The sequence below is a fragment of the Numenius arquata genome, chromosome 3, assembly GCF_964106895.1.
Source record: "Numenius arquata chromosome 3, bNumArq3.hap1.1, whole genome shotgun sequence".
In the NCBI taxonomy this organism is placed as follows: Eukaryota; Metazoa; Chordata; class Aves; order Charadriiformes; family Scolopacidae; genus Numenius; species Numenius arquata.
This window is the reverse complement of record NC_133578.1, coordinates 46,622,076-46,766,254: the sequence shown is the minus strand read 5'-3', so window position 1 is coordinate 46,766,254 and position 144,179 is coordinate 46,622,076. Positions and strand designations below refer to the sequence as shown.

Genomic DNA, 144,179 nt, shown 5'->3' with positions numbered 1-144,179 from the left:
AGCACTGGTAGGTAAATACTGACCTAGAAAGACATAAGAACTGCATTTGCACAAATATTTCATGTGGGACCGGGATGCAATGCATTTATTTCTCCCTTCAATTCTATCTTATTTTAGACTTAGATGAGTGCAGGTAACACAATATTTAACTGAAATGAGCAAATAACTCAGGAACAGAGGAAGACTTTCCCATTATACCAACAGGCCACTGCTCTAGCAATTGCTTCAGACATAGTATCCCAAGTCTGTGTTCAAAAGAAGCAGAGACAGTTTTTTGCAGACCAGGTTTTCACATGAACCCACATCTGCGTTACTGAGCAGTCAATAGTTACTATAGCCAGAAACAAAAGAACATGATTCCCCCATCATTTCTGGAACTGCATCAGTATAAATCTGAAATAACGGAACAAAATACATCAAGTTTCTACTGAGTCATATGTCTTCAGAACTTAAATACTCTTAGCTATCGAGGTAACAGACACCCATAACCTCAAATAGGAGGGCATTCACACAAAGACCTTTCCTTGCAACTCTGCTAAAAGTCGAAAAGGAAGGAGGAAACACATCTATATCTAACTCTGACAGGTAGGCCAAGAATTTAACAAACAACAGGTTACTTGGGCCAATTGGTACCTATACAGCTGAAACAAGTCTAAACCTGGGTGGTTTGAAGGTGCTCCTGCCTAAAGCCATTCCAAGCCTTCCTCCACCCTGAATATCACAGCAACATCTGGTAACCACCTGCTCTGTTTTCACAGGTTCTGGAATCTCCTGTCAAGATGGAAGCCATGTCCCATCCCCCTCCAAACCTCTAGCTTCCAGCCTTCCCTCTTTCCTTTCACCTCCTCTAAAAAACCCACTGGTAGTATACTCCGCAGCAATAGCATTCTACTTGCAACCTCCTCTTTCCGTAGGGAATATAAAAAGCAGAAGCTTACATCAAAATCTGGCACACTGGGCTCTCTGAAGTCATTCCATAATCTTCTGGGAATAACTCCCACAGGAATGTCATGTGTCACAATCCTACTGCTGCTTGATAAGGATGGCTTGAAGGAGAGAGAGGATGCTCTTGTAGTTAAAAACAGGACTTGCATTCTGAATTCAAGTTTTTCAGACCCACTCTGGGAAATACTAAAACTGCGTGCCCCAGTCACTCAGTTCCAGTTTTTCACAGGTGCCTATCGGTCCGCTAGTAAGCGGATGTCCCTTTTGAATATGGAAGAGGTGGTGAAATATCACCCATTAGTATCTATAAGCTATCCTTAGAGCTGCTTCAGCTTCAGGTGAATCAGTGAAGAGGTGTTAACGACAAAAAAAATTCGGAAGACAGCAGTTTGAAGTGGAATGGCAGCAAAACAAAGAGCCAAACACTACACTGAAAACTCCTTCACTTAATGGTTTCAATGAGAAGGCAATAATCCACAGAAGATTTAGAGAATGAAGGAATGGAGAAAAGTAGACATTAGAAAGAGGTGTTTCAATCACATAGCTCTCATTCTTCCTCCACCTCTTCCTTGCCTTTTGGAAAATACAAAGCTGGTTCTGTGTGCTACCAACCATGACAAAAGGAAAGGCTAGTGAAATGGAAAGGCCAGGAAAACGGCGTGATTTTTCTTTATTTAGTTTTCTAGAATTACACCAAGGACTACTAAAGCATCTATTTGATCTTAGGAAAAGCACTTAATTTTAAGAGCTTTTTCTTAATAATGAAGATAAAAACATGGTTGCACTTACTAGCTCCACAGCAACTCTGAGACAGGGACAGTGTTTGTTAGTCAACTTGATCTTCACTGCCTTAGCACTCTGGGCAGTTTTTAATGCTCTTGACAGGTTCTCAGGCACTAACTCTAAATAGATTTCATTGTGCTCTGCAGCCACTCCTTCCATCTGAAATTCATCGAAGAAATTCCCCTGCAATTTTTGAAAGTTGGGAAATAAAATGGAGCAAATGAAAGAAAAAACAACAAACCAAACCAAAGAGCGGGGTAAGTTTTAGCTATCAGGCCTTAAGTTTAGAACTGCATATGTGCAATGGGAAGCTTTTTTCTGCCTGGCATCACCTGCAGAAACCAAGACAGCCTGCGTAAAGGTGAGGTCCCAATGCTTCAGGCTAAATTCTGTTAATTTCAGATCCTCCCCTAACACCTATCAGTCCTCAAAACATAGGTATGTCAGGTGAGTTACACTTTCCTGTCTCCAGTTTTGGACAGGCCCTTGTGGGCTAGCACACACTGAAGTGAAAACCAAGGTAAAGGGGATGTCTAGCCACTGTTGTGGGTTCGGCCAAATTTACTAAAACCAGACTGACAGATGGCCCTTTCCCCCCCCCCTCCAAAAGAGAGGAAAGGAAGAGATAAGGAGATGTAGAAGTTTAGACTGAACTAAACTACTTTAATGAAGAATTAATGTTAAAATAAAAAAAAAAAAAAGAAGAAAATAATGAAATAGATACAATATATACAAAACCGTATCAAGCTCCCAGGATGACAGTCACGTCACCGGCAGGCACTGGGGAAGTCCCAGACTGCACTCAGTGACGGATGAGAACTGGGTTCCAGCTCTGGAGTCAGGAACACACGGATCGGGATCAAAGGCAGATGAACAGAGTCCTCTTCAGATGTCGGCCATCGAAGAAAGATAGCTGACCCTTTGATCCCTCAGCTTTTATGCTGAGCATGGGGCAGATGGGATGGAATACCCTGTTGGTCAGGTTTGGGTCACCTCTCCTGTCCCCTCCTCCCCACAGCTGGGACCCCTCTACGCTTTTCTGTTTCTGACCCTCCAATGGGGCAAATAATGAAAGTGGCTGCCCTTGGTTGTTACAGCAATAAGGACAAGCAAGAGCCTCTCTGCATGTTCCTTGGCATGAAGCACAAACATTGGTCTTATCGCTCTGAGAACGAGCAGTTTTCTGCAGAATATGCTGTTAATTTCAGAGAGTTAGAAGAGGCCTGGCTAAGATGTAAAATCACAGAACAGAAAATTAGTTTTGTTTTACTTCAAAGCGGGACAGCCAGAAACACCAGGCCTGTGCAACTAAAGGGTAGTCCTGCAAAAGGAGAGCCTTCGGTGCCCAGACAACCCTTGTGCGACCCGGCACACCTCAGGAGAGGGCTATGTGGGCAAGAAACACCTCGGGCGGCAGAGCCCACTGCGTGCTCTGGTTTCCAGCGTGGTTACTGAACTTCCCCGGGCTTACCTGGCACAGCTCACACCACATACTGACGCCTCCGTTCGCTACTTTATCGGAGAGGATGAAGTACAGCTTGCTGTCGGTAAGGCGCAGGGTGCAGGTCTTGGCTAACTTGGCGATCGTGTTAATTACACCTGGCGGAGGGAGGGGGCCGTTACGGCGGCAAGCGTTTCACACATCTCGTCCCAGGGGACAGGGGAGAATCGTTCAGTCCCCAAAAACGCCGCTGGAGCTGCCGCGGAAACCCCCAACCGCCTCGGGGCGAAGGAAAGCGCCTCACGCTGCCTCCGCCCGGGAAAGGCCGCTGGGCCCGCGGCTCCTCCGCGCCCGCCGGCGCCCGGGCCCTCCCTCTTCCCTTTCCCCGGGAACAGCGGCCCCGTCCGCTCGCCCAGGCACAGCCGCCCTCCGGCCCGCTCCGCTCCGCCCCGGCAAACTCACGGCTGAAGTGGTTGAGGCAAGCGAGATCCACGATCTTAGCCCCAAATCGCATGGCGGCGCACGGGCTGCCGCCGGCCCCGCCCGCCGCTAGCGGAACGGCTGGGGGCGGGCCCGGGCGGGAGCCAGTCAGAGGAAGAGCGGCCGCGGGGCGAAGGGCCCGGCTCTGGGAGGGGCCATTGCGGGGCTCCCTGCTGCGCGGGGGCCGGCGGCCGGGCCGCAGAGCTCACCTCGGAGCAGAACTTCTCGGCACCCCCAGGACGTATGTATATATCCAGATATCTGTTACGGGGTCCCCGCCGCGACGTTTCGAGGAAATTTCCTCTTCAAACCCAAGGGCCCCCTCGCAGCAGAAGCCGTCAGCCCCGGGCAGGGGCCGGGCCCGGACTCTGCCCACAGGCGAGGCGCTGTGCACAGCAGGAGGCGATGGGGAGGGAGGAAAGCGGCGGTCATGCAAGAAAGCAGAGCTCTCTAACCACGGAATCAGGGAATTGTCAGGGTTGGAAGGGACCTCTAGAGATCATCCAGTCCAACTCCCCTGCCAAAGCAGGGTTGCCCAGAGCACATCACTCAGGACTGCATCCAGGCGGGGCTTGAAGATCTCCAGAGAAGGGGACTCCCTGGGCAGCCTGTTCCAGGGCTCTGGCACCCTCACTGGAAAGACGTTCTTCCTCCTATTTGAATGGAACTTCCCATGTTCCAGCTTGTGCCCGTTGCCCCTCGTCCTGTCGCTGGGAACCACTGAAAAGAGTCCGGCTCCATCCTCCTTCAACCCACCCTTTAGGTACTTGTAAACATAGATAAGGTCTCCCCTCAGCCTTCTCTTCTCCAGGCTAAAGAGCCCCAGCTCTCTCAGCCTTTCCTCATCAGGGAGATGCTCTGATCCCTCAATCATCTTAGTTGCCCTTCGCTGGACTCTCTCCAGTAGTTCCCTGTCTCTCTTGAACTGGGGAGCCCAGAACTGGACGCAGTATTCCAGTTGTGGCCTCACCAGTGCAGAGGAGAGGGGGAGAATGACCTCCCTCGACCTACTGGCCACACTCTTCCCTATGCAGCCCAGGATTCCATTGGCCCTCTTGGCCACAAGGGCACATTGCTGGCTCATGGAAAGTTTGCTATCCACCAGGACTCCCAGATCCTTCTCCTCAGAACTGCTTTCCAGCAGGTCCACCCCTAACCTCTATTGGTGCCTGGGGTTCTTCCTCCCCAGGTGCAGGACCCCACACTTGCCCTTGTTGAACCTCATGAGGTTCTTCTCTGCCCAGCTCTCCAGCCTGTCCAGGTCACCCTGGATGGTGGCACAGCCCTCTGGAGTGTCAGCCAGCCCTCCCAGTTTGGTATCATCAGCGAACTTGCTGAGGATACACTCTGTCCCCTCGTCCAGTTCGTTGATGAATATGTTGAACAAGACTGGACCAAGTATTGACCCCTGGGGGACACTGCTGGGCTTTCCTTTCCCCCATCGCTAGCCAGGCCATCTGGAAAGGGCTGGGCAACCAAAAGTGTTTTGAGAAAGCAGCTCTCCGTTAGACCAGGCGCCTGATGCAGACAGGGCTATTTCAGCTTAGTGCATAGTGTGCAGGGACTTATGAAGAGACTGGAATAGTTCAAGGAAGCAGAAAGGGAGGGAAGCCCTTGCTTTACCTAGCCCCATCTGCGTGCGGCATGCCTGCGTCCTGCAGGAGACTCGGTCCTCTGCCTCTGTGATTCCTTGTAGTCCTTGAAAACTGCAGCATTTGCAGAGATGGTTCTCTAGTGCTGTCCTCCTAGGTTCCTCAAGGTTGTCTGCTGTGCTGTTGTCACGCTGCAAGTTCCCCGGGTCAGCTAAATGGCCTTTCTCTCATTTGATTTTGAAATACTCTCGGGACGGTGCTCACAGTGCCTTCGTGCTGTCTTTTGATACAGTCATTATGAAAAAAAATTAAAGACTAGAAGAAACAATCATGGGTCTGCATACTTACAGAAGGAGCAATGGTTTCAGGAGAGGTTATTCCCTGGCCATGTTGCTCCCAAGGCCCTGTGCCTTTCACAGAAATCAGCTGAAGATTTTCCTAGAGAAATCAGTGCAGCGCAGCAGCGTTTAGCAGAGTCAATCCCAATTCAAACCTTCAACGAAGAAACTCAGCATTGTGGTTTGATACTCACTGTATTTTTCAGAGTAGCATTTCCCTGATAGAAGTCATCCCAACAAGATGATAGTTCACTGTGAAATCTCTTACACAGTGCATGTGAATATATTACACCCTCATCTTCTGTGAGTTTCCATTTCTGTTGGCTGCTGTTGTTGAATTGGTGTGAGAGGCTGTCGTGGTTTAACCCCAGCTAGCAACGAGGACCACACAGCCATTCACTCACCTCTCCCCCACTGGTAGGGTGTGGAGAAGAGGGAGAAAAAGGACAAAAAGACCCTCCCGGGCTGAGATAAAGACAGTTTAATAGTAACCGAAGAGAAAAATAATAATAAAAATAATGCTAAAAAAATATATGAAATAAAGTGATGCAAGACAAATTGCTCTCACCATCCAGTGATCGATTGGCCAGTCTGTCCCGAGCAGTGATCATGGATCCCTGCCCCCCATTTATATACTGAGGATGATGTCTATGGTATAGAATATTCCTTTGGCCAGCTTGTTCTGTCTATGCTCCCTCTCAGCTTCTATGAGAAGCTGAAAAAAAGTCCTCGACTTAGTACAAACATGACTTAGCAAGAACTAAACCAGTATGTGTTATCAACATTATTCTCATACTAAACCCAAAGCACCGCAGCAACGAGGAAGAAAATTAATTCTATTCCAGCTGAAACCAGGACAGAGCCGTCATGGGGCCCATTGGTCCCCAGAATGACAGAAGTAGTTCTTTATCACTCCAGGCTCTACTTTAATCAGTGGACCCCTGGGTCAGAGTATGGCTACACTGGAGAATGGTGGGTCAGTGATAGGCATAGCAGGAAAAGGGGAGGTAAAGAGGGAAAGTAGGAGCTGCAAAGATGAAAAAAAGTTATTCCTAGAGGGGTGACTTGGAAATTCTTGATAAGTCAGGGGTGAATAAGGAGGGACTAGATGGTCAGCCCACTGGAGTTTTACTTGCCCAGATTGCAAGAATACCTAGGAAGAATTATAACAGCAACAATTTTATAGTCTTCATCTTGAGAGATAAATGATAGGTCACCTACTAGGTTAACCCCTTCCTTCATTACCTTTCATTCACATTTAATATCTTGATTTCGTTCAGGGTCTCAAGTTCCAGTTTAAGCCAAGTTGAGGTCTTCAAAGCTAACTGTTCCTTTCTCTCCTCTCCTTGCCTGACGATTATTTCTACTCAATGCTCCACTATCATGTCTGCTAGTGGTGTATCCCAGCATTTCACACAGCAGTCTCCACCATCTGACAGCCAGTGAAAGCAACTCCACGACCTTTGCTGATGTTTCTTTGTTATGTCAGCTCTGTCAAGAGCACACATAACTTTAGGAACTAAATAGTTTCCAAGTTCTCTACAGATACTACTTCTCCCTTCTTTTTATAAACGCTCTACAAAACCTTCTACTTGTTATTTTCAGAATCCAACCATGGCACTCCAGTGCTCAAAGCTGTTGCTTGAGATCAAGGTGACTTCTCAGCGGGGCACGCAGATGGAATTAAATGGCCTAGGCTTTTCTATATTACAAGTACATGTGCTTTCCCCCACCTTTTTAGATGGATTCATTTTTAACAGAAATGTGTCACAAATACCTGTAAACCAGTTATGGTTTAGGCTTGCCTGCTTGTCAATCCTGTCTGCCTCCCCTGCGTTCTACCAGATGGATGTCAACAGTGCACTTTTTTTTGGGATGGTGAGCGTTTCCTTTCTGGAGTATTTAGAGTGGGAAGAAGATGTAGGCTGTTTGCCTAACTCCACCATCTTAGTCCTTAACCATCAAGATAGGAAGGATTTCTAAAGCAGCCAGGCCTAAAGTACTGATGGCTTCACAAAAAGAATAGTGAAATCTGTTTCCAACTCTGTTCCCAGTCAGAGGGCTAGAAGTTGACACTGCAAAACTTTGTTTTGGATTTGCCTCGTTAGTTATGCTGTAGATCTTCATTGTATTTGATAATGGAAATTTTTAGAATTTTTTAGAGCTTCTAAGAAGTTAATCTACTGAATCATACTGCCTATATTTGTCGCCCATTTAGAAACAGCTGTTAAGCACGATGGTAGAGATACCTAATTAAAAAGGACTAGGTAATCAGGGAAGAGATACAGTACAAGAATTTTTATAAATGTACTTTTAAAAATTTCCTTAGGCAATGTATTGGAAATAGGCAAAGGAACATAAACATTCAGGTAATATCTACACTCTGTTCATGCTCCATATTCCAGTCAGTCATTTATATGCAGACAATTACAAAATAAGAAATAAGTCAAGCTACATATTATGAACTTCCTATAACATTAAAACAAGATAAGAAAGTAAATGGAAAGTACCTCAGTGATGTGGCATTTCTAGTGAATTTTCAAATGTTTCATTTTGATTTGAATATTCAAGGTTAGCCCCTCTTCTCAGACCTCTCATTACTGAGGGTTTTATGTATTTTCTGTTACTTACATGGTTCCTTCTAGACTGATATAATGAACTCTGATCAGTCATTTCCTCTCTGAATTTTTTATATTTTGTTTTTCCACTGGGAACGTGCAATTCCCGATTAGGTCAAATAACCACAGCCTTTGTTTCTGTATTTCAAAGCAATGATTTTATATGTTTTCCCGTAACCGTAACACAACACCAACCGTAACCCCGGTTCCTCAGCCAAACCCTTACCATTCTAATTCTAACCCCTACCCCAAACTCATAGAATCATAGAATTGTTATTGTTGCAAGAGACCTTAATGATCATCAAGTCCAACAGTTAATCCAGCACTGTCAAGTTACAACTAAACCATGTCCCTCAGCACCACATCTACATGTCTTTTAAATACCTCCAGGGATGGTGACTCAAACACTTCCCTGGGCAGCCTGTTCCAATGCTTGACAACCCTTTCTCTCAAGATATTTTTCCTAATATCCATCCTCAACCTCCCCTGGTGCAACTGGAGGCCATTTCCTCTTGTCCCATCGCCTGTGACTTGGGAGAAGAGACCGACCCCCCCTGGCTACACCCTCCTTTCAGGGAGTTGTAGAGAGCGAGAAGGTCTCCCCTCAGCCTCCTTTTCTCCAGGCTGAACATCCCCAGCTCCCTCAGCCTCTCCTCATAAGACTTGTTGTCCAGACCCCTCACCAGCTCCGTTGCCCTTCTCTGGACCCGCTCCAGCCCCTCAATGTCTTTTTCGTGGTGAGGAGCCCAAAACTGGACACAGCCCTCGAGGTGGGGCCTCACCAGTGCCCAGTACAGGGGGACGACCACCTCCCGAGTCCTGCTGGCCACACTTTTCCTGATACAGGCCAGGGTCTTTTGGCTTTCATGCTATTGACCTGGGAAGACTGCTGGCTCATGTTCAGCCGGCTGTCCACCAACACCCCCAGGTCCTTTTCTGCCAGGCAGCTCCAGCCACTCTGCCCCCAGCCTGTAGCGCTGCAGGGGGTTGGTGTGACCCAAGGGCAGGACCTGGCACTTGGCCTTGTTGAACCTCATCCCATTGGCCTCGACCCATCCATCCAGCCTGTCCAGGTCCCTCTGCAAAGCCTTCCTACCCTCCAGCAGATCAACACTCCCACCCAACTTGGTGTCATCTACAAACTTACTGAGGGTGCACTCATTGATAAAGATATTAAAGAGAACCGGCCCCTATACCAAGCCCTGGGGGACACCATTCGTGACCGGCCGCCGACTGGATTTAACTCCATTCACCACCAGTCTTTGGACCTGACCATCCAGCCAGTGTTTTACACAGCAAAGAGTACTCCCGTCCAAGCCATGGGCAGCCAGTTTCTCCAGTAGAATGCTGTGGGAAACAGTGTCAAAGGCTTTGCTAAAGTCTGGGTAGACAACATCCACAGCCTTTCCCTCATCCACCAAGAGGGTCACCTTAGAAGATCAGGTTTGTCAAGCAGGACCTGCCCTTCATGAACCTGTGCTGACTGGGCCTGATCACCTGGGTGTCCTTCATGTGCCACATAATGGCAATCAGGATCACTGGTTCCATGACAGGTTCCATGACCTTCCCAGGCACCGAGGTCAGACCGACAGGCCTGGAGTTCCCCGGATCATCCTTCCAGCCCTTCCTGTGGATGGGCGTCACATTTGCCAGACACCAGTCAGCTGGGACCTCCCCAGTTTGCCAGGACTGCTGGTAAATGATGGGAAGTGGCTCAGTGAGCACTTCCACCGGCTCCCTTGGTGCCCTCGGGTGGATCCCATCCTACCTCACAGATCTGTATGCGTCTAGGTGGTGTAGCAGCTCGCTAACCATTTCCACTTGGATTATTAACTCAAACAGTAAATGAGAATCATAAAACCATAGAATCAAGAATGGTTTGCATTTGAAGGGACCTTTAAAGTCCAACCTCCCCCTCCCCTGCCATGGGCAGGGACACCTACCACCAGACCAGGTTGCTCAAAGCCCCATCCAGCCTGGTCTTGAACCCCTCCAGGGATGGGGCATCTACAGCTTCTATGGGCAACCTGTTCCAGTGCCTCACCACCCTCAAAGCAAATAATTTCTTCCTAGTATCTAATCTAAATCTACCCTCTTTTGGTTTAAAACCATTGGCCCTTGACCTGTTACTACAGGTCCTACCAAAAAGTCCCTCTTCGTCTTTGTTTAAGCCCCCTTCATATATTGAAATGCTGCAATAAGGTCTCCCCAGAGCCTTTGCTTCTCCAGGCTGAGCAACCCCCCAACTCTCTCTCCAGCCCTCTGATCATCTTCGTGGCCCTCCTCTGGACCCACTCGAACAGGTCTGTGTCCTTCTTGTACTGAGGACCCCAGAGCTGGACACAGTGCTCCAGGTGGGGTCTCACGAGAGCAAAGTAGAGGGACAGAATCACCTCCCTCGACCTGCTGGCCACGCTTCTCTTGATGCAGCCCTGGATGTGATTGGCTTTCTGGGCTGCAAGTGCACATTCCCAGCTCGTACCCAATTTGTCACCCACCAGTGTCCTTGAGGTCTTCTCCACAGGGCTGTTCTTGATCCATTCATCCACCAGTCTGTATTGATACTGGGGATTGCCCACACTTGGCTTAAGACATAAGTCCTAGAGCATATACACATTTGCAGCAGATATAAACAGCTTTGTGAAGGCACCTGATATGGCAGAGCGGTGACTTGGGAGAAGACAGGGAGAAGACTTTCTGCACAGCAGGAGGCTGTGTCACAGCAGACGTACCCCTCTGCTCCTGGTAACTCAGAACCTGTAGCATCCCCCGTGCATCTTCTCAGCCCGTCCCCCTCTTGCTTGTGTGGCCCAGCGAGTCCTGCTGCGACACAGTTACCTATTGTGATGTAAAATAATTTCTCCCACATTGGTTAATGTATTTTTCCCAATTTTTATATTATTTATTTACATAATAAATTAATCGTACATGCACATGAAGTCACAAGTTCTGTGTTTTTCTGCCCGTCTAAATAATTTAAAGTATACTCGTTCAGGGAAGAAGGCATTCGCACTGCCTAACTGCGGGAATCTGACTTTGGTTGCTTGATGGAGTGACAAAGAAAGAAAGAGAGAAAGAGAGAAAGAGAGAAAGAGAGAAAGAGAGAAAGAGAGAGAGAGAGAGAGAAAGAGAGAAAGAGAGAAAGAGAGAAAGAGAGAAAGAGAGAAAGAGAGAAAGAAAGAGAAAGAGAGAAAGAGAGAGAGAAAGAGAGAGAGAAAGAGAGAGAGAAAGAGAGAGAGAAAGAAAGAGAGAAAGAGAGAAAGAGAGAAAGAGAGAGAGAAAGAGAGAAAGAGAGAAAGAGAGAAAGAGAGAAAGAGAGAAAGAGAGAAAGAGAGAGAGAAAGAGAGAAAGAGAGAAAGAGAGAGAGAAAGAAAGAGAGAAAGAAAGAAAGAAAGAAAGAAAGAAAGAATGTCAATCCTGAGAACCAGAGGGACACTGGAAGGACAAACACAACACAACAGAAAAGGGATAGATACTGGGAAAGGCTCTTTGTGTAACAATTTTCCTTTCCACACTAATTTGAACTATGAGTGGGTATTATTGTAACTGGTCTAATACCCTAACTAGACTATACTAACAGCACAGTCTTAGTTCCATATCCATCCCTTGTTCCAACAAGAGTTTGAGTGTAACAGGAAGGGGAACAGAGAGCTTTACTTTGCCAGGCATTCCCCCTGCAGCTTCCATAAACAGGCAACCGTTTGTCTTGAAAAGTCTGCGAGATCTGATCCCAGTCTGCTGAAACTCAGCTCTGAACACGTCTGTGGCGCTGCCCCGAGGAGGTGGTGAGATAGCCTTAAGCTTTTATTTGGCTGTTGTGGAAAACTTCAGTATTTTTTACATAAATGAGTTGAGACTGACCGCTGTTTTTGTCTAGGTGTTAAGGTTAATCAGTGCTTCCAATTTGAAATCGGCTACTGAATGAAACACACCTTTTGTTTTAAAGTTATTAGTGAAACCCCCTGTCTGAAGGGGTGCTTTGAGCAAAAAATTAATAAGTACAACATAAGCCTATGCAGGCCACAACTAATGCTCAGATTCCAAATACAGTCTTTAACACATTTTTATGATATGGTTAGTGGATCCATTGTGACGCATCACAAATTAAAAAAAGGATAGTAATTTAAACATGGAATGAAGAATAAATCACAACCTGCAGTTCCCTATTGATGAAGTAAGAGAACTTCAAGCTTTAGTTTCTATCATCTTCTACACAAAACTGAAATTGAAGTAGTTTTGAATATATGGACAAACACAGGAAACTAGTTTTGAGTTAAACGAAATAATTTTACCTAAAACAAGTTGGATTTTATTAAAATAACATTATCTTCAGAATCTTTGGGGAGGGAGTGCTTACTTTTCTTTGTATCTTCATGGCTGTCATTCCCATTCATTTTCAATTCACGGACCTTGTCTCTATGTTGTCTACATGCTGGTTTATTGTCCTAATAAATAAGGGATTGCACGTGCTCACTGTCTCCTACATTTGGGCAAGGAGAAGAAGTGCTAGAGGTGAGTATTTTAAGCTGAGATCAATTTTGATTTCTAGCATTTTGTCTCAAAGGGCCCTACACTGCTGACATTAATTTTTTAGCAGGTGAGGCGGCTTTTCATGTCTTGGGAATACGAGAAGGAATGGAGGGAGTCAAAACTTGAACATTCTCTGATACACGGTTTGAGACAGACCCCATGGTCAACGGTCATTATATATTAATTATATATTAATATTATATACTGAAACACACATATTATTCTAAACTTGTTCTAAGAACAAGTGGATTTTTTTGTTTGCTGTCAAGATTTCTTTTTTGCACTGACACATCTGCAATCCTTTTCTCACATTGTCCTTTCTTTATTTGATCCATTTCCCATTCATTTTCTTTACCAGGTTTATTATCAATACTTTTATTGTCAGCCTTTGCTTACTTTTGCCTTTCTACCACTCCAGATATTCTGTGCTCATTTCAATGCAAGAAATGTAAGTAAAGGCTATACATAAAATACCTATAGCCCTAACCATCGCCAAAACGCCCCCTGCCCCAGACATCATACAGCTACAACCTGAGGCAAATTATTTCTACAGATCCTTCTTGCCAAGCCTTCATGATAGACACGGCCGGCGGTGCCTGCTGTGCGTGGGTATTACCAATGCTACCACCCATTTTTCATTGCCCCAGCTGGCTGCGTTAAACTCCCTGCGGTCGATCTGACGCCCAGAACGCTAGCAGCTGTACCTGCACCTCAAATCAATGGACATTTTGCTCTGCACGGCTTCGCTTCAGAGGAAAGAATCTCTCAGAGGGCTAGGAGACTGCATCGGTAGCCAGGCTCCGAAGAAGCACAAAAATCACAATGCGTATCAACACCAGCTCTTTGCACCAGAGCTGACCGTGCCGGCAGCACCGGCAGCCGAAAGGGAGAGAGAGTTGAATGCCTCAGGCTACCGTACTGGCACAAAGCTGGAAAACGGCTAAAGGCCAAGGCAGCGCCAAAGAAAAATCAACACTAATGCAACCAAAGCCATCACCGGTGCTGGCAGAAATCAGTCTCGTAACGTTTTGCCTCAGGTGTGGCTGGAAGGAAGCGCAGGAAGGGAACGACACGTTTCCTCACTGAGCAACTCGGCACGCTGCAGAACAGAACCTCCGGGAACCACAGGGTCTGTCACCGGGAGCCGAGAGCCCGCAGCTCATGCGGCGACTCAAAACCCGTTGAGAGGACCGAGAAACACAACTCGATCCTCAGGTGCCAGAAAGGTTTACAAGAACCGGAAGAAATGTAAAGCGCTCGCTGCAACCGAAAGATACTGAACTAGCTGAAGACAAACCTAAAAGCATAGAGATGTGCCTGCAAGGACACAAGGCGTAGGAGAAAGAATAAGGCATAAACTGTACGTCGTCTGATTCGCTGTGAGAATTTCACTATCCAAGTTCACAGCTGGCTTCAGCAGACTTCAAAAGAAAAAGCAAAAAAGAATGACACCACATCAAAGCTCTGACAGAGTCCAGGTCCCACAACAGCGAGGATCTGCGTTAGCAAAGCTCACCCCTTCACGTGGTTATAATCAGGGGGTGAAAACGCAAGTTTTTCAATAGATTTTTCAAACTACTTCCCCAGACCCAAGGCATATCAGAAAATTCTAGAGACACACAATGTACCCTCTTTCCAATGGCCAGAACTGCAGCGTTACGGACCGTTCACTTGGTGAGATGACCTCACGGGTAACTTCCTCCTGCTCACCACGGCAGTGTTTATACAAGCTATAAACAACAGTTCATTCCATGTTATTTAAAAACACCAACAAGAACACAATCGTGTTTGCTTCTTTTATTACGAAAGATACAAAACCACAGAGTGTAGTGAAGCTATCATTAGAAACATGAACTTTTTTTGAACGAACTTCTATTTACATACACAAAATTCCCCAAGTGGAACAATATCAAATGTGAGACACATTATCAGAATATACCATATATACAAGTTCGGAGATTTTATATCTCTGCTACTCTATACATGATTGTTACACAAAAAGTCAATTTCTACCTGTCTTACACAAGTATTTTAAATTAAGCTTATGAGACTACCCAAGCAAAATAAAGCAGAATCCGGGCAAAGCTCTGCTATCTGAATGGTTACTTTATAAATATGGTACAAAATAATAGAGCCAGGCTTTCGGTCAGGCTCTATCTTCTGTTGTGTCAAACAGCCCATGCTCCAAATTGCTGGAAGCAAAATAACGGAAACTATTACTGATTTTTATTGACATCAAACCAGAAATATCTCAGGAGTCAAAGACACGCTGGTTTTCAGATCACTGATCAGTTTTTAGGAAAAGCAAGTCTTTATTTTTTTAGAACTCTTCCCTCAAACAGCAAAGCCAAATAAAATACTTAAGCTTGCTTTGCGTGATCAGACATTCTGTTAAAAAAATAAAATGCAAGAGGACACACCACTTAGTATTTATTTTTAAACTGGAACCAATTACTGTTTAGTAAAATAAGGCACTTCTTCCTTTTGATCAGACCACTCTGCTGGATTTTAGTTTAGCTCCATTTTACACAGAGAAGTGATTTCAGCTATGCCACTGGTGACAGCAAAAGGGATGCTGTTAGGAACTGTTGTTCTCCAAGCATGGATGGCCTCAACAATACCTTCTGGATTGCTGGAACCCAAGTCACATAGTGAATATATGGCTGCCAGCTGCACACCCCAGGGAACACCTGCAAAAAGTTAACACAAATCAGCTTATAGAAACTTTGGTATGCAATAACGATTTTGGGAAACTGGAATCTAAAGAAACTATTAGTTCAAGAATTGGAATTAAAACACATCAACAATTGGGATGCCTAAAACAAGAAAGCAGCAAGATGACAACCTGCACACAAATTCCATAACATCCCATTTTATACTACTCTTTACAGTTTTCTGAACTCAACAGGTTTTCAGTATTCAAAGGGCATAAAATATTTGAGCATCTAGTGATTTTACTGTAATTAAGGGTGATCAGACATTTATGAAAACAGTTTTACACAGAGTCTGAAACAGACACATGCCATTTACTTGGAAGAACATGAGATAACAAGGAAGAAAAGCGATACAAGGAAAGCAGCTCCCTAATATCAATCAACGCTTCACTGCAAAATGTACTTAACATAAAGAATAATGTAGCAATATAGATCTCTGGTGCCCTAATTGTCTGGCTTTGTCTCAGTCAGGAATTTGGACTATCTTGCAATCTTCTCCCAGTACAACAATCTTGCCAGTAGCAAACTTCAGCATGAGCTGCTCAGGTAACAGATCAGCTGTTCCTGCTCAAGTCAAGATCATCCTTTCAGTTCTGTGAGGCAGCTGATACGCTGTTACATGAAGCAGTGTAACTCCAGCGTTGCTGAAACTATCTCGGAGTGTTCTTTGTGTCAAACAGAAGGAAATACACATGCTTCATTAACTTCAGAAGAGAAAGGGACTGTAACTGAAAACTGCCTGTGCTGTTATGCACCAACATAAACCTGCACAAGCTGTTTGGGCACCTGTTTCTCAATTTGTGTGTCTTCCGTTTACACTGGCAAAACTTCACGTTGCAGATGTTATGCTAGAGTTCCTCTAAATAAACATTACCTTCCTCTTTTGCATGCTGTACAAACAGCCCAATTACAGAACTGATATTCTTCACCGCAGCAAGATACCCTTCCTTCAAACCTATTTGGCCCAAGCGACCTGGAAGAAAAAAACCGAAAGGTTATTACGTATCTGACACTTAGACAGTCAACTTCCTACTTTTTAGACTTACTGATTGTCTGTTGAAGTATCAAGAGAAAATGCAAATTTCAATTACAAAAATTAGTCATTCTTGTTACCATGTTGTCTCAGGAACAACAGTTGTCCTATTCCTTTTGTGACTAGACCCCAAGACATTTTACATCAGATTGATCCAACCTTCCGCAGGTTTACAATTTGTAACTGCAAAACTCTTAAAGAATGCAATTTCTGTTTTACAAACAATATTACATAGCCTACCTACTGAAAATATCTATTAAAACTCAAAGTTTATCTATTTACCTTAATAAATGGCATCTAGATCACAAATAAATTAATCTAACTTAAAATTGCAGGAAGAGGTATTACGTTGCATATAAAACCTTATTTTCTATACTTTTCTATAAAGCATTTGTAGCTACAGGTGATTCAATTTTAAATACATAAAATATGCTGGTATTTGCTATCGTGAAATCAGAATCACGTCTCTCAAAACTTAAGCGCATGCTTTCTACAGGCTGACAAACAGAAAATATCTGCATAGGATTGTGAAAGTTTGGCTTCAGGTGAAAATTTTTGAAGGAAATGGAAAAAATATAATTAAGATGCAAAAATACTTCAATTCTTTGAAAGCCTCAGCCTGCCCGGAAAGAGGACATACTTACACAAAGGAGAAGTTCAACCAAGAATCGAGATGACTTACCAATCAGCCTGAGTGTCACTGCTATAACACTGTCAGGAATGGATTGAGCAGTTTCATGCCCCTTTCTCTTCTTTACCCATTTGTCCATAGAAGGCCAAAGCACTTTGCTGTATAAGACAATTAATTTGAAAATCTGCACGAAGAGGTGGTACAATATTTATACAATAATGAATACAAATGTTTCCCCTCTGTTTACCATGTGTTTCCATAGCTCCACTGGCATCTTCAATTCACCTGCCAGGGAAACTACTAATAATCCAAGCACCCACAAATCTGAGTAATGTAAAGAAGGTTTTAAACCCAAACAGTCAAAGCTAACTTTCTGGAGGAACCATTCCTGTTCAGAACAGTATGCCTCTTCATCTGCCCTGCAAATGATGCCTCAATCAGTATGCCTCAATCCCTGCAAGATTCCGCATCTCTGCCTAAAGTCGAGAACTTACTCCACTGACTTCACAGATGCATATGAAACCTGGTTACTTGAAACCTCACGCTGAGATGTTACACAAGCTTCTTATATGACTGAAAATTCAGAGTTTGCGTGTTGTAAGTAGGATCTGATGCTTGTTTCTAAACCTGAAAGGACCTGAGATAAGACTTTTTTCATCCTTAAAATGATGCTAATCGACCTAGTTACTTGTTATCAGCACAATCTCACAGACACAATCAACTCTAAGGCTTTAGTTAGTGACATATCTTTCACTGAAGCTAATTTATATTAATTTTAAAAGTATTTCACTAAAAATAACTTCTTTACTATTTGAAAGCAAGGAACTTGTATAAGAGACTTGATGATGATTTTAAGTTATTTGCCTTTACTTTATACACAATGATTACATTGTCATAGTCAAACAAATGCCATATTTTTGCAGAATCTACTAGATTATGTAAACTCTACACAGAAAACGGGCTGTCAGATCAGGGTGGGTATCAGAGTAGGTATCAAGATGAAGCCTTTCACAGCAAGTTAAGTGTGCACTGGATTATAGGGTTCAAAGAAAATTTAAGACATTGAATCTAAGCATTGTAATGATTTTAGAATTAAAATTGGACTGAAATCAGGATAATACACTCCTGAGTATGGTTACATTTCACTTCCAACACCGAAGCACTACTAGTTACGCAACAAAAGTTCCACCTTCACTTTCTAGTGATGGGGGGGAGGGAAATTCAACAATTAAGTTCAGAGGAACAGTCAATCATTTTGCTTTGTTGACAAACAATCCATCTCAGAATCGTTCACAGTTGTCCACCATTTTAAAAGCAATTCTTTATTAGAAAGGTTCACAAACATAGTTAATTTCTTGGACCAGTACCATAAAATCCTACATTTCCTCATTGATCACTCATTCTATATTAAAATAAGGCATTCAAACATAGTAGTCTAGGTCTCATCAGGTTAAAACGCCCTCATTTCTAAGCATCTATGCAATCTTTTATCATGTGAAAAGCTAAGTCACAAAGTCTCAAATCTGGGAAAAAAAACGAAACCCAACACCAGAACAAACCACAAAAAACCCACAAAGGAAAACATCTGAAAGAAATACTTGCCACAATACCTTATCACGTTGTCGTGGGTCCAGTCCCACTTCAGGTGAGAGCAGAGTAGATCAACAGCGAATATGTACTGCCAAGCATCCTCACTCAGATCTTCTCCGTATCGCTCGCTCAGTTGAAATCCTACTTTTGGACACAACTGCATTTCTAAAAGCAGGTTTGAGACCATAATACCAGCATCTAAAGAGGAACTCTGGAATTTTAGAAGGTGATTATCTTAATGCATGAAAAATTAGCAACCCAGAACCAAACTCTTTACATATATTTGATCCTGACTGCGTGTCTGCTTGAAGGCTAGGGCCCTGGTAGTTTTGAAACCCAGTATTAACGCTGGGCTTGCTTGTTGGGAGTACTACACTTCTATAAATATCAAGCGAACAAAGTTATCTTCATTCATAGCCTGCCTGTTCCCTATCCTAACACACTACTCCACAACTGCCCTGGGGCTGCATCTCTGTGATATAAATTTGCTCCTACTGATACTAAGTGTGCCCCAATTTTGCCTTTTTGCAACATCCCTCTCAGGATGGCAATACGTGCCTGCTGAAAACCAACAGAGATTAAATGACTCGCCCAATGGCTCAAAGACTTGAAGTCAAATCTCAAAAGTCCTTAAATCCTTAACACTGGTAATCCTTCTTCTTCCATCACTGCAGTTTTGTACTGACCATGCCAACTGCCTAAGAAATTAATTTCTGATATCAATTTTTGAGCTTTTTTGGTGATAAGTGGGTATTTACAGTCTACTTCACAGAAAGATCATGAGTAAGTGACAGGCTCATCTAGAAATTAACTGTGATAAATAATTACCTATTACACAGAGAACCATGAAAGACAGACAAGCCCAACACATATTAAAAAATCCCAACAAAACAAAACAAACAACAGACAGAATCACAGAATCACAGAGGTTGGAAGGGACCTTTTAAGATCATCTAGTCCAACCAATGAAAAAAAAAAAAAAAAAAAAAACCAACACAAAAAACCAAAAACAAAACCACCACACACGCAACCCACACACACACCACCACACCACCCAACACTAATCCATATTCCCAAGCACTATGTCAACTCCTCTCTTGAATACCTCCAGGGATGGTGCCTCAACCACCTCCCTGGGCAGCCCATTCCAATGCCTGACAACCCTTTCAGTAAAGAAATATTTCCTAATATCTAACCTGAACTTCCCCTGGCGCAACTTGAGGCCATTGCCTCTTGTCCTATCATCTGTAACTTGGGAGAAGAGACCGACCCCCGCCTCTCTACAGCCTCCTTTCAGGTACTTGTAGAGAGCGATAAGGTCTCCCCTCAGTCTCCTCTTCCCCAGACTGAACAACCCCAGCTCCCTCAGCCTCTCCTCGTAAGACTTGTGCTCCAGACCCCTCACCAGCTTCGTTGCCCTTCTCTGGACCTGCTCCAGCACCTCAATGTCTTTCCTGTGGTAGGGGGCCCAAAACTGGACGCAGTACTCGAGACCTCGAGTCTCGAGTACTGCGATCTCGAGACTCGAGACTCGCAGACCTCAAAGAACAAAGTCAGTTCCATCGAGGGATAGAATTCCCTAGTCCAAGAACATTCTAGTCAAAGTTTAAAAGCAATGTTTACTTTTAACATTAAATAGAGGGATTAGTATTTAGTAGGAAAAACAAGCAAAGTGATGATTTCTAGTAAGGGTCTAGACAACCACGGGAAAAAGGCCTGAAGCAGCACGAGTTGGGCAACGGTACAGACTCCAAGAGAGATTCACAGGGAATCTTCACACCCTTCATCAGAATTAAGCCGCTTGATCTGATTCAGCCAGCAAAGCAATCAACGCAGACAAAAGCTGATACTGACAATGAAAGGTGACCTTACCTTTTCCCAGTTGAGATAAGCGCTCAAACAGGCCAGCATCTCATTGCTTGCACTCTGCCTGACAACTAATTGCATAGCTGTGTTAATTGCACCTTGGAAGACAAAAACGTCAGACCATACGTTTATGATAAATAAAACCAATTTTTCCGAATCTGGAAAGCCTAAGGAAAAAAAAGAGAGAACAGATTAAGTTTTTAATGTTTAAAAACAAATATATATATATACATATATATATATATACATATATATATATATATATATACACATATATATATATATATATACAGCAGGCATTAAAAGCTAGTACACTCTTCAGCAAGATAACTAGGAAAGAAGGCATAGAAGTCATGTAACAACTGCAGCCCAGGGAAGGGGAGTCATACTAGCACATCACAGTCGTAAGATTAAATAAATAAAAAAAAAGACCCAAGGAAAATAGAACATCCCCCACAAGCCACCTCCTGCACTGTAATGCCACTCCTTTTTTAAGTAAAAAAAAAAAAAAAAAAAAAAAAAAAGGCACTTTAGTTCACTAAGGAGAGCGGTCTTGGAGCACTGAGGTTGGATTCTTTTAGAATGAAATTAAACTGGAAGGTGCACTCCAGAAGCCTACTTAATACACTCCAGTCAGAAATGAGCAGTCTGATCACCAAATCAAACTAGAGCTAGTCCAGAGGGAAAAAACCAATCCTGAGGTGGGTAATAATGTGGAAATCAGGTCTTCAGTACAAACCCACAGTACTTGCTAACATCCTGCATCCATACATCTATGAAATCCACATAGAAAAAGAAAAAAAAAAAAAAACAAAACACAAAAAACCCCCAAACCCCCCAACTTTGCAAAAGAACTTTCATGCACTTCAAATATGAAATCTGATATTGCTCAGCAATTTTCCAAGACTCCGTCAGGGAAATGATACAAGTTGTAAGTGAGCATACATGAATGATGCATGTCAAAATTTGTATTTCCATAGACACAAAAAAAAAGGTGCTACTGATATAATTGAATAAACCTAATTCATTAAATTAATTCAGAACAAGTATCTGACAACTCTATATCCAGAACTACAAGAGGAAGAGAGGACAGAGTTTCAGGCCATCGAAGGGAAAATAACAGACCCTGCTGAACACCAAAGCAGAGATCTTCAAGGCAAAATATTAAAACATGAGTGGGCAGACTGCAAGCAATAAAATGGAATAAGCAAGAGGTAGATATTACTTTCATGCATGAAATGCAATACTGCAATACATGTGCCTGAAACACTATTTTCCACTATAAAAAGCTCAATGGGTCTTCCCTCTTCACTTCAGCGTAACTTCTACATTTTTAGAAAGACCTTAAGGACTAGAGAGCATAGGAAAATATATAAAATCAAGAAGCTTTAGGGATTCGCTAAGCATGAAAATTTAGAGTTCCATCCAGTGTCTTGGATGGAACTTCTCTACTCCGAGGCCCCTCATCACATAAGAATGAACTTTTTTTTCAGAACAAGGACTATTGCTAAAATAGAATTATCTACATGCTGCACCTTGAATTGCCTGACCATGAATTTGGAACACTTGAAAGACTCACTCAGTGATGAGTATGAGTTTAAGGGGCATCAAAAGAAGGAAAGAATAAAAGGAAAAAAGGAGGGGAACAGAGGAGGGGTAAAAGAAAAAATAACCAAAGAATGGTAACATTTAACTTATGGTCATTTAAGGCAAAACACCTGGAAGGAGAAGAAAACAAAAAAGGATGGACAGGAAGCCAGGAGAACAGATGATGGCAGTACTGACTGTTTATAGTCAATCTGGCAATTGTGTAGCTGGCACATAGCTCACCCTTGTGTTGCCATAATTCTGATGGGAATTAATATGTGAAACTACATGAAAGAGAAAACCCTAAAATAAATGCGCTGTAATCAGATCAAAGTAACAAAATTTAAAAAAAACAAACAACCCTTAAGATGTCTTTACAGCTGTTCACACTCAAAAGATAACAATATAACAACAGAACAACCTCAATAGGAATTTATCCAATTCAAAGTATAGAACAGAAAAAGAATTCAATAAAAATCTGCAAATAGCTACTGAATTTTGGATCTTACCCAGAAAAAGAAATGAAAAGAAGGCGGGTGTTTTATATTTGCAAGAGCCCATAAAAAGACAGAAGTACCAAGGTGTCACAAAACAAAAGGCTTAATTGTTAATTTAGACTAAGAAAAGAGATCTGACAAGTAATAGCTTCTGACATGCTGCAGTATTAAAACTATTAACATGAAAAAAAGTGAAAGAAGAGTTATGATGGATTGCATGAAGGACATAAAAACAGATAAGAAAACAGGAATTCCAAAAAGAACCCAAGCAAAAATAACCCAACTCAACAACAAAAAAGATAATTAAGAACAAACTAAAATCATAGTCCTTAATAAGGTTAAAAAAAGAGAGGGATGTTATACGGAAGATAACCACTAATTGAAGCAATCAAAAGTTGTAGCATTTCACTCCTCATTGCAACTTTTATTTTATTTTAATTTGAAACACAGATACTACTATAGTGGTGTGTATATACATATATATATATATATATATATTTTGAGCCCTGGATGGCTTGGTATTTTCAAACTAAGTGAAGTCCTTCCAGAACTACGACAGACTCTTAATTTAGTGCAGTGACAGTGTGTACGTATGTATGACCTTTGTTACCGGGAGTGAAAGGGAGGAGGGTAGAGGAAAGGAACTGAAAAGAAAAAACCTCTCAACCAAGCGAGACTCTGGATAATGGGAAGCAATAAAAATTTACAGAAGACACGTTGCACAAATACACTGGTTTTGATCAAGGTATTGTCCAACTCCTGACACTATTTTAAACAAATACATGTTTTTAACTCCCACTCGCTTTATGAATCAGTGCTTACTCAGTTAAAATAAGAAAATACTAATAAGCAAAAAGTACAAAATTCCCTGGAATCACATTATCATTTTGGGGCAAAGATGAAAGCACAGAGGATCCTAAATAAAATATTTATTTGGACAAATGAGTAGACTACCAAAAGCCCAGGTCTCACCGAACTGAGGCACAGGTGTGGAGGAACTGTGAGAAACAAAATTTCTTCCAGAACAGTCTATACTTCTGCACTAGAGAAAAAAGTTCTAAGGAAAATGTCCCGTTCACAGGATTTTTGTTTGTTTTTACAAACATCATCATTCTGGAACACTACAGCAAAGGCACACAGCATCTTTAAGATACAAGACCACTAAGCCATACCATACCTTCTTTAAGCAGGCTGTAGCAGAAAAGGCGGGCTCTTTCCAAATCTCCCAACTGTCGACAAATTCCTGTATAGACTCGACATAGAGCCTGATTGAAATTGTAATTTATGGCATTCTTCTGAGCTTTGAGTTTATTGAGAATAACATGCAACAAAGACTCTGCTAAATGCTATAAGGCACAAAAAACACAGTTAGACTGGGATATACTTGAGAATATTTGATAACATTATAGTAGTATGACAAGTAAAAAGAACTACTACCTAATTTGCAAGAATACTGTTTGCATACATATAAAAACGCAGAAAAGTAAATGAGAGGCAATCAGCAAAAGAAAAAAAGAGAGGAGCAACTTTGCAGAATAAACATGCCTTAAACAGATGCAGACTAGGACTACCATTCTTTAAATACAAACTGTTTAGACGTGATTAAAAATTATCTTCCTTAAACAAAAAGTGAGGAGAGGAATAACGGCAGGTAGAGGAACCGAAATAACCTAACCAGAGCAAATGGTTGACTACTTCCAGAGAAGGACAAACAGCCCACCGCCCAGGTGCGAGACTTATTAGTCAACAGCAGTCACTCCCCAGAGGACCTTACACACTGCAAGAGGTGGGGAGGGAGCGTTACTGTCTACAGCATCATGGGACTCAATACGAGATGCAAGGAAGGAGAATATTTGGATTGTACAAGATTTACTATAGGATGTTTAGAGGGAGGGCTGAAAGTGGGGAGTAGGATGAGAGGCTTAGGACCCAGGTGCTGGAGAGGTCACAGATCTAGACTGGGTGCCTGCAGACACCAGGGAGTCCGAGCATTGGCTTTGTGAGGAACAGAAGGTCCAAGCCCACTCCCTGAAAGACGGGGGGCCTGAGGGTCAGATGCACATAAGGCCATAGGTCTGGACCAGCTACTGGAGGAACGTGCGTGCGCTTCCATGTCTGTACATGTGTCAGCGCATTAGACAAGCGGAGAGAACAGGAGTCACCTACTGGATATACTGAGTGGTCCAATGTTAGCTACTGGAGGGATCCAAACTGTCTGCATATATCTGTATGTATTTTCCACTACCGGGCTTTTACCCTGATAAACCAGACCAGGCGCACATGGTGTACGTGTGGGCCTATGAGGAGTATGTGCTCGGCCTTGCTACTGGCTGGACCCGGAAACACGGAACTGTCACAGCCTTGCTTCTATGAAGTTACCAGATTTGGCAACTCCTAACAAAGATGACCCGAGGACTTGATAGCTCCATCTGTGGAAAACTTAAATTTATGTTCAAGAACTGAAACAGGGCAAGATGCTGCCGTGCGTCAGCTGGTGAATTACTCTGCTGTAGACTACATATTATCTGTGAGAAAAACAGTAATTTAAGTGATTTTTTTTCAACACTGATGCTAAGCAAGTTCTGAGAAACAAACTAATGAAAGATCTTTTGGAATAAAATTCATCAGAACAACCTCTGGGTCACACCAACCCCCTGCAGCGCTACAGGCTGGGGGCAGAGTGGCTGGAGCTGCCTGGCAGAAAAGGACCTGGGGGTGTTGGTGGACAGCCGGCTGAACATGAGCCAGCAGTGTGCCCAGGTGGCCAAGAAGGCCAACGGCATCCTGGCCTGTGTCAGGAACAGTGTGGGGAGTAGGACTCGGGAGGTGATGGTCCCCCTGTAGTGGGCACTGGTGAGGCCCCACCTCGAGGGCTGTGTCCAGTTTTGGGCTCCTCACCACAAAAAAGACATTGAGGGGCTGAAGCGGGTCCAGAGAAGGGCAATGGAGCTGGTGAGGGGTCTGGAGCACAAGTCTTGTGAGGAGAGGCTGGGGGTGTTCAGCCTGGAGAAAAGGAGGCTGAGGGGAGACCTTCTCGCTCTCTACAACTCCCTGAAAGGAGGGTGTAGCCAGGGGGGGTCGGTCTCTTCTCCCAAGTCACGGGCGATGGGACAAGAGGAAACGGCCTCAAGCTGCACCAGGGGAGGCTTTCATTGGATATTAGCAAAAATTTTTACACTGAAAGGGTTTTGAAGCCTTGGAAGGGGCTGCCCAGGGAAGTGGTTGAGGCACCATCCCTGGAGGTGTTCAAAAGACGGGTTGACACAGTGCTTAGAGACATGGTTTAATGATGGGTTTTATCAGAGTTAAGTTGATGGTTGGACTAGATGATCTTAAAGGTCCCTTCCAACCTAGACAATTCTATGATTCTATGCTAATTCAGAATAATAAAGGTAAACATGGAATGAAAGGGTATGTCACTATTGCATATGCAATGCAGTTTATCTTATTTAATTGAAAAAATAAAAACAGAGAATAAACCCTCACACTTTTAGAGGAACTTCTGCAACCGTTAATGCTATCCACTATAAAAATGCTGCAAAAATAAAGTGTTTTATCATCAGAACAGCAGCAGGAAAGCAAACATATTTACAAATGCAATTTTGTACCACTGAACCGTAATTTCTAATGAAGTTCTGTATTTTCTTAAGTTATACATATTTAGATGTCCGATAACCTTTCAATACTACACTTTGGCACTACAGATTGCCTGAACAATTTAGAATTCAAATACTACATACTTATACTCTTTTCATCAGCACAGAAGTCATTATTAAAACAAAATTAAAAACTATGCTACTTACCTTGTTTTTTATACCAAATTCATAGACAACTTCTTTCTCTTCATCTCTCATTATTGGAATCTTTGAGATACTGCCAACATACACATGACCTTTAACAACCGGCAACAAGTCAAAACAGGACTCGGCAATTTTCTTCAATGCCGAAGAAACTTTCTGGAAGTCAGGATCAATAACCTTCTTTACTGGTAGTGATGCTTCTAAACTGGAACTGTGTGCTGAATCAGTGATTTCACAGTTTTCGTCATGGAAAGTCTCCTGCATTTCAGAGACTGTATTTTCAGTATTTCCAATAGCAGCAATATCATTGAGCTCCCACTTTGGTGGTTCACTGTCCAACCTCAATCTCTTTGCACTTCTTGGCATAGAAATTGGCAATAGCGTCCGTTTTCCAAGATGACTTGATGAGCTTGAAAACAATTGCTGATTTTGAACATCTTTGCCTTGATCTTTGCTACTATCAGATTTCAAATTGCTCCCAGTTTTAACAAAAGCAGTTGATGTAGATGCAATTTCTTTGAACCCACCTATTTGAGCCACAGGTCCTGGTAAAGTTTGGCTGTCTGAAACCGCACATCGGTTAAGCTGAATATTGCCTTTCAGAATGTTTAGTGTCCTTGCCCTTGCAGACAGTTCTGGGTACATAGTGTCCAATATTTTCACAGAGTTCTCCTGAGGAGCTCCTGGAGCAGCGCTATCAGCTGCAAGCAGAGGAAATCTTCCTGGGACAGGAAGTGCATGCTTTGGAATGGAAGTACAAAATTTCAAAGGTGAGGAGCGAATCCTTCTACCTACTGCCATTTCTGAGGGTGAAGGAGGAGAAAATAAAAGAGCAGATTTTCCTGCTGGAGTATCTGTTAGTGGAGACATGAGAGGAGGAACAGGAGTTTCACGTAGTGGGGATATCAGGTCATCGAGAGGGGAAAACAAAGAGGATCGACCATTAGAAGACGTTACTGGGGACATGGTACATGCAGCTTTTGGAGGAGTAGCAATCAAAGGCAGTAACAAGGGGGGCAGAGGGGGACCCATCTCTTGCCTAATTTTATTTATAGTCTCAGATGAGCATTTTGTTGGCATAGAAGTATCAGCATTTGCAAGAACTGGCTGAGTTAGTTTAACTTTGAGAGTCTTTGTTTTTCTTTTACCTTGAAATAGCCTCTTTGATAGCTTGGTATGCATTACTTGGGCAGCTGTCTTGGCTGAAATAGTCGAGATTTCAGATGCTGCTTGGTCTTTGCACTTCAATTTATTGCTCTTTTTGATAGCAACATCCACACAAGACTCTGACTCCGACATACATAACTCCTCAAATACTGTTTTTTGTGGCTCAGAGAGCTGCCTCACTGTCTGACAACCGCACTCTACATCAGATAGGGCTGGATTTGGAAGATACTTGACAACTTTTTTTTTTCTACTGCTACCACCTAGGACAACATTGGTGGTGTTTTCTCCTATGCTGCAAGAACTGCAAGTTTGATTACGATTATGTTCTTCACACACTGGGACCCCCATATGAACAGCGTGTGATAGACTTTGCTCCACATTTGACTGAAGTTTTTCAGAATCATTTTCTTCTAAGGAATTGCCAAGTGCTAACATTCTTGTATTTAATTTACTAGTTTTTGCAGCCAGTCCGCAAGTTTCTGAGAATCTGGTTAACAGTTGGCATAGTGGTAATCTATTTTTTGAAGCATTTGGCATCACAGGGTTTTCTTTTGAGGCCCCAGTTTTGAACAGACTTTCCTCACTGTCATTGATGCATCCAGCTCTGTTAGAATCTCCATTGCATTCATTACTGCCCTCAGTATTTTCAGACATTACTAATATACACTCTCTTTTCCAAGAGGCTAAGTCTTTTGGATAGCCCTCCCCAACCACACTTGACAACTCATTTGCAGTATCTGGAGAGGTGTTTGCTTCACAGTGTGTATCCATATCCACCACAGTGTCTGCTTTTAGATGACTAACTGTCAAAGTATCTCCTTGGCGCGTTGTTGAATGAAGCTCACATACTTGGTAATCAGCATCACCAATCGCACCAGTTTCCAGAGCGCCCAGTGCGATTCTCCTGGAAGCTGTCAGTTCCTTTCTGAACGTGGGAACACATTCAGAACACTTAACACACCTAACTTTTTGTGTAGAACAGTCTTTCTCTTCAGATTCATTGCTCTGCTCTGGCATATCATAGTCAATTTTAGACCTTTTTATGGCCTTTTTCCCAGATGCCTCAAAACTATTCAACTCTTCGCTTTCTCCCCCAGCTGTTAGTGAACCAGTTCTGGAAGGATCTGTTCTAACCTCCCACGTAGAAGTTCTGCATCCTGATTCTTGACAATCAAACTTTTGGAGAGGAAAAGTATTCTTATTATAAGAGCTTGCATCCAGGTTCTGTGACTTAACAGATGTCTGTGGTTCTTTATCTACTGGCTGCTCCTTCTCATCTGGAATTTTCACTCCAGTTTTGTGTACGTATTCCCTCTCAGGGCACTCCGCTTCTTTGCATATGTTGCCTTTTTCAGCAGATAGAATCTCAGCACCATCTTCCAAGCTTTCTGAAGAATAGTTAAATGCACTACCCATAGCACATTTTTTATCTCCTTTGTTTTCCCATGTGCAGGAAAAAGCACTCTTTTCTGTGAAATTACTTTCAACAAAACTGACAGCTTTCTGAAGACTGAAATTTAGATCAGGAGACGTGGATTCCAAGCCAATTCTCACTTGCACAGGAGAATCTGCTTCTTCAGTATTTATACAGCCCATCTCCAAGTCCTCTTGAGCAGAAAAAGCCAAGCGACTGTTAAAATCCATTTGTACAGTAGGCTGGCAGATGTTCTCTGAAATACTATTTTTCTTCACAACGTTATCTTCCCAGTTAAATGAACTGGAACAAGTCTCAGTTACCAACTCCTTGCTTTGTTTATTTAATTCCCCTTCTATTTCATCACATTTAACATTTTCAGTTACTGAGAACTGATTCAGAGGTTTTGCAAACTGTGCCTGAGAAGTAAGATTACTTTCTCCTGAGACAGCAAGACTGGCTACCATTGAATCTAACAGCTCACTGCTTTCCTCTCCTAACTCTTCTGGATTAACTTTGAATTCAGTTTCCTGAGATTCAAACACTCTGAAGTTTTGAGTTTTGGACAACCCACGTTCTAATGTACTACACAGGTTTTCAGGTTGTTTTATTTCACCTTTAATTTCTGTAAAATCTAACACAGAGGATTCACGCTTAGCTATGCTTTCTGTATCAATAACACATACTGTCTTTGGTAGTGCAAGTATACTTTCAAAGTCTGACTTCTCTTGTGATAAATTACTACCATTTTCTTCCTGGTGTGGATTGCCTTTTAAATATCCCCCCTCCTTTTTATCTACTAATTTTCCATTTTCTGCACTATGCAATAGCTCTGATGATTCAGCTATTTCTAGAACACTGTTAAATTTCATGGCTAGTTCAATAGTCTCAGGTCTGCTTACATTCACGTCTTCAATTTTGAGCTGTTCATCATCTTTTGGAAAAGCTGACAAAGCCTCCATACCCACATTTTTGCCTATGTCGTCCACAGACAATGAATTTCTGATTCCTTCAATAGCAGATACAGGCAAGTAATGTCTGGAGACCTGGACAGTCTCTGGTTTGTGTTGTCTGTCCACTTCATCTTGTATTGTTTGCACACACTGTTTCTCCAGTATCTCTTCACTGTCGTGCTTTATTTCAGAGCACTGAGAGTGTGCAAAGGTCACAGTAGCACCAGTGTTTGCCTCAGTCTCCATAATTATTCCCTCACCATCACGCTGTATCATTAGGTCTTTAGGACACTCCACTTCACAGAAGGATTTTGAACTACTGAAATCAGACAATACATTTTCAGAGAGTTCTCTCTCATTATTTACCTCTGCACAGAGTTCTTTCATCTGTACTGCAGCTGTTATTTCCTCTCCAACTATCACTTGTTTTATGTTTTCCCCTACATCACTTCCCATATTAGTTACTGTGATTACATTTTTTGATTCATTTTGAACCACTTCATTCTTTATCAACACATCAGATTTCTCCTTAGAATCTTCACTTTGAAACACAATGCATTGCTCAGGTGACAAATGAGTAACATTTTGGGGAACAGATATTGCCCTAGGAGGTTCTCTCTCTCCTGATAATCCTTCTCTTTCTGCTTTCATTAATTCACCATGCTTTTCATATGTACCCTCATAATCAACAGCTCTGATTAAGATTACATTCTCCTCTGTTTGCTCTACCTCTTTATGTTTTTCCATCTGATTCTGAGGCTTGAAACGGTGTAACATAAAATCAGCTGGAGAACCTCCCTCTCCACTGTGCATGTCCTCACTATCTCCTCTCTGTTCTTCAATGGCTTCCAATTCATGTGCTGTTGCCTCAGTTAGTTTTCTCTTCTCAGTTTCCATATTCTCAGAATTCTCCTCCAAACAATCTCTGTTAGTTTCCATGTTTGTAAGTAAAGGAGCAGCTTCAGTTTGCTTTGTTTCAGCATCTCTCTCCTCCTTGCTTGGCATCTTTGGACCAACACGAACGTTCTTTTCATTCCAACTCAAGTTACGTGAAATTTCTGTATCAAGACCACACTCACATGATTTGCTCTGTCTGTTACACTCCTCAGTGAGGCTGAATACATTACAACTCTGAGGCTGAAATTGTTCTTCTTGTAAAATATCCTCCACTGCAGAAGCATAACAATCAACTTCGTCGTCGCTGGAACCTTTGACTTCTCCAAACAGTATATCCTTTAATGAAGAATACAAAGTTAATATTCCAAAGCCTAGTACAAGTTTTAAGAGCTATTTCTCTAAACAAATACACTGGTGGCCCTGACATGCAGTGGTTTTGAGAGATCAAGGCTGATCAACAGAATTTCATCCTTCTCCATTATTGTTCTTCTATATTGTTCTTTCCACTATAGCAAGTGGAAAGTACCTCTGTGAAAAGTCAAGAAACTCCTTTACCTACCTATTTGCATTCTACAATTACTGGAAAACAACATATGAGTAGGTTCCCCTGGACTTTCAAGCTGTGGAATTTTGCCATGAAAGCCACGCTTATACCCAACAGGAGTTGGGACTATAAATCTGCAACATTGGGAAAAGAAATTATGACAGCAGTTGAGACACGGTGACTTTCTTTTAAATATGCTCCTGAAAATTATGTTTTGCCCCCTTCCACAGGCAGTAAAAAAGTATCCGTATGGACCTAAACGCTCACATAGAGACCCTCTCAGAGAATAAGTAACTAATACTGATCCTCAAAAAAAACCCCAACAAAACCAAAACCAGCCCAGGAACATCACATCACATTTCTGCCGTAATTATACAACCAAGTTAGTGCCGAGTCAGACACATCCTGGAACTCACCTGTGTAGTTGGCGGTGAAAGCTGTACTGGAGAAAGTAGAGCAGGGAGAGGCCTGGCCCAATTCAATATATCCATCACATTTCCACCTGGGCCCTTTTGCTCCTGATTGGAGAAGTCTGAACAGCTGTGTTCCCCATCTGCCAGTTTTATTACATCTACAGTTTCATCCTTGCCACCACATAGACATTCTTCAGTAGTCCTGCTCTCAACACCGTCACCTCCAGAAGCCTCAGTACTCGCCTGAAGTTGTACGGCTGTTACAGAATTTTGCTTTCCAGCACTTTCTAGTGAAGAATACCAAGGTAGCATTTTGCCATCACACTTCCTGATCTTCTGGTGGATTTGTACAGTTTCTAAGACACAAAAATATTGTTAAGAATTTTCTTCCCCTCATTTTTCTTTATAGAGATGATACACCATAGTAATAAGAAGCACTTGCTGTCACTTTCAGAATTATCTTCCTTACAGAGATCAGATGTTATTCACAAACAATTCTTTTTTTCATGAAAAAGGTATACGTATGTGCAAAGAGCTCCCACCCAAACCACTTTCTGACTTGGATCATGAAGACTATTCTTCCCAACTGAAAGTCCATACAGATCAGTGACTTATTTCAGTTTTAGCCCAGTAACTGATGTTCAGGAAAAAGCAGGACAATCATATAGTGACATTCCCCACTCGGGCTGTAATTCTCAACTTAAAGCAACCTCCAGCTTTGAGCCAGTAGCTCCATTTGGAGGGCAGTTACACTTATACCCTGCTATAAACACAGTAAGGGAATGCTTAGCCATATTGCTAGTTTTATGATTTAATATACTTTTAAAGTTTTTGTTCTTTAAATTTCAATATTGAGTCTAATTGTACAAGATCTTGTCCTTAATGATATGACTTAGTTAAAGCTGAACCCTCAAAAACAAACTTTCTCAGAAATGAGGTTCCCGCTGAAACATACCTACACACAAAGGAATTTGAACCACTAAGACAATAAAATATACTGAACATTTGACAACTCTTTCAAGATAATGTCAACTATAGCAGTTTTACACAGTTATTCTAGCAGTAAGGAAGCATGTCCAAATGCTCTGTGTGATTATTTGCACTGTACTTTTGTTTTGATCCTTTTCAAATCACACTTTTTATTATTACACAGGAACGCCCTATTTCCAAGATCCATCTCAGTCACTTCACGTAGCAGCTCCATGTGAAAAATCTCAATTGCTGCAATGGACAGTAGGAGGAGTGAGAAACTGTTCAGCCGAAAAGGGCCTTACCACCTCACTTTCCCCAAAGACACAAGTAAGCTCTGATATCTCCTTTGATCAAAGCAGCATCTCACAAGTTTTAAGATCACATACTGGTTTATAAAGCTATTTACAAGGTACAGTCACACAGAGCTTCCAGGATGTTCTACATTTTGTCATGAAAAACCTAGATTCCTGTTACAATTGAAGTCCCATTAGACCATCCAAGGGAAAAGGAGATCTTTCACAAGCAGGCACAAAGAAAAGAAGGAAAATTCAGAAGGTGGTTCTCTCCAAGATATAATCTTAGGTTATATCTTAGATTTCTTTCATGTTCCTTTGTGCCAACCAGTTCTAAGCTTCACTTTCTTCACACTAAAGCGAGCAGAAACACATCGTTCCCTATTTTGCTCCAAGAAGAACTTCCATTAGACAATTGGGAAGTTTACTTTGCATAGTGAACTACACAATAGTACTAAGTTATCAGGAACTTCACATCCTATTTATTCGCTCAAGATCAGTCACGAGCCCAAGAATACTGATACACACCATCCCCTAAAAAGTTTCCCTCTGAGAAATGGATCAAAGATATAATTTCTGAATAACTAAGATTCTCTATCCTTCTCATCCTTTGCCAACCCAGACCCCGATAACTTTGAACTTCTTTAGGAATGAGGTGCTTTTTTCATGGTTACCCCCTTATCTGTACGAAGAGTTGTCATAGCATTTTTCCAAGGTTCAGGCTATAAGTAAACTTCTCTATAGGAAACAGCCAACTCTCTGGCACCTTGGCCTGAACTTCAGGTCCAGGAAAAGCCCTCCTGATATCGAGCCATTCTCATTAGAAGGATCCTCTTAAAAGATCATATTTCACCAACAAATTTTACTTTACCCAGGGAATTGCACTCTTTTCCATTATGTCACTTACTGAAATGATTACATTTTGTCCTCAAATCTATAACCTGGACTCTAGCCCACATCGCTTCAAACCCGTACACTGCTGTCTCCTCTCACTTCTGAGAGGAGATTAGGATTAGTCTGATCTGAAAACACCATCACAATCTCCCACACAGTACTGTGCAATACTTCCTTGATGAAAAATGGACAGAGGAGAGCAGAGGTGAAATAAGCAATCCAGTGCTAACATTGGTTGCTTTGGTACTAAACAAATTGAACTTTACAACTCAAATTTTTGCTCCTGATTGTCCACATTGCAGGGCAATTCACTTTTGAAAACAATGTCCTCTTCTTTCCCCACCCTAAACTACAAGCAACTCTCTGAAACAAGTCCTGTTTTTTCCTTCTCTCAAAAATAAGGACCAGATTAAGATGCTGGATGCTTTATCAAAATAATTCATCTAGCCATAGAATCTCTTCTGGTTTACAGCAAAACCTCAACACCATCAGCACAGTGCCTGCAAACGCCTGGCAGTACCAACTGCATGCTTCAAGGACAAAACAGCAATATTTTTCTGAGGAAAAATTTCTCCACAGAAAGCTTCTAATGCCCTGCCGACAACTGTCAATTTTTCAACTTGTTTCAAATTACGTAATTTCAGGATGTTTTATACACTAGCTATTTTTTAGAGCTACAGATACTCTTCTGTTTTTTTGAGACACCAAATCCACACATTCCATTATATGAAACAAATAATTAGGGTGAACATTTCATACCTGAAACTAAACGCACAATGCTACACTATCTGAAAAGATGTTATCTTGAGAGATTTTCATACGGTTTTAAAGACAGAAAAGACGTCTGCTTCTTAAATCACTTGTATTCTATGGACTTTAATCTTAGGACCATACACAGGTCCTTAGGGATTCGGTCTTATCTTTGTATTTTACATATAATGCCACTGCCTTGTATCACTTTTTATCTGGTATTAAAGCAGACACCAAGGTACCGCCAGTGTGCTCCTTTCCATCCCTGCTCTTAACATCTATATGCCACTTCTCCCCTATCCTGGATCCCCAAATGAGAAGGAAGATCAGATAAGATGGGTTTAGCTCTGTAGTAGGCCAGATTTACCTCAGAACCCCATTAAACATACTACTTGAAAGTCTCAGCTCCTCCCAGATGTGGTCTTCCCATCTTCCCTCATCTCCTCTCACCATAACCTTGCATAAGAACTGTGCACATTGCAGAATCCAAATTACCAAAGTCTTCTGCACTGGGCTGCAAGATTCTTCAAATGCTTCTTCACATGTCCATTCGCAATGTAAGCGACCGTATGCTCAAATTACATGGGAAACAGTTTTCCGAAGTCTGAAAAACCAGCAATGTCTTATTAACCTTAGATTATGGTCTAAGGTTATTGGTCTGATGGTCAACTGCAGGTACAGTCAACTTCATTACTGGCAGATTTATAACAAAACTATCAAGACCAAGCAAAAATGCTTTTAAATTAAGTTTGGCAAAACCTCATTGTCCTATGAGACTTTCACAATAGCACATGGATGGAAAGCCTGATGAGCCTTCCAGTTTTCATACATGAACATGTTTTTCAAGAAAGCCATTCAAAGTGGTCATCGGCCTTGGTGGAACAGAGAAGGCACCGATTGTAATGCAAAGCTTTGGATATTTTACAGTACACTTGAGTGCACTAAGAAATCATTGAAACAGGTATCTTTCTGAAAGGCTAGACCCAGACAGACAGATGAACTGACACTGTCTGGAAAAGATGCTTCAGTAATACTACCATCAATCTGATTTGCTTCCCAAGATGAAACCCATTATAATATGGGACAAGAAAGTAGGGCAAACTCTTTAAGATTTTTTTTTTTTTTTTTCCAGAAGACTGCATCTGTACATCTGTACACTATTATGAATCCAAGGTAATGGCCACTTTCATGAGAGGCAGAACAACCAGATGGCTGTCCAAGACTTAAAGAGGGGAAAAAACCAAACCCACAGCAACAGAAAGAAAGATGTATTTCTACAGTATCTAGCCACTCCAACCAAAACAAAAGAGGGACTGACTAGAAGGGACTGTAAAGGACGATTTCTTCCTTTTGTGAAAGTACTGTAACTTCCATGAGATGTGAATAGGAAAGAAGGGACGAGACTCCTGGAATCGGACTAAAAAAAGCACAGGCATCCTGTAATTCACATTATATACTGCAGAGTTTATAATGATTTAAGTATAAACACAAGAGGTGAGTTTTGACTACTTAGAAATAGTCAAAGCAGCTGATAGTAAAAGAATCTGATTTCTCAACTGCAACAGCAGGTTACAACACATTTTATTTAGAAGCGCATTCCAGTTTATTTGGTTGTTCAAATTAATATTTGCAATTATTTTTCAAATATCCTAATCACAAATGTACTTGACCAGGCAATCACCAAGGGAAGTATTCAAAAAAGCTATGCAAACAGTACCCAACCTGATGACATCTCAGTAACATTAAACTAATGCACTTGCATATTAATAAATTCATATTTACTGGAACCCACCTTCTCTAACAGTCAGTCTTCTTTTTTCAGGCCATGCCTTATCCTGAACAGAAGCTGAAAAAAAGTACCAATATTTATTTTTGATCAGAAAGAGACAGCTTCAAGAAAATTTTGAGACTTTGCATTCCATCTCACCCAAGGCAGGATCATTTTCCTGATTCTCTCTTTTTCCTGTTGCACTGTCAATGCACATCCAGAGTTCTTCTAACAAGAGCTTTATTTTCTCTGTTAAAATAAATAATTTTTATAAATAAAGGAAAACCTCAATTGTTCAGAAAGCTAAGAACTTATGCTTCTTTATTTTCACTCAAACACAGACATGCCTACAACAAAATAAAAAATAACCACAACCAAAATTAACACAAGGGACATAGGGGCATTTTAGCTTCAGAGAAAGAGAAATGCTAGGTGAGGGGAATGGATCCTGTCTCGGCCATAGCCACCAAAGGAACTCAATAGACTGAAAGAACAGCTGCAAAATGCTTTAGCTTTTCCTTTCTATAGTGAGGGTGGGTGGCAAAAAGTTTTAGCAGCCCCCAGAGGAAAATGTAAAAGCAGATTTGAATGTAGCATTAGTGAAATTAAACAGCTTTCTAAAGCAACTCAGGTGACATGAACATAAACGGGGAAATAAACCTTTTAGAAATGAAGTATTTATATTATATTCTTTCTTTATGCCCACTCAGTAGTTGCTCATCTTAGTCTTACCATGGAGTAACAGCACATTAAGTGTGTCTGAATAAATTATCAGGCCACAACAGTAGTAGACATTGACTAGAGTCCTAATGGCACCATTGCTAGGTGATGCCAAAACCACCTAGTTCCAGAACCAGAAGGGCAGCTGGAGAGGGAGAAACAGACCAAAACCTCAACAAAATACTTATGCCAAAACTATCATCAATAATCAGGAACCGATACTATTGATTTTGTGCCAATTCCGTAAGTCAAAGATCACAGCAAACTGCTATTTTATGAAGGGACATATTTAAAAATCTCAGCACATAAGAGGAAAACCTGCCAAATTTTGCATGACAGCTGTTAACAGCACCAACAATTTCTCATTAGTAATAAATCCCTGCTGCTATTTGAAGCTCAAATTAGAGCTCAGATCTTAATCTTCCCATTTTGCCATTAATTAAAAGTCAAAAGATGAAACTGGGTACCAATTTAGTACAATCCAAAAGGCAGCAAAAACATGCCAAGGCATACAAGAACTGACATGGTCTTCCGTTTTCAGAAAAGTTCAATTTTGGCAACAAATTTTATATACAAATATTGCAAAACAAGAAATAGAACTGGGAGTTGATCTTTTGCCTGAAAATTGGCTTCAGAATTTCTAAACGATTCAAAAGCAATAGCAGTATTTTAAAAGCCTGCAAAACCACAAAAAATAAATTTGTTTAAAGTTTGGCCTCAGTACTTTAGAGGAAGTTTAGAACAAGTTTGCTCCATTATAGAGTTAGATTCATAAATTTGTAACAGATACTTTAGATCATTAGGGGAAAAAACCTCAATAGCATAAGAAACAACTATACATCCTGGATTTCCACGTGATTTACAGAGCCTCACACAGAAATCGTAGCAGACTACACTCCTATCTTGTGTCTTTTGTTTTGTATGCTTCCTTTATGATTTCAATGAGCTTCAAAGACAATGGCATTGTTTGTATTTTTCTCAGTCTTTGCATTCTGTTTTACAATTGCATATCAATTGACCATACATACATGGGGTAGACTAGTCATTTTAATGAATAAAATATTTTCCTTACTGCAAAACTGAAAATAGTCATCTATTACACTAGTCCTCAATCAGTGCAGCGTATTTGTATCAACCACATTTGCTCTGACGGCATTTCTGTCAGTATCCTGTTTCCAAAAATGAACTCCAGAAGCATTGCAATAAATTCCTAATGGTTGGTTCTGCACAGAGAGCAGTCTCGCAAAAAAATCTTACCTTTGTCTATATCTGTTGTAAGATCTTCACTTGCACTCTGGGTCTCCACGTGCTTAACTATTAAAAATAGGAGAGGGGGGAAAGGAAATGTTCAAAGGGAACAATACCACACATAAATCTGACCACAATCAAAGGTGAACACTTACCTTTCCTGCACTTGTCTTTACGTACACCATCTAGTTTTCCCTGTTAAAATTAAATAACAATTTTTCATGCCATGCTAATTAAGAGTAGATGCTCTACGAACTATGTATGAAATCTAAATCAACATTTCAAAGATGGAAATGTTGGAAATGTTTCAGTTGGAAAATTTCCATCTCTTAAGGTCAACTGCTATGTTTACTTAATACCCCCAACAAACGTAACTTTAATATTTCAGTATCTCTATTACTAGTAGCTGCCTTTCCCCACCGCCCTGAAATACTAAAAGAAGCTTCACGCAAAAGACCAGGATAGTCTTACTTGTGCTTTCTTTAGCTCCTTTTCAAGCCTTTTCTTTTCAGTTTTCAGTCGTCTGAAGTTCTGTGTATGCTTTGTTGCAGCCTCTTCAAGAAAGAGATCCAAAATTAAAGTTAGAAACTACAATATAAAAGAGTATTAATTTAAGTAGCATTGGTCACCAGTCTGCAAATCAAATTACCAGAAAAAAAAGTAGATAGCGTGAAATAAAAATCTCCTGAAGTTATATTTTGGCTCATAAAGACAACATCTTATGCATACAAGTATGTCATCTTCCACTGCACGATTACTGGTCTGTACTACCGAAATATAGTTATTACTTTTCTCACTTACACACAAGAACGAAGAGTGGGTCACATTGTAATGATACTGTCCTGTAGAACAACATCCAACAAGTGAAATAAGGGAATAAAATTAAGAATGAGGTGCAATGCTTTTTTCATGTGTTTTATTCTCTTATTTAAAAGAGGGTTCTTTTTCAAAGATGATACTGGAAGGCCGCCATAAGGTCTCCCCAGAGCCTTCTCTTCTCCAGGCTGAACAACCCGAACTCTGCCTTCATAGGAGAGGCGCTCCAGCCCTCTGAGCATCTTTGTGACCCTCCTCTGGACCCATTGCAACAGGTCCACATTGCTCCTGTGCTGAGGGCTCCAAAACTCAACATAATACTCCAGGTGGAGTCTCACGAGAGCAGAATCACCTCCCTCGCCCTGCTGGCCACGCTTCTTTTGATGCAGCCTGGGATGTGGTTGACTTTCTGGGCTGCCAGTGCACATTGCTGGCTCATGTTGAGCTTCTCATCAACCAACACTCCCGAGTCCTTCTCCTCAGGGCTGGTCTCAATCCATTCTCATTCCAGCCTGCATTTGTGCTTGGGATTGCTGCGACCATATGCAGGACCTTGCACTTGGCCTGGTTGAACCTCATGAGGTTGGCATTTGTGGGGTTTCTAACACTAAGATACAAGTTACTCAGCCCATTGTACTTTAAAGTGCAGTAAGCACAGCTCTAAATGAGCCATGAATGAAAATATTTGCCTTGCCAACTAACAGTACAGCAAGTTAAGTATCAGAATGCTTTGTGCACATCTACCCTCTACTAGCAAAACAAGAAAAACTCAGTGCCTTGAGGCAAGTAAGTGCTTTATCGCTACTTAAAAATAAAACAAACAAACCAAAAACCAATTGCCAGAACATTTGAAAATCAAAAAACGTGTCAGGATCACTACATATTTAAATATGATTATAAACATGACTAGAAGAATCTTGCCAAGATAATTTGAGTGCTAGGGCACATGCCCTATGAAAACAGGCCCACTGAACTAGACTTAATTAGCTTGAAAGAAAAAAAAAAAAAACAACAAACCACAACAAAAAAACCACCAGAGGGATCCAAGAGCAGCTTCCTGTACCGACAAGGAGGTACGAAGAAGATGGAACGAGACTGTTCAGTGGTGCATGGTGGGAGGAGGAGAGACATCAGGCATAAATTGAAACAAGAGGGTTTCTAACCAGCTGTAAGGAAAAGCTTTTTCACCATTAAGGTGGTCATGCTGTGAGTTGCCTGAACAGGCTGGGCAGACAGACTCCATCCTTTGAGGTTTTCATGACCAGAAGTTCCCTTCCAACTTCATTTACACCATGTGCCTAAGATACTCAACAGAAAACATGTTGCAGGAGGGTTGATGTAATTCAGAGACTAAGCACCACACAAGCCCTGCCTTGCTCCTTGGGGCCTCAGAATTATAAAGCTGCAATTACTTCTTTGAATAAGAAGTATCCAAATTCAGTATTCAGTGGCCAGTCCAGCCCAAACCATGACAAAAAGGAATCAAGAGACTGAGTAGGACAACAGCACAGTAACATAATGTAGAAAGTTACCTTCGAGTTTCTTCACTTTTGTCTCCAGTTTCTTTCTCCTGTTAAAAAGAAGGCATTAATACATCATTTTTGTATACAATTATGTTGCATGAAAAACCAGGAAAAAAAAACCAAAATCTAGCCATTTCAGAGAAAACACACTTCCTAGACCCAGGACCTGTGAGACCAACACGTCCCCAAAGTTGAAAACTTAAATCAGTGGCACGTTGCTGACGTTCTCACACAAACAGCTTTATCTGTGACAGAGGCAGAGTTTGCCCTTAAGAGTCAGTGCACTACCGCAGGTACATAAATACACCTTCAGCTACAACCTGGAGTTACAAACACAACCCGAGGAAAATGGCTTCTGGTTTTTGCACTTCTACAGTCTAATGCAGACAGGTTAGTTTTACTCCTTAAAAACAATTAAGCCTTTCTGACAATCAATAAGACCTAAGCAATGAGATAATCAGGAATAATGAGATAATGAAGAATAGCCTTCAGGATAACTTATGTCCCATAGCTTTTTCTTCAGAATATCCAGGCGTTTACTAAAGCCAAACCAAAACCAAAAAAATTATGCACCCTGAACGATTTTGACTTCAGCCTTTCTAACCCTACCTTATATGTAAAGCATACACAAAATTGGAAAATAAAAAAAAAGTAAACACTTCTATTATTTCCTTCTGTTAAATCTCAATATCCCAAAACCAGTTTTTAAATGCTTGTGTTAAGTAGAGGACTCTGTCCTGACAAACACAATGCTCAATGACTGATGACTTTCATGAAGAACACCACAGTTCACTCGTTCCCTGTATTAAAACCTGTATAATGGAAAGCCTAAGGCCTTTCTGGATGTATGAGCTTTAATCCTCATTTCAGACATTAACTGAAATACACTTGAAAACCCACTCAGGATGACTGATCACCTTTGACATGTAATACTCAAAAGCTGAAAAATATAAATACAAACAACAACTGTGTCTGTCATATTTATTTCATTCTTAGAGAGAATGTGATCTTTTAATTTAATTGAGCAACCTTACTTCTGGAACAGTCTAACATTTTGAGTACTTCTTTCAAAGCTTGTCCATAGGAGTGATTTCATACCTAAAACCTTCTTCACAGAGGACATGCATATTTGTCTCAAGTTATCACACTTGTTATAAGCTCAGAATTGGGAAACTGCCATCCTCACAAATATTCAAAACTAGAGAAGGTCCCGAGCAACCTAGCTTTGATGCTGGCTCTGAATGGCAGATCGGACCAACTGATTTGAGAGATAATCTTTGCCATAAATTATTTTAGAGTAACTGTAGATTAACATTCATTTTATGAACAATGCACTGGAATTCTGCTTCTGAAGAAACTCAGCTCTCAAATTACTGAACTCACGTGATCTACTGCTTAAAATGGCCTCAGTAACAAAGGTACATAAAGTAGCTACAGCATCACAGAATGCTTGAGGATGGAAGGGACCTCTGGAGGTCATCTTGTACAACCCACTGTGCTCAAGCTGGGCCATCTAGAGCTCGCTGCCCAGGACTGTGTCCAGATGGCTTCTGAATATCTCCAAGAATGGAGAGGTCACAACCTCCCTGGGCAATCAGTGCCAGTGCTCGGTCACCCTCACAGTAAAAAGAGTGTTTCCTGATGTTCAGAGAGAACCTCCTGTGTTTCAGTTTGTGCCCATTGCCTCTGGTCCTGTCACTGGGCACCATGGAAAAGAGCCTGGCTCCATCTTCTTTACACCCTCCCTTCACGTATTTATACACGTTGATAATATCACCCCTGACCCTTCTCTTCTCCAGGCTGAGAGAGCTGGGACTGTTCAGCTCAATGGAAAGATGCTCCAGTCCCTTAATCGTCTTTGTAGCCCTTCACTGGACTGCCTCCAGCATGTCCACAGTGTGTCTTGTACCGGGAAACCCAGAACTGGACACAGTACTCCAGGTGCGGCCTCACCAGTGTTGAGTAGAGGGGAATGATCACCTCCCTCCATCTGCCCATAACACCAAAATAGCTTATGAACAACAAAGTTAAAAAATGATAGCCAGTTTACATGGAAGAGTCACCATTGGAGTCCCATTAGGATGTGTGCTGGAACACATCAGAAATAAAAGCTGACTACAAAAAACAGCAGAAGGGTCTAAGCATTCCAAGCAACTGGAGAGCAATCATTGGTGTTGATAAATGCAAAGTGATGCACATGAAGAAAAACAACCACAACTACAAACTCACAACACCCAGCAGTATATTAGCTGGTTGTCTTTTGAGAGCATAAGTACCTTTCCATAAAATACTGAGAAGTCACAGCTCCTGATAGGGGTCATTTAGAGCTAGGAGTATAACAGGCTTAAAAAGCAAATTCATTAGGCAGTCCATCAGGAGCTCTAAGACGTGGTAACACACACGTATGCTCCAGGCAAGGAAGCCTTCAAGTGACTGGATACAGGAAATACAAACTTCGGGAATTATCAAGGCACAGCTTCACAATATCCTGTACTACGGCAGCAAAAATGGCTTCTCCATTTTTGGTGCCAAATCCCTCCTGCCCATTTCCAAACATGCTGGACAGTTCAGGGCCTGCTAAGCTGCTTCTTCAAAAACAATTATTTTAAGGACTGATTTTAAGTGATCACTTTGGCAATATCATTTTTATGTTGGCCTCAGAGACTTTTCAGCACAATGGAAACAGACAATTGGAAATTTTCAACAATTGGAAACAAAAAGCTAAGACTAAGAACCACTTAAAACCAGAGAAATTACAGCTTTTTCTCCAATCTTACGCTGTTCTTAAAAACCTTTGCTAACAACCACAAAAAGCCACTTCAGGACAGGATAATAATTAAACTAATACTACCTTCCAGAGCGTTTGCTACAAAATTTAAGGCTATTGTTCCATCAACTCCCTGTTCTAAGAACCCATAAGTATAAAAATTTTAGCAAAATGGAAGTCATAACTAGGTAAGGTACAAGACCAAATTCTGGAAGAAGTAAGAGGGGGAAAGAAAGCTTGTGAAAAAAAGAAGCATCACTCACACAGCATCACTGTTTGATATTTCTTCTTTAATTTTAACATATTCCAGTTGACTCTCCCGATAAATCTTGAGAGAACTCTGTGGAGAAGGAAAGCACAGTTAAAATATGCCCTTACTGAGGCAAAATAAAATAGACAGCAGACGCTTTACCTATTCTAATGAAAAGAGTGCAGAGCCAAAAAAGCATATCTAATGAGAAAACAAGCAAGTTGAAAAATCAGGTTATTCTTCTTCTTTAAAGGCAAAAGTTACAACAAACAAATAAATAAATCTTTATCTATCTATTTTTTGAGTATGTGTCTCCAACACTTACCTGGATAGGAACTCAAAGTTGAAGTCAAAAGCACAACTGTTATACACCATACACATAATCCTGCTTTTTCTGAAAAAGGGTGATCAGGACAACAGCTACTAATGCTTGCTGAGGGAAAACTGTTTAAAAACAGTTCTAACACAGAAGAAAAACTAGGTACAGTGACAAGACAAATGTTAATATCCTACCTTGTACCAGTATGAAAAAACTACAAGAAAGAGGGTAGGGGTTTTTTTTCAGAAATAATAGTTAATGTCTAGAAAATACATATATTTAGGTGATTTGAACAGTCAAAAGCTTTTCTTCTGTAGACCAAATCTCAGCTAAGGGATGGGACAGAAATTAGCAATAAACTCAAATAGCTAATAATGTAAAAGTATATGTTCAAAATGGTAAGAGGAGCAAAATCCTCTTCTGCACAGATCCTCTTTGCACCTTTTTAGTACTACAAGTTATAGAGAGTTCAGTAATCTAGTAAGATCATAACAGAAAGCCTTGAATGTATCTCCTTCCTTCCTAAATAAGGAAATAAAACCCAAATAATGTGATCAAAAATCATAGGCAAAAAGCTCAGACTTCTTTAGTTCCTATCTGAAACCTGCTGCCATTTAATTCATTTCACCTAAAACCAGAGTTGTCTGTCCCATTAAGCCGGAAATAACAACTGGGCTTATTAAAGCCTACTTCATCAAGATGAGCATTAAATATATACATTTTCTTCAACAGAGAAAGTGCAAGTTATTTAAACCTTACAAGCACACCTTTTTCTCCTCCAACTCTGCTTTCAAGGAACCCAGCTCCTCCTGGCACTTTTCCAAAGGTAGGATTTTCTGTAGCATCTGCTCCACTTGACAACGAAGAGCAGAGATTTCTCTGAAACAGGAAGTATAATAATAATTAAAAAAAAGTTTCCAAAAAATATGAGTGCTTTCAAACTCAATGTTTTGATCCTTCAGGCCAAGTGTCTGAGTATTTTGCTTTCCCCTATAGAAAACTGCTGTGAGATACCCAAAGACTTTTAAGAGTCTAAGTGTTCTCATTTTTCCATCCAACATTACACATTCAAAGAAAATTCAAAATCTGATTTAGAAACACTGAACTGAGCCTAAAGCTAGATGCAAGCAGATGGCATGTGCCACACAGGAATGCTGCACAGCTGCCTACACTGAAGTGCCAGGAATAAGTGTCTCTACATAAGCAGTGCTGTGAAGTAAGAGCACAGTCCAACTGCGGGATTTTTCAGAAGGCAGGATGGAGTGTGTGAAGATTATATGCTGCCTCTTCCTCTATAATTAAGTAGAGTAAGCAAGGGCACGCAGCCACAACTCTAAGACAAAATGTTTCATATGAATAGGGCTGCTCTAAATACGCTTACACCCAGCCACCACCAAAAGATGCTCTCTACATCTCCACTTGGTCACTTTAGACTTTTATGTAACACAGGGCCAGGAAAGAATTTCACACGGGTATCACAGAAGGACAGATTTCTCTCTTCGTCAAGGGTATCTTTGCTAGTTACAGCTTAGAAAACATGGTAAAAGAAAGGACCATATTAAAAGCTCAGGGCTGTTGCTGTTACAACATCAGACTCCCAAAACTGTCCAAGACACCAAGAACATAGCATCTTTAGCAAACAATTTAAAATCAAACTTACCGCTCAGCAAACTGAAGCTGTAATCTCTTGTTAAGGTAGAAATTTAAAACAGTTTATCAAACATCCTTAAGTATATTTCAATCCAGTCACCACTTGCAAAGGAACATCCAGCAAAGACCTCCACCCAAGAAAACCAGGACTTGCAGAACTAAGTGTTTAATTGAAACATTTCAGTACGTTTGAAGTGAATAAGCAGAGCTTCTTCTGTTACATGAAAAAACTTGAGTCATTCTCAGCAACACAGCTTTCAAATAGTCCATATTAAGCCCAATATTAAACACAGACAGATCTTAAGTGGATAGTTTTAATTCCAAACCTTTTTTTCTTTACAAAGCCTACCCAGTCTGTTCTTCACTAGAGGCATAATCTCTTAACTTAAGCCGTAAGTGAAAAACCTCAAGCCCTCTTACAGCAAATGTTAATATACTAATTCTGTAAGAACACTAATAAAATAATAAAGGATATCAGTGCATTTCTGTTGATACTCTGTAAGCAAACGACTGCAAAGAAAAAAAAAAAACAACAAAAAGACTTACTCATTTTCTCACCTGATTTTAACAATCACGTCTTAGGATACATTTCCTTTTGCTTTACAGATAAATGCAGAAAGTGTAAGGTTGGTTTGCATTTTCTGATAACAGTCAATATAACCCTTTTGTTTCATTAAGCCATTCAAACCTCACATCAGATTACTTTAGAACAGAAGAAAAAAAAAACAATGGACAATTACATGAATTTGTAACAATTAACTATTTGCAGCTTTAAAAAAACAAAACAACACACACACACGCAAAACATTACTTATGTAAAGAACATAACATACAAATCATATCCTAGTTCCCAAACTTAAAAGGATGTTTACCTAGGAAATAACACATAAATGTAAAAAAAAAAAAATAGTTCAAAAGACCCTTAAAAGGCTTTAATCTTTACACTATTCTCCTAGCAGCCATAAGGGTAACGCTTACTCTGATCCAAGGCATACAGTGGGCCACAGGACAGCACCAAGGAAAGCTATTCTCTCATTTTCTCTCTCTAATGATGAGGGGCCTAGAGCATCCCTCTTACAAGGAGAGGCTGAGGGATTTGGGTCTTTTTAGTCTGGAGAAGACTGAGGGGGGATCTGATCAATGCTTATAAATACTTAAAGGGAGGGTGTCAGGAGGATGAGGCCGGTCTTTTTTCAGTGGTGCCCAGGGATAGGACAAGAGGAAATGGGCACAAACTTGAATATAAGAAGCTCCACCTAAACACGAGGAGGAACTTCACATTGAGAATGGCAGAGCACTGGAAGAGGCTGCCCAGGGAGGTGGTGGAGTCTCCTTCTCTGGAGACATTCCAAACCCACCTGGACACGTTCCTGTGCAACCTGGGTGACCCTGCTCTGCCAGGGGGTTGGACTAGATGATCTCCAGAGGTCCCTTCCAACCCCATATCATTCTGTGATTTCCTCAAATGTTATGATTTTTAAGAATGGGGAGAAGAAAGACTAAGAGAAATACCGTGGCAGGTACTCCAATACAGAGGGCTGCACTGCTTTCTCTTGCAAGAGTTAAAAGTAACCAAGTAAGGCAAAAAAAGAAAGTGGCTGAGCCGCAAGTAGCTAAAGGAGAGGTAATTCCCACAAGAAATGCATGCACTGGCAGAGAGATGAGGGACAGGGAGTTTTCAGGTAGGAAAAGGAATCTATGGGAACAGAGTAAAGGAGCTTTGAAGAAAAGGGTCCCAGCTAAGACAGTGAGGGCTATCTTAAATACTTTTTGGAAACCAGAATGCAGAACTGGAATTTAGATTCGCTAAAGGCAGACTGACATGTGTCTGGGAAAGGGAACATGAGAAATAAACCACTACAATTAGGAGACATAGCAAGGATATTATACCACAGTATGGAGGTATACATAATGTATCTTGATACATTATTCCATACAATCATATGTTGATGATTATTGAGGAGAAGCGGAAGCAATCACAGAAGAGAAAGCAAACTGTGAGAAGCATTTTAGAACGTTCTAACCAATGTTCAGCCTCACTTTTCATATTCTGCTATTTAATCCAAACAGCATTTCACGCCTCAATGCTCGGGCTACATTCTGTTGAAAAGGTTCGTGTGCACCTGTGCTAGACTTTTAGTTCTCATACTATATTCTTCACAACCACTAAAATGAAATAACTCTTCAAAGAGCTGCTTCTGCCAGTATTTGTAATACTATATAAGCTATTATAGCTACAAAAAATAGCCTATGTGTAGCCCTACCACTACACATAGATGTTTTAGGGCATAAATTAAAGTCTTACAGTCTAGATCTAGGACCTGTTTGCGAAGAAGTTACTTTGATTTTGAGGAGGATTTCGTTTTGTGCATTAACAAACACCTACATTCCACAAGGTTTATTTGCTGCATTTCTTTAAGAACTTAAGAGCAATAAAAAGCAAAACCAAAAGCAAAAATCCCAAAACCAAATCAAAGCAACAAACCCCCAACAACCACTTATGCAACTGTACTTACTCTCCATCGATCATTTTTTGCTTCAGTGTAATTAATGCCGCTACATATTCATTTATATTCTGTAAGGAAGAGTCTGAAGTTGGTAAAGAAGTTTCACCCCCAAAACCAGTACTATACACTATAAATAACCGCTAAACGACTGCTCATGTTCTACACAACACAATAATCTGTCATCTTTTTTTCAGTTCTCTTCGTGAACAAGTTACTAATTCACCAAAAATAATTTATACCAATACATACAGAGAATGCAGAGTATGCATGTTTAGGTGAGGCTTTACCACAAAAGCTCTTCAAACTTTGCCTTTACAGTAGATTATACACTAAAAAAACCCTAATTCTCTCAAAATCAAATGAACCCGTGGCAGAATATTACCATTAAACGGCATCTAGCTCATTTGAGCCTAGATTTCCCAGATTCCCAATCCATACTCGTTCTAAGTGTGTACGAAGGCCTCCTCCACCCCCTGAACCCTCACTAGGGGCCCTTCCCCTCATTTAAAGGGGAAAAAAACCCAACATTGCCCAAAGCGTTATAGTATAAAACTACACGCTCGCTTAGGAGAGAGCTGAAGAAAGGAGGCGAACGATGACACTCGAAGCAAACTCGAAAGGATACGCCCAGACTTCCCCCGGGCAGACCCTGCCAGCCACGCCGCAGGGACACTAGCTACTCTGCCGCAGCTCGCCCGGCTGAAGGCCGCCACCGCCGCTCCTTTCACAGAGCCCGTTCGCCACATTCGCCATCCGGGCTCCCGCCGCGCCGGGCGCGATGACTACCGGCACCCGGCCGCCTCCCACCCGCCAGCGGCCCGGCGCAGCCCCGCGCTCGCGGCCTTAAGCAAAAACCCCGCCCCAGGCGTTCCGGCGCCACAGGGGCGGCGGCCAGTCGCTACCTGCTGGAGAACACCGCAGTTGGCGCAGGCCGGGCCGGCTGCGATCCCGGCCGGCGGCGGCGGCGGTGTCTCTCCGGGCATCATAGTGCCCGCCGCGCCCCGGGCCGGGCCCCGCCGCTCGGCAGCGCCGCGGCAGCCACGCGCGCCCAGCCCCGGCACTGACGCAGGGCACTGCCGAACTACGTCACGCGCCGCGCCACCGTCTCGGGAAGGGCCCGGCTCGCCCCGCGCCTCCTCGAGGGCGGCCCCGTCACTGCCCGGCGAGGGGCCGCGTGGAGGGGCCGTAGGAGGCGGCAGAGGGCGGTCTCTGCGTTGGGAGCGCCCGGTAACCCGCGGCCTGGCGCGCCGAGGGGAACGACTGCTCCTGCCTCTGCCGCGCCCTTCTACCGTTGCTTCGTGTTTTTTCTTCTTAACGCAAGAGCGCTCCCGAGGGGCGCTGCCGCGGCCCTGCCGCCGGTGCGGGCTGGAGCTGCCGCACGGGCGGAGCGCCCTCTCCCCTCGCGGCCGGGCGCGGCGGGGTAGACCTGGTGTCTATCCTTGGCCGCGGGCGGCTGCTGGTACTCCCTGGCCCACGGGCGCGTGGCAGTGCAGCTATCTCGGACAGCATCTTGTGCCAGCATGTTATTCATGGCAAGAGATCAAGCTTTTCATTGCATCCGAGCATTCGTCAAGAGATTCTTAAGGGCAATATTTAGCACCTCTTGTGATCTTGCCTGCCTATGTCTATGGCTTGCACAACACCGTTACAGAGATGGTGTAAGAGATGGACAACAGTTTTGCTTCAGCCATAATGACTTTGTGCGTATAGAAACTGTTTCTGTAAACTCAGACCAACACAGAGGTCTGATTTGTGAAAGGGAACTTGTGTGAATTGTCTATGTAAGCAGTTTGTAACCAAAAATTGTGCAAAGGAGGTCATAAGAAAAGAAAGACTCCATCAGACCGTTGTAATCCTGACACGAGCTCCGTAGGCGGACGGGAAGGTTGCAAGTCCCTGAGTGCCTACCTGGCCTATACGGAAAAGGGACCCAGAAATCAGGCCATCAGGAAAAGGTATAATTTCTCTAAGTGCCAAGAGGAGTGTGTGTCTCCTTTTTGGGGAAGGCACCCAGCTCAGCTGACCTGTACATTTTAATAAATTTTTTTTTTTGTATTTTGCTTTCAAGACATTGTCCTCTTTTCACATTCTATTAGTGAGCTGGTGTTTCTCGCAGAGAGCAAGCTGGGAGAAAGCTTCATGTGTTGCAGGCCATGCTTTCGATCACTTAGAGAAACGGAAGTTAAGATAATAACTGCTGATGTTGTTCTGCTCTTGAATTCTGGTCACATTGTTACTGCAAACCGGCAGATAAAACTTTCTAAGACTCAAAGTTTAGAAAGCAGGCATTCTTTATTGGGGTGCCGGGTGCACAGGGGATCACTCCTCCTATTGTGCTCGCAGAATGCTGTTGTCAACCCAAATTTATACACAACAGGTATACATATTCTATGTAAACCCAAGAAAACATTAGCATATTCATTACATTTCTGAGAATTCATTTACATATTATAATAAGCGTTTGGGCATGCGTAGTTGTGCCTTCTGGTGGTCCTCATTGTGAGTGAGGGTCGTTTCTTCCTCCATCTTCTTCATCTGTCCTTTGGCTCACTTTTCATGTGGGCAAAACATTCTAACTGCTTAATTGATCATTAAAACTAGTCATCTTCCTGCTACCATCTGTCTGTCAGACAATGTCCATATTTATTACATCCCTGTCTTAGGCCACCATGTTCTCAAGGCCACATACATCCTTTCTTATCTTACTAAGTCCTTGAAACGGTTTGGGATGGTTACTAAAATAGCTACATTTCTCCTCTAAAAGAACATTCCCTACAGTTTAACCATTTATGGAATACTAAAGTCTGCTTTAGGTATCAACATCACATTATTTACATTGCAACCATTCAGTATCTGGTACGCAGGATAGATGGTTGTGTGCAGTGTGGATTAGTTGTGGATTTTTTTCTGTTCAGCTCATGCTGTTGGACTTTAATTACGGAATGCTCTTGGCAATGTTGCTGCTGGTTTAGTCTACTTGAAGCTTTCTCCTGCATAAGTGCTCTGTTCGATAATATTTCAACCTTTCCCATTTTTTTTACTTTGAGAGTTTTACCACAATGTAATAAAGTACTCGTTAGAGCAGGAGAGTTTAAGGAACACTCCCAGTGAAATGAATCACTCCCTCTGGGGTAAATTTCCTGTGTGAAGGCCCTTCCTAGGGAATGCAGCTGAGCGCTACTTGTTTTAGATTTGAGAAGTTGGGCCAATAGTTAGGTCAGGTGCCAAGGCAGTTTATTAGGTGAGATGGTTAAGGTCAGGGTTCTGCAGAAAGAAACCGCACTCTATTAGAAAGAAGTTGTCCTGGTTCGAGTTAAAACAGAACCAACTTTCTGTTCAGTAATTTTACATCTTAGCCAGGCCTCTTCTAACTCTCTGAAATCAACAGCATATTCTGCAGAAAACTGCTCGTTCTCAGAGCGTAAGACCAATGTTTGTGCTTCATGCCAAGGAACATGCAGAGAGGCTCTTGCTTGTCCTTATTGCTGTAACAACCAAGGGCAGCCACTTTCATTATTTGCCCCATTGGAGGGTTGGAAGTGGAAAAGCATAGAGGGGTCCCAGCTGTGGGGAGGAGGGGACAGGAGAGGTGACCCAAACCTGACCAACAGGGCATTCCATCCCATCTGCCCCATGCTCAGCATAAAAGCTGAGGGATCAAAGGGTCAGCTATCTTTCTTCGATGGCTGACGTCCAAAGAGGACTCTGTTCATCTGCCTTTGATCCCGATCCGTGTGTTCCTGACTCCAGAGCTGGAACCCAGTTCCCATCCGTCACTGAGTCCAGTCTGGGACTTCCCCAGTGCCTGCCGGTGACGTGACTGTCATCCTGGGAGCTTGATACGGTTTTGTATATATATTGTATCTATTTTCATTATTTCCGTTTTCATATTAATATTTCATTAAAGTAGTTTAGTTCCTTCTGAACTCATAAATCTCTTTATCTCTTCCCCTTTTTCTCCTGGGAGTGAGAAGTCGGGGGAGAACATCTGTTGCCATCATAGGACAATTTGGCCTAAACCATGACAAGGGAGAAGGGGATGTAACCAGCAGCAGAGACACAAGGGTCATTGATGGGCTAGAAACTACAGATGCACCTGAGAGTGGTCAGGTAGAAGCTAAGGCTTCTTCCAGCAAAAAGGTGGCAGGAGCAGCCCAGCTGAAGTGCTTCTAGACTAAAGCGCACAGCGTGGGCAACAGACAGGAGGAGCTGGAAGCCATTGTGCAGCAGGAAAGCTATGATGTAGTCACCATCACGGAAACATGGCGGGATGACTCGCATGACTGGAGTGCTGCAATGGATGGCTACAAACTCTTCAGAAGGGACAGGCAAGGAAGGAGAGGAGGTGGGGTGGCTCTGTATGTTAGGGAGTTTTATGAACGTCAAGAACTTAATGATGGGGAAAACAGGGTTGGGTGCCTGTGGGTAAGAATCAGAGGCAGGGCCAACAAGGCTGATACCATGATGGGAGTCTGTTACAGACTGCCCAACCAGGGTGTAGAGGTAGATGAAATATTCTACAAGCAGCTGGGAGAAATCTCAAAATCACTAGCCCTTGTCCTTGTGGGAGACTTCAACCCACCAGGTCTCAGCTGGGCACACAGTACGGCTGAGGGGGAACAGTCTGGGAGGTTCCTGGAGTGTGTTGGGGATAACTTCCTGACACAGCTGGGGAGGGAGCCAACTAGGGAAGGAGCCCTGCAGGACCTGCTGTTTGTGTACAGAGAAGGACTTGGGGATGTGACGGTGGGAGGCCGTCTTGGGCACAGTGATCATGAAATGACCGAATTTTTGATCCTCATAGAAGCAAGGAGGGGGGTCAGCAGAACTGCCGCCATGGACTTCCAGAGGGCAGGCTTTGATCTTCTCAGGAGCCTGCTTGACAGAGTCCCTTGGGAGGCAGTCCTGAAGCGCAAAGGTGTCCAGAAAGCCTGGATGTTTTTAAAGGCACAGGAGCAGGCTGTCCCCAGGTGCCAAAAAACAAGACGATGGGGCAAAAGACCACAGCCTGGCTGAACAGAGAGACATGATTACAACTCAGGGAAAAAAGGAGAGTTTATGGCCTTTGGAAGAAGGGACTGGCCACTCAGGAAGGCTATAACGATGTTGTAAGGCTATGTAGGGAGAAAATTAGAAGAGCCAAAGCCCAACTAGAACTTAACTTTGGATATTGCGAACAATACACAGAGTTTCTATAAATATATTAGTAACAAAAGGAGGGCTAAGGAGAATCTCCATCCTTTAACAGATAAAGGTGGTAACATGTTGACAAAGGATGAGGAGAAGGCTGAGGTATTTATGCCTTCTTTGCCTCAGTCTTTAGTAGTAGAGTTGGCTGTTCCCCGAGTACCCAGACCCCTGAGCCAGCAGACAGGGACGGGGAGCAGAATGGAGCCCCCATAATCCAAGGGGAGATGGTGAGGGATCTGCTGGAACACCTGGACATACACAAGTCTATGGGGCGGGATGGGATCCACCCGAGGGCACTGAGAGAGCTGGTGGAAGTGCTCACTGAGCCACTTCCCATCATTTACCAGCAGTCCTGGCAAACTGGGGAGGTCCCAGCTGACTGGTGTCTGGCAAATGTGACGCCCATCCATAGAAAGGGCTGGAAGGATGATCCGGGGAACTCCAGGCCTGTCGGTCTGACCTCGGTGCCTGGGAAGGTCATGGAACCTGTCATGGAACCAGTGATCCTGATTGCCATTATGTGGCACGTGAAGGACACCCAGGTGATCAGGCCCAGCCAGCACGGGTTCATGAGGGGCAGGTCCTGCTTGACAAACCTGATCTCCTTCGATGACAAAGTGACCCGCTTGGTGGACGAGGGAAAGGCTGTGGATGTTGTTTACCTGGACATTAGTAAGGCCTTTGATACAGTCTCCCACAGTATCCTCCTGGAGAAACTGGCTGCCCATGGCTTGGATGGGAGGACTCTCCACTGGGTTAAAAACTGGCTGGAGGCCGGGCATTAAATCCAGTTGGCGGCCGGTCACGAGTGGTGTCCCCCAGGGCTCGGTATAGGGGCCGGTTCTCTTTAATATCTTCATCAATGAGTGCACCCTCAGTAAGTTTGTAGATGACACCAAGTTGGGTGGGAGTGTTGATCTGCTGGAGGGTAGGAAGGCTTTGCAGAGGGATCTGGACAGGCTGGATGGATGGGCCGAGGCCAATGGGATGAGGTTCAACAAGGCCAAGTGCCGGGTCCTGCCCTTGGGTCACACCAACCCCCTGCAGCGCTCCAGGCTTGGGGCAGAGTGGCTGGAGCTGCCTGGCAGAAAAGGACCTGGGGGTGTTGGTGGACAGCCGGCTGAACATGAGCCAGCAGTGTGCCCAGGTCAATAGCATGAAAGCCAAAAGGCCCTGGCCTGTATCAGGAAAAGTGTGGCCAGCAGGACTCGGGAGGTGGTCGTCCCCCTGTACTGGGCACTGGTGAGGCCCCACCTCAAGTGCTGTGTCCAGTTTTGGGCTCCTCACCACGAAAAAGACATTGAGGGGCTGGAGCGGGTCCAGAGAAGGGCAACGGAGCTGGTGAGGGGTCTGGAGCACAAGTCTTGTGAGGAGAGGCTGAGGGAGCTGGGGGTGTTCAGCCTGGAGAAAAGGAGCCTGAGGGGAGACCTTCTCGCTCTCTACAACTCCCTGAAAGGAGGGTGTAGCCGGGGGGGGGTCGGTCTCTTCTCCCAAGGAACAGGCGATGGGACAAGAGGAAACGGCCTCAAGTTGTGCCAGGGGAGGTTTAGGATGGATATTAGGAAAAAACTTTTACACTGAAAGGGTTTTGGAGCATTGGAACAGGCTGCCCAGGGAAGTGCTTGAGTCACCATCCCTGGAGGTATTTAAAAGACGGGTAGAGATAATGCTTAGAAATATGGTTTAGTGATGGTTTTTGTCAGAGTTAGGTTGATGGTTGGACTAGATGATCTGAAAGGTTGCTTCCAGCCTAGACAATTTTATGATTCTATGATTCTAAAATTAATTTAATTTATTACTAATCAAAATCAGAGCAGGGTAATGAGAAATAAAATCAAATCTTGAAACACCTTCCCTCCCACCCCTCCCTTTTTCCCATGCTCAACTTCACTCCCGATTTCTCTACCTCCCACTGCAGCAGCACATGGGGATGGGAAATGGGGGTTGCGGTCAGTTCATCACATGTTGGCTCTGCCTCTCTTTCCTCCTCAGCGGAAGGATTTCTCACACTGTTCCCCTGCTCCAGTATGGGGTCCCTCTCATGGGAGACGCTATTCCACAAACTTTTCCAATGTGAATCCTTCCCACTGGCTACAATTCTTCAAGAACTGCTCCAGCATGGGTCCTTTCCACGAGGTGCAGTGCTTCAGGAACAGACTGCTCCAGCGTGGGTCCCCCACGGGGTCACAAGTCCTGCCAGCAAACCTGCTCCAGCGTGGGCACCTCTCTCCACGGAGCCACAGGTCCTGCCAGGAGCCTGCTCCAGCACAGGCTTCCCATGGCGTCATGGCTACCTGCTTTGGCATGGGGTCCTCCACCGTTAGCCTCCATCGGCTGCAGGGAACAGCTGCCTCACCATGGTCTTCACCACGGGCTACAGGGGAATCTCTGCTCTGGTGCCTGGAGCACATCCTCTCCCTCCTTCTTCACTGATCTTGGTGTCTGCAGAGTTGTTTCTTCTGCATATTCTCACTTCTCTCTTCCAGCTGCTGTTGTGCAGCGTGTTTTTTTCCCCCTTCTTAAATATATCTTATCACAGAAGCACTATCACTGTCACTAAGGGGTTTGGCCTTGGCCAGCGGCGAGTTCATTTCGGAGCTGGCTCCAACAGACATACATTGGCTGGCATTGGCTCCAACAGACATAGGGGAAGCTTCTAGCAGCTTCTTACAGAAGCTACTGCTGTAGTCCCCCGCTACCAAAACTTTGCCACGCAACCCCAATGCACTCTTTCAGCTTCCCCCTTTCTATATTTTTGTCTATTTCGAGGCTCTTGCAGTGCTCAATTTGCACAAGGCATCTTCACAGCATATCCAAACAGTTTTCAAGTTGCAGGATTTTGCAAAAACATTAGCCCTTTTCTCCCTTTTATTTCCTCTTACCTTTTTTTTTTTTTTTTTTTTTTTTTGTGGGTGTTTTGTTTGGTTGCTTGGTTGGTTTTGTGTTTTCCACTTGTGGAAAAACTACATTTAGTAGGTTTTACAAACAGCCATTAGAGGCAGTTCCACCAGATTGAACTGGCTGCATGAAGTTGTGCTTAACAAGTTCTTTCCTCCTTATTCAAGCCCTTGTAAGTAATCAGTCATCCATTTAGACCACTGGATGTAAATGTTTTGGAAGCCAATCCTTGTGTTAGAAGGAAATGGAAATGAGGAGGAACTTGTGAATTGACCATACACTCTAATAGAGTGTAATCTCTGTTGGGTTTGCTAGAGATGAATTAGCTTTCACACTTATGAAAATACTTCTGAAAGCCAAACATTTGCATTTTCAAATTAGTATGTTTGGTTCTGAAAGGCAGAGTGCTAAAAATAGAAATTATATTCCCTGACACGTATCAGAAGTTTTTGTTTCCCCTGTAACAAGCAACCTGATCTATATACATTCACTAAGCAAAACCACATTTAGTGCAAGTCTGTTTGTCATGTAATATTGTTTACCTCTCTGGTAATGGTTATGAGAAAGTTCTGGTTTAAGTAAGGAAAAAAGTAGCTAATACATTTACAGTTTTTTCACCCACCCCTTTTTGGAAGCATATCACAGGTTTTTTCCATCTTTGGAGGAGATTATTGTGCATTCTTTGTACAGATGGAAGCCACAAAATAGGTCCAGCTGCTCTGCCAGTTTTCCAGAAAATTTCTTTGAAGAAAATGATTAAAATACTGAATTTCTCCAGGAAAAATAGTTTTTACCTCATAGTTACCAATGAATGTTTTTTCAATATCCTTGTTCTTTCAGGAGTCATTTCTTTTTATGTAGTACTGTACTTGCCAATGCAGTACATGAGAGAATCATATGAGGAGCACTTTAATAGTTCAATAAAAAAGGAGTGTCGCTAACATGAAGTGTCCTAGAAATGCTAAAATTAAAAATCCTATGTAGATATGATAATACAAAGGTAAACTGTAGTCTATGTGTTAAACTCATCATTGAGTGTTCTGTGGTGAAGCCTAGATCAGGTAGATTTGCTGTTGCATTTCAAAAAACCAAAGCTTTTTGTCTTTGTATTTCTTACATGCACAATAAGAGAAGAAATTGTGTCTCATGCGTTAGTGTTGCAAGGTTGTCTAGACAATGTTGTTTCATTTCTTCTTCAATGGGCAAAAAATGTTCTGATAGATAGCATAGTAAAATGTTTTTTCATTAATGTTGAAAATACTCCCATTTATTCAGTATTTTCAAGGCAAGGGATATCAGTGCCTCTGGAATATTTTTTACAAGTTCTTCAATCTGATTTTTTTTCTTTTGAAGTCCCTGCTTTTCCATCTGTGCTGATGACAGCAGTGACGTAGTGGCCTAAAGGGTAACCAAGCCACCTATTTTGCAAGAATCCCAACTCTTTCATGTTGAACTACTGGTTCCTAGTGAACAGTCAGTTTATATATTTTCTTGAGGTAGAATGTACATTGCAGTTGGGTTATCAATGCTTTCCTCAACTGATTTTCAATCTCCTCACCCAACATTTGCTGCGTTCCACTTACTTTTTATTTTGCAAACTTGAATTTAAATCTATATCAAGAAATGTTTCAATTAATTTCCACTCGGGGGCCAATAAGAGAACAGTGGTTTTGTTGCCAATTCTGTGTGCTATCTAGCTTTTAATAATATTTATTGTAGAAGTGAAATATATTTAAAATTAAAGTGGTTAGCGATAGCTTGCAACTTTCTGATTTTCATCAAAACAGACACTTCTTCCTGAAGCGTATAGTGGTTGGTGTTCAAAAGGTGGAGTGTTACTGACAAGTGCATAGAGAAATGCCCTTTAGTTCACAACAGGGTATTCGTTCAGACACAGGACATTCTAGCGAAGGCAGAAAATGGAATGAAGTCATCTTCAGTGCCAGTATTCCTGGAAAGTGGCAGGATTTATATCAGTCTCATGTACCCCATTTTGTCCTTTTCCCTTCTCAAAGAAGAAAATAATTTTTTTTTTCTCCAGAATCCCTTGTATCTGTTTTTTTATACCTTTCTTATATACTTATTACTCCCTTAAATACTGTGGCTACTTTGAGTGGAAGCCATCTATATGCAAAATATGTTGTCTAGGCTACCTTGATACTCATTAGCGAGGACAGGCACATTTAGAATGTACTTCATATGACCTGGTTTAGAGGTGTAACATAGGGTAAGATGAATCACACCATAAAAATACTTTTTTCTGTCCTTAGATTTATACAAATCTAGACAACAACTTCAGACATAGATACCTACACGTGGGTACATGAATCCAAATGTAATGTCCCCCTTTTTTTTTGGTATTCTGTAATGTTACCTCCCACCAGGAGTTTAATTTTCAAGTGCTCATTTATTTTCTTGGCATAGAACATGACTAACTTTATGTATCAAAAGTATTCCCTCATACCACAGCAATGAAAAGAAGCCCTGGTACTAATGTGGACATTAAAGAATATATCAATTTTAAACTACGTACCCAGACTAAGAGGAACAAGCTAAAATTATGTTCTATAACTAGATCAGTCCTGCGCATGTATTTCCTAGCTATACATTTTTCTCAGTCACTGTGTTACATTCCTTCTGCTTCTGTACTGGACAGTATCTGTGCCTTCTCAGGGAAGAGAAGATTCCAGGGACTGCAGTGTGTGGCAGGCAGAAAAGAGGGAAAGCAAGCCTAGGCTGAATGAAGCAGTATTTTCTAGGAACCAGGGAAGAAAAAAGTAAGAAGCTTGATCTTCACAGAAAATAAACCTGGAAGCAACAAACCCATTTTCAAGGATGTAAAGCATGGGAAAAGCACCATTTATAAATCTTTTTATTTATGCTGTGTGAAGTTACACATTCTAGTTGATATTGCAATAAAATCTGGCTTTCTTGAATTTAAAAAGTCTATTGGCCATTTTTGAGGAGCTTACTGTTGGGAAATAATCTAAACACAACCACTACAAAATGTTGGCACTTAAGACTTGCAGTTTCATCACTGGACACAGTTAGTATCAGTGAAAATACTGGAAAAGCATCAATCTGATAAGATTATTCAGAAGTGGGCTCAGGACCCATAATGCTGTGTTGAGAGTTTTCTTGCTCAACACTAACATCAGCCCAGATCATATGTGACCACGGCATTAACAAAAAATGACAGCAAGTTTTAGATGTGTCTGAATTTTTACTAATTCGTTTTCCTTCTTGTCTGTTTTGACTGGCTGCAGAAATGAAATAATGATAATCATTTGGGCCGTAACTGTGGCATTCCAGGCACAGACTCGTTAAGTTGTGTCAGCACTGACAATTTGGTGGAGCAAGTGTTTCGTTCTTCATTCCCTGGGCAGCTGATCCTCTGTACTAAATACAGACTAGCATGCTCCAGGGCCCTTGTCAGGTAAGTAGAAGAACTAGCTCATTTTAGGAGGAAACTGTGACATATTTGAGTTCTGCTCAGTGTCATTCTCACAGCAGACAATGTGAGCATGTAATATGTGAAGTTAGCTCTCTCCATTCTGGAGAGCACACGAATACTTTCTCTGCAGCATTCTTGCAAACAAAAGGTGAAGAATGCCTTCCTGGTTTGCCTTGACTCTTTGCCATTGGCTATACTGTGAAGTCTCGTGACCTGTGAGGCACAAGAGAGCCATCTCAAAATTTTTATCCCTTGGCCTTCTGAGGTATCAGCTCCACTTTGCTCACGCCTGCTGCATCCCCTCCTTGGGCAGTTTCAATGACAGGCTGATGCAGCATGGCACACACCACCAGCAGCTGCCTCAAGGCACTGCAGTCCCCTCGGCTTCTTAAAAGGTTTTCTCCATGTCACAGCCCTTTAATACAGTATTTTATACAATACAACGCAATATATTTTATACAATATGTATATTGTACCCTAGGCCTCCACTACCCAGTAGGTTTCCAGTTCAAAGCTAAAAAAAAATTGCAACCATCTAAAAAGAAATCTCATGAAGGTACAGTCATAATGTGAGAGGCAGAAAGATATATACAAAAGCTACTATTTCCATACAGCAGCTGAGGTTCATGATGCAGGATTGCCGTGTCAGATACTCTGTGAGGGTATCTCAATTTGACGGGGTATGTGGGTAGCAGAATATCAGCATAAAAGACAACAGACAAGTAATAAACTAAACACCTAGAAACACGAGCCCTTATGAGCATGAGATAACAGAGACAAAGACCAGAACTCTTGGTTCACAGGTTGATGGGCCTTTGAAGGAACCACCCAGCATAACCTTGAACAGATACAAACAACTTTGTAACTGACAAGAAGAAGGGAAATAAGATTATAATGGAAAATTTATTATGGGATATTTGAGAGGGCTTGTAATACTGTGTAAAACTTAGTATGGGATGTGTTAAGGTGACTGCATGAGTCTTAGGATTTTTAGGGAAGGGGCCAAAGGAAATGAAGAGGTCAGTGTGGTTTGGGGAAGAAAACATGGAGAGAAGTGAGGATAAGAGGGTGTGATCCCATGTAAAGAGCTGCTGGTTCATACGCTTGTCTGGCCAGCTCTTGGACCTGACTACTGCAGTCTATTCCACCTTCTTATTAAACTCTAACTATAGCCATCTGTCACAGGTGGAAATATTTGACACGGTTATGATTTAGCAGCTATTCAAAATTTATTAATGATGTAAGGCAGGTTGAGAGGTTGAATTTTAGCAGCACTTAATCATTAACTGGTTTAGGGGTTTACAAGGTGAGTAAACAAAATAATTGAATGGCAACAGTTACAGATTCAAAGATGGCAAGATTCACACTAACTTACAAGAAGGTATCTCGAATCAAGATATATATATGACTAAAGCTACAAATTGCAGAATAAGACATATATGTGTATATATCTAAGCAAAGCATTTAAGTGTGTGTGCATATGCACACATACGGGTCTCTGATCAGGAATTTCTTAACAGCAATTAAAGGCAATGCTAACGAGCTGAAAAGTGCTGCTTTTAGGTCCTACGTGTGCACAGATGGACAGAAGAGCATCCCCATCCATAAAGCTAACGTGTATCTCACAACGCACAGATGGAGAGATGGATGAGAGAGAGATACTAGCCTAAAGTCAAATTTTCCCTTTCTCAGATTTAGGGTAAATACTCATGATGTATCGGTGTTCCTCAACGGGCAATAGTTGGGGCTTGAGAAGGGTCTTCTCCTGCCCTGGCCTCAAGGTGTCAGCCTGAGAGGTATCTCAACTCAGGGGAGTTAACTGGCCACAGCCTGCTGCTCCAGAAGAGCTCAAAGGGTCTTTACTGGAATCGCTACTTGTAGGATCCCAGACAATTGACTTTCATCAGGTACTTTTCCACTTCAGCCCAACTCACATGATAGTCCTAGAGCTTGCTAGATCTTGGGGTCCTGGTATCCCCACCCTCTGTGGCCACGATCCATATGGTGTCAGGAGTGATCGATTACACTTATTATCTTGAAACGGTAGGAGCCATGGGGACTAAGCACACTATTGTGTTCTTGATCTATTGCTCTCTACCTGTTCTTTCTTCCATGTTAGACCATTATGTTACGTTCTGGTCCCTTGTGTTTTTCTGCGGCCCAGGCTGGGAGGGAGATCACATCAAGTACCGAGTGGCCTGAAGGTGGTGGGGATGTCTTAATCGCATGCTCAGAATCATTGTGAACCTATCCTGGACCAATCGGACTGGGACCTAACACCAGCACACCATCAAATAGATGGAGATCAGCATCTGGAAAGACTCAAGGTCTGATCTGGAGTTTGGATAAACAAAGCCCCAGATCTGGGCATAGATTCTGGGTAAACTTAAGGTTTGGTCTAGGTTTTGAGGAACCTGAATGTAGTTCAGGAAAATGACTGAATGTATGTCCACTAGTAAACTTCAGTCCTGATCAGCTACAGAGGAGGAATAGTATGGGGCTTTGTGTTGTTCATGTGCATAGGAAGCACATTCTGTGTTTGTGTGGCTGCTGGTAAAAGCCTTGTTGTCTGTGTTGATCTCCGTGTCCAGCCATATGTATAGGATGTGCATGTTTCTATGCTTGCAATATATGCTCAGCCCTGCTACCTGCTGGACTGTTAGCAGACTGAAGAGAAATCCCATGGGTCTTGACTTCCAGTGGTCTCATTGGAACCAGACTGCTCTTGGCAAGTTGTAAACCTTGGTCTGAAGATGCAGGTATGAGGCAAGGCAGAGTACAGGTAGCAGTGTAGTTCCCCGAGTTCAGAGTCACTTCAAAAGATTTATAAGCCTGTAATCCTTATTTTCTAACAAGAGATTTCAGAAGTCGAAGAGTGAACAGGTTTGGGAACAATGTCAGGGAGCAGGAAGAGCCAGTTTCTCCCCGGGGGACGGGAGCCAGGGGCTGAGGATGATAACAAGACTGGCAGGGCAGGGTCCTAACCAGCCAAGCAAGCAGGGCAGACCCAGGGTTGGCAGCCAAGAGTCCAAATAATGGTGACGAGGCAGGTCTAAGGTCAAGCTTGTAAAACAAGTCTACAGGCCAGGGTCCAGATCAATGAACTCCATGGCCAGGCATAGGCATGTTTGTGACAGAGCTGCAGACTAGTACTCCTGTGACATTGCTCGGGCAGGGAATGAAAGCCCAGGCCTGAGATTAAAAATGTTTCCTGTCACCCAACTCATTCAGTCCCACGGAATGAATCCATGGTGAAGAGAAGGTGACAGTGATTGATAATGACAGATTCGTCTGTCTTAAGGAGATTTCATCTGTTTTGGTACCAAGTCCAGTCTGGGGTATCAAATGGTGACCATCTGGACCTGTTCCTTTTCCAGAACATGGAAAAATGTTTTAAATTGTGTAACCTATGTCTGTCATTTGTTCCATGTTCCAGAAGAAGAAGGGAAGGTGGCTCTAAACACACAAGTAAAATAACACAAAGTTGTAACTGCTTAATCAGAACTTTTGTCTGGACAGTGTAAAGCTATATTTGGTATTTTCACCTTTAGTTAATTGATTGTTAATCCTATAATTCTGTTGTTTATTGTTCATCTCCAGGTACTTTTACCTTCAGAGAGGCTGAGCAGCTACAGTTTTGTTGCCAGGCAGCTTCTTTTTAAAAGTCCTGTCTGATTTAGGTGAACTGACTTTGAAAAAATATTAATGTAATTATGCACATATTTATCATGGAGTGAATCCCAGTGAAGTCCATGAAAGTAACATTCATATAACTGAGAGTACAATTTGTTTATTTTAACCAAATATACATATAACTGTCAATTATTTAAAAAATCATTTTATAAAATAAAAATTTTAGTCACAGAGAAGAATGTCAGGCACCAATACAGGTTAGGCGTGGACCTGCTGGAGTCAAGTTCTGAAGAGAAAGATCTGGGGGTCCTGGTAGACAGCAAAATGACAATGAGCAAACAGTGTGCTCTTGTGGCCAGGAAGGCCAATGGAATCCTGGGCTGCATAGGGAAGAGTGTGGCCAGTGGGTCGAGGGAAGTCATTCTCCCCCTCTCCTCTGCACTGGTGAGGCCACAACTGGAATACTGTATCCAGTTCTGGGCGCCCCAATTCAAGAGGGATAGGGAACTACTGGAAAGAGTCCAGCAAAGGGCAACGAGGATGATTCAAGGATTGGAGCATCTCCCTTATGAAGAAAGGCTGAGAGAGCTGGGACTCTTTAGCCTGGAGAAGAGAAGGCTGAGGGGAGACCTTATCAATGCTTATAAGTATCTAAAGGGTGGGTTGAAGGAGGAGGGAGCCAGACTCTTTTCAGTGGTTGCCAGTGAGAGGATGAGGGGCAACGGGCACAAGCCGGAACATAGGAGGTTCCACTCAAATATGAGAAAGAATTTCTTCACGGTGAGGGTGACAGAGCCCTGGAACAGGCTGCCCAGGGAGGGTGTGGAGTCCCCGTCTCTGGAGATCTTCAAGACCCGCCTGGATGCAGTCCTGAGTAACATGCTCTGACATGCTCTGGGCAATCCTGCTTCGGCAGGGGAGTTGGACTAGATGATCTTTATGGTCCCTTCCAACTCTAAAAATTCAGTGAAAAATTCAGATAAAACCAAATATTACTTAATTGACTTTGAGTAAGGTCAGCTATTAAAAATGTGAATAGTTTTCTCTTCTTGCAGATGCCTTGGTTTGACATTCCAGAACTTCAACCAAGATAGATAGCAATGAATTATACTTCTTGTCAGCTTTGATGGTTTTGGCATATGGCATTTGAAAGCTCTTACTTTCTCACTCTACTGGTTTGTATGTAATCTTTTCCAAGTTATTATCATGGAGGAGTAAAAACTGTATTGTCCTTCTACCTCCAAATTATCATCAGCATGAAATGCTTGTGTAAATTTTATCACTCACCAAATACAAGGGTCATCACTACAGTTACTAGACCCGTATTTTTTTTGGTATTCCCGTGACTAGTTCAGAATAGCCATGCCAGTTGCAGTCTGTCAACAAGCAGTGGGAAACTTACAGCTTAGCACAGTGATCAGATCTGATCAACAAGATGATCTGGGAATATTTTCTTGAGTAGTATTAAGTGTTAAAATTTATTTTGGGCCGTGGCTAATGACATCCTTGCTCATTCTTCATGCTTCAGTGACCTACTACTGCTTCCAGGACATCATACAGTACTGAATTTTATTACTAAACTCTTGATAAGGTGATGAAGAAATGTCATTGAGAGATATATTGGTGGTAGTTTATGACACCACCATGTATTCATAATTTATATAGAAATTATCATAGAATCATAGAATCATAGAATGGCTAGAGTTGGAAAGGACCTTAAAGATCATCTAGTTCCAACCCCCCTGCCATGGGCAGGGACACCTCTCACTAGAGCAGGTTGCTCAAAGCCCCGTCCAGCCTGGCCTTGAACACTTCCAGGGATGGGGCATGGGAGCTGGAAGAAATATGTTGAATCATTGAGTTGAGCATCTTGCAGTCACATGTAATCCTTTACAGCAATTATCATCTATTTAGATTTCTTACTCTGTCTATGTTTATTGGGAGCTGGTCCAGAACGTCATTCCCTGATTGTTAGAAGCCCATTTATAATTTCCAGTTTAAATTTAATCATAGCCAGTTTATATATTTTTGTTCTTCTGCCAATTCTTGTGTTACATTAAATATTTCTCCTCAATTACAGCTGTGTGCTCCTATGCTGTATTTACAAAGAGCAAAACCAGACTCTATCTTGGCTTCTCTTGACCCTTTCTTGTTTTCTTTGGCCTCTGACAGGCTAAGCAATCTGAGCTGGTTTTGCTTTTTCTCTTAGGAGAAATCTTTTATTCTCCGGATTGTGGATCACATTTTCTTAAACACAGGTGGCTGGGGATGTCCATGAGTTAAATTCCAGATGAATTTTACTTGTGCTTTGGACAATGGTAACTCAGTTTCTTTCATGTTGCAGACAGCTCTTCTCCTCTTACAGCTGAAGATCCTAGTTGCTGCCACCTTCTTGAGTTTGTGACCGGTTTGTAACTATTTGCATGGCCTGAATAGTGAGCCATTACCTTTCACTGAGGATGCTATCACTTCATTCTCTATATTATCTAAGTAGCTCTGTATACTGTTGCAGTTCCCCACGGACAATGCTTAGAGTTCTCAGAAAATTCTATTATCTTGGGCTTAATCTGAGGTGAAATTAATTAATAAAATAAAGAATATTTTTGGACTGATACATATTGGAGTAATTTTTAAGGATTTATATGAATGTAAATATTGGCCTGATATCCCTGTCACCTGGTTTTGGGGTTTTTTCCCTTTAACCGTACATCCCTACAGTTCTTGTACCAATATGAATTTTCTCTAGTATAACTAACACTTTGTGAATATTAAACTCTTTTGGAGTCTTTACTGGCATCCAAATGTCTTACCTAATGTAGGAAAAAAAAACCCACATGAGTAATATCTTTTTTTTTTTTCCTTTTCCTCTCTGATCTGTCAGATGTTGGAAAGCAGCTCTGTTGCCACAGGCTGCTCATCAGTTCAGAGGTACAGTTTCTTCTGACGATGAAAATAACTCTGAGAGGGGCTCTGGTTCTTTGTTGTGTTACCATGACATCAAAGATTTTTTTCTGTATCATTCCTGAATTATCATTCTTAGTGCCTCATCTCAGTGTTGGGAGAACATCAGGTGGTAAATTATCTGGCCTGATACTCCTGTATACTTCTACTGCATGCAGTGAATTCTTTTACGTGTTTGCCTCTCATATTTGAATGATAAATGGTAGAGGAAGGAGAGTGTACTGGTTACAAGGATCTATTTGAAATCCACCGTGTTTAAATTTTAAGATCTTTCTGAAAAAAAAAAAAAAAGCTTAGACTTGTTGTAGTAAATTGGGTGACACAACATTGGTAAAATCCTCTTTCTTTCCTTGAATCTATATTCTTTCCTTGAAATTACATCAAGTAGGAAAGGTTGACTAGAAATCACAGGGTTGTGGCTATTCAGTGCTTACAGATCCGTTGCGTGTCAGCTGTACATGTGACAGATGCACGTGGAGTGAGTGCCTTGTGTTCTGGTTAAAGGGTAGTTAACTGATAAATATATGCATGGTAAGCCAAATATGTTGGATTTTGCATGGGCATTGGAGATGCTTTGTGTTCATACTGGTCATCTCAGCAGCACATAATACTACTCCTTGAGATTATCCAGGTAGAACTATGGATGTTCAGAAACAAGATATAATTTATGTTTATACAGCTAAATTCTTTTTCTCCCAAAACAGGGTGTCTGCTGCATGCAAATCAGAAGTTAGTTGCCAGGAGCCCTTCAGCATAAATGCCTTCGGTCCTAATTGCCAGCATGTCTTTCTAGTATGCCACACACATTTCCTTTTCCTTACATCCCTGTGAATGGCGTTCTAAAATGATACTGTATTCCTGCAGAGCGGTGATCTGTGATCCTAGTAACACAACATGCTGTCTGTGGGTGATGCGTGTTCCTACCTCTTTTGCTGTCTGTGTTGATGACAGACAGCTTTCACCACCTACTTAGGTCTGGTGGGGGACCTGCCTCTTTCTTCCACCTAGGGCAGCAGAGCTGCTGCTTGCTGGAGGTTCTAAAGGATGCAAGCTCTGTAGAGCCCTGTGGGGCTGGTCCGGTATCTTAGCAATGTGTCAAAGGGAAGAGCTGCTGTAGGCCATCTCTTTTTGTCTGTGAAAAAGGGCTGTGTGGGGACTTCAGAACTTGTTCTCCGTAAGCTGTTCATCAGGGAAAGCAGTGTTGGGACTTGGGACACCGGGACCAAAGGTAGGATCAGCTTGTGAAAAGAAAACAGAAGAGGGTACAGAATTTCAGCATGTGAAAAGTCGTCTCTGAAACTCCCTGCTGGGCCACTGTCTTTTGTGAGCACATAACTCTGGAATGAAAAGTACTCACTGGAGCCTTCTTATGTCTGACCCTTACCAGCCTGTGGGAAGACTATTAGGTGTTGGCCAGCTCATGATAGACATGAACGTGGCTGTGGTGGCCATGTTGATAGGGCTGCACAGGCCTTTTGGCCTACCTAGACTGTAGCCAAAACTTAAATAAATAAAAAGCTCTGATTTCTCTTTCTCCATCTGCATCCATATGCTGGTGAGTTCTGCATGTTTCCCCCAGCTCCCTTCCCTAGCTGCATTCTCTAGACACATTCAGTCTCTTCTCTCCTTTTCTGCCTCTCCAGTGCATGTGCTGGCAACCACAGTCGATATCCACCATAGCAATCTCCCTTCCGCTTCCTGCTGGGACTGCTGATGTCTTTCTTCTGCCGAGTCATATAGAGCACAGCTGGCTTTGGTGCTGCCTGGCTAACTGCTCCCGAGAGCTGGGCCTTCCTGAACTGAGGCTGCGGGAGATGGTGCTGCTCTGCAGTGTTTGAACAAAAGGGGACACAAAGATCTTCCAAAGGAGCTTCTTGTCCATCTGTGGCTTGAGCTGTTCCATCTGCTACAAGAGCTGGCTGTTGAGAATTGAGAAATTCTGCTAGTGTAGAGCTGAGAGCATGCAATGCCATGGCACGTCTGCGTTGTACCCCAACTGCTCCTGAGGTAATGCCTGCTCTTGCCCCTTCCTCTGTAAGAGCTTTTCCCGGAAATGGGTGAAGAGCCATCATCTTCACTCCTACCAGCTTGATCAGGGCAGCCTCTAGCCTTGTCCTGACTCCTGTGGTTTCCAATCTCGAATGCCACTGTGGAGAAAGAATATTTCTTGGTGTTGTCTGGAGATATGCACTACAGCACAGCATTGCCCATATTCTTCCTCCCTGTAGCCAACAGTGTTCCAAGCCTCCAGCTTGCTGGAGGAGGCCTCAGCTAGACTTGTTCTCTGCAGACCATGTCCCAGGAGAACTGCCAAGAACCAGTCAAAACTCATCTTTTATAGGCCCTTTTGGCCTTGTCCAGTTAAGTTATAAGGGGTGGGGGGGTAAGAATCCTGTTGGAGTTGTGTGAGCAGATCTCCAACTTTCAAGTAAGCAGCTGGTGTGGCTGGATGCCAAAGGAAGGAAGGAAAAGGCCAAAGGAATGCCAAAGGAGGAAACCAAAGTAAGCAAAGAATGGGGTCTGCTGAGTAAATATATGGATGTTGTTATCATGGGCAACGCTACCAATAGGAAGATGGTGACTCATCTTTGGAGAAAGTTACTGTAACACAGAAGGTATTAGTCCAGGATTTGACTGATGTTCGGTCTGATGACTTGTCTGGGAGATGGTACGAGGAGAGGTGAGTTTCCACTTGGAGAAGGCCCATAAGCTCCTTTAAAAATCTGGCTGTTAAATGGACCCCTTGATCACTAATTATGCTGTCTGGGTGATGATGTCTGATTATGATGCCGTGGCATCATAAAACATGCTGTGGGAAGGGTGAGGAAGTCTGTGGAGCTATGGGCAACTTTCTGAGCGGGATGAAGTAAACTATGTTGAATGATGGTGAACAGATTCACAGTCACTATGATGGCTGCATTCCACTCCAAGAGGGGCAGGTCTGCTATTAAATCCAAGGCTATTTGGCTGCAGGGAGGAGCTGTTAGAGACCCTGTGATCTTTTGGTGCAAATACAGCTGTTGGGGGCCTGGACATAGCCAGTCACATCTCCCTGTCTTGTGGGCCACCAGACAATCAGGTACTGCATCATCCAGCAGTACCTACCCTGTGTCTGAGTGCACAACACCATGTACACTGTGCTGGAAGCTGGCTGAAGCATTGCAGAGAGCAATAGACTCTTAGTGGCTGTAAGTGGTGTGACAAGCAGTTTGCCATTCATTCTGCTGCCAAGCCTCTCACAGGTCTAGCTTTGTGAAGCTGCAAGTGACCTGCAGACGTTCATAGAGCTCCAGGGCAAGAGGCAGAGCATGCCGGTTCTTTACCACGACCAGAAGTCTCTCTACACAGAGACTTTTTTTTCTTAAGAAGGAAAAAAAATAGGGGTCCCAGCAGGGACACGGGAGGGGTGAATAAACCTACATGCCAGACAGTCCTTGGGGTTCTCTTTATGGGCTGCTAATTCTGGGTGCTATAAGGCAAAGGTGTACCTATAAGGCTCCCTTTCTTGGTGCCAGGCCAATGTGGCAGTCATGAGTATATAGTGTCCTGGTTGAGTGGGACAGGACTAATTTATCTTCTAATGCTTGGGAAAATGGCACTTCTAGAAGACTCTAGTGGCTGAATTTGTGAAAATATTTAATTTATAGCGAGCTATGGTATGTGGGTTTCAAGGTCTCAGAGTATTTTTTGAGCTCACCAGGTGCAGGGACGAAGAGGAGTGAGAACTGAGAACTTGACCCAAGCTGGCCAACAGGATTATTTCATACATTCAGTATAAATGTCACATTCAGTATAAATTAGAAAGTTTGCTGCAAAGTGCTCTATCTCTCTCTTTCCCTTGATGGCGGTGGTCCAGAGAACTTATTGCCCCAGTGCTGGACCCCTGAGCCCTTCCCTTCCTCCCGAATCTGTAGCGCTCACAGTGTCCAACGTTTGCTGTCCCTACGGGGAGTGCACAGCTTCCTACTGATATAATTGGTTGAGTATAATCCTTGTATATTTTATATTCATATCTGGATTGATACTGGTTCTTTAGTATTATTAATGTTAATTATTTAGTCTTGTCCTATTAAATCTATTTATATTTCAACCCTCATGTTTCCTTGTTTTTCCCCGATTCCTCTTCCCGGGTGGGGAGGGGTCATTCGTTTTGTCTAAATTACAACAAATAGTTGTGGGTTTCTCAAACCGTAACAGATAGTGGTGTTTTCTGTCTCCTTCTTCTCACAGGCACCCACAGGATCACTGTATTTATCTGGGAGTGTAGAGAGGTGGGGAGCAGAGGCTGAGGTATAGGTACAGTCCTGGCATCTGACAAGACAGGGCTGCAGTGGTGTAGGAGTATTGGGCTGAGGCTGTGCTGTGGTGCCTCACACACTGTAAAACCAGAAACATGGGAGTCCAGACCAACCCACACAGGGTGCTGAAATGGGGAAGGCAGCCTGGAGAAGATCCCAGGGCAGACTTTTGCCCTGAGGATCTGGGTATTCCTTTCCTGCAGGAAAACACAAGAAACTCAATTGCCAGTTAATGAGAAGGTTGTGCTTCTGTAATGCAGCAGCAGACTGGGCATAAATTGCAGGGCGTCAGCAGCAGGTTGCAGAAGTGACATGTGCAGGATTGCCCTGTGCCAGTCACAGCCAGTACCAGAAAACCCTGGAATCAGTATAAACAACCCACTATACCCCAAAACTTCAGAGGAGCACGTGGCACAGCCAGCTCACACATAATTAAGAGATAGCAGCAGCCACTTATGGAGGAAAAGAGGAAAGGACACTGAGAAGAAGCAGAAGAGACATGAAAGAAGAAATGGAGGAAACATATAGAAGGAGACATTGTTGGGGATGCAACTGGAGATGCACTCCTGAAAAGAGGTGCTCTCTACCTGTGGAGGTATACCCTGAAGGCCCATGGTGAGCCATACCAGAGCAGAAGAAAACAAGTAAGAAGCAAGGAGTGGCAGAAAGAAACCATTACACAAATTATTCCAACCTCTTGCATTGCCAATCGCTTCACCAAAGGAATGAATTTGAGTAGGCAGTAATCTGTAGTGGGCATTAAGGACTCATTCTTCCCAGCCAGTTTTCCACAGCCAATGCATGAATTGGATTGTCTAGTCAGCAACTACCTGGCTTCCTGGCTGGAGCTGGCAGTCACAGCCACAGCTGCATATTCAGTGGTAACCAAAGACACCGATTTAAATCAGTGAATAAGGCTTCAGGGTTCTGGGAAACAGTCATTGCATTTCTTATAGAGGTGGCTCAGTCCAGGGACACCCTGAAAGCCAGGAGGCTATAACTGCAGAGCAACTAGTATCTATTGCCTTGTCTGTAAAGATTAGCCACATGTGCTTAATAAATCCCTGAACCCTCAACTGATCCCCACTGAAAGGGGTTTGGCAAAGCTGGGGGCAGGGGGCGCTCAGAGGATGTTAAAGAATCCTGCAGGGCTGTGACCCGTCTCTGCTTCCTGGCCAGGGTTTGGAGATTAGCTTGGAGCTGTAGGGAGCCATTGGGGCTAGCCCCTGCACAGCCCGAGGGCCTGGCCCCGTGGTGCTCAGCTCAGAGTTCAAGGAGGCTTGACCACTCAGGCAGGAGTGGGGACACCTCCACTGGGGAAGACAAGATGGGACTGACCATAAAACAGGCGGAGGCAGTGATCTCACCCCTCACGGTACAGTCCTACAGTACCCAAGCAGGGCTGGTGACAATAACAGGCTTCATCAACAGTCCAGCAATCATCAAACGAAGGCAAGATGGTAAGTCAGGTCTGAGATCAATCCTGAAATCCAGGAAACAGAACAAGCAACAGGAGACAGAAGTGGACACAAGTATTATCAATTTATACACTCATGACTTTTTCTCTGTTTTATTCTTTACTCCTTTCTTAGCAATGTTTAATAATTGATTTGCTTTCTTTTACACCGCTGGCCACAGAAAAGACATTTTTATACAACTACCAGTTATAACTGTTGCAAAAGCTCAGAGCTTTTCATTTCAAATGTGAAGATAGGCTGGTTTCTTCCCATATGCAGTGCTTTACATTGAACGCCTCTAAATTCCAAATGCCATTTTTTGCCCATACACTCACTATCCTGACTTTCCTGCCTGCAGTTTCTCAGCCTGCCATTGCCTATATTGCCCTAAATAACATTGTACCATCAGCAGACTCTGACGCTGCCATTTCCAGATCCTTGAGAAATATGTTGCACAGATCAGGTACCAGAACACATCCTTGTGGGACTCTATTGATGACCTCTTACCATGAAAACGGTCTGTTCACTCCTACTGACTTGTTTCCTGTCTTTCAACCAGTTATTTACCCCTGCAATTATTTATTTCTTGGCAGTGTAACTTTGAAGAGCTTTTGATGAGTGACCTCTCCAGATACCTTCCAGAAATCCGTGGTCAGGATTCCAGAGCCTATCTCCCTTAGCCACAAGCTTGTTGACTCATGAACGTTTCAGTGGGATTGTGAAGCAGTTCTTTCCTTTACAAAAGCCATTTTGACTCATCCCTATTATAGCATCTTTATGCATATGCTCACTAATTCTAACCTATCTTACAGTTTCCATTAAATTGCCTGCTACAGACATCAGGCCTGTACTTTTCTAGGTTTCTTATGGCTTCCTTTTAATACATGACATTACAGCTGACACATCCTTGTCTCCTGCTACCAAAGCAGTTTTATATGAGAGGTTGTACAGGACAGTTTGTATTTCACCCTTGAATTCTTTGAGAATTGCTGGTTATATACCATCTGGTTCTTATGATTCCTTACTATTAATTTGTCTATATGTTCCATAACCTCTATGTTCCATATTGACTCTTTCAAGACACAACTCCTGGTGAGCCCCCCCTATAAAGAAGAAGAGTTGGCTTGGGAATCTCATCCAGCTCTGCTGTAGTGAACACAAATGTAAAGGATTAATTTAGATTTTCTGTTATTTTCTCTGTATGCTCCTTTAAATTTCTTTTAATTTTCCTGGTGCTGCAGACTGGCAGGTTTCCAGAGCCTGAAGTGTTTGAACAAGGATTTATTATTAGATTTTACGCCTTATGCAAGTTGTTCCTCAAACCCTTTTGGCCTGTTTCATGGTGTGGTTTACTTTTCATCTGTCACAAGTTCAGATTCTATTTTCAATCTTAGGCCCAAATTTTCCTTTTGGAAGGATGCTTCTGAAAAGCTATCCCCAGCAACAAGCAGAACCATAGCGGGTTCCTTTTCCCCCTTATATGCATTTGCCCTCAACCTCCACTATGGTATCCTTAAAGTCTCTATGTAACCCTCAAAGACATAATTTTTCTGCCCCTCCATTTTTAACAAGCTTCTTAATTTTTAGGTAGTTTCCTTTTTTTTTTTTTAAAAAAAAAGAAAGCAAGCATATATTCGTAGACTTTTTTTGCTTCTCTATAAGGGCTTTACGTAAGGAAGGAAAGGACGAAAGAGACAGAACATCCCTGTGCTGCACACAGCACCTTATAACTCTTGCCTTGCCTTCTGGAGAGGTACACAGTACTGTGTTAAACTACTGCTTCTGGCTGTAGGGATTGTAACACCCTAGGAACAGCTTCTTTAAAAACCAGGAACTCAAGGAAATCCTTTGCACAAAAGGTTATTGTGTTTATGCAGGAGACTCATGCGGAACATCTAGACTTGGAGTTGATTGGCTGTAGTCCATCTTGTCTTTCTTGCCAGAATCTCAGCATCATGGCAACCTTGCTGTCTTCATGTCAAGGCATCTCCCAAGGAGTCACTGACTGCACCGTGGGCTGACTGGTCCTGAAAAATGACTATACCGTGATGCCAGCTCAGGAGTGAATATGTTTCTATTAGCAGATTTATCTTCCTTGGCATGCTGGCAGTGACAGTTACATCTATGGATTCCTTTCTTTCTGCTTCCCTACCTCATCTACCCTCTTCCTTGAAGACAAGGCTGTTTACCAGCCTCCCTGCTGCATATAGAAGAGATCTGTGACTGTAAGGGCCCTGAGCATATCTCCCTCACGTCCCTTCCCACCACTCTGGGGGTTTGTCTGGATGGGCTCAGTGCCAACTTTCGTAAGTAGCTGTCAGGCCTTGAGAAGCCTCGGTGGGTGCCTGCCTCATTCTTTCCCACGCAGCTTTAAAATTCATGCTCTCATCCTTAGTGTCGGCCTGAGCTATGTTGCAGGTTTGCTTGAGCCTACCCTCTCAGATGCTTACCCACTGATGCTTGACTTCTGGCTTGAGCTGCCCTGTCACTACAGCCTTGCCTGGCAACATGGCCCCTTGCTTCAAGTGTTGGTGAACCTTCTCTGCTCTTCTTGCTCAGGTATTGTGGAATTTGCGGACTCAGCTCTCAGCTCTACTTTCTCTATGAAGATCTCTGTCCCATCTGCTTCCTGACAGTCATACTGGTCAGATGCGAAAAAGCAGCCACTGAGAAAAGAAATGAGTGATAAAGGGCAAAAGGATGGGGGAACAAATACCCAAGCATGACAAAGCAGAAATAAAAAATATGTTTTAAGGGAGGGCGTATGATATAGTGGGGACATCCTTCCCCCTACCCCTGTGCTGAAAAGGAGAAATGATGAGGAAAAGATAAAAGACCATTTTGGTCAAACTAAAGAAGAGAATAAAATCACATATCTGTACAGAAGTCCTGGGCAATTAAGTTAGGCTATCAGGAGTGGATGGAATTGGCCCAATGCAAATTTAAGACAAGAAAGAAAAAAAACCCAACAGAACTGTTTAGATAAAAAGGAGAAAGGAGAAGCAAAGGAAAAACTGTGTAGACCTAATCATTAGCACTTGTGCTGCAGCACATACCGGTGCATACCCTATAGTGCTTTCCATACCAAAACTGCTTTTTTGGTGGTAGCGAAAGAGTGTGGATACTGAAGTGGTAGTGCTGCGGTACTTATGTAAAGCAGTGCTAAAATCTGTAACAGTTCTATGTGAATGTTATGGTTACATCTCTACAGTAGCGACAGAGAAGTCTATGGGAACCAGAGGACAGCAGCAGGAAAACCATACATCGCCTCTGAAAGGGTATCACTGCTTTTCTCTGCAGCCTCAGATGGTCACTATGTTTACATACAGCAAATCACTTCAAACACACTCAAAATACACGTAACATCTTCATAAGGCTGTTGCCATACCACTTTGCAGGCTTTCTTTGCAGCAGGAGTCTGGGGTAGATTTCAACAGCTAGCGTTTTTGCAATAAGCCCACCGGTTCTTTAAGTGCTTTGCAGCCATAAACTTTGCCCGCTAGGAGGGGAAAAACTACGCAGCAAATGGAACTTTGGTCTGAGAATTGGAATTTTGGTCTGAGAAAAGGAGGGTGTGGAGGGCAGAAGGCAGAGACTTTGTGCAGCAGTGCTCCTGAGGTGCCAGTCTTCAGAGCTGCAGCTGCTGTTGTTACCTGAAACAAAAGCTCTCGAAACCAAAAGTAGCTTAGAGAGGAGATATTGCTTTATTTGATGTTGGGTGCCAGGTGGAAATCCACAAATCCAGCACACCTTACTGGGGATATTAACCCATTATTTCTCATAATTCCGTCTACCTAATCCATAACTCCACCTAGGCTTACATATTCATGAGGATGACCCAATAGCCCTTTTGCACATGCGTATTAAGTTTTGCAGCGTCAGCAAAACACTCCTGTGCAGGCGTGAGCTCCTCGGTGGTCGTTTGGGTAGGGACACCCTTCCTCACATTACTCTTTTAAGGTATTGAGTCATCTCAGGACAGAAAAAGTCTACTGTAAGTTACCCAGCTTCTTGGGGATGATAAGGATGTTCCTTGAAGTAGCCACAGCTCTGTCCTAATTGGTACAGGAGCACATATTTTGACATACGAGAGAACCTTGAGGTGATTAACTACTTCTTGTTATTCTCCCACTATCAGCTCGGTGACTATTTTCTCACAGAGTAAGAAGCTTAGTAATTAACTTATTTTCATTAGCATACAGTTGTAAGCAAAGCAGAGGCCTGCCTTTGGTAACACCATGGTACTGTGAACTGACACTGCCATGTCTGAAAAGACCAGCAGCTCTGTAAGGACTCTGGAGCCACGCTGCAGCAGCAGAAGCACAGAACTGTTCTGTAGATGTACTGTAACCATGGCACTGCAAACCTCAGCAGGGAGGCGTGAATCATACGACGGTAAAACACCGCTGCTGAAACCTGCAGTATGACAAAGTGTGCAGTTCTACAGAGTATTTGTCGCTGGAGCATGGTAAGATCTGTCCACAGCACCAGCTGTAGTATGGGGATCCTTATGCGGGCTTTCTAACAGAAGCTTAGGTTCCAGCACTCATTTGGGATGACAAGCCTGTGGCTCTGCCACCTCCTTAGAGCAGGGCATGCGGGATGCAACAGATAGCCGGTAACACCCCTGCTTTCTACCCGTGCCTAGAGGAAGCGCCTCTTTTACGCACTGAGGCAGAGCTGTCCTGTCCCCGACCTCCTGCTCCCGGCCTGCTCAGCCGGGCTCTGGAGCGCTGCCAGCACAGCTAGCCCACTTCAGCGACAGGCCGCAGCCGCGAGGCTGATTGCCAAGCAAATGGCCCATTTGTTGCCAGCGCTGGCATGTCTTTGACGCTGTTAGTTTTCATTTCTTCCCTCCGTTGCAGCATCAGACGAGGCTCCCCGTTTCCAGCTCGCTGTGGCGCCGTGAGAGGCGGCCCCGCTCCCCCCGCCGCCTCAGCCGGTCACACAGAGCCCCCTCTCCCTCTCCCGCCCGCCCGCTCGCGGCCCCGCCCCTCCCTCCTCCCGCCCGCCTCTGTCCTCCCGCTCGCGCTCCGCGCTCCAATGCGGCTGCGCGCGCATAGCCGCGGGGAGTGGGCGCGAGCTGTGCGCGTGCGCGGCGGCCAGGAAGCCGGACCTCGGAGCGGGGCGCTTGCGTTGGCATGGCGGAGGCGCGGCCCGGCGCAGGTAAGCGTGGCTGCTGTGCTCGGGGTTGGGGGGGGGAGTAGGGGAGGGGGGCCGGTGGGGTGGGCGTGGAGGGGAGGAGCAGTCACCGCTCCGCAGCGATGCCGCCGGGTAGAGGGCCGCGCCGTGGCGGTCGCGGCCGAGCGCTGGCGTGTGGAGGGGCGCGAGCTGCCGCATCACCTGTTGCCGCCGCCCCGCCCCCGCCCCCCCGCAACTTCGCGGTGCCGGTGCCGCTCAAAATGGCTGGGCTCGCCTTTGCCGCAGGGTGCGGTACTTTGCCTGAGGAGGGACGTACGAGCTTCTAGTATGTGGCGAACGAACGGGAGCGCCAGAAAAAAGATACAAAAAGCCGGTTGGTTTCTGGAAAACTTGGGGCGCTCTGCCCAGCCGTGCAGCCCGGCAAAGGGCGATGCTGCCCGCACAGGGGGCACCAGCCTGGTCTGCCCCAGCCCCGCTGTCACGTTGCGGGGTGTGGTGCGGGCTCTCTGGGGTCTGGGGCGTGCGGGGGGTGACCGCCTGCAGCGGGCGCCGCCTGCCCGGGGTGGTCTAGGCGAGGGCTCAGGGGTGGAGTGCGGCTTAGGGACCCCGCCTGCAGCGGGATCAAACGCCACACGAGCAAGAAAAGATAATTTTATTTTTTTTCATTTATTTGTTTTTCCCTGCTGGCTTTTATGATGCAGGTTCGGATTAACTTTGGTTTCACTGGTTGTGGCTGCTGAGGAGCAGGGGAATAGCCTTTCAGGACCCATATTCCAGCCTCATTTGTGTCTTGAGCGTGTAGCGAGAAGTAAGGCTGTTGCCTAGAGTCAATCATGGTATTTAGTGTTTTCATCATGTCGCTTGATTTTCTTGCAGTCTGGGTAGACTTCTCGGGTAATCAGTGTCACTCTGGGGTCACTTCGTGAGGTAACTCATTGTATAGAGTCGTTAGATTTCTGCCAGGAAGAATCCTGGACTTCAGTGACTGGGGTGAAGAAGAAAATATGAATCTCTACTTCTGCAGCACTCTGATGTTAATTCAGTTAAGGTTATCACTAGCCTGTATCCTAAATAACATCCTCTGCCTTTTCTCTGCTCTTGGCAGCCTGGCTGTCCTGACGGAAAAGTTATTTGAGTTCATTTTTTGATGGGATGACAGTGGGTCTACAGCTGCCCTGTAGGAAGTGGAATAGCCTGGGACATGGCTCAGAAAGCAGAGACTGATAGTTTTGGTAAAGAGAAACTGATGCAGGCAAACACCTGCTTGTCTGTTTATCTTCCATTCTGTCAGGCTGCAAATCAGCTCTGGTCCCGAACCCTTTTCTACAGTGTATGTGTATTGGAGTAAAGGGTCTTAAATAGGTATAGTGACCTAAAAATAGCTTTACTGAAAAGCAGTAGATTAGTCTGGATGGTACACCATTTCTACACTTGCTTTATAATACTTAGATGATCTCAAAGGTCCCTTCCAACCACTAAGATTCTGTGATTCTGTGATATATATTGTCAGATGGCATTAACTTCCAGAGCTCATTCTTTGTTATGGTAATACATACTATGTTATCAAGAACGTCTCGTAGGTAAGTTTTGAATTGCGCTTCTGCAGTATTTGGATGGGAACTGGCTTTTGCCCTGCAACTTCCTGGACACAGTGAGTGTATGATTTTTTTTCACACACCGAGAGTGAAAGGTATTTCTGCTCTCAGGGTAGACCAGGGGAAGCAGTTAAGGTCGAAGAATGACAGTTTTGGGTCATGGCAGATGTGCAGCCCATCCAGGATATTTTGCCAAGGGTGAATGGTTATTGAGGCACAGGGAATGAGCATAAGAGACAAAGGGGAAGAATATAAGAAACAAGGCAATTGTAGAGTGCTTATTCACCTTGACATACCTTTCTAGTTTCCAACCCTGTGCACCTAGAAGGGACAGGTTGTATTTGTATTTAATAGCCATTAATAGGGGTTTTTTCCATCAGTTGCCATAGTTGCTGTTGAATGTAGTTTTGGTTTTTTGCCTTTGCAATGACAGCTGGGTCATACATGGTACATGCCATACATGGCATCATTAAACTGAAGATATCAGACAGTTGCTATAAAGCATTGAGTAGCCCACCATAAGGGGGGCTAAAAAAGTGAAAACTTCTAATGCATTTATTATCCTCATGCAAAATCCATTCTGTAGTAGAGATTTCTCTTAGGATGATGAAGCTACTAATGGCGAAGTTGTAATGGGCTAGCTAAAACATGTTCTGTTCGAAATATGGATTCGCTGAATTTGGACAATAGCATAAAAAGACAAAAAAACATAGCACTGTGCACCAACATACACAGGGGCTAACTAGCTGGAAAGCAGCTCTGCACCCAGGGACCTTGGGGTCCTTGGACCATAAGCAGACCATGAGTCAGCAGTGCACCCTCTTTGCAAGGAAGGCCAACAGTATCCTAGACTACGTTAGGAAGAGTGTTGCCAGCTTGCCCTCTGCTCAGCACTGGTGAGGCCACCACCTATGGAGCGCTGTGTCCAGTTCTAGGTTCCCCTGTACAAGGAAGACGTGGACATGCTGGAGTGAGTCCAGCAAAGGACTATGAAGACAATTAAGAGATTGGAGCATCCCTTGTGTGAGGAGAGGCTGAGAGAGCTGGAACTGTTTAGTCTGGAGAAGAGAAGTCTCAGAGTGATCTTAGTGCTGTGCACAAATACCTAATGGAAGGCAGTAAAGAATATGGAGCCAGGTTCTTCTCAGTGATACTATGTGAAAGGACAAAAGGCAACAGGTACAAATTAAACCACATGAAATTCCATCTGAACACAAGAAAAAGCCTTTTTACTGTGAGGACGCTTGTACGCTGGAACAGGTTGTTCAGAGATGTTGTGGCCTCTCTGTCCTTAGAGATATTCAAAACCCAGCTGGATACAGTACTGGGCAACTTGCTGACCCTGCTTGAGCAGGGTATTTGGACTAGATAATCTCAAAAGGTCCCCTCTAAACTCAGCCATTCTGTGATTCTATGGTAATGATGGTTTTGCATGTTAATCTTTCTCTAATGGTTTCTGTCAAGAGTTGTGGGAAGGGAGTGTATCTTTTATTTAGATGAGCTGTTACAATTGGAATAAACAATATGTTTTGGGCAGGCAGATTGTTTTGCACAGCTTGTGTCTTTAAGCCTGAAATAGCGTAACTCCTGTTTAGCAAGAAACCCGACCTTTTCTAAATTTGTGTCATCTCTGGAAATCATAGGATGCTGTATGTGAATATATAAAATGATCAGTGAAGACAGAAAAGATCAAGCTTGGTGTTCTGTGAGGAAGAGGTTTAAAGCCTCCAATGATGTGGGGAAAGCCTCAGATTTCCATAATGCAGTATTCCTGAGGTTGGTTGTTTGTTTGTTTATTTGGTTGGTTGTTTTGGGTTGGTTTGTTTGTTTGTTTTGGGTTGGTGGGTTGGGGTTTTTTTTGTATTACAGTGTAATATAGGTACCATAAGACCTGGAGGGAGTGTCTTCCCTGTAACTTGTCCAGCTGACTGGACCATTTCTTGTCTGGATATATGCAGTGCTGACACAAAGAGACTGCTGTGTATGCACTCTGTACTGTCTTCGGCCTTTAGGTGAAATAATAGGTTATTTGAATTGCTTTAAAACTGAAGATTTCCCTTTGTCTTCTACTGGGAGCCAGAATGTAAACTGAACATATAAACATAGAATATCCTGAGTTGGGAGAGACTCACAAGGGTCATTGAGTCCAACTCCTGAATCCACAAGGGGCAACCTAAAAGTTACACCAGATATCCAAGAGCATTATCCAAACACTTCTTGGATGCTGAAAGTCTTCAGGCCATGACCTCTTTCCTGAGAAGCTTTCTCCATTGCTTGACCATCCTTTCACTGAAGAACTTTTTCCTAGTACTGCCCAATCTGAACGTTACTTGATGCAGCTTTAAGCTGTTCCCTGGCATCCTATCACTGGATCCCAGGGAGAAGAGATCAGCACCTCCCTCTCCACTTCCCCTCACAAGGAAGCTATAGAGGGCAATGAGGTCACCCCTCAGCCTCCTTGTTTCCAAGCTGAACAAAGCTAGTATCCTCAGCTGCTCATCTTAAGCCATGTCCTCTAGTCCTTCCACCATCTTTGTTGCCCTCCTTTGGACACATTCTAATACTTTTATAGCCTTCTTGTATTCTGGAGCCCACAACTGCACACATTACTCAAGGTGATGCTATTTTTGGTTGAATTTATGGGTATCTCAATAAGTAGTTGTCAATTAAAAAATGAGCGCTTGTCCAGTCAGAAGGATTGATACTAATCATTGTTGTTTATTTAGTTCCAGTTTTGTATTGATCTGGAGCTTCAGAAGGAAAATCAGAGTTCTCCCTACGTAGGAGATAGAGCTGAATTCATTTAAGAGTAAAGAATTAGTACCTCTGACATCTAAGGGGCTGCCCTGTGGACTCTTGTACCCATTATATTTTTGTCTGGCTGGACTACTTCAATATGTTTTTTTTTTTCTTATATTTATTCTTAATTATCAACTTCATACAGCCTCTGCCTAATTAAAGTACATTGTTTAATGGCTCTTAAAAGTCTAATGGAATTTAGCTTCCTGAAACTGTGCTAAGAAATGTCACTTAGGCATAATGTCTTTAAGTGGCACCTTCAAATGTCATTATTGACATCTTCATAAAAAAATACCTAAGTTATTAAGTTTGGCTGTACTGGTCCCTGAAATAAGCTCTGTTTTTGAAGCAGGGCTTGTATTTACAGAAATGAGAAATGTACTTACTAACTTGCTTCATATTTTTAAAAGTGTCCTTATCAAATTATTTTTCTGAAGGATAGTTCACACAGATGACCTAACTTTGCCAGGGTGTTCTGGCTCTGTCAACAGTTAATGCTGAAGTGGTGTAACATGTAATGTTGTGGCAGAATAGGCCATATGAGTTTCACATGCTTGGTTTTAAGTCACATTCAAACTCTTAGGGATATTAAAATCTGCAGTGTAGAGGTTGTCTCTAAAGGTACTGTGATTTTCTTTGTTTATTATGTAGAAATACAAGCTGGGATCTAGCTTTGGAGGTTCCCTTTTTCTTGGGATTTTTGAGTATGTAATGTAAACATGTCAGAGAAAATTTAAGCGAGAGTTAGCTACTGATTGTTACACTTGCATATGCATTTTGCTGTTTCTTGTCTTGGCAAATAGAAATCAGTTTGAGCAGAATTTACCGCTTTCGGGTTTTCTTTGTAATATAAAAGCTGACAGTAAGAATAGGAATCCTATTCATGGGTGATATAAAAATTCCTAATGAATTATTCATATTTTGGAAGTGCTTTTAAATATCTGAATCCTAGTTTCCCATCTGTTTCTTGAAACTTAATACATTATTTGGAATGTGCTTTCAAAAATATCACTTCCATAGCTACATTGCAAGTCCTGATTATGCTTCTTGGACACCATGCTCAAAAGTCAATTTGACTGTTTCTAAGAAACTTGCATTTTAAAGCCATGTCCAGCATGTTTTTTATGTCAGTATAAGATAGTATGTTTTACTGATCTACAACACATACTTACTCAAATTATTTACAGCATTCATTTGAAAGCCCAGTGCAGAAATTTGTTTATAATTCATGCATAAATTTTACTTACCGCATCTCATAACCAAAGAAACAACGGTCTTTAATAATAGAATACACTTTTTGGGTGCAAGCCCTGTCATTTTTGAAAAACATGTTTTTATTAAACATTAAGAAGCCACTTGGTGGCTTGTTGTATCTGTCCATCAGACTTTAAATTTTAGGATATACGAAAGAAATCTTAAACCAACTAATAAAATGGGTTGTTTCAAATAAGATTTTTATGTATTTCTAGGATTGCATGCTGTCTTCAAATCAAAATATGTGAAACTATTTTCAGTATTCTGTACTGAATGTCTGCTGTTTACATTATAATGTCAAAGGACTACAATTTATGTTTGTAGTCCTTTTTATTAGTGGTAGAAAAGAAACTGGCAAAAACTACTTTACATTTTTGAGATCTTTACATAGGATAAATGTGCTAAGATGAGAAAAATAAAATGTTTCCAGGGAAGCTGCTTGCAGTCCAGATTCTTTCAGGTGTATAAGCTTAATATTTTGTACCTACTAGGGTCTGCAGTCCTAATGATAGAATACAGTGAGCTGGCAATGCGCTCTGGCAGCCCAGAAAGCCAACCGCATCGTGGGCTATGTCAAAAGAAGCATGGCCAGCAGGTCAAGGGAGGTGATTCTACCCCTCTACTCTGTGCTCGTGGGACCCCACCTGGAGTACTGTGTCCAGCTTTGGAATCCTCAACACAGGAAGGACATGGACCTGTTGGAACGGGTCCAGCAGAGGGCCACAAAGATGATGAGAGGCCTGGAGCACCTCTCCTGTGAAGACAGGCTGAGAGAGCTGGGGTTGTTCAGCCTGGAGAAGAGAAGGCTCCGGGGAGACCTCATAGCAGCCTTCCAATATCTGAAGGGAGCCTACAGGAGAGCCGGAGAGGGACTCTTTGTCAGGAAGTAGCGATAGGACGAGGGGTAATGGTTTTAAACTGAAAGAGGGGAGATTTAGATGAGATATTAGGAGGAAGTTCTTTTCTGTGAGGGTGGTGAGATACTGGAACAGGTCGCCCAAGGAAGTTGTGGCTGCCCCATCCCTGGAAGTGTTTAAGACCAGGCTGGATGGGGCTTTGAGCAACCTGGTCTGGTGGGAGGTGTCCCTGCCCATGGCAAGGGGGGTTGGAACTGGATGATCTTTAAGGTCCCTTCCAACTCTAACCATTCTATGACCTACAGTGATCATCGAGTCCAACTGCTTGACTACTTCAGGGCTGACCTAAAGTTAAAGCATATCGTTAAGGGCATTTTCCAAATGCTTCTGAAACACTGACAGGCATTGGTCATCAGCCACCCCTCTTGGAAGCCTGTTCCAGGGTTTGACCACCCTCTTGGTAAAAAATGTTTCCTCATGTCAAGTCCAAACCTCCCCAGACGAACACAGCTTTGAGCCGTTCCCACGTGTCCAGGCACTGGATCCCAGGGAGAAGAGATCAGTACCTACCTCTCCACTTCCCCTCTGCTTGAGTTAAAATCAAGTCTTAGGTCAATCCCTAGCTGTTTTGAAAGACCTCTGGCTGGTGTTCTGATTCTGTTGTCTCAAAATCAGGTCAGTATTACAGCTAAAAAAAAATCTTTGTATTTGCCATTTATATTTAGTGTAATATTATTGTATAATATTATATAACATAGCTTATAATAATATGCAATGTTATATTAATAACATGTACTATAATATTGATATATCTTAATATATTTAATAGAAATAATTTGTAATAATATGTCACAAGGAGAGGAGCCATGCTGGACCTTGTTCTTACCAGCAGGGATGAGCTAGTGGAGAATGTCAAGCTCAAGGGTAGCTTTGGCTGTAGTGATCATGAAATGGTAGAATTCAAGATCCTTAGGGCAGCGAGAAAGGTGCTTAGCAAGCTCACTACCCTGGACTTCTGGAGAGCAGACTTTGGCCTCTTGAGGGATCTGCTTGGCAGGATAACATGGGATAAAGCACTGGAGGGGAGAGAGGCCCGAGTAAGCTGGTTAGTATTCAAGAATCACCTCCTCCAGGCTCAGGAGCAGTGTATCCCAAGGAGGAAGGAGTCAGGCAAAAAAGCTAGGAGGCCTGCATGGATGAACAAGGAACTCCTGGACAAGCTCAAAAGCAAAAAGGAGGCCTACAGAAGATGCAAGCAAGGATGAGTAGACTGGGAAGAATACAGAGAAACAGTCTGAGTGGCCAGGAACCAGATTAGGCAAGCTAAAGCCCAGACAGAATTAAATCTGGCCAGGGACATCAAGGACAACAAGAAAAGCTTCTATAAGTATGACAGAGATCAAAGGAAGACTAGGAAAGACCTGGGCCCTCTCCAGAAGGAAATGGGAGACCTGGTCACCCAGGCTATGGAGAAGGCTGAGGTACTGAATTACTTTTTTGCCTTGGTCTTCACTGGCAACAGCTCTAACCATGCAGTCCAACTTGCAGAAGGCAAAAACAGGGCCTATGAGATTGAAGAACTGCTCCCTAGAGGAGAAGATCAAGTTCGAGACCATCAAAGGAACATGAAGGTACAAAAGTCCATGGGACCTGATAAAATCCATCCGCATGTGGGTTGGGGCAATTCCACGCACAAATACAGGCTGGGCGGTAAATGGATTGAGAGCAGCCCTGAGGAGAGCGTGGGGGTGTTGATGAGATGAGATCGTGATAGATGAGAAGCTTAACGTGAGCTGGCAATGTGTGCCTGCAGCCCAGAAAGGCAGCCGCATCCTGGGCTGTGTCAAAAGAAGCGTGGCCAGCAGGTCGAGGGAGGTGATTTTCCCCCTCTACTCTGCTCTCATGAGACCCCACCTGGAGTACTCTGTCCAGCTTTGGAGTTCTCAACACAGGAAGGACATGGACCTGTTGGAGCGAGTCCAGCAGAGGGTCACAAAGATGATGAGAGGCCTGGAGCATCTCTCCTATGAAGACAGGCTGAGAGAGCTGGGGTTGTTCAGCCTGGAGAAGAGAAGGCTCCGGGGAGACCCTTCCAGTACCTAAAGGGGACCTACAGAAAAGATGGGAAGGGACTTTTTACAAGGGCATGTAGTGATAGGATGAGGGGTAATGGCTTCACACTGGAAGAGGGGAGATTTAGGTTAGATATTAGGAAGAAATTCTGTAATGTGAGGGTGGTGAGATACTGGAACAGGTTGCCCAGGGAAGTTGTGGATGCCCCATCCCTGGAAGTGTTCAAGGCCAGGCTGGATGGGGCTTTGAGCAACCTGCTCTAGTGGGAGGTGTCCCTGCCCATGGCAGGGGGGTTGGAACTCGATGATCTTTAAGGTCCCTTCCAACCTGAACCATTCTACGTTTATATATATTGTCTTTGCAAGGACAAAAACCCAAAGTGTCTCTCTTTGAAAACAAGTATGAACTAGGTTATCTGGTTCAGAACATCCTTAAATGTAATTTTAAGTTCCTAACTTAAGCTTAAATCTTCACTTCCACAAAGTTGTGTTACATGTTTTGATTTGGCCACCAAATTCTTCATGTTGGTTATGACCTTTGAGGTTTAAAAAAAACTCTTTCATTTGAAAGTAAATTAAATTCACCGAGAAAAATATATTAACATTTTGAAGTGTTCTGGTTTATTCTTCCCTTCAAAATGTTAATTTCCACAATCTTTATTGAAAAGTTAAATAATAGGTAGTTGAGAGACCCAGATAGCATTAGCTTTTTGGAGAGTCTCTTATGTTGATAGTGCTTGATTCTTTGAGTGCTTGAGTCTTTGAATTGTCATGAACAGGAATAAACTGCACCTGCTCTGCCATCAGAGGTAACCTACCTAACCTGTAAAATGGGCGCTACCTCCCTGAGATGGAGGTGCAGAAGTGCACACCTCCATATGTGCAGAGGAAAAACTTCGGCATATGTTTTAACACCGATTATCACACTTGCATGTCTTGTATATGTGCAGTGCTACTTCAAAAGTTTTTCTTCACCTTATGTTTTTATATTCTTATCTTAGTCTGAGTCTTTCTCTAAAATGAGAAGAGAAGGTAACTTCCACAAAGCACTACATGATTCAACTCTAGTTTCTGGAAACTTGTTTGCAGTTGTTCTGTCAAGTCTGGTATTGATTGGACTTCCAGGCCTTTGCATGTATGGCAGTTTTGCTGAAAAGAAATGTTTACTATTTAATAGTCTTACACATGTGTCTTTATTTTTTCACTTTTTAGGTGCACTGAATTTCAATCCTGATGCTGCTGATTCCATTCCAGGAGGACAACCTACAGATATAAACTGGATAAATAAAGATAGGAAAGACTCTAACAGTAATCAGAATAGAAGTAATTTACCATTTCCTAGTCTGTCTTCTGAAAGAGGTACAGATTATGAAAACTCTTCCACAAAGCATCATGGCTTTTGTAATCCAGAACGTCAGTGTGGGAATTCTGAAGACTTCCACCAATATTTTGGAACCAGTAAAAGTTTGAAGAATCGCAACTTGCAAAGCCAGAGATGGCACAGATCAAGAAACGATAGCACATGTACTAGAAGTAAGGTAAGGCAAAGTACTGCTGATGCTGCTACAGGTCCAGGAATTTCAGATGCTGCAATAATACCTGGGAGAAGAGCACCTCCTAGAGGATGCAATGACTTTTTCTCCTCCGAGAGTGACAGGGATGTACCTAGTGCAGATAGCAGAGGAGCAAAGCCAAAGAAAACGCATCTGATGCATGCGTCTGGAAGAGGTTTCAGGGAGAAGGGAAAGCAAGTTCATGACCGGGAAAAGCGAGTGAGCTCTAAGCAGAAAGCAGAGCTGTTTGAAAGTGTTCCATCTTTGGATTTGACTCAGTCTGACTCTTCAGAATCATCTGTTGGAAAGGCATTCTGTGATGCACCTGTTGCTAGTGGGGATGAGCAGAAAGGCTACAACTATGTAAACAAAAGGTATCCCCGGAAGCCTGTGTGGAATAAACCCCCGGTAGAAAAGGAGTGTCAGAAAAGACATGATTCTCATCGTAGTAAAAATACAAAAGTAGGTAAGAAGTCTTCTCTTGCATATACTCCAAAAGATAAAAATGAGAGGAAGAAGGAATTCTCTGTTCACAAAAATGATGAAAACTTGACCAGTGAAATCAGGCATCAGTTGTCTGATTCTGTCAAGTGTAATGGAAGAAAATTCCTGCTAAAGGGAGATCAGGCACCTGCACTTCATTTCAGCTGGACCCAGTACTGGAAAAAGCAAAGTGATGTACCGAAAAACAAAGAAACTCATACAGGTAAGCTTTCTCGGCTGTCCTGTATTAAAGATATGATCTTGAATAATTTAAGCTGTCTTCACATTTGACTAGATGAAGAGGCTTATTATTTTGGTCAGTTTCAGAGGGTAGAATTAAATGTAAATGTGTGGTTTCTGAGTGAGGAGATGTTCTGTAAGCTTACTAAAGAAGAACAGATTTTGTTTGAAGCTTTTTTGGTTTTACTAGCAAAGTGCAAATGATGGCCTGGTCAGGGACCATATTAAAACATATATGTTGCAGGAGTGAGTAGTGAAATTCTGAGCATTTGGACCAAGAGGACTTGAAAGGAACAATCCTAAAACTGATTTTTGCAGAATAAGTTTTCTTATGTTTTATGTAGAAGTAGGAAAATGCCAGATACAGGAACTGTATTCTGCTCCTAGCTGGATATTTTTTTCTCATTTTTTGCAATGGTAGTACCAAAAGGTAGTTAGAAATAGAGAAAGTCTTTGGATATTATTTTTGGAAGTTGAGAAAAGAAACACTTGCCATTTACAGTGTAAAGCAGACACGCGGGTTTTGACTGTCTGAGTGAATTTTGTGCCAACTCAATACTGTTAAGGCCTTAAAACATTAAATGAAAATTATCTGAATCTCTTCAATGCCACAGTACTGGCTTCTGTTTTTAGACAATCTAGGTAGCTTTTCCTACTGTTTTAGACAAGCTTAAGTGTGCACTGATAAAATAGTCTCATATGATTCATAACACCCCACAGAAGAAGTCCTGTTTTCTTTTGGAGGCTCTAAGGAGGGAGATTTTTCTTTTTTTTTTTTTTTTTTTTTTTTTTTGGTGTGTGTATGTGTCCCTGTCCAGTTGAACAAACACTAAGAATTATATTTAGTTGGTTTTTACAAAGCATCTCAACCAGATCTCCTGCTGCCCAAAATGATAGAGACAGGTAGATTAATTTCTGTTAACTGTGGTATTGAATCTTTTGAAGATTTTTGCTTCTCAGGGTCCCTTCTCTTTCAGAGCTGAGAAAGTAGTAGCATAATCAGGAAGTATAAGATAGTTCCAGTCTGAACCTTTGTTCCCTTAGGAGAAGCTCAAGGATCAAGATCCTCCTTGATCCTTTCTAACTTAAATACATTAGTGTTATGATCTGAGTAGAACCCAGGAATGTGAAAGTTAAAGATACCTCAGTCTTTCTCCCAGCCTTATTATTAAATTAAAAACATGTGCAATAAGCAGGAAGAGAACTAGTAGTCTTTTACAGGGCACTTAAGGAACTTCCCCTTCCAAAATGGCAGCCTTTTTTTTGCATGCTTTAGTTGGGAGCTATTTTGGAAACGGTGTCTACCACTATTTTCAGCGGACTGAGTCTTTGCTTTGTAACTATTTATGGGACAGCTATCCTTTTTGAGTACAATATAGCTTCAGTCTTCTGGAGAAAAGAAGTATGTTTTAGGTGGGGATGCTTTCTTTGCAGCAGGTAATGTTCATGGCATTCAAGCAGGAATGACTGTTAATTCTAAAGCTTGTGGTGCTTGATGAAGGAGACCTTGAAAAGAAGCGTGGAAGTGCTTATATCCTATTCAGGAGGGCAAACAGTGTTAACACTTCCAAGTTTTCAGGCATCCGTGGGCTTGCTTTCGGTCACGTGTGGTACAAACACATTTTGAATTGATAGTAATTTTTTTTTTGTTATTTTAATATTTTTTTCCTTGTGTCCTTCCCTTGTATTGACACCGTCTTAAAATGATACTTTTTTACAGTTTACACTTGTTATTTGCTCTATGCCCACAGAATTTTAAAATATCTTAATTACATTTCTACAGTGTATTTGTTAGCTTTACCTTGATGGGAGAGTTGATCTGGCAGAACTGAAGTTATGTGGTGCCTTTTTTATGGTTGCACATCTAACTGTATTTTCAGACTGTTTTTGTCTTTCATGTGACGTTCTTGCTTTACTTTCAAAGCTCTTTTTCAAGTTCTTTCACATGGCTCAAAAGGCCCTGTACTTTGACTATTGTTTCTCGGTAATTCCACACCTAAAGCAGTCAGTTTGAAGGGCTTATTTCTGTAATCCAGGAACTTCACTGTTAGTATTTGTTATGTGGTTTTACAAGAATACTCGAGGATGGGAATTAAATTTAATTTTGGCTGAAACTTAGAGCTTTACGATTTTTGGTTTAAACTTTATGTGAAGATAAATTTCCCATATAAAGTGATGAGTAAAATCTCAGACTTCTGCCAAGCTTAAAACTTTTCACTAATTTGTAAAATGAAAATGATTGCTGTTCATCAACAGGAATTATTGTTGCCACTTTTATGGGTATCTCATATTTCCTCTTCCTGCTCTGAAACTAAAGAAAAGCATCCTGGAATCTTCCAGGACTAAACCAATACCTTGCTTATAGCCATGCAGTAAAAATAAGTTCTCTTACAATTTAAATGAAATCTTGGCATTTCATTTCAATTTTGTTTCTCAGCTAGCTGATGTTTCATGCACAAGTAATATATTTCATTTGCAGGGTCGTTGATTGAACAGCTGACCACAGAGAAGTATGAATGCATGGTATGCTGTGAGGTGGTCCGAATCGTAGCTCCAGTGTGGAGCTGTCAGAACTGTTACCATGTGTTCCACCTCAATTGCATTAAGAAGTGGGCACGATCACCAGCTTCACAAGCTGAAGGTTGGTATTCTGTCTTGCACATATTTTCTCTCTCACATATATATAATAGCAAAGTTCATGTGTTTCTTGTGTTGGAAGACTAACAAAGCAAGTTTTAAATAATTTTTTTTTCAAGCATTCTTTGGATGTTTTGTGTAATCCTCCTGTTTTGATTCTTTCTAGTAGTCTACCTAAATCTATTTTCCAGGTTTGGATACATAAGTATAAGATCAGTCAATGAAATCAGTGCATCAAGATGCACAGCTCTGGCTGTGGTTTTTACACACCAAGAAATGTCTCATCTTCTGTCATCTGTGCTTGGCTGAGCAGTCAAACAGAAGCAGCATTCCAACTGGTAGTTGTATGTTTTTACTCAACCGCTTCTTAGTTCTGTTCTCAAATAAAGTACTCCTGAAATCCATCACCAATGCCATGCAGGGAAATGAAATTCAGAGGAGACGGAAAGCTCCTTCCTTTATCATTAGATTAAACCATTTAAGATTCTTTGTGTTATACCACTTTTTGAAACTCTGATTCCACTACATTCTGCCCTTTGAATGCTTTGGTATAAGTGTTAAAGGAGAAGCTGCTACCAGAGTCCCAGTGGGTGACTCCAGTGAGCCAAGGGGTACCCCTTTTGACACCTCACACCCTCACTCTCTCGGGTGCGCTTCCTCCTTCTTCAGGCTCAACTCTAGGTTTCCCGCAGCAGAGTCTCAGGCATCGGATTTACAGCAGCAAGGTTGGCAGGCTGGGTGCCTCCAGAGAGGGGCGACGAACAAAGAAATCCTTGGGCAATAATACCCTTATTCTATACGCCTGCCCTTCATGCACTCTTCACGTGCTGTTCACATGTCTTTTTAGTCCGTTTGGTCTGGGGTCTTGTAGCGCCTTGTTGGATTCTCTTTCCGCATCCAGGCAGGCAGGCTGTTGACTGCTCTTACCTTGTTGATTTGCAGTCTCTGCTGATGGTTGTAGTCTCCTTATCTTCTGGTTTATGCTTCTCATGCACCTGCACTCGCTGGCAGAACATGGGGAACGGAAAAGTCCCAGACTTAGGGGAAAACACTACCATCAGTGTGTTATCAACATTTTTGTCATGCTAAAAGACTAAATGCAGCGCTGTACCAGCTGCTAGGAACATTGCTAAGAAAATTAACTCTATTGCGGCCTAAAGGCTTCAGCAAATCTAACTACTCATGCAAAGTAAAGCTAGGCAAACAGCATAAATCACACCATATTATAACCCTAAGTAATTTATTCAAATTAAAACTACCTATTTTAGCTAAACAACTAATACCTTTCAACGTAAGTTAAGACTGAATCACAGCCTCTCTGCTATTTTTGGTTGTGTGATGCAGACATACTCTGAAGACTGTAATGTTAATCTTGAAGTAGGGTTAATTTTTTCTGTACCCTGCTTGTTTAGCATTTACCATTCTTCAGGTGTCTTTCTGTCTCTCTCTGGGAAGACTGAGGAAATAGTGTGTGAGCTCCTTCCATATGTTTGTGAGGAGTTTTTACAGACTGTCAATCTCTGGCAGAAAGGATTGGTTGCAAAGTTCTTGGATTTCTGCAGATGTATAGACAGACTTCTGGGTAGGGCTGGTCATGCTTTATACTGACAGTAGAAAGGAAGTTACAAATATCAGCACAAGATCTGAAACATAAAGGCATTGGAATATTTGAGAAGGGAACAGATTTTTGGGTAAGACTGAGATCCTAAGCCAAGCTGAGAGTGACCGCTGAGAACATTTCTCTCCTAGCTGTTTTTATGTTACCGCCTTTGGAGCCGATTTATGTCCTTGAAACAGCTTATTGCTTGATCAAAAGAATACCTGCTTGTATAAGGGAGGTTTTGCTTATCTGTCAACACAGTGACCTTGATACTTGGTAACTGACAGCATTTCAAATAGCCATATCTTTTGGCAATTTGCTTTTCTTGTAAGAATTTGTGGACTAAATATGTTACTGTATCTCACGTATAAGAGAACTTGAGTTAATCATGAATTAAAAAAAAGTTATATTTAAGATGACAGCCTCAGTAGACCTGATTCCGTAGGCCTAGTAAGTACCCTGTTGCATGTTTCTTTACCTGCAAGGCCCTGCTACCCTATCTTGATTAGAACGTGTACTTCAGAGTGCAGTTGTTTTATGGTAGGTTGTTTCAGTGTAGATTCCAATTTTCAGGCTTTGTATAATGTTGAGGAATTCACTAGAACCCTAGCAGTTATTATTGTCTACCAGAAGAGAAATACAACACTGTAATCTGCCTAATGCAATAATTGGGTTTTTTTTCTGGAAGAGGAAAAAACCTGTTATTTTCTGGATGTGATTTACTTTAAATCTGCTTGATTCAGCAAATGTTATAATCAATTCCAGGAGATCTTACCTGATCTCAGCACCGAAACTTTTCTCTGTTGCATTTCACACAAGGACCTTCACTATACTTTAAAGAAACACTTGCGTGTAGAGGACTAGGCATCCTGCTCTGGGAGAAATGGTGATAGGAGAGGCCTTCTGCTGACCTCTTGAAGCTTTGATGAAAGGCTTCCCTTCACAGCTTTTGAAAAGTGTAACATAGAATAACAATGAAAGAAATTATTTTGTTAATATAATAGTTAAGTATAGTGTACAAAGTAATCCCTTAGGGTTTAGTATGCTAGCTTTGGGAGGAGGCGCATAAGGTGCTGACAGCTGTGTCAGCAGATACCCCTTTTAGGCCCCTGCTGCCAGTTTTTACCTGTAGCTTTTACCACTTCTCTCCAAGATGCTTCTTTCTGAGATGCTTCAGCTTGTAGCAGTCAAAAAAAAAAAAAAAAAAATCTTGGTTAGGCAATGCAGGTTGGTGTTGAGCATGAATAAGAGAGTATATTCATTGTGCCACTGTCCTACAGCTGCTTGGCTCCTAATTGTACAGCTCTCTTTAGCGCTCATTGTGGCACAGTGATGTGAGCCAGGATAACGAGGTGTATGAATAGGCACCAAGTATTGAAAGGAATAGTCATGCTTTAGATCTTCATTTCAAGAGTATCAAGGCAGTCTACAATCTGGATTATTTCCAGTTTGTGAAAATCATTACCGTTGTGCGTTCTAATGGTTAACGTAAGAAGTCTCCAATCCAATTGATAACGAACATAAATGTGCCTGTCATTGCAGTGAGGTTGTCTTGTCACACATAGTTTCCTGTGTGCAATCCTTCCTGTGTTCAGAATGTGGAAATATCATAAATCTTGGTCAGATTTCTTAATCACAAAGAACAGTTCTAAAATCACAACTTTATTAATTTACCAGCACTGAATTGATCGGTTAAGAGAGACAGTTAATCAGTTCATGTATTTTTATATCTATCTATCTACCTATTAAAAAAAATAAATAAAAAATCTCTCCTACCTGCCCTGCTTTGTGTTCAGTAGTGCTCTCACACTGGTATTTTTCATAGCCAGATATGTACTGAATTTGGGAAACATCTTCATGAATCTCGTTTTCCTTACACTGAAGTTCTTCCTTTACTGCTAACCAACACCCTCCTGAAACACAGGAGCAAGAAAACTGCTATCTAATAAAATAGATAGAATAGAGTCCTAGTCAATAGCTAGGTATTGTCACCTTTTAATTAATTTAAGTAGATTATTCTGGTTTATGTAGCACTAATTTATTTTGGACATGAAGCAATACTAAATTGGTCTTCTACAAGACATGTAAACTCATAATGTGAAAGGGTAACAAAAAGGAAAATACAGGTGGTACTTAAGACTGTAGGTAATTATATGTTTCTCGACAATTTCCTATACATTTAATACTTTATTTTCTCACGTTTTTAGATATGGTGAAGACTGTCTATATTCTGGTAGAATGTTTTATAGCAGGGTACATGATAATAGAAAAAAATGCGATTTTAAAATTTGTTGTTGCCTCTAAAGTTGGAGCCTGGTCAAATTAAGTACCACTGCTGTGTTTATCTTGATACTGTATAAAATGCATTTTTATTAACCTGCTTTCTCACTACTTCTGAGTAAATGGAAAACCTTAGTTTGGTTGGTGGTAAGAAACGAGGTGAGAGCACTTATTCTAGGTTTGAAAATTAGCTCCTTTATTTACTTCAAGTCATTTTTATCTTTATTTTTTTTGTCTTACAGATGGTAATAGTGGTTGGAGATGTCCAGCTTGTCAGAATGCTTCTACTCAAGTTCCTAAAACTTACACTTGTTTCTGTGGTGAGTTTCTTGCTTGATTTTGCAAAAAAACCCAATTTTGTCATTTTAATTCTTTTTTTTTTTTTTTTAATTTGAATTCAAATATTGCTGCTTGTATCCCTACATCCTTGAGATTTAACCTTGTTTAAAACTTTATTGACACTGGAAAGTGGCTGCGCAGAGAATCACACATCTGCTGCTTAAAACATTTTAAAAATTAAAACATAAATGATAAATATTTTCATATCACTATGTAAAAATAGTGGTTTTATAAAATAATGATAGAATTGGGCTACTGCCCTCCGAGCTTTCCTTCTGTAGAAGGACTGACATAACCTGCATGTGCTATGTCTTCCTTTGTATTATTTTGCTGTATCTTGCCACACAATTCAAGCATACAACTCTCTAAACCTTTAAATTGATTTAGCAATTTTGTCATTTATGTTGGCTGGGGACACATACAAGTTAAATAGGAAATAATATTCAGGCTTTTTAGGCATTTATATAGATACGTATTTAATAAATGAAGTAATTGAAGTGAGTGTAACATTTGCAAAGCTGTAAGCATATGACAAAAAGGGCAAAATGAATTATGTTACTGTCATGGTTTAGCAGAAGCTGGCAGCTAGAACCATGCAGCCTCTTGCTCATCTCCCCCAGTTGGGGTTGGGGAGAGAATTGGAAGAGTAAAAGTGAGAAGAAACTCATGTATTGAGATAAAGACAGTTTTATGTGAGCAAAAGCTCACATAAATTCACTCTCTGCTTCCCATCAGCAGGCAGGTGTTCAGCCATCTCCAAGAAAGCAGGGTTCCATCATGTGTAACACTTACTTAGGGAAGAGAAATGCCATCACGCCAAACACCCCCCTCTTCCTCCTTGTTCTCCCAGCTTTATATACTGAGCATGATGTCACATGGTATGGAATTCATGGAGCAGATCATCTTGAGTGCCATTACAAGCCATGTAATGGACAACCAGGGGATCAGGCCTAGTCAGCATGGGTTTAGGAAAGGCAGGTCCTGCCTGACGAACCTTACCTCCTTCTATGACAAGATGACCCTATTATTGGACAAGGGAAAGGCTGTGCATATTGTCTACCTAGACTTTCGAAAAGCATTTGACACTGTTCTCCACAGAATTCTCATGGAAAAACTGGCTGCTCATGGCCTGGATGAGCATATGATCTGCTGGATCAAGCACTGGCTGGCTGGCTGGTCCCAAAGAGTGGTGGTCAATGGAGTTAAATCCAGCTGGCAGCTGGTCACAAGTCGTGTTCCTCAGGGCTCAGTGTTGGGACCATTTCTGTTTAACATCTTTTTAAGGACATAGAGTGTATCATCAGTAAGTTCGCAGACAACACCAAGTTAAGCAGGAGTGTTGATCTGCATGAGGACAGGGAGGCTCTACAGAGAGACTTAAATAGGTTGGATCGATGGGCCAACGTTAACGGTATGAGCTTCAACAAGGCCGAGTGCCGGGTCCTGCACTTGAGCCACAACAGCCCATGCATCGCTACAGGCTTGGGGAAGTGTGGCTGGAGCTGCCTGGCAGAAAAGAACCTGGGAGTTCTAATTGACAAGTGGCTGAATATGAGCCGGCAGTGTGTCCAGGTGGCCAAGAAAGCCAACGGCATCCTGGCTTGTATTAGAAATAGCGTGACCAGCAGAAGGAGGGAGGTGATTGTGCCCCTGTGCTCAGCACTGGTGAGGCCACACCTGGAGTATTGTGTCCAGTTTTGGGCACCTCAATACCAGAGAGATATCGAGGTGCTGGAGCGAGTGCAGAGGAGGGCAACGAAGCTGGTGAAGGGCCTGGAGAATAAATCATATGAAGAGCGGTTGAAGGAGCTGGGACTGTTTAGTTTGAGGCAGAGGAGGCTGAGGGGAGACCTCATCGCTCTCTACAACTACTTGAAAGGACATTGTAGAGAGGTTGGTGCTGGTCTCTTCTCACAGGTAATCAGCGATAGAACAAGAGGGAATGGCTTCAAGCTGCAACAGGGTGGGTTTAGACTGGACATTAGGAAACAATTCTTCACAGAAAGAGTGGTCAGACACTGGAAGAGGCTGCCCAGGGAGGTGGTTGAGTCACCATCCCTGGATGTGTTTAAGAGTTGTTTAGATGTGGTGTTGGGGGATATGGTGCAGCGGGTCAATGGTTGGACTCGATGATCCCAAGGGTCTTTTCCAACCTGAATGATTCTATGATTTCTATGAATTGCCCTTTGGTCAGTTGGGGCCAGCTGTCCTGGCAGTGTCTACTCCCAACCTCTTGTGCCCTCCCAGCCTGCTTGCTGGCGGGGTGGTGTGAGGAGCAGAAAAGGCCTTGATTGCTTAGCAGCAACTAAAACCACACTATTCTCATCCCAAATCCAAAACATAACTTTTTTGCTAGCAGCTGGTTTAGTGCTAACTCTATCCTAACTGCAACCATGACAATTAGTTAATTGCATACATATAAATAAATTTTGTTTGGGATTTACACTTTCAAAATTTGTGTTGATTTCAGAAAGCTTCCCCTTCCTTAAGTCAGAGTCACTGGAAAGTTTCACCTTGCTTTCTACAAAACAGAATATTCTGGAATTGAGACAAAGACTGGGAATCAGTGAACTTGCCCTAAAGAAACTAGACTTATGCTGTTATAGGTAATTTTATGGAAAGTTCTCTTTATCTAGATGTTTCAGTGAGTCAGTGTTTTCAGAACAGTGTCATATAGGTAAATGTTTTTGTATGGCATTATGTGAAATCTTATGAGTATAGGGATAATAATTCCATTAGAATGGATGTTTTGATTCAAAATGAAAATTACACTTTGAAGACAGGCTGTCCATCTGTCAAATAGGAAAGAAAATCTGCCTAGGCTTAAAGACTGTTTCATAGTTTGCGGAGATCTACAGTAGGACCTCAAGTGGTGCCCGGTGTTAACATTAGCAGAGCACCATTTCGGAACATACAACTTTAATCTTCTATAGATAATTTTACATCAATGATAGGGCATTTGGACATTACCAGTTGCTTATATAAAGCTGTCTTCTCTTTGGTGTAAAATACTGACTATGTGTTGAGTGTGGTTGTGTGAGTTTTTTCACCATTCCATGACAAAAATTCTACTTTATTTTTCTTTGGAATCTTCTGATTTTCAGCATTTTCCTGGGTATTCAACTAGTTTAATTGAAAGTTGGGTGAATAAATGATATTTGCATTTTCCTAACTTGTAGAATATACAAAGTTGTACTAAAAGAGTTGAAATGATATAACTATGCCACCAAAAATACGTTTTCTGGGTGTTTTAATAGTTGCAATTCAAATTTGTAACACTGCCTCAGTTGTCTCCTGTGGAGGGCCAGATTAGTTTTGCATGTATTAACCGTGGCAATTAACTTTAGCCCTGATGATCATCTCATGCACTTAGAGCTATGAGATTTGCTAACAGTATGTCAGATTAATTAAAACATGGTTTGTTATTCTTCTATTAATTAAAATAGTGCTTATCTCAAATACAGAATACTTGAAGCTAGCATTTATCACTTCTTTTTCAAGACTTCCTGCTGCATTCATCAAAATGTCAACTTTTAATGTTTAGATTTATGTAGAGTCTGCTTCTTTTTAAAGAAGTGACTTTTATAATTTGCCCATTCATTTCATTCTGCCCCTATTCCCCACCACCTTACCAGCTAGATCTTATTTTCTGGGAATGGTATCTTTTTTTTTTTGTCCTTTTTTTTTTTTTTCTTCTATGTTGAGGCAGCAAGAGGTTTCACACTTTAATTTTCTTAACTACTATGCAGCCTGACCAACTAAAGGGAGCTTTTAATTTTCTTGTATTTTATCAGTTTAATTTAATGTAAAATACCAGCTACCTAAGTGCCTGCTAAGAGCATAGAAGGAAAGAATCCTCTGGAGCTTGATATTCTGGTGGCATTTACTTTTAAAGAACTTGAGTATATATCAACACTGAAAGCTGAGAAAAATAAAAACATTTTGTGTTGTTTTGTTTTTCAAAGAAGACTAGTACCAGTATTGAAAATACAGCTTTTTCTTTCTGGTGTGATGTTTTTCCCAGATTTGATATTGACAACAAATACGTTTTTGTCTTTGACGCGGTTTAGGTAAGGTGCACAATCCTGAATGGAATAGAAATGAAATCCCACATAGCTGTGGGGAACTTTGTGGAAAGAAGAGACAGTGTTTAGACTGTCCACATCTTTGTAACATGTAAGTAAAAGTTTATCATATGAATATTGAAATGATTTAGAGAAAATTTCTGAAGACTGTGTTTGGATATTTTTTTACTAGAGGATATGCTTAGAAAGGTGTATTTGGTTTATAGCTCAACTGAAACCTGGAAGAAATAGAGTCTGTTTGTGTTTGTATGTCTAAGGCGAGTTCATATGAGAGAATGAACAGTTCAGCAGCAATAGTTGTAGCAACATTTCCATCAACTGAACCAGCTGCCTGACTTGTTTTCAAGAACTTTCACTCAAGTAAAGAAATAATCGTGACTAGAAGTAATTTTAAACGTGTATCCAGTGGTCCACGAGATTTTTTTAGGTGCTGGTTTTCCTGTAATACTGTTTGTATATCTTAAGCTAAGATGAGTGGTACTTGACGCCACTTACTTCTGTCTTTTGTTTCTTTCTCTTTTCATTGGCTTGTAAACTGTTGAGGATAAGAAGACATTATATGTACTTATCTATTTGTTGAGACCACCAGGTGGTTCAACGAGAATCCCTCATGGAGATCTTAGTATAAGTAACTCAGATTGTTTTTGCTAACATTTATTACTATAATTCAATGAAGAGAGGCAAAGAGTAATGCTATTTGCAGTTTTGGATGTTTTCCTTTAGATCTTTTTTAGCAGTGTGGTAGTATTATATTGATAAGGTTAACAGCATTAGGCGAGCTTTTTCAATGTGTAAATATGCTTGGTAGTCAGAAAAATAAATTATATGTTGTTCCTGGTGTATCTAGCTTTGTTTTCCATGTATGGAAGTTGGTCCGTAATGCCTGTTCATGTTTCTGTTTTGAGAAATTTTTAGTAGTCAGAAGTGGTTGTTTCTGCTCTTGGAACACAATCAAAAACTTCTGTCATTCCATCAAATAGATTGTCATTTTACACTTCTTCCAAGGTTTACTAAAACTCAGAACTTTACTCCAGACTTTTTATTTACTGTGTTCTGTTTCAAACCTTTTTCAAGATCTTACTGAATGAAAGAATATTTCTTTACTCTTTAATACTTTTTTTCCCCACATATGAAAATATTAAATTTCTTTTTAGACGGTCTTTTCAGTGTTATAGCTGTTTACGTAATTCATCATCATACTAAATCCCATTTGCTGTGGTTTGCAGTGTAAAACTGAAACATGGATCAGTTTTCAGACTATGTTTGATGTAGCTGATACCCTGACTCAGCAGAACACTGACTCTTTTGAAGGCCAGCTGCTGGCCTCCATCTCAGGAGAGGCATGTGTCGGTGGGACTTTTTTGCCCAGTCAGAAATAAGTAGATTCCTTAGCTGCTTTGTGAACTCCCTGACTGCAGTTTGCTACCTGATGAACTTTCCTGTAGTGCTGGGAAGAAAGAGACGTTCTTTTCCTCTTAATTCCTGTTCCAGTCTACAGCAGAGGCCCAGACTCTGGCATTCTCTTCTGGGAAGTCTTCTGAATAGTGGTGGCAATATTGTGCCTATTGCAAGATACAAATTTGTAGTCCCTGTAGTCCCTCTTGATCTGCATCAAGAGCTGTGAAAATTGGGGTCTTTTAAAGTCCCAATTGCTACCAGTTTAAGTTATAACAAATTTAAAAGTGTCATCATTCAGCTGGTTCCGCATGAGTAAAACCACACTGAGATTGAGTCCTGGAGGTAAGGAAACAGCGAGGGTGCAGATCAAGATAATGGGTGTTTTTGGCACTTTCTGACTTGTTTCATGGTTCTTGCTTGAGTTTAGATGATCTCAGAACTCTTTTTCTTTCAAGCACTTGTTTCTTTGAACTGTGGATCTGCTGTGTGCCTTTTTCCCCTGCTCTCACAGGTTCCCGTAGGGTGATAAGGTTTGAACCAGAAATGCTATTCTGCTGACTGAGATCCTAAAAGCTTTTTTGTTTTTCCCCCTCTCTCTCTCCCCCTCTCACCCCCGCTTCTGGGTCAAATGTTCCATGTCATTATCAAGACCTTCTACCTCATAGTATGATGGGACAGTGAATTCTTTCATGCTCTTCTCAGGTGTGTGTGGCTTTAGCTAATAAAAGGTATGTGTCCGTTGTTATGGGCAGTGGACTGAGTCTGGTGTGGTGTCCGAGTCTTGGTGTGGTGTTCTTGATGTTGCCCTTTCTCCAGTATTTAATCCCATCTATTCTGGGAAACTCTTTGTGGTTGAAGTATGTGGGACTCTCATTTGAAGTCAAGCTCCATCCATTGTCTTCCAGTTGCTCAGACCTCTGTGTCTGGGGTCTGTGTGCCTCTGACAGAGCTAATCTGGATGAATCATGTTGTGAAACCTATTCATTGGTAGGACTTGAATCTGAGTCCTGGGGAACCTGATTTTTGAGTTACGGGATTCTTACTTAGCCACAAAGAAAGATAAGAAACTATTGCATCAACAGAGTAAGGGAGATTTAGATGCTTATAGCTATATGTCCTGCTCTTTATATCAGATTTATGCAGTGCCTAGCAACAGAATATGAATTGCAGTATTGTCTGAGTTTTCAGAAACCACACACCATGCATCTACACAGCAGCTATCTGATGCGATGCTACCAGGATCGAACAAGCATCATTCTCTTTTCTCCTCATATGTGAGATCAGAGGAACGTTGTTGTCATTGCTTTGCATTAGGATGCTTGTATTCGCTCCCTCTTACCTTGTAGATGAACTGTGCAGAGTACAGGAGATGTTGTTGAGTAAGCCATTGTAGTAATTGTTGGTGGCCTAAACTTCAGCCTCCCTCCTGCTGTCTGCCTTCTTTATGTATTGTGTTGTGCTACATGTTAGGCTTTTGCGAATGATTGTCCCCTGTGGAATGAGCAGCTCTGAGAGCGATGTCAGATGTCAGTCTTTTGGTGGTGCCAGTTGTGCTATTCCAAGTGCTGCTTAGGTGGTTACATTATTTTTGATGTAAGTTACTTGAGAATCTGTTTCCCCTTTAAAACTCGAGTAAGCATCAGACTCTTGAGGCTGAGGAGAAAAATCGTGGGAAAAGATTTGGATACTTTCACTGGAATACTTTGTAAAGTGATTAGTTTTATCAAGAAAACATTGAAAATATGGAGATTTTCTCCCACGCTGTGTTCCCTGAGCAGGAAATGAGACCTTCAATTAAATCAGAAGGTGGCAAATTCAGAATGCATCAAATGTGTTCTGCTAGGCAGGGCATTCAAGAAATTGATGAAAATCATTAATAAGATTCAAAAGAGAACACATCCTGATATGGGTAATAAGAATGTCTAGAGCTCTCAGCATCACGTAGACGCTTTTGGACAGGATATTAAAGCTCATACCCTGGTTAAGAGAGATTAGGATGACAGCCAGGTTCAGGCAAGGAGTGTTTTGTATGGGTGGAGGGTCTAATTGGTCATAGTTTTCTACTTTCCAGTGTTAGACTGTCATTTTTGAGACCTTTGTCTCTAAGCACTGTCTAAAATGATGTACTTAAATGTATGCGTTCTGCATATTTTCAGCTTGAATCACAGCTATGTTTCCTTAGGTTTTGTGACCCTGGTGGTTATGGCTTTCAAATTATTTGGTATCTCTCTTACACTTGTAAGGAATGTCTGAAATTGGTGTTGAGATTTAGAAAAGGAGGTTACAGAGATATAACAGTTCTTCAGCCTGCTGTTGCCTGTAACAGGCTCTTGTGGTTTGGGCTGGACTGGCCACTGAAATGACAGATGCTCTCCCCCACCTCTCTCTCCAAGGAGGGGAGGGAGAGAGAGAGAGACTTATGATTTTAAGAAAAAAACCCTAAACTACTTTAATGAAAATATTTGTAAAATAATATTAAAAAAATATATACAATATATACAAAACTGTATCAAGCTCCCAGGATGACTGTTGCGTCACCGACAGGCACTGGGGAAGTCCCAGGCTGGACTCAGCGATGGACGGGAGCCAGTTTCCAGATCTGGATATGGGAATGCACAGATTGGGATCAAAGGCAGACAAACACAGAGTCCTCCTTGGACACCGGTCACTGAGGAAGGAGAGCTGACCCTTTGATCCCTCAGGTTTTATACTGATGCAGATGGGATGGAATGCCCTGTTGGTCAGGTTTGGGTCGCCTGCCCTGTCTGCTCCTCCCCACAGGTGCAACCTCTCTACACTTTCCCACTTCTGACCCTCCAGCGGGGCAGATAACAAAGTTAGCTGACCTTGGTTGTTATAGCAATAAGTACAAGCAAGAGTCTTTCTGCGTACCATTTCTTAGTGCATATTACAAATAATCAAGTCTCAGCATTCTGAGAATGAACGGTGTCTGGACAATATGCTGTTAATTTCAGAGAGTTCAGTTAGATAGAAGAGGCTTAGTTAAAAAGTAAAATTTCCAAACAGAAAATTGGTTCTGTTTTACCTCAAACCGGGACACCAGCTTACATGTATGTGTTGATCCCCTTTACACCACCAAAACAAATTATTTTCTGCTTAACTGATATTTTGGTTATTCACTTATATTTTGGGTTTTGGGGGTTTGTACTTTTTTAAAATAGAATCATAGAATGGTTAGAGTTGAAAAGGACCTTAAAGATCATCGAGTTCCAACCCCCCTGCCCTGGGCAGGGACACGTCTCACCAGACCAGGTTGCTCAAAGCCCCATCCAGCCTAGTCTTGAACCCCGCCAGGGATGAGGCATCCACAGCTTCTCTGGGCAACCTGTTCCAGTGCCTCACCACCCTCACAGCAGAGAATTTCTTCCTAATATCTAATCTAAATCTACCCTTTTTCAGTTTAAAGTTGTCACACCTTGTCCTACTGCTGTACTCCCTTGTAAAAAGTCCCTCCCCATCTCTCCTGTAGGCAACCTTTAGTTACTGGAAGGCTGCTATGAGGTCTCCCCGGAGCCTTTTCTTCTCCAGGCTGAACAACCCCAGCTCTCTCAGCCTGTCTTCATAGGAGAGGTGCTTCCAACCTTGTGTATGGATTTTTTTTTTTTTTTTTTAATGGTTGGCCCGTTCCCAACTGTATTTCTTCAACCTGACTTTTTTTTTTAATATAGATGTCATTGTGTTAATCTCCTTTCCATGGTGTAGAGTTTAGTTGGATGCTTGTGTTAAGTGTGGCACTAGCTAGCCCATTTTGGTGAAAATGAGTGAGGCTAATTTACACTGCTTTAATAATAAATCTTTAATATTTGCTCAGATTTATTGAAATGGGTTAGTAACCATTTGTATAAACAGCTCTCGGCAGAGCTGAGGAACATGCAAGCAGCTGTTTGAAAAGGGAGCGCTTTGCAAGCCTTCTGCTAGTGTTAGCTGTGGCGTGTACAGCACTTCACAAAGTGAGTTCACGCTTTTTGTTTAAATACACTGCAATTAATTTTGTGCTGTTAGCTTCTCCATCAAATAAACATCTAGCTTAACCTTCAAGAAAATGTTCCTGATAATAAATTTCATTATAAACATAAACTTCTTCTAAGATTCTGAAGTTTTCCCTTCCAACCTGAACGACGCAAGGCCTTGGGAGCGTTTGAAAAAGGACTTACAAAGGCGGTAAATGTAACTTTCTCTCTCCTAGTTTAAATGTTAGTGTCTGGTCTTCCTTCATAGATCTTTGGTGCTGTAATCTTTTGCACAGCAGTTACTGGAAGTCCCTTTGGGCTGTCTTACAGTATATAGTATTTTCACTGTCAGGGAAATGGAAGTTTATTTTTTCCTGTGTCTAGATGTATCTATCCTCACAACCTTTCTTGTATGCTAGTTCTCTAGAGCAGCAGCACTAAATTGTGAATAAATTCTTCCATGCTAATGATAGATAATGGACCTTCAGTAAAAGTAAGGCTCTGTATTCACTGAACAGAAGTTATTACTGAAGTCTTCAGCCTGTCTTTTTGAGTTTAGTTTGTGACACTGTTAAGTCATTTAACTTAAATTTTTGCTTAGTCCCTTAAAACAGAGTAAAACTCTAAGTTATCACCTCTCTTTATCATTTAAGGAGAATTTTCTGCACTTTCTGTGTATGTCTGCTGAATGACATTTTAATTTCTTTCTTGACTGTCGTTGTATTGATTAAGTAAATCCTGGAACTGTAAATGTACTGTAGGTTCAGTATGCTTTTTCTGCATAAACCAAATTGTACCAGAGGCTTTTGCTAAACAAGTAGCGTGCAAGTCCGTGTATCTGGAGGGATGCATAAGGAATAGTTATTTTTTAAAATGAGAAATTTGGTTTCAAAGGGTTGGTTTTTGCATTACTAGAATTTTTCTGTTCATGTTAACAAATGACACAAGCTTACTCAAAACTTTCTCAGAAACACACATTATCAAAACTTGGAGATGTCTGGAAATTAATTGTGTGATACTCTTCTAAAAGAAGGAACCTTGCTGTAAGACTGTGGTCTACTATTATAGGTATTTATGACTTAAAAATACCTGTGATCAGTATAAATTGCCGTTGTGTGGTATAGTATCATGAGAAAGCGTGCCAAGACTGGACTTAAGGAAGGAATATTAACATTGCTTGAGTATGACAGTGTTGAGGAAAAGAGTATACCAGGTAGAAAACTTAATGTGACAGGGTATCTGAAGACCATGTGTCTTCTCCCTTTTCCAAGTTATGACCTAGATCATAGTGTTTTGAGTTTATATCTACTTTAAATTTGATTCTTAAGTTTAGAACCTGGCATCTAGCCTTTAGAATCTTACATGCGCCTGTGAGAATTGAAGTCAAGACAGTGAAATATATAGTGCTGTCCTTTTACAAGAGGTTTCCTGTTGCAGAATGCATAAGTTAATTTTCATTGTCTGAATTTCCACAATACAGTTTTGCAGTTTTAGTTAATTTAATGGTTTTGCTTTCATCCTGTTTCCCTCTGTATTGCGTTTTCCTTGTGCCATCTGGTTTTGCTCTTTTCTCCCTTTCCTTGTGCCTGCTTTGGTGCTTATTTAACTCTTCATTATGCCATAAAACTGACCTGTCAAAGAGAGAGGGTTGTGGTGGTGTGGTTTCCTGGGTGGTTTGTTTTGGTTTTGGTGGTGGTTTTTTTGTGTTATATTGGTTTATTGTGTAATGGCTTGGCTTTACTGTTAGAGCTAGCGTAAGTTGGGTGATAGATTAGGCTTGTTGTTGACTGGAAGGAGTGTTAGAGGAAGAAGGGAGCCAGACCACTGTTGACAAGTGCTGACATGACTCAATTACATAGCATATGACTATAGTAACTGGTGTACTAATTAGTATTTGCATAGTGATGGTACTTGGGGTAGTTAGTAATTACCATGTAATTGGGTAGTCTGTGTTTATGGGGGTTTTTGGTGTTTTGTTCTGTTTTTTTTTTTACTTTTGGCTAGGACATCTGGGCTGGTCAGTCCTGGCTGATAATTGTTCCACATAAGAGTTGCTGTATTTGCAAAGGAAGGTAACTGGGAGCTGGCTAAGGAAGAGCGCAGACAAGTTAATTAAAAGTATAATTTCACAAACACGGGCTTGTCGGTGTCCAACAGAGGTCTTCTATACAGTTAGGGACCATCTAGTGTTTCTTGAAGTAGGAGGTGAAATCTGCTAATCAAGTAAAGGACTGACACTGATAAGGCCCACAGGAAATTGCACTTGATGGTAAGAAAGAAAACTGAAGCAGAGTTACTGCATCTCCCATGTGTTACCTTACAAGAAGAGGGGCAACAGCTCTTACTGGTGGTGGTAAGAAATGCTGAGTTCTCGCCACGAGACTCAACACCACGAACTCAAAAGAAGAAATTCATAGAGAAGTATTTTTTGTCTCTAATCTATTTAAGATCACTGAAGAAATAAACATATTAATGGTTTGGACACATGATGTTTGTTTGGAGTGTTCTCAGTGATGAACACACTTGAGTTGATGCATGTCTGCTGGTGAAATGCAAAATATGAAATTTGTTAGTAGCACTGTTACTGTTGATTTGACAGCAGCAGCAATACTAAAGTTTTCCTTCAACATCAATGATATTTGAGACTGATGCCACTGTAATAATCTAATATTTTTTTCTTGTGTTAATAAGGCTTTCATACCCTGCAGGAGTGCAGGTGGCTTGTATAATGTTCTGATAATGCACTGCTGATTGAGTCATGGTGGATTGTTTTTATGGGAGTGTAGTAAAGCTAAAGTTAACTTTACAACTTTATTTGCTTTTTTGATTTATTTTTAAGCCTGTGCCATCCAGGACCTTGCCCTTCATGCCCAGCCTTTGTGACAAAAACGTGTGAATGTGGACAAACTAGGTGAGACTGCTTCTTTTATACAAACAAAAATTTATATACAGATAGTTTATTGAAAATTTATACAATAACTTTTTTTTCTTACAGCTTATTAAAAATTTACAGACAAAAGTGTATTCTGAGGTGTATCTTTTATGTGTGTGCTAAAATAATTTGGAGAATTTTATGTTTTAAAAATACACCATCACTTTCTAATCTTTTAAGAAAAAAAAATTAAATTCATTTTAACAGATAGCTTTTTATGATACATGTAGCTGAATTGTCCAAGCAGTCTGTGAGTTGACTTAATTTTGAAATCCTATGCTAGTATTTATTAATTTTATTTTGTAGAAGACACAGAGAAAGAAGTAGAAAAAGGTTCACACCTTTTCTATCTGAATGAAATGTAATGTTGAGTTACTCCATTCCAGAAATTATTTTTTCAAAAATAACGTGTACATTTCTGGGAAGCTGTACCACTAGCAAGAGAGAAGTCTGTAGTATTTTCCAGACTTGAAGGCAATCTCTTCCTTACATGTTTGATACATGTAGTGTCATTGCCAACAGCAAGGTTGTACTGCCCGTACTATCTGTGATCTCTCATATTAAGTTGTTCTGAGTCTTTAGAGTCCCTGTTCTAGATACCTAGAACTAATTCTGTGTAATAAAATGTTTGCCTGGGCTTGTTTCCAGAACCCAGACTAACAAAAACTGATTTTTTGTTAGCATTCTTGCTCTAGAAAAATGGTTTTCAGCCTTCTACAATGATTTCTGAAAGTTTGAATGTAATATTAAATGATCTTAATTTTTTAAAGGAAGGTACAGCTACTTCTGTGGCAGTATTTGTAGTTGAAAGTACTTTACCTTCAGTAGAAAAATGGATTGATTGTAGATTACTGAGTTTTATTTTCCACATTTTTATTCTACCTATTCCTTGCATTTAAAAGTTTAATAGATGCAACCAACTTTGATTATTTTTTTCCCAGGTGCCAGCTACTTTCCCCAGATTGCTGATTTTTGTAATACTGCATGTGATACTTAAAATTTGCTTCTAAATAGCATTTTTTCGTATGTACTGTAATAGCATCCAAGATCTATGATACCTCTGACCTTAAGATGTTTTAAAGTTACTATTTCAAATACACATTTTACAGCAATTATATGAGGTCAGCCAGAATGGAAAACGAGGAGAATTTATTGTTTTGTCCCTTTTTTAACAATTTAATTAAAAAAAACATCTCTTTTCATAGACTACTGACTCGCTATTAAGGCCCACATCCCTATCTTCATTGTGCTCAGTGGACTTATGTTTCTGAAGATTTAAATGATCTTATCTGTAGTAGAACTTTCTGCTCTTCTGGCACGATGCATAACCTTACATTAGGTTCAAGTTATAGCATCACTTTTTTTTTTCATTTTGTTGAGAGAAAATTCTGTAGACTCACTACTGTGATGTGTCCTATGTTAGGGAGGTGGGAGAGGGACAGCAAGGGGAAAAATAGGGTGGTTATTTCCTAAAAACTCTTTCATTAATAATTATGCTCCCTTTCAGAGGCTTTGGCATTTTACTGAAAAAGTATATTTTCCTTTTTAATAAATGTTCTATAGATATTAAGGTAGCTGACAGACTATGGTGTCATTTCTCTACAGTCATTCAGTTCGCTGTGGCCAATCAACAAAAATTCACTGTTCTAATGTATGTGGAAATACTTTAAACTGTGGTAAGCACAGCTGTACTCAAGTGTGCCATGCAGGAAAATGTTCACCTTGCCAATTAACAGTACAGCAAGGTAAGTATCGGAATGCCTTATATATATCCACTCTATACTGCGAAAACAAGAGGGTGAAAAAAACCAGTACGAAGAGGCAAGTGCTTTACTTTTACTTAACCAAACCAAAATCTATTGCTAGAATATTTTAAAAATGGAAAATGTGTCAGCATCACTATGTATTGTAAATAAGAATATAAACATGATAGAAAGAATCCTGCCAAGATGATTAGGTTGTTGGAGCATGTGCCCTGTCAGGACAGGCTGGTGGTACTGGGTGTTGTTAGCTTTAGAAGTCCGAGTAGTAGCTTTTCAATAGCTAACAGGAGGTAATCAAGAAGACAGGTGGGCTGTGTGTGGAGGGAGGATGAAAGACCATAAGGCAAAGTTGAAATGTAATAACTAGCTGTAAGGAAAAACTTTTTCTCAGAAGCTTGGAGGTTTTCAGGACCCAGCTGAGTAACACACTGAGTAACGTGGTCTGATCCCATCGCTGACTGTGCTTTAAGTAAGGGCTTGGACTAGCTGATGCACTAGGACCCTTCTGACCTGAATTGTCCTATGATCCTTCTTAATCTTTTACTGTAATTCTGAGACTTGATTAAACAGAGTGCGGAAGAAGAACAGAAAGAGGTATAGAAAAGCACATTTCAAGAAGCTACTCAGTTTCTGTTAAAATCTCCTAAACTTTGTCTTGAATGGAAATTAAATTGCCCAAGTATGTGTGCCAGTATACATCTTTGTTGAACAGTTTCTGTAGAAATTTTCTCAAGTTTTAAGGTAATAATTAACTTGTTATGGATACTTCTTTAATAAGTAAGCTTTTTGTTTAGATGGTACTTCCCCTTTAGTTTTTATCTTCTTATCGGAACAAATAAAACGGAATTCCAGCTTCTGTAGGACTGGGAAACTTCTATTGCTGAAATAAATCTAAAGAAGAGCAACTTCATTATCCTTTTGAAAACTGACTGTAACAATTTTTTCACATTTTACCTTTTTATATTTGCTGTACTGCTGAAAGTATTTTGTCACTGATATTCTCGTGTGGTGTTTTCTGTGGAATATTGCTTTCTTTCAGTGTGTTACTGTGGAAGCAACTTTAAAGAAGTATTGTGTGGGACAAAGGAAGAATTCTCTGATGGATTCGGGAGTTTCTCATGTCAAAATATATGTGGCAAGTAAGGTCACTATAATTTAGGCTTTGAAACGAAAAAGGTCATTTTATTCATACTCAGTGATCATGATACTCTTAGATAATTCCACTTTTTATTTTTTTTCCCTTTGTTTTGTTTTTTGGTTTTGTGTTTTTTTTCCAGAAAATTAAATTGTGGGAGGCACAACTGTACACAAGTATGCCATCCTCAGCCTTGCCCGCTCTGTCCACGACTTCCACAAGTAGTGTATCGCTGTCCCTGTGGTCAGACTCCTCTCAGCAAGTTACTGGAACTAGGTTGCGTTGAACGTAAAATATGCACAGATCCTATCCCGTCGTGTGGAAAAACATGTGGCAAACCTCTTTCTTGTGGTAGCTATGGTAATTAGAACTTTCTGCATCAGAGTATTCAAATTTATCTCATTGTTTTGAACCAAAACCAAGGTGGTCCTTAAGCATTTCATTTCAAGAAATAAATATTTGATTAGTGATTTGGGGTTTTTATTGAACTGAGTGTAAAACCTACTGCAGAACCTACACTCTGGCTCTTTGTTCATAATGATACCTTAAAAACAGATTTACCTGGAAAGCACTAACACTAGCCTTTTAAATTCAGTTTATATGCACGTTTCCTATATTGGTAGAGGAATAGAACTGTACAAATTTCCAGAGAGTAGTATGTACTTATGTCTTGCTTTTAAAAGCCCACCTAGACCTTTGACTTTGATGTGGAGACTGGTAGAGATAAATGACTTTGTTCAGATGCCTCCAGTAAATATTCATTTCCTGCTGCTATAAGAGGGTAATGAAGTAAAAAGTAGCATTGGAAAGTTGGGGAAAGTTATGTGCAGAAGCAATTTGACACGTTAATGAGTGCATTAGGTAACTCAAGTGTATTTAACTGTGAGATGGTGTGAAGATCCAGTTTTACAGACTGTGTTTAATTGTGATTTGTTAGACTTTGGAGAGGAGAGAGACCAATAGTGTCAAGATGAGGGCTTCTTATTAATGACTAACCATTCTGTCAGTCCAAGGACAAGAAGTAGAAAGGGAATGAGTAATTTAGCTTTTAGTTGAATTTCATTTAACCTAGTAAGTGAAATGGGAAGGTATGCATAGTAAGTCATTCTTTTGGGCTGAAAAGGAAGAGAAAATCACTTACAATTCCTGAAACTTGGGTAAGATAATATCACACAATCTTTTTTTTTTTTTCCATACCTTAATGTAAAAAGTGTTTAAAATGCATGCATTTTCAATGTTAATTGTATACCTGAAACTCTGTAGGTTCAGGATAAAAAAGTTGAAAATAATGGCAAAATTTTATGCACATTTAACTCAAAATAGGTGTTTGGGTGGTTTTTTTTTTTTTGAAACCCAGCTGCATATAAGTTTATTATCTTCTGACCAGGGATGCTCCTAATAAATATGAAGTTCCAGGTCATGGATTTTACTTTTTTATTAATTGTTAATCTTTATATCTTCATTTTCCTAGAGTTCATTCATACATGTGAAAGCCTTTGCCATGAAGGAGACTGTAAACCGTGTTCTCACACATCAAACATTTATTGTAGGTGTGGCTTCAAAAAAAAGGTGAGTGTATAAAGCTTGGTCATGGAAACAGGTAATCTGTGGTGTTTTTTAAAGGTGTGGAGAAAAAGGAGTTGGAGTAGTTGAGGAAAAGAAAGCTAAGAAGTCTAAGAGGTGTTGTGCTCCTTAGTTGCAAGAACCTCCATTGTATACTAACTGATAGATGCGAACCAGATTGTACTGTGAAGTGCTAACATAGGCTACTTACTTTGAAGGCAATTTTTTGAAATATTTTTGCAGTTTACTCAGAATTGTTTATTTAAGCTGGCTGCTAAGTCCTATGTTATCGTGCAGTATTTATATAGCACAAAGAATGGTAGTGTTACCAAGAGTAATGTAAACTGAGAGAAGAAAGGTAGCCTAACTTAAAAAGCTAACTAAAACTTTACAGTAGTAACTTGTAGATTTCTTATAGAATTTTTGGAGAGAATATGAAGTTTTTAGTGGTGCCCATTCTTTGTACATTTATATAGTGACCCATCAGATTCTCAGCAGTCAATATATAATAACTAGTATATTTTTAAACTATGCCACTTTCTGTAATCATAGCTTTGAAATTTTTGGCTCCTATCACAGGATCCTTGATGACTTTTCTGACCTGTTATATATCATCTATAAGCAGGGATGGCTTCTTGAATGTGTAAGACTTGCTTGAGATTGGAGCAGTTCTCTCCTGCGAGTTTGCTGAAAGTAGTTATGGGGTAGAAGGCTTCAGATTATCTTTCATTTTGAGGCTTGAAGCAAAGTAGTGAGGTTTGGATTTTAGTTTATGCAGCTTTTCAGACACGAGGAAGCTGCTTGTTGAAAAAGTATGAGTGAACTACAGTGATAATTTGTATCAGTCATGAAAAATGTGGTGCTCAGAAATGACAAATCAGAATGTAAAGTTGTGATGACTAAAGGTTCAGATATAGTCAATCAACAATGTTCTTTTCATCCATCACCTTTTATTTGCATGTTGAAGTCTTAAATCTAGATAAAACTTCTTTGATCGTGAGGTTTGACTCTTTTTTTTTTTTTTTTTTTTTTTTTTTTTTTTTTTAAAATCAAGTCAGACTTGCCTTTTTGGAATAGTTGGTCAAAGCACAAATTTATGCACTCTGTCAATATTCTCTGGGTTTCTTCCATGCAAGTTTCTGGTTTCTTAGGACAAACCTGTTTCTGTCACTTCATGGTGTTACCTGCTGAACTAAGTGGGGAATACAAAACTACAAATTTTTAATTGGCATTGAATCTCTAAGGAAAAGTATTGTGTTAAAAGATTTGAGGATTCTTTTCCAGCTTGTGTTTCGCTTTTTTGTACAGAAGTGTTATACACATGAAACTGAGAATGCTGCTTCTTTCTGTATCATGCGACTAGGTGTTTTCTAGATAAGTTTCAGTTGTTTCATCTGTTTTAACCTAATGGCTCCCTGTTTGTTTCCTAGGAAGTCCCATGTGCTCTGCTCAGAAATAAAGGTACAATGTTATGTTACATATATAATGTGAAATTGTTTTAAAAACAATACACAGCTCATATTAATTTTGGGTTTGATTGACAAAGTTGGCAAACATCTGATCAGTACTGCTTCTTCTATCCACACTTCTATGCCAAGTTGGTCATTTCCTGAGACGCTGCTACTTTTGAGAAGAGGTTTGAAATAAATCTCTCTCATTCCTATCCATCTTTTACATAAGGAAAGACTTCTTCAGTGTTTGATCTCAAAGATTCTAAACAAGCTGTCTATTTCAATTTGAACTATTTCTTATGCCACCTGCCATATTCAATAGGTTGCCCCTCTTCCCCTCCCTTCCCCCTGTGTACGGCATCCTGCATATCTTTGGGTCAACTTGCACAGCTCAGATGTAAAGTTATGCTTTGGCTCTGCTCTTTTGCAAGTTCCTGGGGAAATACAAGCTTTGATTCTGCTTCACAGTTGTATGCTGCTGGTCTTTGCATCTGAGCTCAGCAGAGAGTTCCTATTTGGAATACCTCTTGATTTTCTGTTTGTAGCATCTAAGAATGCAGCTCAGTGAAATTCTTATTTTTTGGACCCTGTCATACTGAGATGCTTACACGATACATAAGGTCGTACTGAAGTACTTAAAAGATATATAAGGTAGTAATATGCATATTTCCTAATTTGAACTTTTGTCTGTGAAGGCTTTGCTATTCAGTATCCAGAAGTGATTGCTTTTGTTACCTGTGGATGGTGATAAAGGATGGTTTTTGTTAGCACTAGTTTTGTGAACATATCAGCAGTAGTTGTATTTAGCTGACTTTTACTGCCTTACCAATTTGAGCAGTCTTAAATTGGACGTTTGTGGTATTCCGGTGTGTACCAGGATATCTGGTTTTCTGTGTTTTATTGTACAAAGTTTATCATGTAAAGACTAATGTGAAATAAACTAGTTTCATGTATTCTGCTGTCAAAAATAGTTTTGAACACGGGTTTGTTTAAAGGAAGCCAAGTATTCACACAGGGAATTAATGTGGAAGAGCACATAATTTTAAAGTTTGCTTGCTGACTTACTCTGTATTAGTCTCTTCTAGACCATGCTTTGGAGCAGCCTTACCATAATACTGTCATCACAGCTTTTGTTCTCAGCATAAGCAAAGACGTAAAAGTTATGACTGGTTTTTTGAGGGTTTTTTTTTGTTTTTAATAGCTGCCATTACATTCATGTGTGACAAGCGATGCAACAAGAAAAGATCATGTGGACGACACAAGTGTAATGAAGTTTGCTGTGTGGTAAGTTTATGTGTGGTTTTATGAAATTGTTCATTGTGATGTGGGTTTGGTTTTGCTTACAATGTTAAAAGTCTTTCTTTTTCTAATCTTTTCATTTGTGTGCATCTTCAGTCTCTATTTGCGGTCCTGGTTGGCTCAAAAAGTTTGTGTGTGTGCATTTATTTTGCAGCATTTGTTTTATCGGTATCAGTATAAATGTAAAACTGCATTCCAGCCTAAATGCAATTACATCAGTGTAAAGGTGCTTTTTGTCAATGCAGTGATTCCAAGGAGAATGGGGAGGGGAAGGATATTACTTAGTACAAGAAGCAAAAGCTATGATATAACCTGTGTCTGCAACAGAGGTCTTAACAGAATCCACTTTAGAAATTGTGTATCCATACAGTGATGGAAAACCTGCATGGATCAGGCCTAAGCTATTTTTTGCACTATACAGTTTTGTCAATTAGTAGATTATGAACTCGCAGAGAAAAAAAATACGTCAATGGAGTTTATAGTTTAATTCTGCTTTTCTTTTTCGCCTTCTCCTAGGACACAGAACATAAGTGTTCTTTGGTTTGTGGTCGTAAACTCAACTGTGGGCTTCATAGATGTGAAGAACCATGTCACCGGGGCAGTTGTCAAACGTGCTGGCAAACAAGTGAGTTAAGGGCAAGAGTACATTATTTCTTACATATTTTAGAAATTTATTCACTTAACTGATCAGAGTTGGGCAGAGAACGTGATCCAAATTGACCAGAACCTGAAGAATATGCAGTTGATTTTGATTGTATGTTTTTTCATGAAAGAAAAAGTTACTTCATTTTCATTTCATGAAGGAGTAGTTACTTCATTTTAAATGAGTTTACTGAGTGTTGGATTTTAGCAGTTAAAATTGAATTACAGTAAAATGTGTTCATTTAATATATGTTGATCCAGCACTCACTTAAAAAACTTGAGGAATCATGCAAGGAAAAAAAAAAAAGCAGTTTAAAAAGTTAATTTCTAAGTTAAGGGAACTCTTGTTTAACAATGTAATAACTTTTAAAGATATTGAAGTATGTAGCAGAACTTGTTTAGCTGCTCAGAATTCAGACTTTCCCAACTTGATACACTAGTGATTTTTTTTTTTCTCTGGACAGGACCATCTGAAGAAATAAGACATGTCAGTCATGTGTTTTAGGCTTTCTGGTCACATTCCGGATGGTGAAAATTAGTATTGAATTTCTAGAAATAGATTGACAACCAACAGGCATTAATTTTCTTAGGATCACAGAATCACAGAATGGTAGGGGCTGGAAGGGACCTCTAGAGATCATCTAGTCCAACCCCTTGCTAAAACAGGTTCACCTAGAGCAAGTTGCACAGCATTCCATCCAGGTGGGTTTTGAATATCTCCAGAGGAGGACATTCCACCACTTCTCTGGGCAGCCTCTTCCAGTGCTCTGCCACCCTCAAAGTAAAGAAGTTCCTTCTCATGTTCAGACGGAACTTCCTGTGTTCCAGTTTGTGACCATGTTATTTAAAGATTTCTCACAGTGGGGAAGTGCATATATATGTAGCCATTGGGATATATTTGATTTGTTTTTTCAGGTTTTGATGAGTTAACTTGTTATTGTGGTGAATCCGTGATTTACCCCCCTGTCCCCTGTGGCACTCAGCCACCAGAGTGTAAAAAAACATGCACGAGGCCACATGACTGCAATCATCCAGGTAAGTCAGGCTGTTCAGTTTTGCTTGGGGTTTTTGTTTTGGTTTTTTGGTGTTTTTTTTTTTTTTAAATCAAAATACAGAAATATGTACATAGGTCTCTTTGAAAATATATTTGCTTTTTTATTAGATGTTTTTTCTGTAGTTATGAATATTTACAAAAGTCTACGCTTAGAAGCCAACAAACTAAAAACTTGCCATGAATATTAGTAGTGGTGCTCTTCACTGGTAAAAGCATTGTGGATTTTTTTCTGATTAACAGTCACAACACATTAAATGTTTTATTCCAAAGATTAAGTGCTCTGTTGAAACAGTAGGATAATCTAGTGAACAGTTAGTTTCTACGTTTCTAGGAATTACATTGGTTGATAGCAGAAAATAAACTACAGGTCAAACAGGTAGGATTTTTGACAAATTCTGTCTGATAGTATAACCCTACTTAGAAGTTACAAAATTCTCTGCTGTTTAATTCAGAAAATATGGAAGAATATTCACATAAAAACCTGCCGTCATAATTTTTAAAAAGTACTTTAAAGAACACATTATCCTTGCATGAAGAATCGTATTTCCCATAAATTGTGTAGTTCTAAAATGCGAGCTCATGTTTAATAGTCTTTGCTTTCTCCTTTGCGTTTGACTGAAGTATGCTAATAAAACTGTGCTGGCTTTTATATTTCTGTGACTGCAGTGTACCATTCATGTCATAGCGAGGAAAAATGTCCTCCCTGTACCTATCTCACTCAGAAGTGGTGTATGGGCAAGCATGAAGTAAGTCTGGATGTTTTATGTTTTTGAATACTAAATAATGTTCTAGGACTGTAGGCTTAAATTTTTGTGGCCTCTTTGGAACTGACGTATTACTGGAGTTTGAATTTAATGTGATTAAATTAGATAAGTATATCTTTTAGCCATATGCATTCAGACCAATTGGTATATTGGACTATGATATAAAGAAAAACTCAGTCTTTATCTTAAGATATCTTAGTATTATGATTCTTGTGTGGACAGTGCCAAATGAAGGTGTGAGCAGTAAAAGTACTTTGAGTTTTGTATTTATAATTTTTCATTATGAGCTGTCATCTTTTTTCTTCCCCTCTTCCAGCTGCGAAGTAATATTCCTTGTCATCTTACTGACATTTCCTGCGGACTTCGCTGCAATCAAATGTTAAAATGTGGAATGCACAAATGTAAAAGAATCTGTCATAAAGGAGAATGTCTTATAGATGAAGAGTGTAAACAGCCATGTATTATTCCAAGGCTGTATTGTAATCACCCCTGTATGGCTCCATGTCACCCTTCTTCACCCTGCCCAACAACATCCTGCTCTGCAAAGGTTAGATAACCAAAGAAAATTCACAGGTGAATTGTATGGTTTAATTATCAGCCGGTAACAGTTGTGACAAAAAATTACATTTTGTATATTCATAGCATGACATTTTTTCCATAAACTTATAATACTGAATTTTTTTTAAAAAACCTATTTGTTACTTTTAATCATTCATTATTCCACTGAAATGGGACTCTTTAAAGGAATAAATTTACCTCTTCACAGCCCTCCGTGGCCACAAAAAGACAAAAGTTTAAAAGAGCTGCTCTTGTCTGGTAGGTTGATCTTCAGTGTGAATGTGGAAGAAGAAAGGAGAGTATGATTTGCTCAGAAGCATCTAATACATATCAAAGGTTTGTACTGTAATAATTATCTTGATTCTTTACTGGTCTTATTTCTTTGCAGTTTGATTAAATTTCGGGCTTGACTAAATATATTTAATTCACAAGTTTTTTCACACTTATTTTCTTTGTACTTTCACGTACCGTTTCCTTTTTGTATTCCACTGAGCTTTCATACCAGCTATGCTGTACTAGAACACGTTCCTCTCTTCACAGCTGCTACTCTAACTGTGGTGGCGTGTCAAAGCTTGAATCTCCCATCTGTGGAACTCTGTTCTAATCGCATAGGGCAATTGGATACAGACTAATTGGGCAGGTCCAGATTCAGGGTCTTAAATGTAGGTGATTACATATCCATGTGAGTTGCTATCTAAGTTGCCCTTAATGTGTGATGGAACCTAGTCAATATAGATGATGGAAGCTAAAGAGTGATTTAAAGTCATGCTGAAATAGCTAAATTTAGGCAGGAGAGTTTTGGCATCAAAATCTTGGTTCATAATATGCAGAGTCCTACCCAACTCCATTTATTGCAGCAGATTTGTCTGCAGATACTATTTCTAAACATTTCTCTTTCTCTCTTATGAGAGAGGGCAAGCAAGGGACAAGGAAAAGAAGAAAACTAGGGCTTTTGAAATGAAAGTAGCAAACAGTAATAATAACTTAAAAAATCTTCCTCTGAGGCTGTGATTGAGAGGGAGTCAAAAAAATTAATCATCTAGAGAGTTGATATGCAACCAGAGTTCTGCTCTGCATCCCAGTTGATAGGAGAGCACAGTCACAGGTTCTTCCTGTCTTTCAAAGAAAGCTTCTTAATGATTGTTTTATTTGGAACTGCCATTTGATGACCCAATGCTAGTCCAGCTTAGAGGATGCCTCTTTGTTCCTACTGAACACTGACTTATAGGAGTGGTGATCATTTTTTCTTTTTTTTTAAAAAAAAGGGGGTTTGGGGTTTTTTTTGTTAAGATCTATCTCACTATGAGTACTAATCAGAAGACTGACTCAACTTTGAAATACCAGTTTAAATTGATACATGCTTGTCATTAATGATAAGCAGGGAAGGTAATGTAATTAGGAGTCTACACTTTTGAAGGCTGTTATTTCTCCACTGTTTCTATAGCTCAGGCACTGCAAAAGTACTCATACAGGGAAGATGGTTCTTTGAAGTCTGTGAGAGTCCTTGTATGCATAAGCTGAACACATATGTATTTATTTATCTAATGGAGCCCAAGTCAAGAGGAAGGGAAAGAAACAATCAGTTTAAAGCAAGTGTTTGTTTCTGTTTGTGAAATGTGTTCATGTATGTTTACAAATTACTCTTGGCCCATGTGATATTAACAAAAGCAGCATTTAATGCCAGCTAAGTTTGTACAATAACTCGATAACTCCCACTGTTCAGGTTGCTGAAAGACAAAAGCAGTCTAATTTTGTGGCAGTTAAGTTTGCCTTTTTTCCCCATCATCTATGCACTTGTGGAAGGGGGGGGGGGGGAAAAAACCAACAAAGAGAAATCCCAAACAAAAAACCAACACAGGAAAGTGTTATACTACTACTGCAACAAACTCTTGTAGTACTACTGTGAAAAGATCAGCAAGTTAATGGGGTATCCAAGTTTTCTCAAAAATGTTGTAGGAGTGATGGAACAGCTTTGAGCTTTGTCACTGAAGAATGCCCAGGGGAATGGGAAAGGAGTGTGCTGCTATACCACTACACATAATACAAATGATCGTGTCGTATCATCTAGTGGCCTGTTACCTAGACTTCGTTACCACCTGATAAATAGGAAGCTGATGATGCCTCTAAGGGCTTTTTGTTTTTATGTAATATGATTATCCTGCTTCCTGATACATGATTAGTTCTCTGCATGTGATGCAAAACAGAGAGAGACAAACATATCCTTTTATCTGAATTTAACAGAAAAGGTGGTTCAGAGGATAGAATGTTCTGTTTTCAGGATTTTGTTTGAGAACGGTATGGGATATTTCACTACAAACTTGCTGTATGTTTTAGTTACAGAAATTTTAGCAAGAAAATCAGACTGGGAGGGGTGTTATTGAAGGGAATGATGAACAATCTTTATAAAGAAAATTGTAACAGTCTCAGTAGGTATTTTGCTCTTTCCTGATTGCTTGTATCATGTATATTTTCTAAGCAAATTTCTAAATGGTCTATAAATTAACTTTACAGGTTTTAGTTGCACACAGTTAAGAAAGAATCACATAAAAGTTAAAACGGCGATTAAAGCTATATGGTCAGCTGTAGTTTGATATTTAGCAGGTGAGAAGAAAGAATATTTGCATTGCCTAGTTTAAACTTGCTTAGAACTGATGTTCTGAAAAGTTCCTTCAAGAAGCATGTCCAGTTGTTAGTCTCGCTCCTAGTTGCTTGAAGGAGATGAGAGAGAGTAACCTCTTAGTTTATGTAGCTAGATTAGATTCCTGAAACTAGATGATGTGAAACTAGAGTCCCATTCTGTAACCTGATGAGGAAATAGTCTGTCTTACTTCCTTCACCTGGACGTTTAAATCTGCAGCTTTATACAACTTGTTCAAAGGTTTGTGCGTTAACCTTAAATGAAATCTAACACTCTTCTTTTTCAGAATAGCTGCTATATCTATAGCCACTAAGTTAACAGATTTACAGCTTGGAGATTCCGTGGAAATCAGTAGACTTATTACAAAAAAAGAAATGACGCAGGCCAGGTAAGGAGATGCACACAGAAACATACTTGAAACCCTTGTGCGTACCTGAAACACAGGCGATATGGAAAATACATAATATTGTGAGCAAAATTCCAGCTAAAATGAGAAGATTTCAAATAGCCTGACTCTACTGTAACAATGCTGCTAAAAGAGTATTTTGCAATTCCCTAGCAGTTCATGTTTTTGCTTTCATGTAGGAGTTCTCTGTGTTGGCTGGTTTGTTGTCACAAGTATGTATGCAACAATATAACTGTGGTTTCAGAGTTTCCTTCTACCCAGCGAGCTCCTTAGAGTTTCTCTGAATTTTTTCAGATTTCTAGACAGTATAACTTCTTGCTACTATCTTTTGTTTCATCATCCAGTATTCTTTCCTGGATGATTAATAGAGCATATTTCCCCCTAGTCTTACTATTTATAATATTTTTCTATTACCATTTTTAGATCTCTTACATTTGTATCTCAGTTTGATTGGCGTTTCTGCGTTGTCATACTGGCTGGCACTGCAAATCTTCTTTTAAGTCACAAAAACACTAGTGACTTAAATTTGGTGATTTTTCTATTCCTCCTTATGTTCCTCAGGATTGGAATAATTTGTCTTTTTGCTTTTAGTATCATTTCTTTAAGGAATTGTCAAGTTTTTTCAACATCCTTCTGTCAGAAAATTGACTTCCTGAAATCTTGGCCTTTGAAGTCCCTTATTTCTGGGTTTAGTTTATTTTCTGTTGCCATCTCTCCTCTATTAATTGTGAATTTAATTATTTTAGAGTCCAACTGTTACGTGTTTAAAATCTGATATTCCTTTATAATGTGTAAATTCAAAATAGTGAAATTTCCCCTACAATTGCTTCATTGCTTCATTACAATGACTTCCTGTCTCAAAAGCTATACCAGCATACTTCAAGAACTTTTGCTAGCCATTCTGTTCTCTTTATTTGTTTAATGTCTATGAGATTGGAATACGTTATTACAAGTCCATTTGGGTAATTTTCTACACTGAAATAATTTTAATTCTGATTGTATGGGCAAGATGAGCTAACAACAGAAATGTTGCATGGGAACACCTGGTCATCCTAGTCTCCAGCTTCATTCTAGTTGGGCCAGTGTCCTACTTCAGAAGTTGGGGGAAAAACAAGGTGAAAGAGGGAGACCTGTACTGACTCCTGCATACAGCTTTAAAGACAGTATTAGTACTGTATAAGCATGGTATAAGAAAGAGACACAAATAGGAAACAGTAATTGAGTCTTTTTTTTTTAGCCTACCTTGTATGTTTCTATTAATTGAGTACTCACAAATGTGCAATATAAGCATTAATTTGTCTCTAGAATTGCTATAGAATAATCTCTTTTTTACCCAGATTGAGCCTTGACTGCTTTGTTCCTGTTTGTACTTTTGATCCTTCTCTGACATTTTAATCCATTAAAATAAAATTGTACAGTACCTTTCAAAGATGAGACACAAACTGAGATTCATAACTCTACTGACGCTAGAAGTTATGGGCTCAGTTGAAACACTGATTTTTGTGGTGCATCATAATCCTTCATAAGGGTAGCTACCTTTCCTGGCTGATAATATTTCGTGATGTAAGTGACCTTGTCACATCTTTCTTTGCTAATTTTGCATCCTTTCTAGCATCCCCTCAATGCCAATATCAACTGTGGTTTTTTTCTCAAATGATCTAATTTACCAATATAATAAAATCTTGATTCAGAAGCTGTTTTTCTCAGCTGCTATATGGCTTTGGTAATTGCTGCTTCTGTTTGAGACCTAGAGAAGAGCTTGTGTGCTCAAAGATCTTTGATTGTTGTTTGTTTGTTTGTTTTTAGCTGTATTATCTGATCCAATACAGTAAACTATGCTCACACACTCTTCTTAGTTTTTTAGGCTATGATAATGATACGACACCAACAAAGCTACAATTTGAAAAGTATGAGTAGCAATGGTGATTCTAATTGTATTTTTTTTTCATAATTTAGGTTGCAATGTGATGAAGAATGCTTAGCTCTTCAGAGGAACAGGTGGGCAATGAACTTGCTTGCTGTTTTTTTCAGAAGAATTTCAGGTTCAGAAAGTTAATGCTATGTGGAAAAAATTCTTTCCTGCATGATGTCGAGAACTGATAAATGTGGAGATGATTCCTGTGTTATGGGGATCTATATTGAGTGATCTGAGATCTTAGTAGAATATTCTAGTGAAAAGTCCTAAACGAGCAGTTACAAACTCATCTATTAGTAACCCATATCTTTACTCTTCAGTGACAATATGTTTGGGAGGCTGGAGGATTTTGTATGCTTATTTTTGTTTGGTTGTGCTTTTGTTATGCTTTGGTTTTTTCCTTCTACTGTCAAATTTAGGCGTCTTGCTGAGGCTCTTGAAATAGATGATAATTCTGATCCTTTTAATATCCGTTCTTCTGGACCAAAGTACAGTGACCTTTTAAAAGAAGATGCAAGGTATGTGTTCTGATGATGAGAGGTGTCATAGGTAAACAGTGTTGAGACCAAGGTGGAAAATGCAGAATAGTTCTGTTTACTCTTGTAACAATGCCTGTGTTTACTTTTCTCTTCGGCCTTGGCAATCGGTCATAATTGAGGCAAAGGAGGTGATGTGCACTTCTCAAGACCTGCAAAGTAAAAAGTGCCTGACATGTTGCTTTGTTCTGGAACAGGACCAGATTTAGAATGGGAACATCATTTTCCACCATTCTTCTCACTAGGAATCAGTACCTGTACTTCTCACATATCCACTGCTTTCATACACAACCAACCCCTATCTTGGTGCTCCTCATAAACTTTTCAAGACAAAGCCAAAAGTGATAGCTAAGTAATGAAATATGCTCTCATAGTGTGACATTATTTCCCACCACCAGTCTCATTTGTTCTTTTGCCTTACTGCCTTTATTTTAAAAATAAAGAAATTCATAAAACAATTTATTGATGCGGAGCTAAGCCTATAACAGTTCTGACTGCAAAGGGGACTGCTATACTGAAACGTCTGAAAATGAGGCAATACAAAGTCAAGGTATTATCAAAGCATCCCACTAATAAATACTGCGCAATCTGGAATGACAGGGAGAGATTGGACACCTTTAGATGACATTTTTAAAGACTGGCATCTTTAAAAAGATGCTTAAATGATAACTGTTGTTTAAGAAGTTTATACGTGTGTGTGTGTGTGTGTTTGTAGGCATGACATCAGTTTTCACCAGCTCTGAGGTTTTATAACAGCTGAATCTGTTTTGGTCTTGCTTTGCTATCCTAATGATACATAAATTTCATATTTTTGTGAGGATGTTTTCTGCTTGAAAATAATTTATTTAATTTGCTGATGTGCTGAGACAAGTGAAAATTTTACCATATAGAATTTAAGAGTAAATCACCTCTTGCTTTACTTCCAACTGATTAGCCTACTGCAAAAAGAAAGCTGAATGTTTTCATTGTGAAGGTACTGTTTTATTATTATTTGCACTTAAAAGTGGTATTTTATAAGGACAGTTCTCTTAAGTGCATTTAGAATATGTTTTATTCTACCTCTTTGAGAAAACAAAGCAAACATTTTCACTTTCTTACAGTGTTGAGTATCTTGGGTCATGTGTGTAGTCCCCTCTTTTTTTTTTTTTTTTTTTTTTTTTGTGAGTACAATCCAGTCTCACCTTTCTGTCATCCATTCTGTAGTGTCACCGCATCACCACACCTGTAGTGTGGTGTTCATCTTTCCTGAACAGAACTGACCAGAATCATGCACTGTATTTGAGATGGTCTAACAGCAACCTTGCAAAGTAGCCTTATTGCTCCCGCACTTCTCTCTGAAAATATCTTTTCTCAGTCGTTCTGTGATTTTACTTGCATTTCCTTTGTAGCTGCTTTATATTGGTAACTCACGATAAACTAATACACTCAGGCTATTCATACTGATTCACAGCTTAAAGCAAAAGTTTTTGTTAGTCTTCAAGTCTATGACTTTGCACATTGAATTATTGGATTTCATTTATTTAGTCTTCAAGATAAATTAGTTTCTTCCTGTGTTAAACATAACTCTCTTTACATAAGCAGCAATCTGCAATTTGTACAGCTATGGCTTTGTGAACCTACTTCCTTGACTGCTCTTGATGATCTTTTATCTCAACAGTCTTGCAAAAGCCCTGGCCTTTCCTTATGATGGCAGGATCTACGAAGTGTATCTCTTACAGTATATTTTTCAGGTAGCTAAGCATTCTGTATGAGTTTTGACAGATGCATTTATTCTTGCTTGAGCAGGTCACTCCAGTAATACAAGAGTTCAGGGCTTGTGGTTTTCTGCAGAATGCAAATTATACATCTATATATGGGATCTCAGAATGATGAGAAATACGACAGCCACATGCATTCAGGGTTGCTGCCTCAAGAAGGCGGCAGCTGCCAAAACCATGGGTAGAATGCTGTGATATTGTCTTGTTTAGGCAATCATTGATCTCTGAAGTTGATACGTCATCAAGGGCTGAAAAAACTACACTTCTACAAATGAGAAAGCTTTTTCAAGTTGTGAGAAAACTCATTATTCTGAGCTGTAATCTTTAATTACAGAACCCTAAAGTTCCAAGATGCAGTACAACTCCAGGTAACAGGGAGAAAATGAGTAAGTGGATGCCAAGATAACTTGTCTCCTTTGTAGGAGAGTGACAGGAGAAGGGCACACCAGCAATAGTATGGTAATGCTGTGGCATGCTGATGTTGCTGATGTGTTTGTTAGAATCTGACAAAAAGTCAGAAGAAAAGTCTCTACACCACACAACTTCATATGAGGAGGTGTCCTGCTGCTAAGGGGAATCCATTTCATATCACGGAGATGACTGTACCAGTACAACCGAGCACAGATCAGAGGGTAAGGATCCACTGGGTAGACATTTCAACACTGACCTTTCTGAGAGGCTCCAGAAATAGACACAGAGAGCAAGCAAATGCTCAAGTTGGCCTGTTGACATGAAGTTGGAAGGTAGACTGGCACAATTATCAATGCCCATTTTAACACGGATGGTGCCAAGACCGCTATTTGATGAATTAAGACTACTGGAGAAGAAGAGGAGGACATCTGGAATATCTGGCCAGTTGGAGCTACACAGAAGAGAATTTTCTTATTTTGTCACTGGCTGTGCAAGACCCCACAGCAGCTGCATGGACTAGGGAAACTTCGGATCAAATGGTTAAGTCTAGGGAGACACAGAGGGAGATGTTTGTAAAATTTCTTTTTCCAAAGAAAAAGCAGTTGTTCTGTCTCTCCCGCTGTCTGCATTGGCCTGCCCTTTGTTGTTCCTGTCTGAACAGGAACAGGTTGGGGCTCACTCAGATCATTGGATGGCTCAGGATTGTTCTTCCATGAAGTTCTTCTATATGAAAGATTATGGAGGTACAAAGTACAGCTTGCTTCACCTTTGAACACACACAGACACACACGAGTTGTCCCAGCTCTGCCATTGTCTAGTACAGAATCATAGAATTCTGTAGGTTGGAATGGACCATTAAAATCATCAAGTCCAACTATTAGCCTAACACTGCCAAAACCACCACTAAACCGCGTCACTAAGCACCACATCTACCTTTGCTGGAGCCTCCTTTCAGGTAGTTTAGAGAGTGAGAAGGTCTCCCCTCAGCCTCCTTTTCTCCAGGCTGAACACCTCCAGCTCCCTCAGCCTCTCCTCACAAGACTTGTGCTCCAGACCCCTCACCAGCTCCATTGCCCTTCTCTGGACCCGCTCCAGCCCCTCAATGTCTTTTTTGTGGTGAGGGGCCCAAAACTGGACACAGCCCTCGAGGTGGGGCCTCACCAGTGCCCAGTACAGGGGGACCATCACCTCCCGAGTCCTACTCACCACGCTGTTCCTGACACAGGCCAGGATGGTGTTGGCCTTCTTGGCCACCTGGGCACACTGCTGGCTCATGTTCAGCCAGCTGTCCACCAACACCCCCAGGTCCTTTTCTGCCAGGCAGCTCCAGCCACTCTGCCCCCAGCCTGTAGCGCTGCAGGGGGTTGGTGTGACCCAAGGGCAGGACCCGGCACTTGGCCTTGTTGAATCTCATATCATTGTCCTCAGCCCATTCATCGAGCCTGTTCAGATTCCTCTGCAGAGCCTTCCTACCCTGAAGCAAATCAGCACTCCCACCCAACTTGGTGTCATATGCAAGCAAAAGGGAATAAGGTCCTGCTTCTGCTCTTTAGGGGGTCATTGGAACTAGGGATGTTAGGTGTTGCCCATGAAATTAGTTTCTGTACAGTTAGTCTACTCCAATCTATCTCACATTTTCCTACAGCAAAATAGCATTCTCTTAATCAGTTGATTTCTGCTGCCACCACAACCCCCTGGCCCTGTCCCCAGAAGAGTATGCTTTCTATTTTGTCTTCCTATTGAGTACTTCAGTCTTTACTATATTGGGATTTCCTGAAACTGAGAGGTGTTCTAAGTATTTAGAAAAGAACCCTGCCTGGTTGATTTCATTGGTGACTTCCACTTGATAATTCTGTTTTTGTAGGCTCCTTAAGTGTTGATTTTTTTGAACATGTCCCGCAGGCTGTGAGCTGGGTTCTCAGTAGGCTTTTAAATATTACACATCAGGTGCTTGTGGACCCTCTCATTGGATTGTTAGTTCCATTTTTTTCTTACCTCCTGTAAGCTCTTTGCTTTGAAATATGGGTGTTCATGGCTGGTGTTCCATGTGGTGTTGGCTTTCTGACTCTGGAGTTAGGCTCATCCTGAAGGGATCAGTGGTTTTGGATGGGGTTTTTTGGTTGGTGGTTTTTTGGTTTTTTTTTAGAACCCGAGATTATTGCTGTAGTAGTCTTTCCAAAGCTCATTGTTGCATGGACTTGACTGTATTTCATAGCCTTTCATAGTCTGAAGGCCCCTTTCTTTTTAAGTCTAAAAGTCTGGGTCCTTTTTGCAATTCTCCCAAGGTAATACTTCTCCACTTCTCCAGGAGTTTTGATAACTACGTGCAATGTTCATCCACTGTTACAAAACCTTGAAGGTTTTCCAGTGATGGGCTGAGTCCATCATACCCATGATCAAGTGATGTTGGTAGCTGAGCTACTCAATGTTGCCATTTTGCATGTTTGCTTGAGACCACTTGATCTTTTGATGACACATTCACTTCAGCATCCAGAGCTTTGGTAGGGCATCCACCAAAGACAGCAGAGCCTACTCTGGTAGGCACTTCTTGACTGATGAAATTCTGATATCATTAACAAAGTGATGTTGTGGTGGTATGGAATGGTGCCTATTTTTGAAGAAATAAGGTTTTTTACTACTAACCAGCTTTGAGATATGAAATCTTCAGGCAGCTTTTTTTCCCCATGGGGATGGTGCCTTAACAAATAACAGGTTTATTGTTGGAGTTAGTTTACCTGCTTATTTAAGAACACAGTGCAAAGCTTACACTTCTGTGAAAGACTTGACCTACTGTGATTAAGCAAGGTAAAAAAAAATAAATTATAAAAATCCTTAATAGCTTATATCAAGAACATTCTGTTTACTTGCAAGTAGCCTTATGCTTCTTCGTTTGTTCTTACTAATTTGTTATGCTAGACAAGTTGAAGACCAAAGTCGATGCACTTATCCTGTCTTGGAAAAGAACTCTACTGTGTTTACCCAATCCCCATTTTTGTGTCTAATCATGTCATTAAGGCAGTTGACTTAATTAGAATACAAGTAATTTAAAAACACTGAAATGGTAACATTAAAATCTACATTATGCATTTGAAAATGTAGAATTGGATTATTGCACAGTGGAGTTATATCATAGAATTTTATGCTGGGTACCAAGGGTTGAAGGGAAAATAATTAGTGATTTTTGTGACAGTGATGACATACATTTATTTTTTTTAATGTAAATACTGTAATATGTAAATGAAAATGTCCTCTCATTCCTGCTTCTGCTTCAGTCAATTGAGTTATTTAATTTTGTCCTTGTTGAAAATAATGTTATGAAAGATGAAGATATTGTATCTTAGTACGCTCTCTTGCCTCATTTACCTAGAATGTTATTCTTGCAGGAAGGATTTAAAATTTGTGAGTGACATTGAGAAGGAAATGAGAATGCTCGTGGAAGCTGTGAATAAGGTCAGTATTCAGATATTCTGTATGACTTACTTAGAAGAAACAGTTTAGTTTGGGGGAAGTTTGATGTTGCTAAACTTTATTAATACTAATAGTTATGAGTTGACGCTAGGTCTGTTTGGACTCCAATAGAGTGCACAATTTGGTTATAAATAGAACAAAATTTTTAGAGGATGTAGTTTATTTTGGTGGATCTTTGGTAGGATCACTTTGGTGACAGCTAAGCTTTGTTTAAAGGTTCAACTAGTGCTAGACTTTAATGCATCAATGGATTATAATTAATTTTTTGATCTCCATTAATAAAGAATCGTCAAAGATGGTGTTTAAAGCTTCAGGCTTTGAGGAGGAAAGCCTAGGTTTTTCTTATCCATGTCGTGGAACTTGCTCACAAATTTGTGGATAGCTTCCTGCATTTGCCACTGTGTGAGGTAGTCCTCCTGCTTCTCAGTTGACAGCGTAACTTTCACAAGGCTGTCAAATTCGGTCTTTAAATGTTTAGATTACTGATCACTGATTAGTTTTCTGTTTAGACGCTCATTCATCGCTTACAGCACATCCTGGGCTTCTGTACGTGAGCCCATTTGGTAACAGTAGATTGACTTGTGCCCTGCTACACGAGACTGTAGTTGTTTCAGAGAATCATGGCATGTTTGAAGTTGGAAGGGATCTCTGGAGGTCATCTTGTACAACCCACTGTGCTCAAGCTGGGCCATCTAGAGCTCGCTGCCCAGGACTGTGTCCAGATGGCTTCTGAATATCTCCAAGAATGGAGAGGTCACAACCTCCCTGGGCAATCAGTGCCAGTGCTCGGTCACCCTCACAGTAAAAAGAGTGTTTCCTGATGTTCAGAGAGAACCTCCTGTGTTTCAGTTTGTGCCCATTGCCTCTGGTCCTGTCACTGGGCACCATGGAAAAGAGCCTGGCTTCATCTTCTTTACACCCTCCCTTCATGTATTTATACACGTTGATAATATCACCCCTGACCCTTCTCCAGGCTGAGAGAGCTGGGACTGTTCAGCTCAATGGAAAGATGCTCCAGTCCCTTAATCGTCTTTGTGGCCCTTCACTGGACTGCCTCCAGTATGTCCACAGTGTGTCTTGTACCGGGGAACCCAGAACTGGACACAGTATTCCAGGTGCGGCCTCACCAGTGCTGAGTAGAGGGGAAGGAGGACCTCCCTTGGCTTGCTGGCAGTGCCTAATGCAGATGAGGATACCATTAGCCTTCTTTGCCACAAGGGTACATCACTGGCTCGTGTTCAACTTGGTTTCCACCAGGATCCCCAGGTCCTTTTCTGCCAAGTTGTTTTCCATCTGGGTGGCACCCAGCACATACTGGTGTGTGGGGTTGTTCCTCACCGGATGCAGGACTTTGCACTTCTTCTTGCTGAACTTCATGAGGTTTCCGTCAGCCCATTTCTCCAGCCTCTCAAGCTCACGCTGGTTGGCAGCGCAGCCCTCTGGCCACTATCAGCCACTCCTCCCAATTTTGTGTCATCAGCAGACTCACTGAGGGTACACTCTGCCCCTCGTGCACATCACTAATGAAGAACATGAAATGAACATCATGAAGACATTAAACAGGACTGTACCGAGTATGCGGGCCCCCTCCACTCCCCCCAGGGTACACTGCTGGTTACTGGCCTCCAACTAGACCGTGTGTCCCTCATCACCACCCTTAGGTCCCAGCCATTCAGCCAGCTCCCACAGCAACAGCTTGAGGGGCTGTGAGGCTCTTCATGGGAGACAGTGTCAGAGACCTTACTGAAGGCCTGGTGGACACTAGCCCTTGGTCTCCCCTCGTCTACCAGGCATGTCAGTTTATTGTAGAAGTCTACCAAGTTGGTCAAGCATGACTTCCCCTTGGTGAAGCTGTGCCGACTACTCCCAAGGAGTTTCTTGTCCTTCATGGAAGGAAGGAACCTGGACATGGGTTCCAGGATGAGCTGCTCCTTTGCTTTCCCAGGGATTGAGGTGAGACTGACTAGCCTATAGCTCTGTGTGTCCTCCTTGCGTGTCGAAGATGGGAGTGACAGCATGTGTGTAAGCCATGCTCTGACTTTCTTTTCCTTCAAAATGGTGGCATGTATGGTGTAAAAGGGAACATATCCCTTGCACTGTAAAGTTAACCTGCTCTTTTACTCAATTCTTATTCTTGCATACCTTTTCTTTTTATTTCTGGAAGTCTGAGGCTTTATTTTCTCCCTTGTCTCATCTCTTCTTCCCACAGGTATTTATGTTGTCTTGGGCATGTCTTACAGACATGTAAGTGTTGCTCATTCAGGCCTGTGTCCAACCTGACCAAGTAAACTTCCCCTCTTTGGAGCCAAAGATTGCATTAGTGTGTTTGACATGGCATTATGCAAGGAGACTGTTTTCAAGTGTTCTTCTGCCCTGATCCCTAAGTCCTCTTTATGCTTGAGTCTGTGTTCAGACTAACTAAAGTTGTGGCTTATTTTCTTTGTTTCTGGATGTAGAGCTTTGCTTAGTTGTATTAAATGTATTTTGTATGCTAGTCTATCAAGCACTCAGGTAGCTCTGCCTCTGTCAGTGCTATGTCTTTTCTAGTAATGACTTAGGCCTACACATTTCACTTCGATTGTTTTATTTTTTTTGCACTGTGCCTTTGGAGATAGCAACTTCAGCTTAATTGAATAAATGAGTAATGAAAAGGATTTTGATATTCAGAAGTTTTAGGTACAGTAAACAGAAGTTTTAGGTACCATATTAAAGCTATCATTTTATGACTTTCCCTCATGAACATCTGTTCCTCTAGACTCATCAGCATGTACTTGTCTAGCATAGTAGAGTTGTCATCATTGATACATGTATGCAGACAAGACAGGAAACATTTATATTATCCAGCCCTGCATATGGACAGATATTCTGATGTTTTTCTGAGAGTGGAACCATCACCACTTCTTTAAAGCAAGTGTTACTAGTCATCGTGATTAGATACAGAATCTGTAGAGTTTTCTTCATTGAAATGCTTGTCTATATACTGGAAGTGTTGTAATAGATGGGAGGCAACAACTCATTGTTGAGTAAAGATTATATCCTGACAGCATGTGATTACCCTGAAGACTTATGGAAATGATTGACCACAGTTTCTGGACCAGTTAGTATTCACATTAGCTATTTTACAGTCTAAGAGAAGACAGATATTAACCCCCTATTTACAGGGTGGCTACAGTGTACCTCTGATGTATATCTTGCTCCATTACATGTGATCTTTACATTAATTTAGGCAACTGACCTTCTGTAAATCCAGATGTACTACTCTGAGGGACCTTCTCCTTCATGTACCTAAAAATGGCTTCTAAAAGGACTTGCTTTATGATTTTTTTTTTTTTTTTTCCCCCAGGCTTTGAAGTGTAGCTGATCAACCTGTCATTCCTTGTGTTGCGTTTTTGGTTTTTTTGTTTTGATTTTTGTTTTGTTTTGCTTTTTTTAAGATAGAGAAAGGTAACAGTTGCAACTAGTTCATTGGTTTCCTACCCCGTTCTCTACAGTCTTTCAGAGATTGTCCTGGTTTCTTAGAGCCCCTAAATGCAGAGCCAGGAAGTTGTATAGCTTGGGATTTCTCTAGAAATCCTTGACTCGGGTTTATTCTGCTATTGGTAGTTTGTTTTCCCCTTCAAACCTGTCTGTAGAGCCAAAGACCTAGAAGCCTTTTTGGTGACAACCAAGACAAAAGCTGAAGTAGCATCTTGCGTCCCTGAAGCAGACTGAAGCACTGTCTCATCCTCACCTGCACTTGTTGTTACAAAGTCACCCAACCCATTAGGACAGGGCTCATAGGGTCCTGCTTTTTGTTTGTTCTTTTACTTTTTATATAGCAATCAGTGTAGAATCACAAGAATTATCAGTCTTTAACTGAAATGAAAACTACAGTTTTGTTTTTATTTAATAAAAAGTCTATTGATGCCATTACAGATAGCTACACTTATTTATCACTTCCCTCTACGAAAGAAGCTATCTGCAATATGTGCAGTTTGAAAATAAAATTAGATGTAGTTCAAAATTGGCAAATTTGAAAAAAGATTTAGAAAAAGTCATTTTATGTTGCTTCTTTGGGATACAAGTAGAATGGATAAATTCAGGATTTGTATTTCAAACTTAAAAGATACATGTGTGTGAGTGTACTTTGAAGTGATGGAAACAATAGAAAACACATAATTCAGTTTTGGGGATGTGAACATTTTCAGATGATTTATCTGTTGATACTGAGGTACTAGCAATTTGTGGTGCTAATTTTGTTATAGTGGCAAAATTTTAAAGGTAGAAGCACTTTCTTTTTTCTTTTTTTCTTTCCCCTGCCCCCCCCCAAAGGAAAACTTTACCTTTTTTTTTTTTTTCTTTTTTTTAATCTTTTCTCTTGAATTCAGGGCAAGCATACAAAGAAGAGCCATTGTTACCCACCAATGAACAGAGATCACCGCAGAATCATCCATGAATTAGCTCAGGTCTATGGCATTGAAAGTGTGAGCTATGACAACGAACCAAAGCGTAACGTTGTTATCACTGCAGTGAAGTATGTAATTCATTATTGTTTTCAAATCTATTAACTATAGTTTAAATGATTGTGTTTTTATCACTTATTCAAATGAGTTTGTTTATAGTGCAATTTGCAACATACAGTAACTTCCAGTAAAATTTTTTTTAAAGCGGTTTTTAAATTGGTAATTTCATAGGCTTCTACTTCCACTAGTCAAGTAAATCTTCAGAGAAGAAAGCTTTTTTATTTCTAATTGGGTTAAGAAAAGATTTTGCAAGGCTGTTTCCTGTTCATCTTAGCAGTAACTTTTTGTCTTTTTGCCATCAGCTAAATTTGATAGAGGTATCAAAGATAATAAATGTCATAAAATTTTATGAAATTTTTTAGCTAGGTTGAGAAGTCATACCTAAATTTGCACCTTCTTTGAAAAATTCTGATATTGGAACATACTTGTTCTCCATCTGTTTGAACCTGCCACAGAGTATACTCCTGGAATTTCTGCAAATTGAAGAGATTTCTAAGCAAAACTGGAAATACTTGGAGGAGACCCACAGAAGGCAATTTATATTAGAGAAGGAAATGAAGGGAGTATAGCAGGGGAAAAGCAAGGTGATTGCAGTGGAGCCATAGTATGGGAAGGCTTCCCAAATCTTGGGTATCAAGGCTTCCTTGATTCGGCTGCTCACTGAGCAGCATATTTAGTTTAGCACTGTCAAATTGTGGTTCTTTGACAATTAGTTGTTTTCAACTGTAGATACTGACTGTAGTTGTAAAAAAAAAAAAAAAAACCTGTCACCTTCCATGCTACTGGAGTGCCGTGAGCTGCTCCTGAGCCTGTTCTTGCGTTGGTAGCTTAGCTACAACCTTGATTTCTTTGAAGAAACATGGAACACCATTTTGATATCCCTTTGTGTTTCCATGAAACAATTTAAGGTACTCTTTTTGTTTCTACTAAAGGAAGGTGAGAAAAGAGACCATCTTTGAAAGAGCTTACTCAAGAAAAAGAAATAGATGGCTGGGGGGGGCAGGATGAGAAACTAGTGAAGAGGATAAAGTGTCAGAGAATGGAGCAGGACAGATGACTATGCTTTAAAAACAAGGATGTATCCTGCAACTTGAGAACGGGAGGCCTTCCTCTGTGGTTTTAGGAGAGACTGCACACTTGCTCCTTCCCTTGTGGTGTGCAGGGAGCAGCATACCATGCAGAACGCACATGCTGCTACTTCACCTCTGCCAGTCTTCCAGACACCAGGTGGTCTCCTAAGAATATCCTTCAGCTGCATAGCAATGTTTATTATTTCAGTGGATTCATCCAAAGCTGCTTTTAATTTTCTTTATTTGCAACTTCTTCAAGACATAAAAAACATTGAAGCCTCAAACAAGCAATAACTCAAGTTCTGGGATGTTATTCTTGAGTATTTCACAACAGCTTCTTCAAGTCCAGGGGCTAGTAGTCACCAGAAAGTCCAAGTAGTTTGCATTTTGTTTCATCCTGTTCTCAGCATTGCCTGTGGATTTCTATTACAGGCACTTCAGAGTGTAGATAATTCAAAATGGTGATAGGCAAAGAGACCATTCTTCCTCTTCACACGCCCTCATTTTGTCACTGAAATGGTAACATCACCATAGAGGCTGGTCAGAGGAGTGAGAAAGTCTCCTTGGTGCTAAGAAAGTTTCCTTCGACCAGAATTCTTCCTCTTCCAAATATTTAGGAGCAAACACCACAAATCTGCTTTGCCCTCAGCCCCTGCCCCCATCATCGTTCCACCACATCAGCAAGAGTCGGTCATATTAGCTGGATTAGAATCACTGACGTACAGCATTGCCAGTGTCTAACCACATAGAGAGCGTGCCCAGTATTGACCGTCAATGTTGATCTGAATTACAGTTCTGATGTTGTTTGCAAGATTTCTGCAGTTCATTTGAACAGACTGTCAGTACTCAGTTTAAAACAACACTGAAATGGGGTCAGGGATCATCGCTTCATATTTTAGTGGACTTCTGACTTACCTTGAGAGTGTTGTGGAGTTTTTCATCTGTGGTGCCACTATATCAAGGAATTGGCCATTATATTTTCAGAACTGATGGAAAAAAGACATGATGGAAATAAGACAAATGCTTATTTTTTTTAAGCTCTGAAATAGAAGTAGTGTTCATCTATGTAGTGCTGTGAGATTACAACTGCTTAGACCTCTGAGGGAGGTGGGGAAAAGATATTCATTACCAAGTATGTGACAAAGCATGGAACTTTTAACACATGTACACTTCTGGAATTATAGCAATACACAAGCCATCGCTTTGCAGTGTTTTTTTCCTATTTGAAATGTAATTTTGAAAGGAGCAAGATGAAGGCAGGAATTTAATGTGATTATTAAACACAGTATCTCATGGCCTAGAGAACTCTGCTCTGGGAGGAGTTTATTTAAAAATTCATTAATAAAATGAACAATGAGGAAACATTATTTAGTGATTGGCATATAATTGTAGAATTGTTTAGGCTGGGAAAGACCCTTAAGATCATTAAGGGATCCAACCATTAGTCTAATACTACCAAGTTAAACCATATCCCTAAGCACCACGTCTACACATCATTTAAATATTTCCAGGGATGGTGACTCAACCACTTCCCTGGGCAGCCTGTTCCAACGCTTGACAACTCTTTCAGTGAATAAATTTTTCCTAATATCCAATATAAGCTGTTCAGATAGCAAGAGGACAGCAATCTGGTTTAGTGTACCAGAAGTGTCTTAAAATATCAGTAGCATGAGTTTAGAGGAAAGTTCAAGGGTAAGAAATTGACCTTGACAATGTTTAAGAATTTGTAATTTATTCGGCTTATTCAGCCCCCAGAAAAAATTAAAAAGAAACTGTGAATGGAAAAGATGCTGATAGTAGAAGGTTTTTCAGTCTTGCACTGAAATCATAACAATGACTGGAAGTTGAAATAAAGCAAGCTCGCTCTTGAAAATGGCTCATGAATTTATAGGAAATTTTAACACATCTCCACAGCCTGTGTAGTGGGTTTGGTAATTATTTGTTTGGTTTTTTTTAATTAGATGCCTTTTTGGAACAATCTTTCTCGGTGATTTTTTTTTTTGGTGGGTTTTTTGTGGTTGGGTTTTGGGTTTTTTTGGTTGGTTTTTTGTTTTTTTTTAAATCCTTCCTCTTTCTCCAGCCAGTGCAGCCTTTGGACATGGACTGCCATGCTGAAGTTGAGTGTGATTCGCAGCCAATATATGCCTACAGCATATAAATACACATGCTAAAGTACACTGTCCTCCTATACTGCCCTGCACCACAGCCACAGGGTGGCCCTTGCATTGCAGATGGTACAAGGCATAATGTTATGTTCCTGATCTGGTTCGCCTCAGCTAGCTGCCAAGGAAGAGGCAGTGTTGCTGCTTTGCTCCTGATAGAGTGCCGCTTAGCAGAGCCACTTTGATTGCAGTGATAAATAAATTCAACATGACTTACTGCCAGAGTTTAAGAACAGGTTTCCAAAATGTTAGATAACACATTGCGAAGGTGCAGTGAACTGTGTTCCCGTGATGCTGAGTTAAGCTAATATCCATTCTGTGCAAGAACAGATATATGTTGCCCTAGGATGCAAGTATTGCGTTTTTGGTATTTTAACAGTTGATCACGTTGTGCACTTCATAGTAGAAATGAGTTGTGCGCTTCATATGCAGAAAGGGATGAGCCTGGGCACTAATACTCAAATTTAGTAAGCTGGTTCTGTTTTTATAGACAGTGATCAAGAGACGTTTAGAATACTGGATATCTTGTTGTTGGTAATGAAAATGGACTTTGCACTCTATTGGTCTCCATGTTTGGAAAATTAAATATTTGAATAGGTGATTTAAGTATGCACTCTGACACTGGAACTGAACTAGTTACAAATGTAACTTTTTTGCCCTAACTTCTTTGAAAATATAATTTTCTATGGAATTAAATAACCTTTCTTTTATTTTTCTAGAGGGAAATCCATTTGTCCAAGCAATACTTTAACTTCTGTGCTAGATAAAGAAATGCAGACCAGGCCTCCACCTCCTATTCCTCATTATAAACAAACAGATAAGTAAGGAATTTGTTTTTAAAGCAGTAGTTTTCAATTTTGTGCTGATTACTGGCAGAGAGTGTTCAGCTTTATACTCCGTGTTTCTTTGTTTTCCCAACACACACAGAGCTTTGGAGCTTGCAGCCTGCACCAAGATTTTCTTTCCACAGAAGTAAACCTGAAATTAAGTGCTAAAAAATGTAGGATTGACTGCGTGGTGTAGGAGTAGTAATGTAACAAATATTGTGGACTTTTAAAATTATTTTTTAATAAAGATTAGATAGTTGGGAAGAAATGGCTATTTTGGAGTTTGGGGGATGCTTTTTTACCTTTACCTTTTCTGTGCAAGAGAGTAACGTCTTACTGGCATAAAAGTAATTATTTGGGTAGGTAGTAAATGTATTTTTCTTGTGTAGATGTGATTACGCAGTTGGCTAAAGGCTATCATTTTTCTCAGATAGTGAAAACTAGTGGAGATGGGATATATAAGGCTTCTTGGTGAATAGTTTAAAATAACAGTCTTGTCTTTATATGACCTGCCAGCTTCAGGTAGTTATAGTCATGTCATAGTTGTGAATTTTTAATGGATAGCTTATTCTTTGCTCAGGTTTACCTTTCAGAATGTTTCCCCCCCAAGTTATTTCCAAATTAACATTTGAAATCATGTTCTGTGAAGTACCGTTTGCTGAAATGGACTGCTTAATTTTTCATTAACTATTGCAGTAGCTATTGGGTGTTTAAGGTGCTGCGGAGTACAAAGTAGGCGGTTCTGAAAAAAATGGAATTATTTCAGAACTAAGCATCTAGAGCGAAACACATGTCTAAAATGACTGCTTGCAGTGTAACTCAATGTGAATTTTAAAAAGGTTCTTACGCTTAATTTCCACATGCTCCTGCGGGATTGCTGTCTTCAGTGACCCTAATGAAAGGGGCTTATGTGGCAAAATTAAACAAAAAAAAAAGGCTTTAGACATTTATTTTTAATTACTAGAAGTGAAATTTCTCTAGAAGTGCTTGATTCTACAAAATCTTCAGGAAGATCATGTACTGTCTTATGGAAAAAATCTTCATAGTGTTTGGATTTGATATTACCATTGGTATTAGTATTACCATTATAATTATTATTGTTACCATTTGGTATTACTCTGACTTTTAAAAGCGAACAGATTTGATCATCAACTCGTTTCAACACTATTTCTTTTGCTCTGTCTTTTAAAAAGGCACGTTGAACATTTAGTCTTCAGTACAGTATTGTTTTTGTAATAATATTACCAGTAAACGGTATTTTCCAGTAAAATATCAAAACACATTTCATCAGTTCAGCCACACATTGATGTACATTAATTTAATAAAGGATATGTTTTTTCCCAAAAATCAGTTAACAAAGGCTTTCTGGAGCATTAAAGTATTTTCATTAAAACATAATTTAGAAATCCATGCCATTTACCAATGCAGTGTGCATGTGCACACTGAGACATTGTGGGAGTTTGTGATTTCAATTTACTTTGTATCTTGTTTTTCATGCGAGTGAGTAACATCTAATATTCTTATAATTTCAGGAGTAGTGGAAACAGTGGTTTATCCAAACCATTAAAAGAAGATCCGGTAATTGACTACTTTGATGTCCAGGACTGAAGTGATTGATGTAGAATTATGATACAGAAGCTTAGAGGTGAAGATACTAAGTTACTGTGTAAGGCACTTTTTGGTTATCTGTCAAATGTTCAACTGTTTAGCATACTAATGATTTAACACCTAAAGTTAGATTGGTTGTGATACTTTAAAAAGTTAGGCATTTATACAGTTTATGTAACTACATAATACCTAAAAGTAGTATAGCTCTTTTGAAACCTGGGTTTGGTGCAATTTTTTATCTAATGTGCTGTCAGAATTATGTAGATTTGCACTGATGCCTTTAAAGTGAGAGAACTGGTAATCAAATATATATTTTGGGGGTAGCAAGAACAACGATAAAGATTTATTTTGACATATCCCACACAATTTATAATGGACCAGAAATAATCTGTGTTAAAAACAGAGATGGAAATATTCTTAAAGTGTTTTCATATTTTGTTAGTTAACTTTTGTGTTAATGTGGTAAAACTGGGAATTTGAGTTATTCTTCTACATGAAGGAAATATAAAATTTAGTGGAAGTATGAATATATACACTAAATGCCCATTAAGAACACAGACTTCCTTTGTTACCTGAAGAACCAGGATTTGGGGAAGATGGGGAATTAAGACGTATTTTGCTTTATCTCAAATTTGATGTGTAAAACAAAAACAAAAAACAAAATACCAAACAAAAAAAACCCCACCTCCCTAAAAAACAGCACAAGAAAGTTATTAATACTTTGTTATTCGAGATCTTGAGCAAAATCAGACTTTATGTATTATTTTGGTGTTCTATTTGGTTTAATTTGTATTTAGATATATTAGCTTGATGGTCTTTCGTTTTGGTTTGGGTTTTTTTTGCATGGTTTTATTTGGGGTTTGAATCTTTCTGTACTGTGCAAGCCTAAGGTGAATGTGTGAATTTTGGTTTAAGTGTGTTATGAATTTGGAACAATATTTGTAAAATTTATAAGACAATCTGTCTAAAATGTTTAGCAATGGAAGATCTTTGTTTTATGGGAAATGGCATAAACAAAATGGGATGATGGGTTCAACGGTGAAAGACACCAAAGTGGTCTCGTAGATGGTGGATTGTTTCCAGATGAGTTAAGGTAGGTGAGTAGTTCTCTGAGAGGGGAGGGACATTGTAGGTCTGATCAGAACAGGTGGCACAGCTCTGAATTTGAGTAATACCTGTTCACTTGAAGAGAAGGTTTTTTGCATTAATAACTAACTTTGAGACTGACGCACTCGGTTTCTTGTTCAATTGTCTGGCTACGTGTAGTGCTAGAGGTGAGTCCCCTGTGCAGCTTCACAGGCTGCTGCTGCAAGGGGCTTAGTGTAATGAAGAAACAAATCTAGCAGAAGACTTGTCATCTGCTGTTGATTTATTTTTCAGCCAGCTCGGTACGGTGTAGTGTGAGATTTGTTGCCAAGACAATGGAATGCACTTATCCATGCTTAGATTCTCTTACAGGTATCCCATGACCCCGAGCCTTAACTGTGAAGCATTCTGTGGCTACGTTTAGTCTTGAACAGCTTGTAAAACATTAAAGACTGAGCAGCAAACTTGAATACCATATTTGCTCCCCAAAATGTTGTGAAAATTAAAATGCATGCTGTTATTGCCTATTTTTAGGAGCTTATTATTTCACATTAAAAAAAAAACATGCAGTCTTACATGTTTCTAAACATTTGAAGTGCATATGTTTTGGATAAAACAGTTACCAGGATTTTCAACCCTCAAGAGTGTTCAGGCTTTTAATTTGCATGTATTAGTTTAAATTTGTTTTACCTTTTTTTTTTTGTTTAATATTTTGTGAACAGAAATGAAAAATAAATTAACATAGCTTATATTGCCCTTAATTTCTTAAGCAAATTAATGTTTGATTCTACAAGGTTTACTGCTTTGCTAAGTTCAGCTGATGAAATAAGTTGCTTGGCATCTTTCCAGGAATGTATTTCTTCAGTCCGCTGTGAGGAGTGTGTCTATTCCAGTGCTTGCAGATAAGTGCCAACTCAATGTGGCCAGACAAAGGCTAAATCCGGTTTCGAAACTAAACCGTGTTAATGTAGTACTGTTTTCAAGCTATTTAGGGAGAATGTACACAATGATACTGCAAAGGTAGGTTCTGGACAGGAGCTGGCACACGTGTCCAGCCAGCTGAGAGTATCTGCTGGACGCACGTACCACGCAGTTGGTATGCCATAGGTAGACCTAACATTACAGAAAACCAAAGCAATTTATTTGATAATAAATAGAATAAAGCTGAAGCCTATTAACACAATTTCACATGAATATAGCTAAAACTTCACGCTTGCACCTCTGATATGAAATTTAAAACTTAAAAAGGTTTTAATAACATTATATTTAGTTCCGCTCTTTGGAATTTTTGTCAGATTATGGCTTTAAGATAAAAATGTGAACCTTAGTGAGATGCACTTCAGCTGTCAAGAATTCTGCCACTGCTTTTAATAAGAAAACCCAGGTAATCAGCTTCTCAACATGACACTTAATAATAATTACTCAATCTGTTCATACCGAGAAGTCATAATTCTCAGTACTAAACCTCTTGACTACATGAATGTTAAAACATTTTTATAGGTCTGTATGTTACACCTCTCTAAATGGTGGCTCTTGGAGCGTATCTGTAGTTAGAAAGCAAGTCACGTGCAGAGACATTTATTTTGAAATGCATTTTAATAACTTGGTTAAAAACATGATACCATGCATTTGCCCGAGAAAGTAATGCCAAAAAGAAAGTATTGATGTTGTTCTTCCCAGAACGTAGTTCCATAGCCTTAAGAGGGAAATCAGCACAGTGTAACAGTGGTGCTCTCCTTTCTGTTCAGGTTTGCTTTTGCTGCAATGTATCTGTGACTTTCATATGGAATAGAACTAAAGCAGTAGTTTTGATATCTGTAACAACTCTTCATCATATTGCATGTGTGCCTCAGAAAATATTTTTCAAATAGCTATTTTGTAAGTCTGAGCTGGTCTTTACAGCTTTTATCTAATAGAAAAAATGAGTGGATAAAAGAAATCTTTGCATCAATGAAGTCAGTGGCAAAAATCCTATTGACGTCACTGGAACCGAGACTTAAGCTTCGATATGCTAGTCGTTTTCCACAGCCCTAAGAACAATATTGTTTCTTGTAAATTTATTTGAAAAAATTACTCTGCAATAAACATATTTTGAAATAAATAATGTGATGTCAGTTGGAATTCATGCAACTTCATGAAGTGCTTTTAAAATTGTGTGTAAGATAGGCAGATACTTTGACATTTGGGCTGTGCTATTACCTGTCTATATTGTTTAACATGTTTAAAGTGCTCTGAATAGTCAGTGCTTGGTTTAACCTAAAATTGTGTAAGATGCGTAAGTAGACTTCAATGCCACTGTTTCTATGGCAGTTTTGTACAATATCTGCTGCATAATAAAATGAGAAAAGTAAAATTGTTCCAACACATTTATTCTTAAGTTATTTGTTGAAAGGTTTATATTTGAATTGATTTTTTTCAAGTTACTGGTATAAAATTACTTTCTTTATAAATCTGAAATAAATCTAAGTTCAGTGCTTTGAAATTGTTTGCCAGCTTTGTCTCGGTATTCCAAAGTTGGAAGACTGAGTTACCACAGAGAAACAGTAAAGATTTAAATGGAAGTTTCAGGAGTCCTTTTCCTCAAATTTTGAAATAGGAGGTGTGCTTTCCTGGATTTGAAGTGATTTTAAATGAATGCTGTAAGGACAATGAAGCAAGTAAAGAGGGACTCGGGGAGTGGAAAGTAAAGATTATCTGCTGCCTTCTTGGGATTCAGAAGTACAGGAGAGATGATTATCTGAATAGAAATGTACATTTTGGTTATCTGAAAAACTATTTACTATGTCAGCCTAAATGCTACTTGGCAATAAAATGTATGATTTTAACTCATTGTCCCTTCATTGTTGTTTGCCCACCGTTCAATTATAATGGTGACCGTAAAGAAGAGTGGTATGAGGGAAGGGAGTGAGGGCTAATATCACTTAAAAGTCCTTGTGGGCATTAGATTTAACAAATACAGGATGACAAATTGCAGGGGGAGAGGCGGGGCGGGTTGTGAAAACTTTGCTAACACAGTTCAGTAGATGGCAGGGAGACTCAGAAAGCAAACAGTCTGAAAAGCAAAAGTTTGAAATTATTTGAACTGCTTCCTCCTGAAACTTTTATAATAGCAAGTAATGCATCTCCAATGATAAAAGCCACAGAAGAGAGGAATAGCGGCAAAAAATTACAGTGGCCTGAGCTGGTATTTCAGATGGAGTGTAAGATGGCTCAAAGAAATTCAAGAAACGATCTGAGATTGAAGAGTTCTTGAAAGACAGCTGAAAACCTTTTGTCTTACTACTTCAACTGCCAGTAAGCTGGGACTTTCTTTTCAGGATATTTTGGAGGATGAAGATGGCATGTTGTAGATATATTAGCATTGCAAAACAGATCTTAATTGGAAATCTGTGCGTGAAAAAAATCCTTGCACTTCAGTTCAGGACTGTCGTTGACTAGAAGGTGACCAAACATGGCATTGGTACCACTGGGCACAGACGGCAGCAGAGGAGACAAATCAGTTTTGCTTTTTGTTCACTTCTCTTGTCCATGTTTGGAAATAGTCATTCAAATCATGACATTGTCACGACAGTCCCCTACTAAATAAATGCTTAGATAGATACTGCTGTTCAAAATAACATTGGTTTTTGAGGATTTTAGACTTTGTAGATGCTGAATTCCCAGCAGAAGCCTCGCTACTTAACAAATGCTGTTCTTACCATGCTAAGACGCTGAATTCGTAAGATGGTTGATGTGCAGCTTTTTGTGTCTACACCCGTGTTATTTAACCATGAACCAGAGTGCCAGAGACATTAGAAAGGGTATCTTTAGAGAGGCTGTATTTTGGATGCTCCTGAGCTCTAGACCAGGTTTCTTAGTCTTTGTCATCTCAGGATTTCTGGACAAAGTAGTGCAGGTTCTTGAGCAGAGGGAAGGAGACCACTTTGCTGCTACCCTGGGAGAAGCCACGTCCCAGAAGGAACCTGGAAATCCTTTGCTGTAAAGAGGACCCTGTTGCAGGTAGCAGCGTGTGGATCCTTTCAGCTTCCAGCCAAATGATAGGCGAGTGCACCTTTACCTTCAGTGGGTGAAACCTGCTGCTGAATGTGCTGTGCTGTGCTGTGCTATGGGTGAGGTGCCCTTCTAC

At 41.0% G+C, this 144,179-nt stretch overlaps 3 protein-coding genes across 3 annotated transcripts in view; 1 reads left to right on the top strand and 2 right to left on the bottom strand.

Annotated features, from left to right (window-relative positions):
• The window catches only part of HUS1 (HUS1 checkpoint clamp component), a 9,319-nt gene extending 5,611 nt beyond the window's left edge, over nucleotides 1-3,708 (bottom strand). The window contains exons 1-5 of the mRNA XM_074145588.1: nucleotides 3,632-3,708; nucleotides 3,200-3,327; nucleotides 1,735-1,911; nucleotides 939-1,046; nucleotides 1-23 (exon numbers count right to left, since the gene is read on the bottom strand). The exon at nucleotides 1-23 is cut by the window's left edge and continues 52 nt beyond it. Coding sequence (XP_074001689.1) covers nucleotides 1-23; nucleotides 939-1,046; nucleotides 1,735-1,911; nucleotides 3,200-3,327; nucleotides 3,632-3,683 — 488 coding nt within the window. The 5' untranslated portion in view covers nucleotides 3,684-3,708. The remainder of the gene's footprint in view (nucleotides 24-938; nucleotides 1,047-1,734; nucleotides 1,912-3,199; nucleotides 3,328-3,631) is intronic.
• A 10,802-nt stretch (nucleotides 3,709-14,510) lies between these two features.
• On the bottom strand, nucleotides 14,511-49,296 carry ICE1 (interactor of little elongation complex ELL subunit 1). The gene is given in 19 exon segments (XM_074145912.1): nucleotides 14,511-15,417; nucleotides 16,316-16,414; nucleotides 17,157-17,263; nucleotides 18,716-18,906; nucleotides 20,568-20,728; nucleotides 23,823-23,991; nucleotides 26,449-31,212; nucleotides 31,837-32,189; nucleotides 36,535-36,588; nucleotides 36,670-36,759; nucleotides 38,634-38,673; nucleotides 38,950-39,032; nucleotides 40,827-40,864; nucleotides 43,848-43,924; nucleotides 44,921-45,032; nucleotides 45,814-45,832; nucleotides 46,279-46,313; nucleotides 48,320-48,392; nucleotides 48,936-49,296. Coding segments are annotated over 19 exon segments (7,008 nt in total). The 3' UTR covers nucleotides 14,511-15,235.
• A 27,976-nt stretch (nucleotides 49,297-77,272) lies between these two features.
• Nucleotides 77,273-142,876, top strand: NFX1 (nuclear transcription factor, X-box binding 1). Its single transcript, XM_074144856.1, has 24 exons — nucleotides 77,273-77,367; nucleotides 87,133-88,179; nucleotides 90,676-90,837; nucleotides 94,956-95,033; nucleotides 99,123-99,228; nucleotides 107,346-107,417; nucleotides 109,044-109,183; nucleotides 110,241-110,340; nucleotides 110,479-110,696; nucleotides 111,808-111,905; nucleotides 113,330-113,360; nucleotides 114,552-114,634; nucleotides 115,166-115,274; nucleotides 116,207-116,326; nucleotides 117,012-117,091; nucleotides 117,426-117,656; nucleotides 117,930-118,003; nucleotides 120,592-120,693; nucleotides 122,668-122,709; nucleotides 123,046-123,144; nucleotides 128,714-128,780; nucleotides 133,166-133,311; nucleotides 137,252-137,353; nucleotides 138,892-142,876. Exons 1-24 carry the CDS (start codon nucleotides 77,343-77,345, stop codon nucleotides 138,965-138,967), a joined length of 3,408 nt encoding a protein of 1,135 aa, XP_074000957.1. The 5' UTR covers nucleotides 77,273-77,342; the 3' UTR covers nucleotides 138,968-142,876.
• Nucleotides 142,877-144,179: the final 1,303 nt, after the last annotated feature.

Excerpts from the sequence above, each read along its gene's own strand:
- NFX1 (XM_074144856.1), top strand. The coding sequence starts at position 77,343 with ATGGCGGAGGCGCGGCCCGGCGCAG. Across the intron at positions 113,361-114,551 it reads TGCTCTGCTCAGAAATAAAG|CTGCCATTACATTCATGTGT; the intron begins GTACAATGTTAT and ends TGTTTTTAATAG. Across the intron at positions 117,657-117,929 it reads CAACATCCTGCTCTGCAAAG|GTTGATCTTCAGTGTGAATG; the intron begins GTTAGATAACCA and ends CTTGTCTGGTAG.